Source organism: Dendrobates tinctorius, unplaced genomic scaffold, assembly GCF_039654945.1.
Source record: "Dendrobates tinctorius isolate UK_male_01 unplaced genomic scaffold, ASM3965494v1 ptg000020l, whole genome shotgun sequence".
NCBI classification, from domain to species: Eukaryota; Metazoa; Chordata; class Amphibia; order Anura; family Dendrobatidae; genus Dendrobates; species Dendrobates tinctorius.
Genome location: NW_027361688.1, coordinates 7,625,817 through 7,769,995, shown reverse-complemented (window position 1 = coordinate 7,769,995; position 144,179 = coordinate 7,625,817). Strand labels below are relative to the sequence as shown.

The following is a 144,179-nucleotide window of genomic DNA, read 5'->3' as shown; positions in this document are numbered from 1 at the left end:
GGTTCCAGTACTGCTACATCAGTCTCTGCTGTTCAGCTCTGCTCTCCTGTAGTTCCAGTACTGCTACATCAGTCTCTGCTGTTCAGCTCTGCTCTCCTGTGGTTCCAGTCCTGCCACATGAGTCTCTGCTGTTTAGCTCTGCTCTCCTGTGGTTCCAGTACTGCTACATCAGTCTTTGCTGTTCATTTCTGCTCGTCTGTGGTTCCAGTACTGCTACATCAGTCTCTGCTGTTCAGCTCTGCTCTCCTGTGGTTCCAGTACTGCTACATCAGTCTCTGCTGTTGAGCTCTGCTCTCCGGTAGTTCCAGTACTGCTACATCAGTCTCTGCTATTCAGCTCTGCTCTCCTGTGGTTCCAGTACTGCTACATCAGTCTCCGCTGTTCAGCTCTGCTCTCCTGTGGTTCCAGTCCTGCCACATGAGTCTCTGCTGTTTAGCTCTGCTCTCCTGTGGTTCCAGTACTGCTACATCAGTCTCTGCTGTTCAGTTCTGCTCGTCTGTGGTTCCAGTACTGCTACATCAGTCTCTGCTGTTGAGCTCTGCTCTCCGGTAGTTCCAGTACTGCTACATCAGTCTCTGCTGTTCCGCTCTGCTCTCCTGTGGTTCCAGTACTGCTACATCAGTTCTGCTGTTCAGTTCTGCTCTCCTGTGGTTCCAGTACTGCTACATCAGTCTCTGCTGTTCCGCTCTGCTCTCCTGTGGTTCCAGTACTGCTACATCAGTTCTGCTGTTCAGTTCTGCTCTCCTGTGAGTCCAGTCCTGCCCCATGAGTCTCTGCTATTTAGCTCTGCTCTCCTGTGGTTCCAGTACTGCTACATCAGTCTCTGCTGTTGAGTTCTGCTTGTCTGTGACCTTTTTGAATCAGGGCTACCATCCAAGAACAATTGAAAACCAAATTACAAGAGCCACCAGAATGTCAAGGAATCACCTGCTACATTACAAAGCTAAAGAAGAAACTAACCGGGTGCCTCTAGTAGTCACCTACAACCCAAATCTGGAAGTGCTAAGGGGAGCTGCATGGAAATTACAACCTTTACTACAAAAAGATGCCCGATTACAATCCATTTTTCCAGACCCCCCACTGCTGTGTTTTAGGCAGCCCCCAAATTTAAGAAGCATCATTGTCAGAAGCTCCCTGTCCTCTCCAACAGCTGCAGGAACCTTTCCTTGCAACCAGAAAAAGTGTAAAACCTGTCCATCTATAATGACCACGGACAAGATAAAGATCCCCAACTCACATCAGGACTACAAGATCCCAGGTATTTTCAGCTGCATTACATCTAATGTGGTGTACTTATTTGTACTAAATATCCAACTGGGGGTCTGTATGTGGGGTAAACAAGGCAAAAGCTTAGAACAAGGATGAATGCTCATCGTCACACAATAAGAGAAAAAAGAATGGATCTACCTGTGGCAAAACATTTCTGTATCCCTGATCACAGCAACATGGATATGAAATTACTGGTATTGAAAGGTAACTTCAAGTCTCAGAGAGAGAGAAGAGTTTGTGAGTATAAATTTATGACGACCTTTGACACTTTCAGTGCTGGAATGAATGTGTCGCATGGATTAATGTCTTTTTACATCAATTAAGGAATTTGCTTCCAAGACCTTGTGGAGGCATCACAACACATTAGGAGACCCCAATCAGAGGACTATAAAACATCCGGACTCCTTATCTATGTACTGGTCCAATATTTATGTTTCTCCATCTCCCATATTGATAGTTCTGCTTCACGTCACTTGTCTCATCTATTGCATTTTTTCTGTGTTGTATTGTGCATAAATATGTGACTCTTCAGATTTTGTATTAGTCTAGCCTGATGAAGAGACCTGAGTAGTCTCGAAAGCTTGCAATGTGTTACCATCTTTTCAGTTAGCCATTAAAAGGTATCAACCACTGAGGACGCTCAGTTCTGAATATTTTTCTATCTACTGGCTAACACGGTACAAAGATTTACATCTTTCCGGTCTCTTAGAAATAATCCTCCACAAGCTCAGCGCAAAAACCGTTCCCCTGGAGGTGAAGAAGAGAGCAAGCAGGAAGAACTGACTCTCAAACAGGCGTCTGAACAACTAATGCAGGCCATTTCCCTGACCAGAACATCCCTGACTGGAAAAATAGAGGATGTCTACACTGAGGTGGCGCAACTTCGGCAAGATTTGCAAGCCATGAGAGGATGCATTACTGAAGTGGAGACAAGAGTGTCCCAGGTGGAAGACACCATTACGCCTATGGAGGCCAAATTAACCAAGGTGGCAGGCTCTGGGAACGCCTGGAGGAAGAAGGCGGATGATCTGGAGAACAGAATGCATCGGAACAATATCCGTATCATCGGTCTACCAGAATGCTCAGAAGGTCCGCACCCTGAACAATTTCTGGAGAGCTGGCTCAAAACCTGTTGGGAGATGAATTTTCTCCAGTATTCGCCATTGAGAGAGCTCACAGGGTTCCTACAAAACCACTTCCTCCTGGAGCCCCACCCAGACCTTTCCTGGCATGCTTCCTTAACTGTAAGGACAGAGACACCATTCTGCGTCTCGCATGGCAAAAAAGTCCCATCAAGTTCGACAATGCTGTGATCTCGATTTTCCCGGGCTTCTCCATGGAACTCCAGAAACAGCGGGCACAATTCATCGAAATCAAGAAGCGACTCAGTGAGAGAAACATCATGTATTCGATAATCTATCTGGCCCGACTTCGGGTTGTCCACGGGGGCTCCTCCGTGTTTTTCACGGATCCGGCGGAGGCGACTGAGTGGCTGCGGTCCCATAAGGGATCCCCTGCAAAGGAATCCTAATGTATTTACTGTTAATCCGTATCCTTCTATTAAAGATCTAATTGTAGCCTTCTTGGTGGGTATCCAGTTACCAACAATACCGGACACTGAGCTCAGTGATGGTATCCCCATGTTTAGTTTTTGATGGGAGCGTGGGACTCTGCTCCTATACTGTTAGGTTTTTATTCTGTTTTTTCTTTTTCTTCTTTGGTTTTCATTTTTCAAAAGTTTTAGTTCTTGTTGTTACCTAGGTAAAAGTCACAGCCAATTGCAGTTCTATTATCTGTGTGATAGCTCTAAATCTTGCTTGAACACTAACATGCACTATTTCTAAATGGGTGAGAATGGGGTCTGAATTAATATGTATGACCTGGAATGTGAGAGGCATAAAGACCCCCCCAGAAGAGAATTAAGGTGCTCTCACAAATTAGGCAACATCGTCCTCACATTGTAGCTTTGGTTGAGACGCACCTGACCAGAGATACAGTTCAGTGTGTTCAAAAGCCGTGAGTACAATGGTCTATTCACACATTTCATACCAGCTATTCAAGTGGGGTTTCATTACTAATACATAAGGATGTTAGATGGGAAACCAGGGAGGCCCGGAAAGATCCTGAGGGGCGTTTCGTGTTTGTATATGCACTGATCAACTCTAGGAAATATGTTATTCTGTGTATTTATAACCCCAAAAAGCATTGAGTTTTGCCCTGAATTATCCAGATGCTGATGTCATTTGCATGGGCGACTTTAACTTGGTCATGAATAACCGTCTAGATAAATTAAGACTGGGCGATGGTATGCAGAGTGGGGCCCCGCCGCCGGCTACATCCCAGTTGTCACAATTTATGGAAGGTAGTGAGTGGCTGGATCTATGGAGAATGCGTCACCCCGAGAGGAGAGACTATACTTGTCATTCATCCACTAAGCGTTCCTTGTCTCGCATAGATTATATCTTTGGATCCAGCAGTCTGGCGATGTGGGTGGATAGCATTGAGCATGGCAGTAGGGGGATTTCAGACCATAGTGTTATGAATGAGTCACCGAAGGAGGAAAAAAAAAAAATACAAGCTAAGTCCAGAAAACCGGAGAGGTTGGTAGCTATCGGATTGCAGATCCCTGATCCTATCCAAAACAACTAACAGTAGCCGTGGGGGGTTCATACTATGCCCTAGACCCCTCGATCACCGCCGGAGTACTAAATAGGCCTAAAGAAAGAAAGGGGAAATCTAAACTGCCCCAGAGCAGACCCCAAAGCAATAGGCAGCCCCCAACATATAATGACGGTGAAGCAAGATGAAAACACTAACACAGATAGAAAGATAGGTTGAGCAAACGATGGGGCCCAAGCTAACTAAAAAGGACAGGATAGAAAAGATGGTGTCTGCAATCCGTAAAAAACCCTACCAAAAAATGTCCCAACCGTCTGATAGGAAAAACAGGCCCTGAAGTCCCTAGGACTTCAAAAAGACTATATCAGCACTCAGGTAAATTCTGAAGACAGAGCAAAGAGACAAACTGATCAGAGACAAAAATGGAACTCAGCACACCCCCGACCGGGGATGGCTGAACTCCAAAAAACAAGGTAAACAAAACAAAACTAATATGTTCAATAGCAGAGCAAAAACTTATCTTTGGGAAGCAGGAATCAGACTGGTCTCCAAGAATCCAGCAGAGAAATCACCAGCGACTCAGAAGGGCGTCGGCTGCCTTATATCCAGTCAGAATTTCCTGTTACCCAGTCATCATCTACCAGATCAGGTGTTTGGTAATCAGCCTCACTACCTTCCTTCACCAGAAGAGGGAGTTCATCTGACATCGACGGTGAAGGGGAAAATGAACTCACAACAGTACCTCCCTCTTGAGGAGGGGTCACCGAACCCTCATCCACGCCACCAGGGCGATCAGGATGGGCCCGATGAAAGGCACAAACAAATCTTTCGGCATGAATATCGGATGCAGGGACCCAATATTTATCCTCCTGGCCATAACCCTTCCATTTAACCAAATACTGGAGTCTCCGTCTAGCCAGGCGAGAATCCAGTATCTTCTCAACCTCATATTCCACATTACCTTCAACCAATACCGGGTCAGGAGGTGCCACCACAGGAACTACTGGCTCAACAAACCTCTTTAATAGAGACTTCTGAAACACGTTATGGATCTTAAATGTAACAGGAAGAGCCAATCGAAAAGAGACTGGATTAAGAATCTCCAAAATCTTGTAAGGTCCAATAAATCTAGGTTTAACCCCTTCCTGACATCAGACGTACTATCCCGTCCATGGGACCCGGGCCCCTATGCCCATGGACGGGATAGTACGTCTAGCGCGATCAGCGGCGCCCACGTGGTGAGCGCCGCTAATCGCGGCCGGGTGTCAGCTGATTATCACAGTTGACACCCGGCACTATGTGTCAGGGGCGGTCACGGACCGCCCCCGACACGTTAACCCCTTGCACACCGCGATCAAACATGATCGCGGTGTACCGGGAGTTAAAGGGAAGCATCGGCAGGGAGGGGGCAGCGATCTGTCACAGGACAGTGATGTCTCACCTGGGACTATGTAATAAAGTAAAAAAAAATTAAAAAAAGTGTAAAAATAATTTTAAAAAAATCGCCAAATAAATTAGTAAAAAAAAAAAAATATTCCCCAATAAATTCATTTTTTGAAAATAAAAAAAACCCAAAACAATAAAAGTACACATATTAGGTATCGCCGCGTCCGTAACGACCCGCCCTATAAAACTGTCCTATTAGTTAACCCCTTTAGCGAACCCCTTAAAAAATAAAAATAAAAAACGAAGCAAAAAATAATGATTTATTATCATACCGCCAAACAAAAAGTGTAATAACGCGCGATCAAAAAGACGCATATAAATATCCATGGTACCGCTGAAAACGTCATCTTGTCCCGCAAAAAACCGAGCCGCCACACAGCATCATCAGCGAAAAAATAAAAAAGTTATAGCTCGCAGAATAAAGCGATGCAAAAATAATTATTTTTTATATAAAATAGTTTTCATTGCATAAAACCGACAAAACATAAAAAAACGACCTAAATGAGGTATCGCTGTAACCGTACTGACCCGAAGAATAAAACCGCTTTATCAATTTTACCGCACGCGGAACGGTGTAAACGCACTCCCCCAAAAGAAATTCATGAAACGCTGTTTTTTGTTCATTCTGCGTCACAAAAATCGGAATAAAAAGCAATCAAAAAATGTCACGTGCCCGAAAATGGTACCAATAAAAACGTCAACTCGTCCCGCAAAAAATAAGACCTCACATGACTCGGTGGGTCAAAATACGGAAAAATTATAGCTCTCAATATGTGGTGATGCAAAAACTATTTTTACAATAAAAAGCGTCTTTTAGCGTGCGACTGCTGCCAAAAATAAAAACCGCCATAAATAGTAAATCAAACCCCTCGTTATCACCCCCTTAGTTAGGGAAAAATAATAAAATTAAAAAAATGTATTTATTTCCATTTTTCCATTAGGGCTAGGGTTAGGGCTAGGGTTAGGGTTAGGGCTAGGGTTAGGGTTAGGATTAGGGTTAGGGCTAGGGTTAGGGCTTGGGTTAGGGCTGAGATTAGGGTTAGGGGTGTGTTGGGGTTCGGGTTGGAGTTAGAATTGGGGGTTTCCACTGTTTGGGCACATCAGGGGCTCTCCAAATGCAACATTGCGTCTGATCTCAATTCCAGCCAATTCTGAGTTGAAAAAGTCATATGGTGCTCCTTCCCTTCCAAGCTCTGCCATAGAATCATAGAATCGTAGAGTTGGAAGGGACCTCCTGGGCCATCTGGTCCAACCCCCTGCTCAAAGCAGGATTCGCTAAATCATCCCAGTCAGATGTCTGTCCAGCCTCTGTTTGAAGACTTCCATTGAAGGAGAACTCACCACTTCTCGTGGCAGCCTGTTCCACTCATTGATCACTCTAACTGTCAAAAAGTTTTTTCTAATATCTAATCTGTGTCTCCTCCCATTCAGTTTCATCCCATTGCTTCTAGTCTTTCCTTGTGCAAATGAGAATAAAGTTGATCCTTCTACAATGTGACAGCCCTTTAGATATTTGTAGACAGCAATTAAGTCTCCTCTCAGTCTTCTCTTTTGCAAACTAAACATTCCCAAATCCTGCAACCTTTCCTCATAAGACAGGGTTTGCAGACCGGTCACCATTCTGGTCGCTCTTTTCTGAACTTGCTCCAGTTTGTTAATGTCTTTTTTAAAATGTGGTGCCCAAAACTGGACACAATATTCCAGATGAGGTCTGACCAAAGAGGAGTAGAGGGAAATAATGACTTCACGTGATCTAGACTGTATGCTTCTGTTAATACTTCCTAGAACTGCATTTGCCTTTTTTGCTGCTGCATCACACTGTTGACTCATATTCAGTCTGTGATCTATTAGTATACCCAAGTCTTTTTCACATGTGCTGTCACTTAGCCCTATTCCTCCCATTCTATATATGCTTTTTTCATTTTTATTGCCCAGATGTAGTACTTTGCATTTCTCCCTGTTAAAAACCATTCTGTTAGTTACTGCCCACTTCTCCAGTTTATTTAAATCTTTTTGAATCCTCTCTCTCTCTTCTCTAGTATTAGCTATCCCTCCTAGCTTTGTGTCATCAGCAAATTTAATCAGTTTACCCTCAATTCCTTCATCTAAATCGTTGATAAAGATGTTGAACAATACAGGGCCCAGGACAGAGCCCTGTGGTACCCCACTTGAGACATTCTTCCAACTGGATGTGCAGCCATTTACGACCACTCTTTGGGTCCGATCACTAAGCCAGCTATGAATCCACCTAACAGTTGCCTTGTCCATTCCATACTTAGTCATTTTTTCAATAAGGATAGTATGAGAGACTTTGTCAAATGCTTTGCTGAAGTCAAGATATACTATATCTACAGCATTTCCTTGATCCACCCAATCAGTGATACCGTCATAGAAGGAAATTAAGTTAGTCTGACATGACTTATTAGTTACAAACCCATGCTGACTCTGTTTGATCACTTCATTCTTATCCAGGTATTGACTTACATGTTGTTTAATAATTTGTTCAAAGATCTTTCCTGGTATAGAAGTCAGACTCACCGGCCTATAGTTGCCTGGGTCCACCTTCTTTCCCTTTTTGAAGATAGGAACAACATTTGCTCTTCTCCAGTCTTCTGGCACTTCTCCTGTTCTCCAAGAATTTTCAAAGATTATGGACAGTGGTTCAGAAATTTCTTCTGCTATCTCCTTCAGTACTCTGGGGTGTAATTCATCTGGACCTGGAGACTTGAATTCATTTAGGTTAGCTAAGTGTTTCCTCACTATCTTTCTGTTTATAGATATCCTGGATTCTTCTATTCCCTTAATAGGACAGTGAATAACAGTTGGTGTTACATTTCCTTTCTGAGAGAAAACAGATACAAAATAGGAATTTAAAAGTTCAGCCTTCTCAACATCCTGTCTTACCATTTCATCATTTTCATCCTGTAAAAATCCTATAGCATCTTTGACTTTTCTTTTACTTTTGACATATCCCCAAAATCCTTTATTATTGCTTTTGACATCTCTTGCAAGCCTCAATTCATTTTCAGCTTTAGCTAATCTGATTTGTGCCCTGCAGATTCTGCAGACAGCATTATATTCTTCTTTAGATATGCCTCCCTCTTTCCATTTTATAAACATTTTTTTCTTCCTTTTTAGCATGTGCTTAAGTTCTGTGTTCATCCATCCTGGTTTCCTTAAATGCTTCCTATTCTTCCCTCTTTTCGGAATTGTTAACAACTGTGCTATGAGAATTTCATTTTTCAAGATTTCCCATCCTTCCTGGACATTTTTGTCTTTAAGGATATCCAGCCATTGGATCCCTCCAATTATCTTTCTGAATCCCTTAAAATCTGCCTTTCTGAAATCTAACCTTGACGTCTGAGTCTTCACAGGTCTTCCGCCTCTAGTTATCCAAAATTCTAAAATAGCATGGTCGCTACCTCCTAGGGTTCCAGCCACTTTTACCTCCTCAACCATTTCCTCCCTGTTTATAAGGATTAGATCCAAGGTAGCAGTTCCCCTTGTTTTCTCCCCTACCTTTTGGAAGATAAAGTTGTCAGCAAGAGAGGATAAGAATTTCCTTGACCTGTTAGTTTTGCCTGAGAGAGATTCCCAACAAATGTCTGGATAGTTGAAATCTCCCATGACAACTATGTCATATTTTTTGGAGAACTTGGCCATTTGATGCATAAAGAGTTCATCCATATCTTCAGCTTGCACAGGCGGCCTGTAGTAAATGCCTACAATGGTGTCCTTTCCATTGTTCTGTCCTTGTATTCTTATCCAAACAGTTTCCACAGAACTCCCAGTCTCTGAAGCTTCAATCTCTGTGCAGATATACGTGTTTCTAACATACAATGCAACACCCCCTCCTCGTTTATCAAGTCTGTTTCTTGCAAATAAGTTGTATCCTTCTAGTCTTGTATTCCAATCTTGTGTATCGTCCCACCAAGTTTCAGTGATTCCAATGACATCATATTTCTTTTCCTGTGTTAGTAGTTCCAATTCTCCTTGTTTGTTGCCCATGCTTTGTGCATTAGTATAGAAACATTTTAGTTTGTGATTGGTTTCTCTTTCTCCAATATTTTTATTAATTAGATTCTTTCGTCTTTGTTCTTCCTTTCCACTTCTATTAGCAGAGTTCTCAATAGCATTTGTCAGGTGTATGGCTTTTTCTGGTCTTTTGCTTCCCTTCCCATGTTGTTCTAGTTTAAAGCTCTCCTTACAAGTGTAGCAAGGCGACTTCCAAATACATGCTTTCCAGTCTTCGTAAGGTGCACCCCATCTCTAGCAAGTAGTCCATCGTATAAGTAGTTCACTCCGTGATCCAGAAATCCAAATCGTTGCTGACGGCACCATCGACGTAGCCAGTTGTTCACCTGCAGAATCTTATTCCACCTCCTTGTTCCATGGCCATCCACTGGGAGTATGGAAGAGAAGACCACCTGCGCTCCCAGTTCTTTCACTTTCTTGCCTAAGTCTTCAAAGTCTCTGCAGATGGTTTCCAGGTCGTTTCTTGCGGTGTCATTTGTCCCCACATGTAGTAGCAGGAATGGGTAGTCATCTGTAGGTCTGAAGAGTCCTGATATCCTGTCAGACACATCTTTAATTTTTGCACCTGGAAGACAGCACATTTCTCTTGAAGTTATATCTGGTCTGCAGATAGCGGCCTCTGTTCCTCTCAGCAGGGAATCCCCCATGACCACCACTCTCCGTTTCTTCTTCACAACATTTTTCTTTCTCCATCCAGGAGGACTCTGAAGGCGTACAAGGTTGCTGTTTGTGGGCAAAGTCTTATCCTGATGTATTTCTTCATCATTTTCCTGCGTGAGAGCCTGGTACTGGTTTCTGAGCAGTATGGGTGCTGACTGCCTCCTGATCCTCCTGCTTCTCTGGGTCACATGTCTCCATTCCTCTGTTTCTTCAGGTGCACTTCGAATTTCTTCTCTTTCTGTAACATGAAGAGATAATTCTGTTCTGTCCAAGAACTCTTCACCTTCCTTAATGATCTTCAACGTAGCCAACCTCTCTTCGAGATTTTGCAACTTTTCCTCCAACAGGGACACAAGCTTGCATTTGTGGCATGTGAAGTTTGGCTTTTCCACTGGTAAGTCTGTGCCATGCGCCCAAACAGTGTTTTACCCCCACATGTAGGGTATCAGCCTACTCAGGACAAATTGCAAAACAATTTTTGGGGTCCAATTTCTCCTGTTACCCTTAGGGAAATAAAAAATTGGGGACAAAAATATCATTTTTGTGGAAAAAAATGATTTTTTTATTTTCACGTCCGAGCGTTATAAACTTCTGTGAAGCACTTGGGGGTTCAAAGTGCTCACCACACATCTAGATAAGTTCCGTGGGGGGGTCTAGTGTCCAAAATGGGGTCACTTGTTGGGAGTTTCAATAGTTTAGGTACATCAGGGGCTCTCCAAACGCACATGACACCCGCAGACCATTCCATCAAAGTCTGCATTCCAAAATGGCACTGCTTCCCTTCCGAGCCCCGACGTGTGTCCATACAGTAGTTTTCTCCCACATATGGGGTGTCAGCATACTCAGGACAAATTGGACAACAACTTTTGCGGTCCAATTTCTCCTGTTACCCTTGGGAAAATGAAAAAATTGGGGACTAATTGATCATGTTTGTGGAAAAAATAAGATTTTTTTATTTTCATGCCCGGGCATTATAAACTTCTGTGAAGCCCTTGGGGGTTCAAAGTGCTCACCACACATCTAGATAAGTTCCTTAGGGGTTCTCGTTTCCAAAATGGGGTCATTTGTGGGTGTTTCCACTGTTTAGGTACATTAGGGGCTCTCCAAAGGCAACATGACACCCGCAGACCATTCCATCAAAGTCTGCATTCCAAAACGTCACTACTTCCCTTCCGAGCCCTGACGTGTGTCCATACAGTAGTTTTCTCCCACATATGGGGTGTCAGCATACTCAGGACAAATTGGACAACAACTTTTGCGGTCCAATTTCTCCTGTTACCCTTGGGAAAATGAAAAAATTGGGGACTAATTGATCATGTTTGTGGAAAAAATAAGATTTTTTTATTTTCATGCCCGGGCATTATAAACTTCTGTGAAGCCCTTGGGGGTTCAAAGTGCTCACCACACATCTAGATAAGTTCCTTAGGGGTTCTCGTTTCCAAAATGGGGTCATTTGTGGGTGTTTCCACTGTTTAGGTACATTAGGGGCTCTCCAAAGGCAACATGACACCCGCAGACCATTCCATCAAAGTCTGCATTCCAAAACGTCACTACTTCCCTTCCGAGCCCTGACGTGTGTCCATACAGTAGTTTTCTCCCACATATGGGGTGTCAGCATACTCAGGACAAATTGGACAACAACTTTTGCGGTCCAATTTCTCCTGTTACCCTTGGGAAAATGAAAAAATTGGGGACTAATTGATCATGTTTGTGGAAAAAATAAGATTTTTTTATTTTCATGCCCGGGCATTATAAACTTCTGTGAAGCCCTTGGGGGTTCAAAGTGCTCACCACACATCTAGATAAGTTCCTTAGGGGTTCTCGTTTCCAAAATGGGGTCATTTGTGGGTGTTTCCACTGTTTAGGTACATTAGGGGCTCTCCAAAGGCAACATGACACCCGCAGACCATTCCATCAAAGTCTGCATTCCAAAACGTCACTACTTCCCTTCCGAGCCCTGACGTGTGTCCATACAGTAGTTTTCTCCCACATATGGAGTGTCAGCGTACTCAGGACAAATTGGACAACAACTTTTGGGGTTCAATTTCTCCTGTTACCCTTGGGAAAATAAAAAAATTGGGGACTAATTGATCATGTTTGTGGAAAAAATACGATTTTTTTATTTTCATGCCCTGGCATTATAAACTTCTGTGAAGCCCTTGGGGGTTCAAAGTGCTCACCTCACATCTAGATAAGTTCCTTAGGGGGTCTAGTTTTCAAAATGGGGTCATTTGTGGGGGGTTTCCACTGTTTAGGTACATTAGGGGCTCTCCAAAGGCAACATGACACCCGCAGACCATTCCATCAATGTCTGCATTCCAAAACGTCACTACTTCCCTTCCGAGCCCCGACGTGTTCCCATACAGTAGTTTTCTCCCACATATGGGGTATCAGCATACTCAGGACAAATTGGACAACAACTTTTGGTGTCCAATTTCTCCTATTACCCTTGGGAAAATAAAAAAAATGGTGACTAAAAGATCATGTTTGTGGAAAAAATACGAATTTTTTATTTTCACGCCCGGGCGTTATAAACTTCTGTGAAGCACTGGGGGGTTCAAAGTGCTCACCACACATCTAGATAAGTTCCTTGGGGGGTCTAGTTTCCAAAATGGTGTCATTTGTGGGGGGTTTCCACTGTTTAGGTACATCAGGGGTTTTCCAATCGCGACATGGTGTCCGATCTCAATTCCAGCCAAAAAGGTCAAATGGAGCTGCTTCCCTTCCGAGCTCTGCCATGCGCCCAAATAGTGGTTTACCCCCACATGTGGGGTATCAGCGTACTCAGGACAAATTGCACAATAACTTTTAGGGTGCTGTTACCCTTGGAAAAATAAGAATTGAGGGTGAAAAGATCATTTTTGTGGAAAAAATATGATTTTTTAATTGTACGGCTTTATGTTATAAACTTCTGTGAAGCCCTTGGGGGTTCAAAGTTCTCACCACACATCTAGATAAGTTCCTTAGGGGGTCTAGTTTCCAAAATGGTGTCATTTGTGGGGGGTTTCCACTGTTTAGGTACATCAGGGGTTTTCCAATCGCGACATGGTGTCCGATCTCAATTCCAGCCAAAAACGTCAAATGGCGTTGCTTCCCTTCCGAGCTCTGCCATGCGCCCAAATAGTGGTTTACCCCCACATGTGGGGTATCAGCGTACTCAGGACAAATTGCACAATAACTTTTAGGGTGCTGTTACCCTTGGGAAAATAAAAATTGGGGTGAAAAGATCATTTTTGTGGAAAAAATATGATTTTTTAATTGTACCGCTGTACGTTATAAACTTCTGTAAAGCCCTTGTGGGTTCAAAGTTCTCACCACATATCTAGATAAGTTCCTTAGGGGGTCTAGTTTCCAAAATGGTGTCATTTGTGGGGGGTTTCCACTGTTTAGGTACATCAGGGGTTTTCCAATCGCGACATGGTGTCCGATCTCAATTCCAGCCAAAAACGTCAAATGGCGTTGCTTCCCTTCCGAGCTCTGCCATGCGCCCAAATAGTGGTTTACCCCCACATGTGGGGTATCAGCGTACTCAGGACAAATTGCACAATAACTTTTAGGGTGCTGTTACCCTTGGGAAAATAAAAATTGGGGTGAAAAGATCATTTTTGTGGAAAACATATGATTTTTTAATTGTACCGCTGTACGTTATAAACTTCTGTAAAGCCCTTGTGGGTTCAAAGTTCTCACCACATATCTAGATAAGTTCCTTGGGGGGTCTAGTTTCCAAAATGGGGTCACTTGTAGGGGGTTTCCACTGTTTAGGTACATCAGGGACTCTCCAAACGTGACATGGCGTCCGATCTGAATTCCAGCCAATTTTGCATTGAAAAAGTCAAACGGCGCTCCTTCCATTCTGAGCTCTGCCATGCGCCGAAACAGTCGTTCCCCCCCACAAATCAGGTATCAGCGTACTCAGGACAAATTGCACAATAACTTTTGCAGTCCAATTTCTCCCGTTACCCTTGGTAAAATAAAAAAAATTGAACCTGAAGTATTTTTTTTGTGAAAAAAAGTTAGATGTTCATTTTTTTTTAAATATTCAAAAAAATTCCTGTGACGCACCTAAAGGGTTTTTAGCACCTTAAGGGGTGCAGTTTTTAGAATGGTGTCACTTTTGGGTATTTTCTATCATATAGACCCCTCAAAGTGGCTTCAAGTGTGATGTGGTCCTAAAAATAAAATGGTGTTGTAAAAATGAGAAATCGCTGGTCAACTTTTAACCCTTATAACTTCCTAACAAAAAAATTTTGGTTCCAAAATTGTGCTGATGTAAAGTAAGCATGTGGGAAATGTTAGTTATCAAGTTTTTTGTGTGCCGTATCTCTGTGATTTAAGGGCATAAAAATTCAAAGTTGGAAAATTGCAAAATTTTCAAAATTTTTGCCAAATTTCCGTTTTTTTCACAAATAAACGCAAGTTATTTGAATGAAATTTTACCACTAACATGAAGTACAATATGTCACGAGTAAACAATGTCAGAATCACCGGGATCCATGGAAGCGTTCCAGAGTTATAACCTCATAAAGGGACAGTGGTCAGAATTGTAAAAATTGGCCCGGTCATGAACGTGCAAACCACCCTTGGGGGTGAAGGGGTTAAACTTTGGAGAAGCCACCTTCATAGCAATATTCTTTGATAACAACCAAACCATATCACCCACCTTAAACTGCGGACCAAAGGTCCTATGCCGGTTGGAAAACCGCTGGGCCTTTTTCTGGGAGAGAGACAACTTATCCACCACTTGGTCCCAGATCTGGTGCATTCTCTCCACCACAGTGTCAACACCTGGGCAGGCAGAAGGCTTCACCTGCCCTGAAGAGAATTGAGGATGAAACCCAAAGATACAAAAAAAAGGTGACATGAAAGTGGCAGAGCTAGCTCGATTATTTAAAGCAAATTCGGCCAAGGGCAAAAATGAAACCCAATCATCCTGATCAGCAGAAATAAAACATCTCAAATACGACTCCAAAGTCTGGTTTGTTCTCTCCGTCTGCCCATTGGTCTGAGGGTGAAACGCAGAGGAGAAGGACAACTGAATTCCCAGCTTGGAACAGAAAGTCCTCCAAAATCTAGACACAAACTGAACTCCTCTGTCAGATATAATGTTCTCAAGAATCCCGTTCAAGCGAACCACCTGTTGCAAAAACAAGGGCACCAACTCTGAGGAAGACGGCAACTTAGGGAGTGGTACAAGATGGACCATCTTGGAGAATCTATCACAAATCATCCAAATAACAGTCATTCTCTGAGAGACAGGCATATCAGAGATAAAATCCATTGAAATATGGGTCCATGGCCTCCTGGGCACCGGCAAAGGCATCAACAACCCACTAGAGCGAGAACAAGGTTTAGACCGAGAGCAAGTCCCACGGGACTGCACACAAAATTCCTGACATCACGAGACAAGGCGGGCCACCAAAAAGACCGACTCACCAAATCTCTAGTACCAAAAATACCTGGATGACCAGCCAATGCAGAGCAATGAACTTCAGACATCACTCTCTTCCTCCACTGGTCAGGAACATACAATTTTCCAATGGGACAATGCTCAGGTTTGTCCTCCTGAAACTCTTCCAGAGCACGTCTCAAATCGGGCGAGATGGCAGAAAGAACTACCCCCTCACCTAGGATGGTAGCAGGCTTGGTCACAACAGGAGAATCAGCAAAGAAACTCCTAGAGAGGGCGTCTGCCTTGACGTTCTTAGTGCCCGGAAGAAAAGAGACCACAAAATCAAAACATGTGAAAAACAAGGCCCACCTAGCCTGTCTAGGATTCAAGCGTTTGGCCGACTCCAGGTAAATCAAATTCTTGTGGTCAGTAAGGACCACGACTTGATGTTTAGCTCCCTCCAACCAATGTCTCCACTCCTCAAATGCCCATTTCATGGCTAACACTTCCCGATTCCCCACATCATAGTTACGTTCGGATGGGGAGAACTTTCGGGAAAAGAAAGCACAGGGATTCATTTTAGATGTTACAGGATCTTTTTGGGACAAAACAGCTCCTGCACCAATCTCAGAAGCATCCACCTCTACCTGAAACGGGAGTGAGACATCAGGTTGCCGCAAAACCGGAGCAGAAGTGAACCTTCGCTTCAGCTCCTGAAAGGAAGAAACAGCCTCCGGAGACCAATTCAGCACATCAGCACCCTTCTTAGTCAAATCAGTCAATGGTTTGGCAATACCAGAAAAATTAGCTATAAATTTACGATAAAAATTAGCAAAACCCAAAAACTTCTGGAGGGCCTTCAAAGAAGTGGGCTGAACCCAATCATAAATGGCCTGTACCTTGGCCGGGTCCATTTCAATAGTTGACGGAGACAAAATAAATCCCAAAAATGAAATCCTCTGTACACCAAAAAGGCATTTTGATCCCTTGACATACAGGGAATTCTCTCTCAAAATCCAGAACACAGTCCGAACATGTTCCACATGAGTGTCCCAATCCTTGGAAAAGATCAAAATATCATCCAGATAGATGTTCAATAATTTATCCACCAAGTCTCGGAAAATATCATACATGAAGCACTGGAAGACAGAAGGGGCATTAGTGAGCCCAAAAGGCATCACCATGTACTCAAAATGTCCCTCCGGAGTATTAAACGCCGTCTTCCATTCATCCCCATGCTTAATGCGAATAAGATTATATGCCCCCCTGAGGTCAAGCTTTGTAAACCAGCAAGCACCTTTAACTCTGGAGAATAGATCAGAAATCAGGGGTAACGGATACTGATATTTAACAGTAATTTTGTTGAGGGAACGATAGTCAATACAAGGATTTAATGACCCATCTTTCGTAGCCACGAAAAAAAACCCAGCACCTAAGGGTGAAGAGGATGGTCTAATATGACCCTTCTCCAACGACTCCTTAATATAGGATCGCATAGCCTCGTGCTCAGGTACAGATAAATTGAAAAGTCGACCCTTGGGAAATTTACACCCAGGGCTCAGCTCAATTGCACAGTCATAACTCCTATGAGGAGGCAAAGACGCAGACTCATTCTCACTAAATACATCATAAAAATCAGCCAAATAGTCAGGAACATCATGCGACTGGGGAGAGGTGGAGAAAACAGGAGCATCACTAAGGGCACACCGACAACCCCAACTCACCACAGACACAGATTTCCAATCCAAAACTGGATTATGGATTTGCAACCAGGGAAACCCCAGAACAATGGTATCATGCAAATTATGCAACACCAAAAATCTGCAATTCTCTTGATGGTCTGGGGCGACCCGCATTACCACCTGGGTCCAAAACTGAGGTTTATTCTTCGCCAAAGGAGTAGCATCAATACCCCTCAAAGGGATAGGCGTCCGCAGAGGTGTCATAGGAAATCCACAACGTTTAGCAAAGTGCAAGTCATCAGGTTCAGAGCTGCTCCCGAATCCACAAAAGCCTTAGCGAAAAATGTGGACAGGGAGCAGATCAGAGTAATTGCCAGAAGAAACTTAGGTTGAACACCACCCACAGCAAATGTGTGTGCAAACCGTTTCTCTCGTTTAGGGCAAATATGCGAGGCATCACCACAGAAGAATCACAGCTTATTACGCCTTCTGAACTCCTGACGTTGCGCCCTAGACAAAACTCTATCACATTGCATAGGTTCAGACATTTGTTCAACAGGTGGCAACACCTCTCGTGCGGTTTTGCATTCACGCAAACGCCGATCAACCTGAATGGCTAATGACATAGAATCGTCAAAACCAGAGGGGACAGGAAATCCCACCATAGTATCTTCTATTTTACGGTTTCTCACAAACCCTTCCGAAAGAGAGTTGCCAAGGCACCATCATTCCAGGTAGTAAGGACCGCCCACTTTTGGAATTTTTGACAGTACAACTCTGCAGAATCCCGACCCTGGCTCAATGCCAACAGGGCCTTTTCAGCCTGATCAATAGCATTAGGTTCATCATACAACAACCCCAAGGCTTGAAAAAATGCGTTCACATTAGTAAGAATAGGATCATCAGGTTTCAAAGAAAACGCCCAATCCTGGGGATCGCCGCACAGCAAAGAGATGACAATTTTAACCTGCTGCGCAGAGCTCCCCGGCGAGTTAGGCTTCAATGCAAAAAATAATTTACAATTATTCTTAAAATTCAAAAATTTAGACCCATCCCCAAAAAACACATCAGGAGTAGGGATCTTTGGTTCAGCAGCATGTTAATGAGCAAGATAGGCGGAAATTCCCCGCACTTCAGCAGTGAGCTGCTCCACACGATCAGACAATTGCTTCATCTCCATTGACAAAGAAAAAAAAAAAATACCCCTACGGCCTCAGAGACATAGAGGAAAAAATATACACAAAAACAAAAAAATTCTGACAAACTCTTTTTTTTTTTTTACAATTCTTTCCTGCTATTAAGTACTCTAGGATCTGCGGTATGGCTGGTGATTCTGTTATGAATGAGTCACCGAAGGAGGAAAAGACAAAAATACAAGCTAAGTCCAGAAAACCGGAGAGGTTGGTAGCTATCGGATTGCAGACCCCTGATCCTATCCACAACAACTAACAGTAGCCGTGGGGGGTTCGTACGATGCCCTAGACCCCTCGATCACAGCCGGAGAACTAAATAGGCCTAAAGAAAGAAAGGGGAAATCTAAACTGCCCCAGAGCAGACCCCAAAGCAATAGGCAGCCCCCAACATATAATGACGGTGAAGCAAGATGAAAACACTAACACAGATAGAAAGATAGGTTGAGCAAACGATGGGGCCCAAGCTAACTGAAAAGGACAGGATAGAAAAGCTGCTGTCTGCAATCCGTAAAAAAACCCTACCAAAAAATGTCCCAACCGTCTGATAGGAAAAACAGGCCCTGAAGTCGCTAGGACTTCAAAAAGACTATATCAGCACTCAGGTAAATTCTGAAGACAGAGCAAAGAGACAAACTGATCAGAGACAAAAATGGAACTCCGCACACCCCCGACCGGGGATGGCTGAACTCCAAAAAACAAGGTAAACAAAACAAAACTAATATGTTCAATAGCAGAGCAACAACTTATCTTTAGGAAGCAGGAATCAGACTGGTCTCCAAGAATCCAGCAGAGAAATCACCAGCGACTCAGAAGGGCGTCGGCTGCCTTATATCCAGTCAGAATTTCCTGTTACCCAGTCATCATCTACCAGATCAGGTGTTTGGTAATCAGCCTCACTATCTTCCTCCACCAGAAGAGGGAGTTCATCAGACATCGACGGTGAAGGGGAAAATGAACTCACAACACCATAGTCCAGTTATTCTTATACTTAAATACGGACCGTTAAACAACAGAATAACATGGAAATTTAACCCTTTTTGGTTGAAACTGGTAAAATCGCGCGATAGAATGATCGGTCAGTTGCATTGCTTCATCTCATCCCACTCTGAACCCCAGAATATTAATTTATTTTGGGATACCCTTAAGGCATATCTCAGGGGATGTTTGTCATCTACAATTTCTTATATTAAGCGAGTGACATCAAAAGAGGATGATGAGATGGAGCAACGTTTGAAAGATACAGAGGCTGCTTACATATCTGATCAGACAAGTGGTAATAGGGTGGAATGGTTGACCGCCCAAAGGTTATACACCCAGCACATTGACACCAAATCCAAACGTAAATTATTTTTTGCCCGACAACCCTACTTTGAGCTGGGAAATCAGGCGAGTAAATTTCTAGCCTATTTGGTATGTCAGCACAATACAACTAATACAATATTACAAATCCGTAACTCGGATGGCACCTTAGTATCCTCAGCTGAAGAAATATTGAGCTGTTTTCGCGACTATTATAATTCATTGTACAACTCTACTGAGGTTGATAACTAAGGGTGTCTAGACTACCTGTCTGATATAGCGTTCCCCACACTAATGGTACTGTCACACTTAGCGATGTACCAGCGATCCCGACCAGCGATATGACGCGGTCAGGATCGCTGGTAGATCGCTAAGTGGTCGCTAGTGAGCTGCCACACAGGCAGATCTCACCAGCGACATCGCTTGGGGTCGGGGGTCGCTACTTACCTGTCACACTAGGCGATCCTGCGTCCTCCCGCCCGGCTCCACACGTCGCTCGTCGTCACAGCAGGAAGCGCCGCAGGAAGCTGACGACGAGAAACAGTCCAGGACGTTCTCGCACGATCAGCGATAACCAGTGGGGGAGCAGGTCGTTGGTAAGTATCACACACAGCGATATCGCTAGCAATATCGCTATAACGTCACAAGTAATAGCGATATTGCTAGCGATATCGCTTAGTGTGACATGCCCTTAAGTTCCTCCCAGCGGGCCTTTATGGATGCTGAGTTCACCTTAGAGGAGATAGAAGATGCTATGAAGGATATGGCCTCTGGGAAGGCCCCTGGTCTGGATGGGTTACCTATTGAACTATACAGGAAATATCAAGAGATATTAGCGCCAATTCTATTGTCAGTGTTTCGGGGGATTTGGGAGGGGGGATCTATGCCGGAGTCCTTCTACAAAGCTAATATAATAGTGCTTAAAAACTAGGGGAAGGACCCTTTAGACTGCGGATCTTATCGGCCCATATCAATAGTTCCCTGGTGCCAGACAATAAATGGGCATTGGCATCGTTGGATGCAGCCAAGGCTTTTGACTCCCTTGAGTGGCCCTTCCTTCATGCATGCTTACAGAAATATGGCTTCAGGGATAGATTTTTAAAATGGATTAGTATACTATACTGTATATGAAGCCCAGAGCCCGGGTCATCGTAAATAGCTCCATATCTGAGCCCTTTTCACTACACAGGGGAACTCGTCAGGGGTGTCCCCTGTCCCCGGCCCTTTTTGCTCTTGCGATCGAAGCACTGGCAATCCGCATAAGATCCTCCCCTAATATTGTGGGTATAGAAATAGCGGATAGGATAGATGCCATAGGTCTATATGCTGATGACATGGTGATATTTATGGACAGAGCGGAAGAAACGCTGGCAAGAGTGATCACCACTATAAATAAGCTCAGTAAATATTCTGGCTTGTAGATAAATTGGGAGAAATCTGCCCTGATGCCTCTCTCCAATGCCCCAATGCCACGACTTGAGACCCTCTCCTCCTTGCCCATTGTATCCAGTTTTAAGTGTCTAGGTGTCCATATTTCTCAGGGCAGTACACTTGATTTGCAACCTAACATACACCCACTACTGGAGATGGTTAAAGCCAAGTTTACAATTTGGGATAAACTCCCGCTGTCTGTAGCCGGACGTATTAACTTAATTAAAATGATACTACTCCCTAAACTCAGTTATTCTCTTCAACATAGTGCTGTGGTGGTGCCCAGGTCCTTTTTTGCGAACCTAAATTCCCAAATTACATCTTTTATATGGGGGAAGACCAGACCCAAGCTCAGGCTGTCCACTCTGCAGAGGCCTAAGAAGAGGGGGGGCAGCGTTACCGGATTTTTTTCTGTATTATCTGGCTGGGCAGGCCAGAACTATAAGTAAATAGATGCCCGGGGTCACCTTCCTAATTCTGAACATCATTTGATTTATGCTGCACGGGCGGATTGTCCGCTGGGTTTTTTGGAATTGGAGAAAATAAATGTCCCTCGTTTGTTACCTCTACTTCGCCTGGCGCGAACAGTATGGAAATAGATTAAAAAGGTGATTGGATTTTGAGACCTCATAGCTGAGATGCCCCTGTGGAATAATGGCTATTTTCCGGCATTACTTGAACACGTCATCTAACGAATTCTGGATAGAATGCAATGTTTATACGACAAGTGATTTACATGACAATGGATCTCTGATATCTTTTGAACAACTACAGGTTAAATGCAATGTTCCGAGATCCCAGTTCTTTCGTTATTTACAGTTAAGGTCAGCCTTTCAGTCACATATGAGATCAGTAGGTGTAGACAATGCTATCTCATCTCTGCCCTTGATAGGAATTCTTAAATCACAGGGTCCCCAGGGTCTTATCTCCTCTCTGTATACATACATGCTATCAGTGGGGTCAGAGTCGCCATAGATTTGGTTAAGGGGAAATGGGAAAGGCTCATCCCTGATGTACAGGGAGAGGAGTGGGAGGAAATCTTGGAGTCTACAATCAAGGTATCTCCGTCTGTTAATAACAGGATGATACAATTATATATTATTAACCAATCATATTTGACTCCGACTCGACTCTTTAAGATGGGCCGATACCAATCATCGGAATGTTTGAGATGCCATTCTTTGGATGCAGATTTCATTCACATGATCTGGCAGTGTCCCATTATAAAACAATATTGGAGGGAGGTGACTTCATTATTAACATCTCTGGTGCAAGTCCCTGTTCCCCTTGAGTCACTGGTTTGTTAGTTTGGAGTATGGGATAAGGAGACATGGGACCACTATACCAGGATTTTCTTATGGCAGATGCTGTTTATGGCACGAAAGGTACTGGCACTGCGGTGGATGGGAGGCTCATCCCCCTCTCTTGGGTTCTGGATCAATTTAGTGAACTCTATCGTCCCATATGAGCGCACGCTGTATCAAAATAGAGGATGCCTGGGTAAATTCGAGAAGATTTGGGAGAGATGGAACTCCTCTCATCTCAACGTGTAGATTGGAGGTGTCGCATAACAGATGGATAAATGTGGGAACTAGGCTGCGAAATAGTAGTTGTTCTTGTAGATATAGGTTTAGTTTAGAAGTTAGATATGTATTACCATTTGAGCAATAATACAAAGACCAGTGTACTTTAATTGACATTGCTATATTCTGTAATACGACTGGTATGCATAAGTATGTTCTATATTTTATGTCATAACGGAACGTGTATATTCTGTACATTATTTTATATACCATGTACAAGTATGTATATTGTGTACCAGGGCCGGACTGGGACTAAAATTCAGCCCTGGCATTTGAAGTTACACAGGCCCACTAGTCACATGGTGACTATATAATATCTTTGTACACTTGTAGTTTACAAGAAGTAAGAGGAGATTAACACGACTATATAACATGTAGTCATAGCTGTGCCCAGTATTTCAGCTCAGTCCTATTTATTGCTTTTAGGTACAGTACTCCTCCCAAATCTCTGTCCCCTTTTGTATGCATGATTACAGAATTCCTGGCAGAACTGCTCTCTATTGGGCATCCAGACCCCCTGGTCATAGCCGCCCCTATCATACCTCCCAACTTTTGAAGAAGGGAAAGATGGACAAAGACTGCGGCGCGCGCAGCGCGCTGTTGCAAATTTTGACCACGCCCAGCCACACCCATTTCACAACTAGTCACACCCATGTCCACACCTAATCGCACCCATTTAGCACTGCTGATCACACTGACTTGTACTTAGGGCACAGTGGCTGGCATTATGGGCACACTGACTGGCACTAAGGAAGAGAGAAAACAGAGAGAGAGAAAAAAGAAAACAGAGACAGCGAGAAAGAAAGGGGAAAGAAAGAAAGAACAGTGAGAGACAAAGAAAGAACAGTGAGAGACAGAGAAAGAACAGAGAGAGAAAGAACAGAGAGAGAAAGAAAGAACAGAGAGAGACAGAGAAAGAACAGAGAGAGAAAGAAAGAAGTAAAGAAAAGAAAGAAAGAACAGAGAGAAAGAGAGGAAAGAAAAAGAAAGAAAGAGGGGAAGAAAGAACAGAGAGAGAAAAAAAGATTAGAGAGAGAAAGAAAGAACAGAGAGAGAAAGAAAGAACAGAGAAAGAAAATGAGCGAAAGACAGAACAGAGAATGAAAGAACAGAGAAAGAAAGAAAAAGAGAGAAAGAAATAAAGAAAGATTCTACAAAGATACTATAGCAGCCCGGCTCCCATTGTAGTGCCCACCTGAGCCTCCCGGTGCAGGACCTATCATGATCCGCTCACATGGCCGGCATCCCCGATTCCAAGGCGATCCTGCTGTCTGCGTTGTCGGAGGAGGACACGGTGATGGATCTGAAGCATTCCTGGTTCTGTTACAATCTCCTCAAGAAATTATCTCATTTCCGGTCAGCTTACAGCACATCACTTCAGGTGGAACGTCATGTGTGTGTTTTAAAATGCTCCTCGGGGCTCCGCCGTGTACTCCTGTGTCCGTGGGAAAAGCCTGCTTTGTATGCTTTGTACACACTTGGCTCCGCTCCGTACATCCCGTACACATATGGCTCCACTCCATACACACACGGCTCCACTCCATCCACCTCGTACACGCGCGGCTCCTCTCCGTACACCTCGTACACGCGCGGCTCCTCTCCGTACAACTCGTACACGCGCGGCTCCTCTCCGTACACCTCGTACACGCGCGGCTCCTCTCAGTACACCTCGTACACGCGCGGCTCCGCTCCGTACACCTCGCACACGCGCGGCTCCGCTCCGTACACCTCGTACACGCGCGGCTCCGCTCTGTACACGCGCGGCTCCTCTCCGTACACCTCGTACACGCGCGGCTCCTCTCCGTACACCTCGTACACGCGCGGCTCCGCTCCATACACCTCGTACACACTGCTCCGCTCCGTACACCTCATACACACTGCTCCGCTCCGTACACCTCGTACACACGGCTCCGCTCCGTACACCTCGTACACACGCGGCTCCGCTCCGTACACCTCGTACACACTGCTCCGCTCCGTACACCTCGTACACACTGCTCCGCTCCGTACACCTCGTACACACGGCTCCACTCCGTACACACGGCTCCGCTCCGTACACCTCGTACACACACGGCTCCGCTCCGTACACCTCATACACACACGGCTCCGCTCCGTACACCTCATACACACACAGCTCTGCTACATACACACTGTAAATCCTGACCCCACACATACTTACCTCAACCAGCACCATGACAACAGCAAAGCAGAGTCTTGCAGACGGTAGAGGCAAGGCTGAGCGCACAGGACCTGTGATGAGGTCACAGGAGGGGCGGAGTCAGGGGTGACATGATCGGGGGTCTGGACAAAGGCTCCTCATCATGTGACCCCCTGACTCCTCCCCTCCTGTGACCTCATCACAGGTCCTGCGAACAGAGCGAGCAGGCAAGCGACGCTGTGAGTGGCTGCGGGGGGGAGGGGGTCTCATGCTAAGGCGAGGATGGGGTACGTGGGGGGGGCGTGGCGGCTTATCTCCCTGCAGTGCGGGAGGAACTTGAAACTATCACAGCCGTGCCGCAGAGGGCCGGCGGCAGGAGCAACAGTGGCCACAGCAGCTGGCAAGCGGCCAGATGATCGGGCGCTGCCGCTCGCGGCCCACGTGACAGCGGCCCAGCGGGAAAATGCCCGGTTGGTTATATTGCCAATCCGGGCCTGTTGTGTACCCTGCTTATGGTTTAATAAACAAATTAAAAATATATATATAGTTCTACTGGAATTGTTTCCGATTCTGGTGGCTTTGACACTGTGGGGTAAGGTGTTGGTGAACAGGAGGTTAATCCTTTTTTCAGATAATATGGGGGTGGTTTTTGGAGTGAATGTTTGTATTACCAAGTCTTTAACACTAAGGTTCGGATACGGCTTTAAAGAAGGCTACTGCTTGCGATATAACGCAATTTTATTTCAAAGTACAAAATTAAAGAAATAGTATGATTGAATAGTATGATTGCGTACACTATTGTATATTTTAAGATACAAAGGTTAAGTACATACAAAGATTGAATACATATAATGATTAAGTATATATGAAGATGAACTATATACAGTATACTCACATCATCAATCACCAAGCGGCTTTTAAACATCATCCGTCTGGAAGATTCACAACACTGCACGGGCGTCCCCAATTTTGCAGGTATCAAAGATACAGGTATCCAGTTTTGCTTCTGTCTAAGTCATGTTTCTCTGGTCTAAAATAGCAATTTACACTTATGTGTAACTCTAGCTTCATCCCACCCTTCAAGTGGCCGGCTTTCAAGGTTGGATGAAACTAAGATATCATGGAATCATCAGATAATGGGTCGTAAACCCTTAGGGTACCGTTACATTAAGCGACGCTCCAGCGATCCCGACAACGATACGACCTGGTAAGGATCGCTGGTGCATCGCTACATGATCACTAGTAAGCTGTCAAACAGACAGATCTACTCAACGACGCAGCAACGATGCGGCGATCCGTATAACGACCTCGGCGGTCGTTGGTACCTTGTCACACAGCAGCTATTCTGGCGACTCACGCCTACGTCCATGAGTTAATGAGGTAGCTCGTTAGCGTCAATCACAGCGATGCATGCCGGCCAGCGGGACGACAACGATCAAAAAATGGCCTAGGACATTTGAGCACGATCAGTGATATCCAGCGGGGGGGGGGCGGACTACGCATTTCCTGAGCTGTCCCAGCTCACTTCATCAGGGCATGATACAAGCATGCAATGCAGGAGTTTATATACAATACAAAGTGGGGAAAAAAAAAAGGGGGGCAGGACAAGTAACTGCCACATCAGCGAGGCAATGGTATAAAACACATTAAAATAATTGTATTTTAATAGAATATATTAAAACCACATATAATAAGAATACATACTCAAGAACAATAAAAAAGAAAATATATATATTTCTTTTGAAATAGACACGGGGGATCACATAAAAAAGTAGTTAAAACCATCCTCAAGGAGTCTAGAACACAGTTCCAAAGTTGAGAGTGTATGGTGTTTTAATCCACATGACCATGGTGACTAGTGAGGAATGGGGTACGATTTTTCGGATCAATGTTAAGATCAATCTATTCTCTTCCAGAATAAAGAGTAGATCCAAAGAGATGTACCCTGAATAATGGATAAAACAAAAAAATGATTAAGGGCACATATATATATATATATATATATAAAAATACCGATTGTGAAAAAGAAATAATATTAAAATTGGCTTTCAGAAGCATGGTCTGTCACGTCACTTTGACCTTATACATGGTCGTGACATGAAGAAACTGACTATTTACCCCATTGAACAGATACCAGACAATACACCAAACCGAATCCAGACACTTAATAGGAAAGAGGTGTACTGGATTTACAAATTAAAATCCCTGGAACCCTTTGGACTAAATATTGTTTTTGATGTCTTTTATTAAAAGTCCTTTTTGTTTTTTGGAGATTTTTGTCCCTGCCTCCCATGCATACTGAACCCTCCATTGGGATATTGAGCCTGACCATCTTGTTTTATCCTTCCATTCCACACATTGGTTTCACACAGAAAGCTCTCTCTTTTAACTGTAGTATTCTCTTCAAGCTTCTGACACTTCCTTGAAGCTCGTGTTAGCGCCATCTAGTGTCTCTTTATAATACTACAGCCCCCTTTTTACATTGTTACATTGTTTTTATGATTTAATATATTTAATATTAAAACACTACTGCACTTTATTTAAAAAAAAAATTTCTTTTTTACAATCGGTATTTTTTAAATTTTTTTTATATAAGTGCCCTTAATCATTTTTTTTCCCGTTATTCAGGGTGCATCTCTTTGGATTTACTCTTTATTCTGGAAGAAAATAGACTGATCTTAACATTGATCTGAAAAGTCATACCCCATTCCTCACTAGTCGTTATGGTCATGTGGATTAAAACACCATACACTCTCAACTTTGGAACTGTGTTCTAGACTCCTTGAGAATGGTTTTAACTACTTTTTTATGTGATCCCCGTGTCTATTTCAAAAGAAATATATATATTTTCTTTTTTATTGTTCTTGAGTATGTATTCTTATTGTATGCGGTTTTAATATATTCTATTAAAATACAATTATTTTAATGTGTTTTATACCATTGCCTTGCTGATGTGGCAGTTGCTTGTCCTGCCACCTTTTTTTTTTTTTCCACTTTGGATTGTATATAAACTCCTGCATTGCATGCTTGTATTATGCCCCGATGAAGTGAGCTGGGACAGCTCAGGAAACGCGTAAGCACCAATAAAGTTCCTTGAATTATACCTACAGCAGCGCAGTGTATTATTGCACCTTAAAGCCATCTTCACTTACAAGATTGTGTCACTGTGAGCATTATCTGTCTGTCTGTAAGTGTTACACCAGAAATGCAGGTCTGAATGCATTCTGTATATTTCAATATAGACTCAAAATAGCCATTTTTATATTCGCACTACAATGTTTTATCTTCTAAATGCTCACAGGTCACTGATCTGCTCAGGAAATTGGTCCCTGTCTGTTTGCACTGCAACATTTGTCTGAGGGCGTGGCATATTCCCGGCAAATGTAATCTATTAGCTGATAGCCTTTTTCACCACCAGGTGCAGGAGTTTCACCGCTTGCACCCAGAAGCAGATCCAGAAGGCTCCCCTTGCCCACCACACCTGTGGGAGGTAATGGGGGAATAGTAAAAAGGCTTATTAAGAGTTCCTTGGCTCCGTCTACTTGGGCAGTATATGCTTCAGCCTAGGCCGCTTGGATGAAGTTTTGTAGGGCGAGAAGCTTTAACCCCTTTCTGCCATGAGACGAACTATCCCGTCCATGTGCCCTGGCACTTAAATCCCAGGGACGGGATAGTACATCATAGAGATCAGCGGCGCCCACGTGATGAGCGCAGCTGATCGCGGCCGGGTGTCAGCTGATTATCACAGCTGACACCCGGCACAATGTGTCAGGGGTGGTCACGGACCGCCCATGACACGTTAACCCCTTGTACACCGCGATCAAACACGATCGCGGTGTACCAGGGGTTAAAGGGAAGCATCAGCAGGGAGGGGGCTCCCTCCGTGCTTCCCTGAGCCCCCCACGGCAGCGCAATGTGCAGCGCTGCTGCGGGGTGCTCTTTCCCTACAGGCCCCCGGATCCAAGATGGCGACGGGGACCTTCGGGGGCCTGTAGGGAGCTGACTTCCTCACTGCCTGCAAAGCGCAGGCATGAGGAAGTCTGCAGCAGTGCCTGTGACAGATCAGCGATCTGTCACAGGACAGTGGTGTCCCACCTGGGACAATGTAATAAAGTTAAAAAAAGTGTAAAAATAATTTTTAAAAAATCGCTAAATAAATTAGTAAAAAAAAAATATATATTCCCCAATAAATTCATTTTTTGAAAATAAAAAACAAACAAACAATAAAAGTACACATATTTGGTATTGCCGCGTCCGTAGCGACCCGCCCTATAAAACTGTCCCATTAGTTAACCCCTTTAGCGAACCCCTTAAAAAATAAAAATAAAAAACGAAGCAAAAAATAATGATTTATTACCATACCACCGAACAAAAAGTGCAATAACGCGTGATCAAAAAGACAAATATAAATATCCATGGTACTGCTGAAAACGTCAGCTTGTTCCGCAAAAATCGAGCCGCAATACAGCATCATCTGCAAAAAATAAAAAAGTTATAGCTCGCAGAATAAAGCGATGCAAAAATAATTATTTTTTATATAAAATAGTTTTCATTGCATAAAACCGACAAAACATAAAAAAATGACCTAAATGAGGTATCGCTGTAACCGTACTGACCCGAAGAATAAAACCGCTTTATCAATTTTACCGCACGCGGAACGGTGTAAACGCACCCCCCCAAAAGAAATTCATGAAACGCTGGTTTTTGTTCATTCTGCGTCCCAAAAATCGGAATAAAAAGAGATAAAAAAAGTCACGTGCCCGAAAATGGTACCAATAAAAACGTCAACTCGTCCCGCAAAAAATAAGACCTCACATGACTCAATGGGTCAAAATACAGAAAAATTATAGCTCTCAGTATGTGGTGATGCAAAAACTATTTTTACAATAAAAAGCGTCTTTTAGCGTGCGACAGCCGCCAAATATAAAAACCGCCATAAATAGTAAATCAAACCCCCCGTTATCACCCCCTTAGTTAGGGAAAAATAATTAAATTAAAAAAATGTATTTACTACCATTTTCCCATTAGGGTTACGGCTAGGGTTAGAGCTAGGGGTAGGGCTGAGATTAGGGTTAGGGGTGTGTTGGGGTTAGGGTTGGAGTTATAATTGGGGGGTTCCACTGTTTGAGCACATCAGGTGCTCTCCAAATGCAACATGGCGTCTGATCTCAATTCCAGCCAATTCTGCGTTGAAAATGTCAAATGGTGCTCCTTCCCTTCCAAGCTCTGCCATGCGCCCAAACAGTGTTTTACCCCCACATATGGGGTATCAGCATACTCAGGACAAATTGCAAAACAACTTTTGGGGTCCAATATCTCATGTTACCCTTAGGAAAATAAAAAATTGGGGGCAAAAATATAATTTTTGTGGAAAAAAATGATTTTTTTATTTTCGCGCCCAGGCGAAACTTCTGTGAAGCACTTGGGGTTCAAAGTGCTCACCACACATCTAGATAAGTTCCATGGGGGGTCTAGTTTCCAAAATGGGGTCACTTGTGGGGAGTTTCAATAGTTTAGGTACATCAGGGGCTTTCCAAACGCACATGACACCCGCAGACCAATCCATCAAAGTCTGCATTCCAAAACGTCACTACTTTCCTTCCGAGCCCCGACGTGTGCCCATACAGTAGTTTTCTCCCACATATGAGGTATCAGGGTACTCAGGACAAATTGGACAACAACTTTTGGGGTCAAATTTCTCCTGTTACCATTGGGAAAATAAAAAATTGGAGACTAATTGATCATGTTTGTGGAAAAAATACGATTTTTTTTGTTTTCATGCCTGGGCATTATAAACTTCTGTGAAGCCCTTGGGGGTTCACAGTGCTCACCACACATCTAGATAAGTTCCTTAGGGGGTCTAGTTTCCAAAATGGGGTCATTTGTGGGGGGTTTCCACTGTTTAGGTACATTAAGGGCTCTCCAAAGGCAACATGACACCTGCAGACCATTCCATCAAAGTCTGCATTCCAAAATGTCACTACTTCCCTTCCGAGCCCCGACGTGTGCCCATACAGTAGTTTTCTCCCACATATGAGGTGTCAGCGTACTCAGGACAAATTGGACAACAACTTTTGGGGTTCAATTTCTCCTTGTACCCTTGGGAAAATAAAAAAAAATTGGTGACTAAAAGATCATGTTTGTGGAAAAAATACGATTTTTTTATTTTCACGCCCGGGCGTTATAAACTTCTGTGAAGCACTGGGGGGGTCAAAGTGCTCACCACACATCTACATAAGTTCCTTGGGGGTCTAGTTTCCAAAATGGTGTCATTTGTGGGGGGTTTCTACTGTTTTGGTATGTCAGGGGCTTTCCAAACGCGACATGGTGTCCGATCTCAATTCCAGCCAAAAACGTCAAATGGCGCTGCTTCCCTTCCGAGCTCTGCCATGCGCACAAATAGTGGTTTACCCCCACATGTGGGGTATCAGCGCGCTCAGGACAAAATGCACAATATCTTTTAGGGTCCTGTTACCCTTGGAAAAATAAGAATTGAGGGTGAAAAGATCATTTTTGTGGAAAAAATATGATTTTTTAATTGTACCGCTGTACGTTATAAACTTCTGTGAAGCCCTTGTGGGTTCAAAGTTCTCACCACATATCTAGATAAGTTCCTTGGGGGTCTAGTTTCCAAAAAGGGGTCACTTGTGGGGGGTTTCCACTGTTTAGGTACATCAGGGGCTCTCCAAACGCGACATGGCGTCCGATCTGAATTCCAGCCAATTTTGCATTGAAAAAGTCAAACGGCGCTCCTTCCCTTCTGAGGTCTGCCATGCGCCGAAACAGTGGTTCCCCCCACATATCAGGTATCAGCGTACTCAGGACAATTTGCACAATAACATTTGCAGTCCAATTTCTCCTGTTACCCTTGGTAAAATAAAAAAATTGAACCTGAAGGTTTTTTTGTGAAAAAAAGTTAAATGTTCATTTTTTTTAAAATATTCAAAAAATTCCTGTGACGCACCTAAAGGGTTAATAAACTTCTTGAATGTAGTTTTGAGCACCTTAAGGGGTGCAGTTTTTAGAATGGTGTCACTTTTGGGTATTTTCTATCATATAGACCCCTCAAAGTGGCTTCAAATGTGATGTGGTCCGTAAAAATAAAATGGTGTTGCAAAAATGAGAAATCGCTGGTCAATTTTTAACCCTTATAACTTCCTAACAAAAAAACAATTTTGGTTCCAAAATTGTGCTGATGTAAAGTAAACATGTGGGAAATGTTATTAAGTTTTTTTGTGTGCCATATCTCTGTGATTTAAGGGCAGAAAAATTCAAATTTGGAAAATTGCGAAATATTCAAAATTTTCGGCAAATTTCCGTTTTTTTCACAAATAAACGCAAGTTATATGAATGAAATTTTACCACTAACATGAAGTACAATATGTCACAAGAAAACAATGTCAGAATCACCGGGATCCATGGAAGTGTTTCAGAGTTATTGTAGTGAAACCTCCACCAGGGGGAGCTGGTGAGGGAAGAGAGGTTATACACTAAGAGCAGCAACCCTCAGCAACAGCACAGGTGCCACAGGTAACGAGAGAGAATAGTCAGACGAACCGAGTCAGAAACTAACAGGAGCAGACATACCAGAAGGAGCAGCAATACACGTAGTCAAAATACCAAAGCCGAGAGTCAGAAAGCCAGAACATGAGCACAGGGTCCAAAACATGAGACGAAATACGTGGTCGGGGTACAAGCCAGGGAGTCAGATGCCAGAGAGGGAACGTAACAGCAGAGACGAATACCAAGAGACGGGGTCAGAAATCAGTCCGGGTCATACACGTGAATATCAGTCAAAGGCAGGAGGATCACCAGGGTACCAGGGTCAGCGGCTCTAAACTGCAAGCTTGAGCTATCACTAACACTGGTCGGCAGGCTGTGAGGGATTGAAATAGCCCAGCTAGCTCCAGAACGAGGCTGAGGAGATTAACCCCCGCATGACCAGTCCGGAGTGAAGACAGCAGAAGATAAACTCCGGACTGGACCATGACAGTTATTACCTCATAAAGGGACAGTGGTCAGAATTGTAAAAATTGGCCCAGTCATGAACGTGCAAACCACTCTTGGGGCTTAAGGGGTTAATTTTATTAGTGGTAATTTAAGGGTGGTGCTACTTTTTGTGGAGTGGTCGGTTGCTAAGGGAGCAAGCCATGCCTCTTTGGCCAAAGCCATGGCTGGAATTTCATTTTTTCTCAAACTGTACGGTTAATTGACTGATTTTTTCCCCATTAAACAACTTTTTAAGGGACTTAAGAAAGCTACCTTTAAGCCGGATGTACGACGGCCTATTTCCATCACACTGCTTTTCAAGTTATGGGTTGCCCTTGAGCTTGTTTGTAAGAATAAACTTAAAGCCTATTTGTTCAAATCAGCGTTCGTTCTTGTATTTTTTGCGGCTTTGCAAGTCAGGGAACTTCTTTCTTACAGCAGGCAGCATATTTCTGGCTTGTTTAGGAATGATGCCTCTTTTTGCAAAAACTCAGTCTTACTTTGAATTTCTCGCTCCAAGACGGATCAATTGGGCAAGGAGACCTTGATTCGATTGGGTACCATTGACGGATCTTGTCTTTGTCCAGTAGCGAACATCAGGTGATGGTTCTTAGTAGGACCTTCTGGTCCGGGCCCCCTTTTCATACTCCAAGATGTTATTCCTGCTACCGGTTTTCAGTTTAAGGCTGGTTTCACATTCGCGCTTTTTAAGCGCACGCACGGCCGGGGGTAGCTCCGCCCCCGAGCCGGCTCTCTGCCCGGCGTGCCCGCCCCTTCCTTGTAGCGCCGCCTCCTAGCGCACAGCGGCGCCTGCGATCGGCGCACCCTATCTTTAGCATAGGGTGCGCAGATCGTGCGCAGGCCGTGCGCTAGTTGCGCTTTGACCTGCGCTGCGCACTTTTGACGGTGCGCCGTGCACGCCAAAATCAAACTTTTCGGATTTTGGTGCGCACGGCGCACCGTTAAAAGTGCGCAGCGCAGGTCAAAGCGCAACTAGCGCACGGCCTGCGCACGATCTGCGCACCCTATGCTAAAGATAGGGTGCGCCGATCGCAGGCGCCGCTGTGCGCTAGGAGGCGGCGCTACAAGGAAGGGGCGGGCATGCCGGGCAGAGAGCCGGCTCGGGGGCGGAGCTACCCCCGGCCGTGCGTGCGCTTAAAAAGCGCGAATGTGAAACCAGACTAAGTCGGTGTTAAAATGGTGTTTAACCCATTTGAATTTAGATTCTGGAAGGATCACTTCTCACTCCTTTCGTATTGGGGTGCGACAGTCGCAGCCGAGTTGGGCTTGAGCATCCAGAAAATTCAGGACTTAGGGAGGTGGAAGTCTGAATGTGTGCGGCTTTATATAAGACCTAACCTGTTAAGTGTTTAACTTCTTTTTGATGTTCTTTAGGCCAGAGGAGTATTTGGATTTTGGGACACTCATTCGTACATTGAGCCCAGAAGAGAGCTGCCCGACGAGTTTACTCAGAGGCTCTTTTGTGTGGAATGAGATGGGAGGCTTTGGTTCCTATTGTTAAGAAACTTTCTATGCTTTAACCTTCTCCTAATTTACTCATAATTCATCTAGGGGGCAATGATTTAGGCAAAATTAAGACCCTTGACCTGGTATGGTTTATGCATAGGGATATAAAAAATTTTAAATCCTTTTTTCCTAACTATTGTATTGTATTTTCGGAGATTGTTCCGAGACTTATTTGGAAAACTGGGACTCTAAAATTTATCTAAAAAATCAGAAGGGTCAATAAGGCATTAGAAAGGTTTATGAAGAATGTGGGAGATGGTTCATACCAGCACGTGGACCTCAAAGGTTTTTTGCGTGGCCTGTATGTATCGGATGCCGGTTTAGACATTTTTAATTTGGGTTTTTCAAAATATTTTGGAAAAATGGCTGTGGCATTTTGGGGTGGGGGCCCAGCATATTCTATGCTAGTCCGGTTGGGAAAATCCCCCAACGTGCTTGGGGGGATTCCGGTTATGGTATATGGTAATCTAAAGTTGATGGAGTTGTGTTTAATTTAAGTATTTTTTAAAAGTCTTATTTAAGGTCATTTATTTATTCATGGTTACTAAAAATTTTGTGCTACCATTGTAGTTTCCTTTCTCTCTTCGTCTGTCAGCCATGGCGTCTGCTGATCTGAGAGACAAGTTGGACTGCTCCATCTGTCCCTCTACAAAATGCTAACTTTAGAGGGTGAATAGTAATGCACACTGAAGTTTTCAGTTATTTTTTCCGATTTCTTGTTTGCTTCACAATAAAAAAAAAACAAATGTCCACAGTTGTAGGCATGTTATTTATATGAGCTAATGCAAACCTTCAAAAAAACAGTCAAATTCATGGTTGTGAGGGAGCAAAACTTGAAAAATGCCAAAGGGGTGAATAAATTTGCCAGCCACTGTATATAGCTGAAAGGTCTTTGTGTCAAAACGGCCTGAGGACAGGTTCACATTCCATTTAGGCTGGGGATAAGAACAAAAGGCCCCACACCACAGGACACACAATGGTCTTCCTGCCTTTTATGACCCCCCACAGCACATGTTCTATTTCTTTGATAACCTTTAGTACTATCCAGTGTTTGGGGATCAAATTGTGAGCTCAGTTATTCATATTACATGTAATTATCGATATTGTCCATGTTGGCTTTCAATACATTCACTCCTTACATAGAACCATAATGTAGACACGAAATTTACAGCAGATATAAGATGTGATTTTCACAAGTGTCCATTAACAGGTTAATAGTAAGTGACCTTCTGCTCCTCAGCCCTCCCCTGTGTACACGATATAAAGCCCACCCTTTTGAGCGGGACAATTGTAGTTTCGTTTCTTTCTTCATCTGTCCACCATGGCTTCTGCTGATCTGAGAGAAGAGCTGGGCTGCTCCATCTGTCTGAGCACTTATACAGATCCTGTAATGCTGAGATGTGGACACAACTTCTGCCGGGTCTGTATTGATCGTGTGCTGGATACACAGGAAGGGTCTGGAGTTTATTCCTGTCCTGAATGCGGAGAAGAATTTCAGCAGCGGCCGGCACTGATGAGGGGCTTTGCTCTTTGTAAGATTGTGAAGAATTTCGGGCAAACTGGGCAACATCAGGAGAAGATCACCGGGATCTGCTGCACTTACTGTGTGGACTCTCCGGTACCTGCTGTTAGATCCTGTCTACACTGTGAGGCTTCTCTGTGTGATAAACACCTGAGAGCTCACAGCAAATCAGCAGAACACGTCTTATCTGATCCCGGGACTTCTCTGGAGAAGAGGAAATGTTCTGTCCACAAGAAGATCCTGGAATATTACTGCACTGAGGACGCTTCTTGTATCTGTGTGTCCTGCAGTTTGGCCGGAGAACATCGGGGACATTGGGTGGAGATGGTGGATGAGGCCTCTGAGAAGAAGAAGGAGAAACTGAGAAATGTTCTCCATAAACTAATCACAAAGAGAGAGGAGACTGAGGAAAGAGTCCAGACTCTGGAGGAGAGCAGGAGAAAAGCTCAAGAAAAAGCAGCTGGAGAAGCCGAGAGAGTCACTGCCCTGTGTACAGACATGAGGAGACGGGTGGACCACCTGGAGAAGAAGTACCTGAGTGAGATCTCCAGGCAGGAAAAGGAAGAGTCACTGTCACTGTCTGCTCTGATCCATCAGCTGGAAATAAAGAAGGACGAGCTGTCCAGGAAGATGAGACACATTGAGGAGCTGTGTAACATGACGGATCCACTGACTGTCCTACAGGAACCAGACACCAGTGACTTGTGTGATCCTGAGGAGGAGGGAGGTGATGAGGACACAGGGGGACGTGATAAACAGCCCCATGATGGAGATGACCTGGATGTGGCTGTGATCTCACACACATTATGTGACCTAATAACAGGTATAAGGAGCGGGATCTATGTGGGGGGTCCTGCAGACATATTACTGGATGTAACCACAGCTGCTAATAATCTCCATATATCAAAGGATCTGAAAACTGCGACCTGGACAGAAGTGAAGCAGAAACGTCCAGAAACAGCAGAGAGATTCCAGTATTATCAGGTGATCAGCAGGAGGGGATTTACCTCAGGACGACATCACTGGGATGTGGAGAGTAGATCAGGGAGGTGGAGTTTGGGGATGTGTTACCCCAGTATGGACAGGAGGGGAGGTCGATCATACATTGGAAATGATAACAAGTCCTGGAGTTTGAGGAGATATTATAATCAGTACTCAGTGATACATGACAGTAAAGTGATCCGATTAACTGACAAGATCCCCAGTGATAGAGTCAGGATACGTCTGGATTATGGGGCCGGGCAGTTGTCCTTTTATGAGCTGTGTGACCCCATCAGACACTTACACACGTTCACTGCCGCCTTCTCCGAGCCCCTTCATGCTGCATTATGTGTATATAATGGTTGTTTGACAATAACAAAAACATGAGTGTCAGTGACGGTGATGATATCTATAGTCGGGTATGTAATTACTGAGACCTTTGGCCACAAGTTTCTAACCCCTTCCTGATATGGCCAATTTCTGTTTCTTTTGTTTTTTTCTCCCCTTCTTCTAATAACATTTTCATTTTTTTTCTGTCCACATAGATATATGGGGGGCTTGTTTTTTGCAGGACGAGTTGTACTTTTGAATTACACCATTCATTTTAACACATAGTGTAATGAAAAATGGAAAAAAAAAATCCAAGTGTGGTGAAGTTGTGAAAAAAACGGCAATTCTGGCATTGTATTTATGCTGTACATTTTGGGATAGATATGACATTTTGATCATTTCTTACAGCATTATTTTACGGTGTTGCAGCAACCAAAAAAAGGTGCAATTTTGGCATTTTTAATTTTTTTCTGTTTATTGCGTTTACCAATTGGTTTATTTTTATCTTTTGATAGATTGGACTTTTATGGATGTGGCTATATCACATATGTGTGTTTTAAATATTTTTATTATCTTTATTTTTAATGGGAAAAGAAGGGTGATTGAATTTCAAGATTTTCTTCTTTTATTTTTTCATAACCTTATTTTTTTTAATGTTTTTCCTATTTTTATTAGTTCCCTTATGGGTCTTGAACCTGTGATCATCTGATTGCTTATGCTGTATACAGAAATACCACAGTATTACTGCATATTGTAGAATTCATAGTCTACTTTACAGCCCGGCCACAAGAAGGGTTTCACAGGACCTCAGTGATGACCGACAGGAGGTCTTCAGTCGACCCTTGGATCTCATAGTAAGCCATCGGCGCCCTGCGATGGCGTCATGGGGGTTCCGATGGGTGCATACAATGACGAGCCCCCATGCTGACGCTGTGAAGAAGGTTCCATCTTTTTAAGTTCTTTTCATATAGCATATTTATGTTCTTGGTGTCATATTGATTGTACTTTACCTCCTACATGTTAAAGATCTGTTCCTTCTATTAACCCATTGTATGTTGATTAGAAATAAATCTGTATCAATAAATTGATGATAGATTTCTCAGCTCTGTCATTCTGGTCCCGTAATTCATTTTACCATGAACTCTTTACTTTCTGTATGTTATGTATCATATACAGGGCTGGCTTTAGCACCCGGTGGGCAAGTGCGGGGTCCGTGGACAAATAGGGAGCGGCACATTCTGCATTCCCCGGACTGCGAGTCGGCCGTTTTGACAGCCAGCACAGAGAAGCTGCAGTGCGCCGGCTCCCAGTGATCAATTGTACTCGCATCTTACAGACGCGAGTACAATTGAAGCTGTGACCGCTGGAACAGAACAACGCCAGCAGCGTGATCAGGTCATGTGATCATGCTGCTGATGTCACTCGCCGGCACCGCAGAGACACAGATGGGTGGTAAGTGCTCCAGTGGAGCTGAAGACACCAAACATTAAGTGCATAGGAGGAGGGGGGAGATTTAGAGTGGGGATGGGGCATATAATGCGTGTGGAGATATTTGGAGTGGGGATGGGGGCATGTAATGTGTGTCAGGATGGGGGTATTTAATGCATGTGAGGATGGGGGCATTTAATGTGTGTGGGGAGATTTGGAGTGGGGATGGGGGCATTTAATGAGTGTGGGGAGACTTGGAGTGGGGATGAGGGCATTTAATGTGGGGATGGGGTACTTAATGTAAGGGGGGAGATTTGGTGTGTAAATGGAGGATTTAATGTGTGGGGATTTGATGACACAAAATAAGGAGCAAAGAGGGAGATGCAGGGCCTGTATGAGGAAACAGTATGGGGGAATGGACGAGGAAACGGTATGGGGGGAATAAGTGAGTGGGCACAGAATAGAGACTGAGTAGTGGGGACGTAGCATGGGGGGACAGTGTAAGGGGACAGTATACCAAGGAGGGGGAGTGTGATGAGAGAGAACAATATAGAGACTGGGCCCTATAGGGAGGACACAGTGTGAGAGGACAGTGTGAAAAGGGTTCCAGTATGGAAAGGAGAAGTCAGTGTACCATAAAAGGGACAGTGTGGGGTCATATTTTGTGTAGACAATATAGTGAGGGCAATTATTTATTGAGGGGTTCAGTGTAGGGCAGATATTTTTATTCAGGAGCATTATAATGACACTGCTATCTTTAACCCCATTCTACCATCTAACGTACTATCCCGTCCATGTGCCCTGGGACTTAATTCCCATGGATGGGATAGTACGTCATGGGCGATCGGCCACGCTCACGGGGTAAGCGCGGCCGGGTATCAGCTGATTCTCCCAGCTGACACCTGGCAATAAGTGACAGGAGCGGTTACGGACCGCTCTCGACACTTTAACCCCCGGCACACTGTGATCAAACATGATTACAGCGTTACGGTGGCATAGGGAAGCATTACGCAGGGAGGGGGCTCCCTGCGTGCTTCCCTGAGACCCTCAGGACAATGAAATGTGATCGCATTGTTCTGAGGGCCTCCTCCCTGCAGGCACCCAAATCCAAGATGGCCGTGGGGTCCTCCCAGGTCCTGCAGGGAGGTGGCTTGTCAGTGCCTGTTGAAAGCAAGCTTCCTTTACTGCCTGTCAGATCGCTGATCTGACACAGTGCAGTGCAAAATGTCAGATCAGCGATCTGCACTATATAGTAATGTCCCATCCTGGGACAAAGAAATAAAAAAAAAAATTAACGTGTAAAATATTTTTTTTAAAAATCCTAAATAATGAAAAAAAAAATATTGTTCCAAAAAATACATTCTTATTTCATAAATAAAGAAAAAAATAAATAAAATTACACATATTTGGTATCACCGCGTCTCTAACGACCCGCCTTATAAAACATCCCACTAGTTAACCCCTTTAGTGAATCTCTTAAAAAAAGGCAAAAAAATAAAATGCTTTATCATCATACCGCCGAACAAAAAGTGGAATAACACGCTGTCCAAAAGATGAATATAAATAAACATGGTACCGCTGAAAACGTCATCTTGTCCCGCAAAAAACGAGTAACCATACAGTGTCATCAGTGAAAAAATAAAAAAGTTATAGCTCGCAGAATAAAGCGATCCAAAGAAAATTATTTTTAATATAAAATTGTTTTTATTGTATAAAAGCACCAAAACATTAAAAGTGATATGAGGTATCGCTGTAATCGTACTGACCCGAAGAATAAAAATGCTTTATCATTTTGCCAAACGCGGAATGGTGTAAACGCACCCCCAAAAGAAATTCATGAATTGCTGGTTTTCGTTCATTCTACCTCCCAAAAATCGTAAGAAAAAGTGATCAAAAGATGTGCCCGAAAATTGTACCAATAAAAACGTCAACTTGTCCTGCAAAAAATAAGACCTCATATGACTCTGTGGGTCAAAATATGGACTCTCAAAATGTGGTGATGCAAAAACTATATTTTGCAATAAAAAGCGTCTTTTAGCGTGTGACAGCTTCCAAACATAGAAACCCGTTATAAAGAGTAAATCAAACCCCCCTTTATCAACCCCTTAGTTAGGGAAAATAATAAAAAAATGTATTTATTTCCATTTCCCATTAGGGTTAGGGCTAAAGTTAGGGTTTGGGTTGGGACTAAAGTTAGGGTTAGGGCTAGGCTTGCATTAGGGTTGGTGCTAAAGTTAGGGTTAGGTTTGTGGTTAGGGTGAGGAGTGTGTTGGGGTTAGGGTTGGAGTTAGAATTGGGGGGTTTCCATAGTTTAGGCACATCAGGGGCTATCCAAACGTTCTGTGTTGAAATTGTCAAACGGTGCTCCTTCCCTTCCGAGCTCTGCCATGCGCCCAAACAGTGGTTTACCCCCACATATGGGGTATCAGCATACTCAGGACAAATTGGACAACAACTTTTGGGGTCAAATTTCTCCTGTTACCCTTTGGAAAATAAAAATTGGGGACTAAAAGATCATGTTTGTGGAAAAAATGATTTTTTTATTTTCACATCAGGGCATTATAAACTTCTGTAAAGCACTCAGGGATTCAAAGTGCTCACCACACATCTAGATAAGTTCCCTGAGGTGGGTCTAGTTTCCAAAATGGGGTCACTTGTGGGGGGTTTCCACTGTTTAGGCACATCAGGGGCTCTCCAAATGCGACATGACACCCGCAGACCATTCTATCAAAGTCTGTATTCCAAAACGTCACTACTTCCCTTCCGAGCCCCAACGTGTGCCAATACAGTAGTTTTCTCCCAAATATGGGTTATCGGCGTACTCAGGAAAAATTAGACAACATCTTTTGGGGTCCAATTACTCCTGTTACTCTTGGGAAAATAAAAATTGGGGACTAAAAGATCATGTTTGTGGAAAAAATGTTTTTTTCATTTTCACGCTCGGGCGTTATAAGCTTTAGTGAAACACCTGGGGGTGCAAAGTTCTCACCACACATCTAGACAAGTTCCTTGGGGGGGTCTAGTTTCCAAAATGCATTGAAAAAGTCAAATGGTGCTCCTTCCCTTCCGTGCTCTGCCATGCGCCCAAACAATGGTTTACCCCCACATATGGGGTATCGGTGTACTCAGGAGAAATTGGACCCCAAACATTATTGTGCAATTTGTCCCATTACCCTTGGGAAAATAAAAAACATTGTACCTGAAGTAATTTTTTTGTGAAAAAAAGTGAAATGTTCATTTTTTTAAACATTCAAAACATTCCTGTGATGCACCTGAAAGGTTAATAAACTTCTTGAATGTGGTTTTGAGTACCTTGAGGGGCGCAGTTTTTAGAATGAATGGTGTCACTTTTGGGTATTTTCTTTCATATAGAGCCTTCAAATTGACTTCAAATGTGATGTGGTCCCTAAAAAAAATGATGTTGTAAAAATGAGGAATCGCTGGTCAAATTTTAACCCTTTTAACTTCCTAACAAAAAAAATAATAAACATGTGGGAAATGTTACTTCTTAAGTATTTTGTGTGACATATCTGTGTCATTTAAGGGCATTAAAATTCAAAGTTGGAACATTGCAAAATTTTTGCCAAATTTCAGGGGTTTTTTTCACATATAAACACAAGTTATATCAAAGAAATTGTACCACTATCATGAAGTACAATATGTCACGAGAAAACAATGTCAGAATCACCAGGATCCATGGAAGCGTTCCAGAGTTATAACCTCATAAAGGGACAGTGGCCAGAACTGTAAAAATTGGCCTGGTCATTAACATGCAAACCACCCTCAGGGGTTAAGGGCATCCTGTGGGGATGTGCTGCAGAAAACCGGAGAAGATGGAAGGCTGCAGAGACGAGCTGTGGATGAGAAAACTCATTATGGGGTCTGGACAAGATGAAGAAAAGGAGTACGACTCCATAGACGACGCCATCTATAAGGTACCTGAAAGTAAATGTTTTTTGTGATACTAATTGTCATGTTTTTATTTGTTAGAAGCATTAACCCCTTAGTAACAGAGCCAATATGCAGCTTAATGACTGGGCCAATTTTTACCATTCTGCCCACTGCCACTTTATGAGGTTATAACTCTGGAACACTTTAACGGATCCCGCTGATTCTGATATTTTTTTTTCGTGACATATTGTACTTTATGTTAGTGGTAAAATTTTATTTTATTTTACTAACATTTTACTTCAGAACCAATTTTTCTTATTTTTGCAAGTGTTAAAAGAGAAAATGAACCACAAAATTTGTTGTGCAATTTCTCCTGAATACGCCGATACCCCGTATGTGGGGATAAACCACTGTTTGGACGCACAGCATAGCTTGGAAGGGAAGGAGCGCCATTTGACTTTTTCAATTAAGAATTGGCTGGAATTGAGATTGGACACCATGTCGCATTTGGAGAGACCCTGATGTGCTTAAACAGTGGAAACCCCCACAAGTGACACCATTTTGGAAACTAGACTGTTATGAATGAGTCACCGGAGGAGGAGAAAACAAAAATAGAAGCTAAGTCCAGAAAACTGGAGAGGTTGGTAGCTATCGGATTGCAGACCCCTGATCCTATACACCACAACTAATAGTAGCCGTGGGGGGTTCCGACGGTGCCCTAGACCCCTCGTCACAGCCGGAGAACTACATAAGCCTAAAGAAGGAAAGGGGAAATCTAAACTGCCCCAGAGCAGACCCCAAAGCAATAGACAGCCCCCAACATGTATTGTCGGTGAAAAACAGATGAAAACACAAACACAGACAGAAAGACAGGCTGAGCAAACGATGGGGCCCAACTAACTAGATAGGACAGGACAGAAAAGATGCTGGCTGCAATCCGCAAAAAACCCTACCAAAAATGTCCCAACCGTCTGATAGGGAAAAAGGCCCTGAAGTCGCTAGACTTCAAAATCACTATATCAGCACTCAGGTATATTCTGAAAACAGAGCAAAGAGATCAACTGATCAGCGACAAAAATGGAATTCAGCCAGTCCCAACCAGGACTGGCTGAATACAAACACTAAGGAAACCAGACAAAATCTCATGGAATAATAGCAGGGCAAAAACTTAGCTTTTAGTAGACAGGAACTAAGCTGGATGCAAGAGCTCAGAGCAGAAAGGATCACCAGCAGCCCTGCAGGGCGTCGGCTGCCTTATATCCACTCAGAAATTCCAGATGTCCAATCACACTCCGCCTGTTCAGATGACAGGTTCTTCCCATCCCAATCAATTTCACTACCTCTCTTCACCAGCAGAGAAAGTTCATCAGACATCAAAGGTGAAGGGGAGAATGAACTCACAACACTAGACTGTGGCGCCCCCAGGAGTATGGCCGCCACAGTGGCTTTGCCTTCCTCCATGGAGGGTAATGCCAGGCTTGGAAGCAGTGAAGGGTCTCTCTCGCAGTTAACCTATACATGCAACACAGTTCCACTCCAGGCCAGCAGGGGGGACTCTGAACCGGAATTGAAGGGAGGAGTGCTCTCTGAGGGCCAAGAGGAAGGAGTGGTTAGTTAGTGGGAGGAGGGTGAAGTGTGCAGACGTGTGGAGAGAAGATGGAGGTTGAACTGAGGAAAGAGAGCTCCCTCCCAGTGAGAGTGCATGAACTGGAGCCTGGTCTCCACGGTTGTACGGATGCTAATGGTCCTGCAACAGACACCAGAGGAGTAGGAGGCTGTAAATGCCCTACCCCCATCTAAGACTCGGAGGCACAACAGCACGGAGGGAGCCAAGAGAGGAATAGCGGCTATTGCTGTCTGCCATACGAGGAGTGCTAGTAGAAGAGAATTAGGAGGAACTTCAGTGTAACTGAGTACTAGGAGTACTTCACTCAAATAAGCGCTAGGGAAGGAGACTGCACAGCCCATCTGCTGAGAGAGAATCCTGAGCTGCTTCCAGGCCAGCCTGCTCCGGTACCATCTGTAATCAGGACCCTGGACTGCATTTATCAAGTAAAGGTACAGAAATTGCACCCTGCTGTGTCTTTGTCTGCTTCCTACACCTCCGGCATGGCTACATCCCCGTGCCAACCACATCTACACTGCCCTGGGACTACAGCTTCACCTGTGGGGAGCTTTTACATCTTTGCTGCACCATACTATCCGTCCCAGTGGATCTGCATCCAGCGTCGGCTTAACATCTCACTTGCCGAACACCACAGGTGGCGTCACAAACTATTCCATTAACTACATTCCGCCATTCAAACTTCCCCTATTAATTGGGCGCCCAGGGCCACGGACCGGGTCACCGCTGTTGTGACACGTCCCACTGACACCGGCCCGGTACCGAGTACCCCACAGCCCTGGGAGGGCGACCCAAGACCCCTTAGGGAAATTATCTAGATGTGTGGTGAGCACTTTGAGCCCCCAAGTGCTTCACAGAAGTTTATAACGCAGAGCCGTGAAAATAAAAAAAATATTTTCCACCCCAAAATTTCACAAGGGTAACAGGAGAATTTGGACCCCAAAAGTTGTTGTGAAATTTGTCCCGAGTACGCTAATACCCCATATGTGGGGTTAAACCACTGTTTGGGTGCACGGTAGAGCTCAGAAGGGAGGGAGCACCGTTTGACTTTTTGAACTTAAAATTGGCTAGAATCAATGGTGGCACCATGTCGCATTTGGAGACCCTCTGCTGTACCTAAACAGTGGAAACCCCCCAATTCTAACTCCATCCCTAACCCCAACACACCCCTAACTCTAATCCCAACCCTAATCCCAACCCTAACCATAACTAACCACAAACCTAACCCTTACACATCCCTAATGCTAATCCCAAACCTAATCCCAACTCTAATCCCAGCATTAACCCTAACCCTAAAACTTTAGTGCAACTCACTTTAGCCTATCCCTAACCCTAAAACTTTAGCCCAACTCACTTTAGCCTAACCCTAACCCTAAAACTTTAGCCCAACTAACTTTAGCCTAACTCTAACCCTAATGGGAAAATGGAAATAAATATATTTTCTTTATTTTATTATTTTTCCCTAACCCCCGGCAGCCGAGACCCCAGAGAAAATGAGACTACAGTCATTCTATGTTACTGCAGACTTCAAAATTCTCACAGTGCTCACTGCACGCTGTCAGGATTCTCTCGTGCTGGTGATTTACATACATGTGGTCACATACTGACTAGACGTGTGGCCTCACTCAATGTAAATGAATGTAGCGGTGCCAGGCACGTCTAGTCGGAATGTGGCCAGAAGTATACATATCACATACTTGTGCTGACATGACCGTCCACCGGCAAGGGAGAATCCTAAAAGTGTGCAGTGCATTCATTGTGAGAATTCAGAAACCTGCACTGTCAGGATTCAGCTCTGCAGGTTCCAGTAGTCATCACATGGACACTTCATTCATAAGCGACTTTCATACTTATGGTCCTGTGACAACGAGCTTCTCTTCCTGCTTCTCTCAGTTTTTCACTGATCATTGAGAGCATTGGAGGAGCAGCTCGTCGGTACTGTGCTGTTCCATGCATGTTTCTAGTTAAAGAAATGTATTTATGTTTTTTCGCTTGTCTCTGCTGCCATCTACTGGCCAGACCATTTAGTTCCTCGGTCTTTCCTTGTTCAGCCTATGGGGAGGGGCTTCTCTTCAGCCTTTTCTCTTCCTGTTTGCTCAGTCATCGGCAGACATCTTACCTGAGAGAACTGTTCTCCCTCATGAGCTGAGGAAGCAAAGTCTTTTGACCCGCAAGTAGCGACTCCAGAGACAAGCTCCATGCAAGAGACTCAGTGTAATGTTTGAATCGTTATCTACGGAATAAACCAACATTGTTCTTCATCACAACGCGTGTATGCTTATCTGAGAAGCTGCTAAGGGTCATGTCTGCCTCGCTTATTGGATACACAAAGGTAGGAACTTCTCTCACTTACATGTCTGCATACCTTTAATCGCCATTAAGTGGGGACAGAACAGTCAAAAGACTAGCTTGCCGGCCCATACAAGTCAGAAGACTACTTTTAAAGCTCATAAGCAGCTAGAAAACCTCCTTATAGCCCAGCACCCCAGCTACAGATCTCCATCTGCCCCGTCTCCCTATGTGTAATCTGCCCAGCAACAAGCCTCGCACACCAGTCTGCCTGCAGCAGTGCACGTCTGGACAAGCCTAGAAGTAGCTCCACCACCTGCCACATCTTGCAATAACTCTGCTCGTACTGTTAATGAGGACTGTCTATGCACCTGCTGTTTCCTTCTGGCCACATCGCTCCTAAAGGCCTGCAGTACTCCATACCTCATTACCGCGCATTAGCGATCCGCGAACCCCCAAGTTCGCCAAAGCCACTCTGGGAATCTCATCCGGGACCTCCCGCAGAGCCGCACAGCGATTTTCGGACCCCGATTCAAAAGTTGAATTTTTTAAAGAGACAGTACACCTTTATTCAAAATGGCCGAAAAAGACCTCGGACAGGTCCCTACTGCTGAAACAGTGCAAATACAACCTGATACCGTCCACGATGAAGCCCAGGAGGCAGACCCTACATCTCAAGCAGACCAAGTCACCCGACCAAAACGTTCTGCCAAACCAACTATAAAGGTGCTTGAAAACTATCACAATATGAAAGATGAGCTATGTGATCACCTGGAAGAACAGTGGGAATGCGTCACCTCTTATATGTCAAGACTCGAATCCTCATCAGGCAACGCCGCAAGCTTGCAATCCGTCATGGAGCGGCTGAACACCGCCCATGAAAGGTACAAGAGACTATCAGCAAAGTACATCGCTCTTCTAAAAGATTTTAATTCTGATGAAGCTCTTCCAGACCTCAGTGAGGCGCTAGAGACGGACAAGGAGAGAGACGCCAAGGTCCAACATGCCATAAACAAGGCTGAACACCGTATCTCTCACCTGCAAGAAACCAGGTCACACCGATCGACTTCATCTAAACGTTCCTCTCGGTCATCCAGGGCATCGTCCTCAAGAAGTTCAACCATGAGCGACAGGATACTAGAGGCCCGCATAAAGGCAGAGGAATCCAGAGTGAGACGTTCTTTCACTGAGAGAGAAGCTAAGGCAGAGGCAAAAAGGGCAGAAGCAGACATGGAAGCAAAAAGGGCAGAAGTGGAAGCCAAGAGAGCAGAAGTGGAAGCAAAAAGGGCAGAAGTGGAAGCCAAGAGAGCAGAAGCAGAAGCGGAGGCTCAGCTGAAGATTCTTCGGTCACAGATGGAAGAGGAGGTCGCATTAGCTAAAGTGAGACTACTTGAGCAGGCGTTGATCCAAGGTCCTGATGCAGCTAACTTGCCACCACTGGAATCAGACGATCCAGTCAATCGCACGAAAGACTATGTACTAAACCAGCTACCTGTAGCAACCCCGGTCTACAGTACCGTCCAAGTCGACGACAACAAAACCTCCAACGTACTCCCAGAGATACCTTCTCAAACACAGTCACCACAAGATGGCAACCAAGTGTTTCCTGACCCACCTTTACAACTCAAGCGGTATTCGTCAGATTCTTCAAGGGCTAAACCACAGCTCAACCCTGCAGCAACATCATTCTATCCGGGAACAGCTCATCCATTCACACCAGGCGGCCCATACGCCCCAGGGGCATCACGAGTCGTCGTGGCAACGAGTGGTGAGAAGTCGGATATGTCCGAGTTCGCCAGGTTCATGGTGAGCAGAGAGCTAATCAACACCAGTCTTACGAAGTTTGATGATCGTGCAGAGAGCTACAGGGCCTGGAAAGCAACCTTTAAGGCAGCCATCGCCAATCTCAACCTAACTGAAGAACAGGAACTTGACCTCCTGATAAAGTGGTTAGGTCCAAGCTCTTCAACCCGCGTCAGGAGCCTCAGAGCGGTCCACGTGGGACAAGCAGAAGCAGGTCTCGCTGCCGCATGGCAAAGGTTGGAACGCACCTTTGGCAGCGCAGAGGCAATAGAGAAAGCCCTATTCAAGAGACTGCAGGATTTCCAAAAGATCAACCTTAAAGACGTCCACAAGCTGCAAGACCTAAGTGACCTGCTAATGGAGCTGGAGCTCGCCAAAAGAGACCCTCGTCTGTCTGGGCTGTGCTATCTGGATTCAGCCCATGGAGTAAACCCGATCGTGGTGAAGCTGCCATACAGCCTGCAGGAAAAGTGGGCAATGTCAGTATCAAGATACAAAGGAGTGAACGACGTTACCTTCCCTCCATTCATCCACTTCTGCAGGTTCATCGATGAACAGGCCCAGATGAGGAATGACCCCAGCCTTGACTTCCTAGAGTCCAACGCTTCGACAGCCGCACCAACTCCTGCGCCAAGGTATGAAAACACCACATACAAACGCAGAGACACTAAGAGAGCTGTGAGTGTTAGGAAGACCGAGCTACCGTCACCTGCAACGCCCACAGACGAACAGAACATCGTCTCATCACGAGATAAATCCTTTAATCGTGAATGTCCCATCCACAAGAAGCCACACTCGTTGACCAAGTGCAAAGGGTTTAGATCCAAAACCCTACAGGAGCGCAAGGAGATCCTCACAGAGCTCGGGGTTTGCTTCAAATGCTGCGCATCACTTGAGCACATGGCCAAGGACTGCAAATCCACAGTCAAGTGTGGGGAGTGCCACAGCGAAAAGCATGTTTCAGCCATGCACTCAACCCGAATAGCTAGAGACACACCGGCTGCAGTCGCCACTGCTCCCGCTCCAAGTCATGGCGGGGAGCCACAGAATCAGACCGACACCGCCACAACTGTCTCCTGCTCATGCTCAGAAGTATGTGGAGAGGGCCGCATGGAGAAATGTTGCGCCCGAATATGCCTCATCAAGGTTTACCCCGAAGGACATGCAGAAAAGGCAATGAAGGTGTATGCCATCATAGACGACCAAAGCAACCGGTCCCTGGCAGGAGCCAAATTCTTTGAAGCCTTCGGAATTAGTGGACCATCAGAGCCCTACACCTTGAACACCTGCTCAGGCCGCATAGAGACTAGCGGCAGAAGAGCCCAGGGATTCATCGCTTCTCCTATCAACGGGAAGACTGAAATACCTCTGCCAACGCTAGTTGAATGTGACCAAATACCCAGCCATAGGAGTGAAATTCCTACCCCAGAAGCTGTACTTCATCAGCCGCACCTGAAGCACCTCGCAAGCGTCATCCCACCTATGGACAACAACGCGGAGATTCTACTCCTGCTCGGCAGAGACAACCTGAGGGTACACAAGGTGCGACAACAGTGCAACGGACCTGACTACGCACCATACGCCCAGAGACTGGACCTCGGATGGGTAGTCATAGGAAACGTGTGCGTTGATCGATCAGAAATCGACTCCTTCAGGACCTACGTCCATGGAGACGGACGCACAACCTGCCTAAGGCCATGTCCTCATCACTATGAAGTGAAAGAGAAGCCCCCAGACTCAATACAGCTGCCTGACATCGCTTCTTCTCTGCGTACCGACAACTTAGGAAGATCAGTCTTTCACATCACCAAGGACGACGATAAAGTAGCCTTGTCAGTGGAGGACAGAGAATTAATCGACATAATGGACCGTGAGTTCTCTAAGGACAAAACCGACCACTGGGTCTCTCCATTACCCTTCCGATCCACCAGGGTAAGACTGCCAAACAACCGAGACCAAGCTCAGAACAGATTCAACTCTCTTCAACGTTCAATGAACCACAAACCTGAAATGAGGGAGCATATTGTCGCCTTTATGGACAGAATATTTCGCAACAACCACGCGGAACCCGCTCCTCCCGTGAAGAAGAACGAAGAGTGCTGGTATCTGCCTTCATTTGGTGTCTACCACCCATGGAAACCGAACCAAATCAGGGTTGTCTTTGACTCCAGCGCCAAACATGGAGGCGTATCACTCAACGATGTCCTCCTCACAGGTCCCAACCTGACGAACAACTTAGTAGGAGTGTTGCTGAGGTTCAGGAAAGAACTCGTCGCCATCACTGCCGATATCGAACAGATGTTCCACTGTTTCCTAGTCAGGGAGGACCACCGGAACTTCCTCAGATTCCTGTGGTTCAAGGACAACGACACCAACAAAGAGATGGTGGAATACCGAATGAGAGTCCATGTCTTCGGGAACAGCCCTTCACCCGCAGTAGCAACCTACGGTCTCCGAAGGACCGCATCAGAGGGAGAGTCTGAGTATGGCACAGACGCAAGAGACTTCGTTGAAAGAGACTTCTATGTAGACGACGGGCTCAAATCACTGCCCACTGAAGAAGCAGCCATTGATTTGCTCAAGAGGACCCAAGGTATGCTGGCCCAGGCAAGGCTCAGGCTTCATAAAATCGCTTCAAACAGCCCGACCGTAATGAGAGCCTTTGATTCGGGTGATCACGCCCCTGGATTCAAGGACATTGACTTGGGGCTAGACAGCCCACCCGTGCAGAGGAGCCTAGGCATCAGATGGGATCTCGCAGCCGACTCCTTCGGGTTTCAAGTGAATTGCTCGGACAAACCGTTCACAAAACGTGGTGTCCTCTCCATAGTGAACAGCTTATTTGACCCGCTGGGGTTCGTGGCGCCCATCACCATACAAGGCAAATCCTTGTTGAGACAACTATCTGAAACTGTCAAGGATTGGGATACCCCGCTCCCCTCCGACAAAGAGAAAAAATGGGAAACTTGGAAACAGTCGTTGTGCGGATTGAACAATATTCACATCCCGAGATGCTACACCAAAATCTCCCTTGCCTCTAGCGGAAGGAAAGAACTCCACGTCTTTTCAGACGCCTCCACAGAAGCCATAGCGGCGGTTGCATACCTGAAGGTGATGGACGCCAGCGGGCAAAGCTACGTCGGATTGGTGTTCGGCAAGGCGAAGCTAGCCCCGAAGCCCGACCACACCATTCCCAGACTCGAACTCTGTGGAGCCGTCTTGGCAGTGGAAATTGCTGACTTCATACTACAAGAACTGTGTATCGAAATAGATGAGGTCCAATTCTACACCGACAGCAAGGTCGTTTTGGGTTACATCTACAATACATTGAGACGATTCTACGTGTATGTCAGTAACCGCATCGAAAGGATCAGGAGATCCTCCAAACCGGAACAATGGCGTTACGTACCATCGGAGCTGAATCCAGCAGATCTTGCAACCAGACCCATGTCTATATCTTCTTTCGTTAACTCTTCTTGGCTTACAGGTCCAGAGTTCCTGCTGAGACAGTCAGAAGAAGGTGTCCAGGAAGACTTCAGCATCCTAGATCCAGACAACGATCCAGATGTCCGAACTGAGGTCCATACCCTGACCACCAGTGCTGAGAAAACATCCAACCTCGGCTGCCAACGTTTTGAACGTTTCTCCAGCTGGTTAAGACTCGTCAGGACTGTTGCCAGGTTAGTGCACATCGCCAGATGTTATCGTGCAGACTTTAAAGACAAGGACTGTCATCGCTGGCATGTATGCCACAGACCTCTTTCTGCTGAGGATATCTCCCGTAGTGAGTCCCTCATTATACGCCACCTCCAACAGAGCGAATTCGCCACCGAATGGAAGTGCTTAAATAACAAACAGCAGATTCCATTAAGAAGCCCCCTCGCCAATTTAAACCCAGTAATGGACAGCTTCGGCTTACTGAGGGTTGGCGGTCGTTTAAGCCAGGCTCGTTTCGGTGTCGCAGAGCAAAATCCTCTCATCATTCCCAACAAACACCACGTTACAGTCTTACTGATCCGTCATCATCATGAAAGGACTGACTGGCCTCTGGGACTTGTTACCAGGACACTGCCTAGCCAGGACGGCAACGTGCGGAAGGTGGAGCTGAGGGTCTTTAGGAAGGGTGAGACGAAGATCTTTGCGAGGCCAATCCATGAACTCGTCCTCTTACTGCCTATCGAGAGCGCCACTACGGGATGAGCGTTCTGCACCCGAAGTTTGGCCGTTTTTCTGATTTTTTGAACTTTAATTGTTGCATTTAACATGCCCTTTCTTTTAGGTTTATTATTATTATGGACAATAGTGGAATCCCCATAGTGAATTCCAGACGGGGAGTGTGCTGTTCCATGCATGTTTCTAGTTAAAGAAATGTATTTATGTTTTTTCGCTTGTCTCTGCTGCCATCTACTGGCCAGACCATTTAGTTCCTCGGTCTTTCCTTGTTCAGCCTATGGGGAGGGGCTTCTCTTCAGCCTTTTCTCTTCCTGTTTGCTCAGTCATCGGCAGACATCTTACCTGAGAGAACTGTTCTCCCTCATGAGCTGAGGAAGCAAAGTCTTTTGACCCGCAAGTAGCGACTCCAGAGACAAGCTCCATGCAAGAGACTCAGTGTAATGTTTGAATCGTTATCTACGGAATAAACCAACATTGTTCTTCATCACAACGCGTGTATGCTTATCTGAGAAGCTGCTAAGGGTCATGTCTGCCTCGCTTATTGGATACACAAAGGTAGGAAATTCTCTCACTTACATGTCTGCATACCTTTAATCGCCATTAAGTGGGGACAGAACAGGTACATGACTAAGTGTGCATATCGCATATGTACATGGGAGGCGCGTCAAACTGAATTTTTGCCCCGGGTGCCAGAAAGCCTAGATACACCTGTGGCACTGAGAATCAGCCGCCACCCCCCCTCGATGCATCCATGTAGCTCTGGATGCCGGCCACGCCCCCCCTCTTTTACCGGCTCCACCCCCACTTCATGCTGGCCACACCCCCTATGCACACTTACATGTTCTCGCTCAGTGGAGGCCACACCCCCACTATACTGGCCACTCCACATTGATGCTGGCCATACATGCTCAAGATGCCTTCAATAGCCTCTCTGCTGCAGGCCAAGCCCCCTCTTTGTTATGGCCACGCCCCCTTTGCCTGCCTCTGCTACCTGGGAAGAATCCTCACATGTGACCCCAGCTCATTTCCACATCGCCACAGCAAAAACTTCCCCTGCAACCTGAGGTAATAATTTGGCCCAGCAGCAACTAGGTTCTGCAGGAGAGGAGAGCAATGGAGGTTGATTGCGGGCCCTGACAGTGCCGGGGCAGTCTCACAGTGCAGTCAGGAGCAGTCTCTCAGGGCAGTGTCAGGGCAGTCTCTCAGGTCAGTGAGTCACTGCAGTCTCAGGGCAATCACTGCAGTCTCAGGGCAGAGAGTGGCAGTCTCAGGGCAGACCCTGTGCCTGCAGGCAGGGTGGTGTATGGGGCTCTGTGATCCTGGAATGGCCCCTCTTTTTTGCCCCTGCTCATGGGGCCCCCAGGGACAAGATTCAGCAGGTTATGTATTCATCTGAACGTGAGGACCCGCGTTCAGCTGAAAAGCATTGTTTCCTGCTAGCCCTGGAATAGATAATAGCAGTCAGCCAATCAGAGACTGGCTGCTGACGTGATTGCGTGGGTCGCCAGCGTATAACGTTAGTCATGCGCTGCCTATGACGACCGCCCACTCTCTTGACAAGAGCTTGAGCTGCAAAATACATGCAGCTAACATGCTCCTGTCCACGAGAGCGGGTAATTGTGCCTGGTGATGGGATGCGAGTCACATAGAAGTGTGACTCCAGCCGAAGGAAGAGGACAACGCTGGACCGCGGCCGGGTGAGGAAGGAGGACGACGCTGGACTGCGGCCGGGTGAGGAGGAGGACGATGCTAGACCGTGGCCGGGTGAGCAGGAAGGAGGAGGATGACGCTGGATCGCGGCCAGGTGAGGAGGATGACGCTGGACCATGGCCGGGTGAGGAGGATAACTATGGACCGCGGCCGGGTGAAGAGGAAGGAGGAGGACGACGTTGGACCACAGCCATGTGAGGAGGAAGGAGGAGCACGACGCTGGACCGCGGCCGGGAGAGCAAGAAGGAGGAGGACAATGCTGCATCGCGGCCGGGTGAGGAGGACGCTGCTGGACTGCGGCTGGGTGAGGAGGAAGGAGGAGGATGACGCTGGACAGTGGCCGGGTGAGGAGGAAGAATGAGGACAATGCTGGACTGCGGCCAGGTGAGGAGGAAGGAGGACGACGACGCTGGATCACGTCCGGGTGAGGAGGAAGGCAGAGGACGACACTGGGTGAGGAGGAACTCTTTTTTTTTTTTTTGTACTACAAGCCGCAATATGGGGACAGACAAATGGGGGCAGGATGAAAATATATGGGAGAAGAAGGTGACACATGGGGATAGGGTTGGAGTGGCCTGCCGGGACATCGGATAATCCCCCGGTGGGCCACAGATCCTCGTGGGCCCACATGCTGGACATAGACATGGCTCCCTAGTAACCTTGGGCCCACCCTATATCTGACCACGGGCCTATCAGAAACCGCAGCCACACAGGTATTAAGAGGGCCGCCAGCATTTGGGCCATCAGACGTTATTGCTATGCATCACGCTGATGTCAGCTCCCGGTGTGGTGCCCCTGAGGCTCAGTCGCCACAGAGGTACTGCACCTTCTCCTAAGTTGTAGTGCCCCACCATCCAGGTAAGGTGGGAACTCTTTTCCACGCTCCAACACTCGCACCCCACACAACAGAGTAGTTCAGCATAACCACATTGAGGCTCCTTGCCTAGAGAGAGGCAGAGCACCTTTGGTGGTTCCCTGCTTGGAACACTAAACGTGCTGGGAGGTAGGTGGAGTTGAGAATACATATAAAAGAGTGAGAAGGTTTAGGATTACAGGTCAGTCAGCAGGTCAGTCAGTAGGAGAGTCTGACAGGAGGTCAGTGAGTAAGGAAGCCACTCGGAGAGGAGTGGAGATCCCTGGAAGAAGGGAAGGAGGAAGGAGTGCTGCAGCTGCCTCAGTGACCTGAGCCATCTGGCACAGGAAAGGAAAGAAGGAGAAAGACATTGAACTGTAACCTGAAGTTCCATAAGAGAGAGAGAGATTAGTACGGAATGAAGGAGTAAAGAGAACAGAGAGGACGTGGGTTAGGAGAGAACCCTGCCTAGAAATTCTAAGCGCAAGGCCGGAGCCCGGTCCCCGAGGTTGTATGAACACTGATGGTTCTGCAGCAGACACCGGTGGAGTAGTGGGCTGTAAATGCACTACTCCCATCTAAGACTTGGGGGCACAACAGCAACACGGATAGAGAGCTGGGACTCAGGAGTAGAGAGTCCCCGAAGCAGGCTACAGCTGTCTGCCGTACAAGTAGAGTTCTTGGGAACATCTGTCAGGAGGAACACCAGTGTAACTCAGTACTAGGAGATCTTCACACTTAAAGGCGCTATAGAGGAGACGTTCAGAAAAGGCACATAAGTTGGCGGAGCGTGGAAGGGAGCATTCCATCTTGCCTGGAGGACACGGTACGGAAGCGGGCACTACAGACTGTGAGTAAAGCTTTGGAACTACATGCCCTGGTATCCTCCATTCCTTCCTGCGTCCGCCTGCCTGGCACTGCTACATCCCCTGCGCCGGACACTACACCATCTAAGTGTCACTTCACCTACTCTGCCCTGGGACAACAGCCCTGCCTGTGGAGGGCTATAACACCATTGCTGCACCACACCATCTGTCCCAGAGGATCTGCATGCAGCGTCGGCCTAACACCTCACTTGCCGAGCACCACAGGTGGTGTCACGAACTATTCATCTAACTACATTCAAACCACTACATTCCCCTCCATTACTTGGGCACCCAGGGCCACTGACCGGGTCACCGCTGCTGGGACACATCCCCCTGACACCGGCCCAGTAACAAGTACCCCGACCCACCGGTGCATAACATTGACATTTAATGACCCCCCAACCTATCAAATGATGTGCACATAAGCTAGCAGCCTGTGATTGGTCAGCACTGTAGCCATTAAAAATCACTGCTATTTGCTGAGAGCTGACGTCAGCAAGGTGCATAGCAGTGACGTGAGATGACCCAAATGCCGGCGGGAACATGAAGAAGGATCGGCTGAGCAGATAAGATGGGTGATGGGATCAGAAGGCTCATCACTGCTGCATGTCCCTCATGCCCACTTATTAAAGCACAGCTCACGCAGGGAGAAGGCACTGCACAGGAGAAGACATCCAAGGAGGAGGGACAGCGTACAGGAGGAGAAGACTGCAGGGAAGGGAGACAGCGCACAGGAGGAGAAGACAGCGCACAGGAGGAGGGACAGCGCACAGGAGGAGAAGACTGCAGGGAAGGGAGACAGCGCACAGGAGGAGAAGACAGCGCACAGGAGGAGAAGACAGCGCACAGGAGGATGGACAGCGCACAGGAGGAGGGGACAGCACACAGGAGAAGAAGAGAGCTACGGAGGGGGGACGGTGCACAAGAGAAGACAGCCAGGGAGGGGAGATGGTGCACAGGAGGAGCGGACTGCAGGAAAGAGAGACAGCACACAGGAGGAGAACACAGTGCAGGGAGGGGGGAGGGGGGACAGCGCACAGGAGGAGCAGACTGCAGGGAAGGGAGACAGCGCATGGAGGGGGGACAGTGCACAGGAGAGGAAGACAGCCAGGGAGGGGGACAGCGTCAAGGAGGAGAAGACGTCGCACAGGAGAAGATGGCGCACAAGAGGAAAAGACAGCGCACAAGATGAGGACAGCTTAGGGAGGGGGGACAGCGTGAGACGTCGCACAGGAGAAGATGGCGCACAAGAGGAAAAGACAGCGCACAAGATGAAGACAGCTTAGGGAGGGGGGACAGCGTGTAGGAGGAGAAGACAGCTCAGGAAGGGGGAACAGCCTGCAGGAGAAGACAGCCAGGGAGGAGGGACAGCGCACAGGAGGAGAAGACAGCGCACAGGAGGAGGGACAGCGCACAGGAGAAGACAGCCAGGGAGGAGGGACAGCGCACAGGAGGAGAAGACAGCGCACAGGAGGAGGGACAGCGCACAGGAGAAGACAGCCAGGGAGGAGGGACAGCGCCAAGGAGGAGGTGACAGCGCATAGGAGGATCAGACTGCAGGGAAGGGAGACAGTGCACAGGAGGAGAAGACAGCACATGGAGGGGGGACAGTGCACAGGAGGAGAAGACAGCGCATGGAGGGGGGACAGTGCACAGGAGGAGAAGACAGCACACAAGAGGAAAAGACGTGCCCAAGAGGAGAAGAAAGTGCAGGGAGGGGGGACAGCACGCAGGAGTAGAAGACGGCGCAGGAAGGGGGAACAGCATGCAGGAGGAGAAGACAGTGCAGGGAGGGGGGACAGCGCACAGGATGAGAAGAGAGCCAGGGGGAGGACAGCGTACAGGAGAAATCATCGCAGGGAGGGGGGACAGTGCATAGGGGAAGACAGCTCAGGGAGGCGGGACATCGAAGGGAGGGGGAACAGCACACAGGAAAAGAGTGCAAGGAGGGGGACAGCGCACAGGAAGAGTAGACAGTGCAGGGAGGGGGGACAGCGCACAGGAGAAGACAGCATAGGGATGGGGGACAGCGCAAAGAGGGATGACAGCGCACAGGAGGAGAAGACAGCACAAAAGGGTTAGAGACAGAGTGCACAGGGGGAACACACCAGGGATTACTTCATGGATCACTTCACTTTCACTTATTTTGGGTGAAACAGACAGCCAGAAGTAACAAGAACTGCTGCTGCTAACGCGTCACCCTGAGATGAGGGAATATACTTGCCATTCGTCCACTAAGCGTTCCTTATCTCGCATAGATTACATCTTTGCTTCCAGCGGTCTGGCAATGTGGGTCGATAACATTGAGCATGGTAGTAGGGGATTTTCAGACAACAGTCCAGTCATTCTTAAACTTAAATATGGACCGCCAAATAACAAGATAACATGGAAATTGAACCCTTTCTGGCTGAAATTGGTGGTCACCCGATAGAACAATTGACCAGTTACATAGCTTCATCTCCTCCCACCCCGAGCCTTGAAATGTCAACTTATTCTGGGACACCCTTAAGGCATACCTGAGGGGTTGTTTATCCTCTACGATTTCTTACATTAAACGGGTGACATCGAGGGAGGATGACGAGATGGAGCAACGTTTAAAAGATTCAGAGGCCGCTTATATATCTGATCAAACTAGTGGCAATAGAGTGGAGTGGCTGACTGCCCAAAGATTATATACTCAACACATAGACACTAAATCCAAACGTAAACTACTTTTTACTCGCCAATCCTATTTTGAATTAGGGAATCAATCTATTAAATTTTTGGCCTATTTGGTGCGTCAGCACAATGCAACCAATACAATACTACAGATCCGCAATTCAAACGGTACATTGGTATCCTCCACAGAAGAAATAATGGGTTGCTTTCATGATTATTATAGTTCATAGTACAACTCTAAAAATTACGTTGATAGCGAGGGGTGTCTAGACTACCTGTCGGATATAACATTCCCCACATTAAATAATTCCCAGCGGGCCTTTATGGACGCTGAATTCACTTTCGAGGCCTCTGGGAAGGCCCCTGGACTGGATGGGTTTCCCATTGAGCTATACAGGAAATACCGGGAGATATTGGCGCCACTCTTGTTGTTGGTGTTTTGGGGGATCTGGGAGGGTGGGGCCATGCCGGAGTCCTTTTACGAAGCTAATATAATAGTGCTTAAGAAGGAGGGGAAGGACCCTTTAGATTGTGGATCTTATCGCCCCATATCTCTAGTAAATGTGGATTATAAGATTTTTACGAAACTCTTGGCCACCAGGCTGAATTCAATCATTTTGGAACTTATACACCCAGATCAAACTGGCTTTATGCCTGGAAAAAGCACTTCCATTAATATTAGACAAGTCCAATCGATGGTCCAATACAGCTCCCTGGTGCCGGACAATAAATGGGCATTGGCATCGCTGGATGCAGCTAAGGCCTTCGATTCCCTTGAGTGGCCCTTCCTCCATGCATGTTTACAGAAATATGGATTTGGAGATAGATTCCTAAAATGAGTTAATATATTATATATGAAACCTAAAGCCCATGTCATCGTAAATAGTTCCATATCTGAGCCCTTTTCTCTACACAGGGGGACCCGTCAGGGGTGTCCCCTTTCCCTGGCCCTCCTTGCTCTTACGATAGAGGCATTGGCAATTCGCATAAGATCTTCCCCTAATATTATGGGCATAGAAATAGCAGATCGGGTAGACACCATAGGCCTATATGCTGACGACATGGTGATATTTATGGATAGAGCGGAAGAGACACTGGCAGGAGTGATCACTACTATAAACAAGTTCAGTAAATATTCCGGATTGTATATAAATTGGAAGAAATCTGCTCTGATGCCTCTTTCTCATACCCCGATGCCACGACTTGAGACTCTCGCCTTGCTGCCTATTGTACCGCACTTTAACCGGTTCCCGACCTGTGACACAGCGTATGCGTCATGAAAGTCGGTGCCAATCCGACCTATGACGCATACCCTGTGTCATGAATTCAAAGCCCCCCTGCGGGTCGGGTGACCGGGGTCAATGAAAGGTCACATGACCCGCAGATACAGGGGGCTTTGTAATTCACCACAGGGGGCGTGGCTTCGCCCCCACGTGGCTACGATCGCTCTGATTGGCTGTTAAAAGTGAAACAGCCAATCAGAGCGATAGTAATATTTCATCAATGAAAATTGATGAAATATTACAATCCAGCCATGGCCGATGCTGCAGTAGCATCGGACATGGCTGGAAACACCGATTCGACCCCCCCAACCGGCGATCGCCCCCCGCCACTGAATGACAGCGGCGATCTGCCGCCGCTGTCATCATCTGCCCCCCCTCCCATTCCCTCCGCTCCCCGCCAGCTTCCGATAACCCCCTCACCCACTCTCACCGCCCCCAGCACCTTCTATGTCCCCCTGTCGCTCCCGGTGTCCGGCGGGTCCGGTTCATGGGCGCCGCCATCTTGGAAAATGGCGGGCCCATGCGCAGTGCGCCCGCCCGAATCTGCCGGCTGCAGATTCCATTATTTCATTTTGATCACTCTCACAGTGATCAAAATGAAATAAAAAGTAAATGAACCCCCCAATTATCACCCCCATAGGTAGGCATAACTAATAAAATAAAGAATATATTTTAATTTTTATTTTTCCATTAGGGTTAGAGTTAGGGTTGGAAAGAGGGTTAGGGTTAGGGTTGGAAAGAGGGTTAGGGTTAGGGTTGGAAAGAGGGTTAGGGTTGGAAAGAGGGTTAGGGTTGGAATTAGGGTTAGGGTTGGAATTAGGGTTAGAATTAGAGTTAGGGTTAGAATTAGGGTTAGGCTTGTGGTTAGTGTTATGGTTAGTGTTGGGGTTAGGGGTGTGTTGGGGTTAGGGTTATGGTTAGGGTTGGAATTAGGGTTAGGGTTGGAATTAGAGTTACGGATAGGGTTAGGGGTGTGTTGGGGTTAGGGTTATGGTTAGGGTTGGGATTAGGGTTAGGGATGTGTTGGGGTTAGGGTTGTGGTTAGGGGTGTGTTGGGGTTAGGGTTGGAGTTAGAATTATGGGGTTTCCACTGTTTAGGCACATCAGGGGGTCTCCAAACGCGATATGGTGCAACCATTGATTCCAGCCAATTTTGCGTTCAAAAAGTCAAACGGTGCTCCCTCCCTTCCAAGCCCCGACGTGTGCCCAAACAGTGGTTTACCCCCACATATGGGGTATCAGCGTACTCAGGAAAAATTGCACAACAACTTTTGGGGACTAATTTCTCCTGTTACCCTTGGGAAAATAAAAAATTGAGGGCTAAAATATTATTTTTGTGGAAAAAAAATGTTTTTTTCATTTTCACGTCTCTGCATTATAAACTTCTGTGAAGCACTTGGGGGTTGAAAGTGCTCACCATACATCTACATAAGTTCCTTGGATGGTCTAGTTTCCAAAATGGGGTCACTTGTGGGGGGTTTCTACTGTTTAGGCACATCAGGGGCTCTGCAAACGTAATGACGACCGCAGACTATTCCATCAAAGTCTGCATTTCAAAACGTCACTACTTCCATTCGAGCCCTGACGTGTGCCCAAACAATGGTTCCCCCACACATATGGGATACCAGCATTCTCAGGACAAACTGGACAACAACTTTTGGGGTCCATTTTATCCTGTTACCCTTGTAAAAAAAAAATTGTGGGCTAAAAATCTTTTTTTTTTGAGGGAAAAAAAATGATTTTTTATTTTCACGGCTCTGTGTTATAAACTTCTGTGAAGCACTTGGGGGTTCAAGGTGCTCTAGTTTCCAAAATGGGGTAACTTGTGGGGGGTTTCTACTGCTTAGGCACACAGGGGCTCAGCAAATGTAACATGATGCCCGCAGACCATTCCATCAAAGTCAGCATTTCAAAATGTCACTACTTCCCTGCTGAGCCCCAACGTGTGCCCAAACAGTGGTCCCCCCCCACATATGGGGTACAAGCGTACTCAGGACAAACTGGACAATAACTTTTGGGGTCCAATGTATCCTGGTACCCTTGTGAAAATAAAAAATTGCCGACAAAAAAAATTTTTTTTAGGAAAAAAAAAGATTTTTTATTTTCACTGCTCTGCATTATAAACTTCTGTAAATCACCTGGGGGTTCAAAGTGCTCACTATGCATCTAGCTAAGTTTCTTAGGGGGTCTAGTTTCCAAAATGGGGTAATTTGTGGGGGAGCTCCAAAGTTTAGGCACACAGGGGATCTCCAAACACGACATGGTGTCCGCTAACGATTGGAGCTAATTTTCATTTCAAAAAGTCAAATGGCGCTCATTCCCTTCTGCGCCCTGCCGTGCACCCAAACAGTGCCCCCCCCACATATGGGGTACCAGCGTACTCAGGACAATCTGGACAACAACTTTTGTGGTCCAATTTCTCCTGTTACCCTTGTGAAAATAAAAAATAGCGTGCTAAAAAATTATTTTTGAGGAAAAAAAATGATTTTTTATTTTCACTGCTCTATGTTATAAACTTTTGCGAAGCACTTGGGGGTTCAAAGTGCTCACTACACATCTAGATAAGTTCCTTAAGGGGTCTAGTTTCCAAAATGGTGTCACTTGTGGGGGAGCTCCAATGTTTAGGCACACAGGGGCTCTCCAAACGCGACATGGTGTCCGATAACGATTGGAGCTAATTTTCCATTCAAAAAGTCAAATGGCGCTCCTTCCATTCCGAGCCCTGCCGTGCACCCAAACAGTGGTTTATGACCACATATGAGGTATTGATGTATTCAGAAGAAATTGCCCAACAAATTTTAGGATCCATTTTATCCTGTTGCCCATGTGAAAATGAAAAAACTGAGGCTAAAAGATAATTTTTGTGAAAAAAAAGTATTTTTTTTTTACGGATCAATTTGAGAAGCACCTGGGGGTTTAAAGTGATCACTATGCATCTATATAAAAAGCCATACACCTGACAAATGCTACTGAGAACTCTGCTATTAGAAGTGGAAAGGAAGAACAAAGACGAAAGAATCTAATTAAAAAAAATATTGGAGAAAGAGAAACCAATCACAAACTAAAATGTTTCTATACTAATGCACAAAGCATGGGCAACAAACAAGGAGAATTGGAACTACTAACACAGGAAAAGAAATATGATGTCATTGGAATCACTGAAACTTGGTGGGACAATACACATGATTGGAATACAAGACTAGAAGGATACAACTTATTTGCAAGAAACAGACTTGATAAACGAGGAGGGGGTGTCGCATTGTATGTTAGAAATGCGTATATCTGCACAGAGATTGAAGCTTCAGAGACTGGGAGTTCTGTGGAAACTGTTTGGGTAAGAATACAAGGACAGAACAATGGAAAGGACACCATTGTAGGCATTTACTACAGGCCGCCTGTGCAAGCTGAAGATATGGATGAACTCTTTATGCATCAAATGGCCAAGTTCTCCAAAAAATATGACATAGTTGTCATGGGAGATTTCAACTATCCAGACATTTGTTGGGAATCTCTCTCAGGCAAAACTAACAGGTCAAGGAAATTCTTATCCTCTCTTGCTGACAACTTTATCTTCCAAAAGGTAAAGGAGAAAACAAGGGGAACTGCTACCTTGGATCTAATCCTTATAAACAGGGAGGAAATGGTTGAGGAGGTAAAAGTGGCTGGGACCCTAGGAGGTAGCGACCATGCTATTTTAGAATTTTGGATAACTAGAGGCGGAAGACCTGTGAAGACTCAGACGTCAAGGTTAGATTTCAGAAAGGCAGATTTTAAGGGATTCAGAAAGAGAATTGGAGGGATCCAATGGCTGGATATCCTTAAAGACAAAAATGTCCAGGAAGGATGGGAAATCTTGAAAAATGAAATTCTCAAAGCACAGTTGTTAACAATTCCGAAAAGAGGGAAGAATAGGAAGCATTTAAGGAAACCAGGATGGATGAACACAGAACTTAAGCACATGCTAAAAAGGAAGCAAAAAATGTTTATAAAATGGAAAGAAGGAGGCATATCTAAAGAAGAATATAATGCTGTCTGCAGAACCTGCAAGGCACAAATCAGATTAGCTAAAGCTGAAAATGAATTGAGGCTTGCAAGAGATGTCAAAAGCAATAATAAAGGATTTTGGGGATATGTCAAAAGTAAAAGAAAAGTCAAAGATGCTATAGGATTTTTACAGGATGAAAATGATGAAATGGTAAGACAGGATGTTGAGAAGGCTGAACTTTTAAATTCCTATTTTGCATCTGTTTTCTCTCAGAAAGGAAATGTAACATCAACTGTTATTCACTGTCCTATTAAGGGAATAGAAGAATCCAGGATATCTATAAACAGAAAGATAGTGAGGAAACACTTAGCTAGCCTAAATGTATTCAAGTCTCCAGGTCCAGATGAATTACACCCCAGAGTACTGAAGGAGATAGCAGAAGAAATTTTTGAACCCCTCTCCATAATCTTTGAAAATTCTTGGAGAACAGGAGAAGTGCCAGAAGACTGGAGAAGAGCAAATGTTGTTCCTATCTTCAAAAAGGGGAAGAAGGTGGACCCAGGCAACTATAGGCCGGTGAGTCTGACTTCTATACCAGGAAAGATCTTTGAACAAATTATTAAACAACATGTATGTCAATACCTGGATAAGAATGAAGTAATTAAACAGAGTCAGCATGGGTTTGTAACTAATAAGTCATGTCAGACTAATTTAATTTCCTTCTATGATGGTATTACTGATTGGGTGGATCAAGGAAATGCTGTAGATATAGTATATCTTGACTTCAGCAAAGCATTTGACAAAGTCTCTCATACAATCCTTATTGAAAAAATGACTAAGTATGGAATGGACAAGGCAACTGTTAGGTGGATTCATAACTGGCTTAGTGATCGGACCCAAAGAGTGGTCGTAAATGGCTGCACATCCAGTTGGAAGAATGTCTCAAGTGGGGTACCACAGGGCTCTGTCCTGGGCCCTGTATTGTTCAACATCTTTATCAACGATTTAGATGAAGGAATTGAGGGTAAACTGATTAAATTTGCTGATGACACAAAGCTAGGAGGGATAGCTAATACTAGAGAAGAGAGAGAGAGGATTCAAAAAGATTTAAATAAACTGGAGAAGTGGGCAGCAACTAACAGAATGGTTTTTAACAGGGAGAAATGCAAAGTACTACATCTGGGCAATAAAAATGGAAAAAGCATATATAGAATGGGAGGAATAGGGCTAAGTGACAGCACATGTGAAAAAGACTTGGGTATACTAATAGATCACAGACTGAATATGAGTCAACAGTGTGATGCAGCAGCAAAAAAGGCAAATGCAATTCTAGGATGTATTAACAGAAGCATACAGTCTAGATCACGTGAAGTAATTATTTCCCTCTACTCCTCTTTGGTCAGACCTCATCTGGAATATTGTGTCCAATTTTGGGCACCACATTTTAAAAAAGACATCAACAAACTGGAGCAAGTTCAGAAAAGAGCGACCAGAATGGTGACCGGTCTGCAAACCCTGTCTTATGAGGAAAGGTTGCAGGATTTGGGAATGTTTAGTTTGCAAAAGAGAAGACTGAGAGGAGACTTAATAGCTGTCTACAAATATCTAAAGGGCTGTCACATTGTAGAAGGATCAACTTTATTCTCATTTGCACAAGGAAAGACTAGAAGCAATGGGATGAAGCTGAATGGGAGGAGACACAGATTAGATATTAGAAAAAACTTTTTGACAGTTAGAGTGATCAATGAGTGGAACAGGCTGCCACGAGAAGTGGTGAGTTCTCCTTCAATGGAAGTCTTCAAACAGAGGCTGGACAGACATCTAACTGGGATGATTTAGCGAATCCTGCTTTGAGCAGGGGGTTGGACCAGATGGCCCAGGAGGTCCCTTCCAACTCTACGATTCTATGATTCTATGATTCTAAGTTTCTTGGGGGGTCTAGTTTCCAAAATGGGGTCACTTGTGGGGGAGCTCCATTGTTTAGGCACACAGCGACTCCAAACGTGACATGGCAAGCGCTAAATATTCCAGCATATTTTCCATTCAAAAAGTCAAATGGCACTCTTTCTCTTCTGAGCCCTGCCATGCGCCCAAACAGTGGTTTATGACCACATATGAGGTATCGGTGTACTCAGGGGAAATTGCCCAACAAATTTTAGGATCCATTTTATCCTGTTGCCCATGTGAAAATGAAAAAATTGATGCTGAAAGAAAATTTGTGTTGGAAAAATTAAAATGTCCATTTTTTCCTTCCACATTGCTTTAGCTGCTGTGAAACACCTGAAGGGTTATCTTCTTGAATGTGGTTTTGAGTAGCTTGAGGGGTTCAGTTTTTAGAATGGTGTCACTTTTGGGTATTTTCTGCCATATAGACACCTCAAAGTGACTTCAAATGTGAGGTGGTCCCTAAAAAAAATGGTTTTGTAAATTTTGTTGTAAAAATGAGAAATCGCTGGTCAACTTTTAACCCTTATAACTTCCTAACAAAAAAATATTTTGCTTCCAAAATTGTGCTGATGTAAAGTAGACATGTGGGAAATGTTAGTTAGTAACTATTTTGTGTCACGTAACTCTCTAGTTTAACAGAATAAAAATTCAAAATTTGAAAATTGCGAGATTTTCAAAATTTTCACCAAATTTCTGATTTTTTCACAAATAAAAGCAAAAATTATCGACCTAAATTTACCACTAACATGAAGCCCAGTATGTCACGAAAAAACATTCTCAGAATCGCTAGGATGCGTTGAAGCGTTCCAGAGTTATTACCTCATAAAGGGACACTGGTCAGAATTGCAAAAAATGGCCAGGTCATTAAGGTCAAAATAGGCTGGGTCATGAAGGGGTTAAATATCTGGGTGTTCATATTTCTCAAAGCAGCACGTTTGATCTACAACTTAATATACATCCATTGCTAGAGATGGTTAAAGCCAAATTTACGATCTGGAGCAAACTCCCGCTGTCCGTAGCCGGGCGCATTAACTTAATCAAAATGATACTACTCCCTAAGCTCAGCTACTTCCTCCAACATAGTGCTGTGGTGGTGCCCAGATCATTCTTTACAAACTTGAACTCCCAAATCACGTCTTTTATATGGGGGAAAACCAGGCCTAAACTCAAGCTGTCCACCCTACAACGGCCTAAAAAGGGGGGTGGGGCAGCACTGCCGGACTTTTTTCTGTACTATCTGGCTGGACAGGCCAGGGCTATAAGTAGATGGATGCCCAGTAATCATCTCCCTAACTCTGAAAATCATATGCTTCATGCCGCACGTACTGATTGCCCATTGGGTTTTTTGGAATTGGAGAAAATAAATGTTCCACGTCTGTTGCCCATGCTTCATCTGGCAAGATTAGTGTGGAAACAGATTAAGAGGGTGATTGGATTTTAGAGACATTATAGCTGAGATGCCCTTGTGGAATAATGGTTATCTTCCGGTACTGCTTGACCACTCGTCCGCCAAATTCTGGACTCACTACAAGGTCTCCATGATAAGTGATTTGCATGATCACGATACCTTACTATCTTTTGAACAACTACAGGCTAAATACGATGTCCCAAGATCCCAATTCTTCCGATATTTGCAACTGAGGTCAGACTTTCAATCACACATGAGATGTGCGGGTAATAATGCTATCTCGTCTCTACCCTTGATAGGAATTCTCAAATCGCAGGGTCCCCAGGGTCTTGTCTCCTCTTTATATACATACATGCTGTCAGTAGGGACGGAATCTACCATAAGCTCGGTTAGAGGGAAGTGGGAAAGGCTCATCCCTGATACACTGAGAGAGGAGTGGGAGGAAATCCTGGAGTCACCAATCAGGGTGTCTCTGTCCATTAACAACAGAATGATACCACTATACATTATAAACCAATCATATTTGACACCGACTCAACTTTTTAAGATGGGCCGATTCCAATCATCGGAATGTCTGAGATGTCACTCATTAGATGCAGACTTTATCCACATGATCTGGCAGTGTCCCATTACTGCACACTATTGGAAGGAGGTGACATCATTATTAACTTCCCTGATACAAATTCCTGTTCCCCTTGAGCCATTGGTTTGTCTGTTTGGGGTGTGGGACGATGGGACATGGGATCGCTATGTGGGGATTTTTTTTACGGGAGACGTTATTTATGGCGCTGCGGTGGATGGGAAGCTCAGGTCCCTCCCTTAGGGTCTGGATTGAATTGGTGAACTCAATTATACAATACGAGCGTACGCTGTACCAAAACAGAGGGTGTCCAGGTAAATTTGAGAAGATATGGGAGAGGTGGAATTCCTCTCATCTTACTCTGTAGGATGGAGACATCGCACAATAGAAAACTAACTATGTGAACTCAAGCTGCAAATAGTTGTTGTTTTTTGTAGTTATAGCAATGGTTTAGAAGTTTGACAGGCTGTATCATCTGAATAATACTGTGCAGACCAATGTACGTTAATTGGTATTATTGGTATTATGTTTTATTCTGTAAGCAACCGGTATACACATTTTGCTTGAAATTAATGCTATATGAAACATATACACTTTGTATAGTAATTGTCATCATTTGCCAGTTTGTATGTTGTATACCCTGTCTATGGTTTAATAAACGAATTTAAAAAGAACTGCTGCTGCTCTCCAACTCTTTCTGGATGTAAGTTATGTTTAAAGGAAGTGAGAGTGAAGCTCCTGTTGATTGGATGCACGGCTCATGTGAGATAATATCACGTGAGACCTGGCACCAATAGTGATGAAACAATGCCGACAAGGTGAAATATATTAATTGAGAAGAGGCTATCTGAGTAGTGGACAACCCCTTTAAGGGTGCACTCACATCGATGTACAGTGAAACAAATAATTATTTGATCCCTTGCTGATTTTGTAAAGTTTTCCCACTGACAAAGACATGAACAGCCTATAATTTTAAGGGGGGGGGGGTAATTTTAAGATTGAGAGATAGAAAATCAAAAATAAAATCCAGAAAATCACATTGTATAAATTATATAAATTTAATTGCATTTTAAGACAGAAATAAATATTTGATCCCTCTGACAAACAAGACTTAATACTTGGTGGCAAAACCCTTGTTGGCAAGCACAGTAGTCAGACGTTTTGTGTCGTTGATGATGAGGTTTGTGCACATGTCAGGAGGAATTTTGGTCCACTCCTCTTTGCAGATCATCTCTAAATCATTAAGATTTTGAGGCTGTCGCTTGGCAACTCGGAGCTTCAACTCCCTCCATAAGTTTTCTATGGGATTAAGGTCTGCAGACTGGCTAGGCCACTCCATGACCTTAATGTGCTTCTTTTTAAGCCACTCCTTTGTTGCCTTGGCTGTATGTTTTGGGTCATTGTTGTGCTGGAAGACCCAGTCACAACCCATTTTTAATGTCATGGCGGAGGAAATTAGGTTGTCACTCAGGATTTTGCGGTACATGGTTCCATCCATTCTCCCATTGATGCGGTGAAGTAGTCCTGTGACCTTAGCAGAGAAACACCCCAAAACATAATGTTTCCACCTCCATGCTTGACAGTGGGGACGGTGTTCTTTGATTCATAGGCAGCAGCACTTCTCTTCCTCCAAACAAGGCGAGTTGAGTTAATGCCAAAGCGCTCAATTTTTGTCTCATCTCACCACAGCACCTTCTCCCACTCTCAGAGTCACCTTCTTGAGTGTTGGGACTTTGCAAGCACTGCAGGATTTTAATCTATTACAGCATAATGTGTTACCAATGGTTTTCTTGGTGACTGTGGTCCCAGCTACCTTGAGATCATTAACAAGTTCCCCCATGCAGTTTTAGGCTCCTGGATACCCCATGAGGTGAGATTTTGCACGGAGCTTCAGATCGATGTGGATTGACACTCATTTTGTATTTCTTCCGTTTCCTTACTATTGCACCAGCAGTTGTCTCCATCTCACCCAGCGTCTTACTTATGGTTTTGTAGCTCATTCCCGCCTTGTGCAGGTGTAGGATCTTGTCCCTGACATCCTTAGAAAGCTCTTTGGTCTTGCCCGTGTTGTAGAGGTTAGAGTCTGACTGATTAATTGAGTCTGTGGACAGGAGTCTTTTATAAATATGACTATGCTGTCCATAATGCAGGTAGCAAGTTGATTAGGAGTGTCTAACTGGTCTGTAGGAGCCAGAACTCCTAATGGTTGGTAGGGGATCAAATGCTTATTTCCCACTTCAAAATGCAAATAACTTTATATAATTTCATAATTTATATAATTTTGTAATAATATAATAATAAAGCACAAAGTGACTCTGTCTGCCTTAATAAGCCCCTTCACAGGTTGTGATAAAATCCTATTTCTTAGGGCTACAGACAGAAGGTCCCGATGGAGCAACTGACATTTGCCGAAAATAGTATGGCAAGTATTGTAGTTAGCTACCTGCCTGTTCTGCCCGGTGCCGATTTGTGGTCACAGACGCTCCTGCCGGTTATTCTGCTTAATTTGACCTCACTGCTGAGAGAGGTGAGGGTAATGCTTCTCATGATTTCAGCAGATATGCAAAACAATAAGTCAGCTATTCTGTAATTCCTCCCTTAACCAAAAGCACAATATTGTTAAAGATATTTTAGCTAATATAGTGGATCTGTTATGTATTGTGCAGCTTTTACATTCTAATTTAAAAGAAATATTATTACCAAGTTTGCATTAATACTTTAATTCATTAATTGTAAATAAATTATTTTTTTCTGTTTATAATTATTGGTTATGAAACAGTGTGATCAGCAGTGCTAAATGGTGTAGTTGGGGTGTGGATATGGGTGTGACTAGTTGTGACATGGGTGTGGTTAGGGCTTGGATATGGGTGTGGCTAGTGGTGAATTGGGTGTGGTCAGGGCGTGGCCTAAAATGTGCAAGCTTCGTCCCTCGTTTCCTTCTTCAAAGGATGGGAGGTTTAAGTGATGGCCATCAAGCAGCGCGCCCTCTGTAGCCACATGCCAGAGATGCCTGATGGCCGATGAGCCTGGGGGGAGGTGAGTGAGGCTTGTATCTGTCTGTATGTCTGTGTATGCCTGTGTGATGTGCATATCTGTCTATAACAGTGTGTATGACTGTATATATTTATGTATTTTTGGAAATTTGTCTTCAAATATGTAGATGTGAATATCTGTGTATTGTATGTGCATTGCATGTCTGAATTATATAGGTAGAATGATGACATCCGGGTCACCAGAGCTACCAAACTTTACACCATGCTCAGAGTCTCACAATAACAAAATATCACAAAATAATAAAAATATGTATATATACATTGTACCCATAAGGCCGGTTTCACATTCGCGCTTTTAAGCGCAGCGACGGCCTGTGCACGGCCGCCGCTAAGCCCCGCCCCCTGCCCCGCCTCCACCGGTATCTCCGCCTCCGGGCGCATGACGTTGCATGCGTCGTGCGTCCCCTATCTTCATCACAGAGGGCGCAGGCCGTGCGCAGTCTGCGCTCAGTCTGCGTTTGGCGGCGCATGCGTCCTTTTGACGGTGCGCCGAGCAGCGTCAAACGCAACCTGTTGCATTTTGGTTGTGCTCGGCGCACCGTCAAAAGGACGCATGCGCCGCCAAATGCAGACTGTGCGCAGACTGCGCACGGCTTGCGCCCTCTGTGATGAAGATAGGGGACGCACGACGCACGCAACGTCATGCGCCCGGAGGCGGAGATACCGGTGGAGGCGGGGCAGGGGGCGGGGCTTAGCGGCGGCCGTGCACAGGCCGTCGCTGCGCTTAAAAGCGCGAATGTGAAACCGGCCTTAATAAATATTTTTATGAAAAAAATAAATAACAAAAAAAGTGTACACATATTTGGTATCGCTGTGTCCGGAACGACCCAACCTATAAAACTGCCCCACTAGTTAACCCCATTAGTGAATACCGTAAAAGAAATAAATAAAAAATTAGCTAAAGAATATGATTTATCATCATACCGACGAAAAAAAAGGCAGTAAAACGCAATCAAAAAGACAAATGTAAATAAATATGGCATCTCTGAAAACGTCTTTTTCTTCTACAAAAAGCAAGCTCCATACAGCTCCATCAGTGGAAAAATAAAAAAGTTATAACTCTCAGAATAAAGCGATACAAAAATAATTATTTTTTCTATAAAATTGTTTTTATTGTGTAAAAACCACCAAAACATAAAAAAATATAAATGTGGTATCTCTGTAATCGCACTGAGCTGAAGAATAAAGCTGCCTTATCAATTTTACCACACGCGGAGCGGTATAAACCCCCTCACCCCCCAAAAAAAAAACAATTCCTGAATGGCTGGTTTTTGTTAATTCTGCCACACAAAAATCAATATAAAAAGTGATCAAAAAATGTGATGAGCCCGAAAAAGGCATCAATGTATACGTCCAATCGTCCCGCAAAAAAACAAGCCCTCATATGACTCCGTCAGCCAAAAAATGGATAAATCATAGCTCTCAAAATATAGAGATGCGTTTTTGCAATAAAAGCGTCATTTAGTGTGTGACAGCAGGCAAACATAAAACCCGGATATAAATCTGGTATCGCTGTAATCGCACCGACCCGAAGAATAAAGTCGTCTAATCCTGAAGGGATTAAAACATTTCCTGACAGCAGTTTTGAGTTATTTGAGGGGTTCAGTTTATAAAACGGAATCACTTTGGGGAGATTCCAATATATAGGACGCCGCACAGTCCATTTAAGTCTGAACAGGTCCTTAACAGGTTTTATTAGTTTCTTGAAAAAAATAAGAAATTGCTGCTAAACTTTTGACCCTTCCAACATCCCCAAAAAATAAAATGTTTGAAAAATGATGCAGATGTAATGTAGACATATCGGAAATGGTATTAATTAATTCTTTTGTACAGCATGATTAACTGGTTTAAGGATGTAAAGATTGAAAGTTTGAAAATTGCAAATTTTTCAAAATTTTCTCCAAAATTTCAATATTTTTACTATAATTGCCATATGGCTGTAGCCTCCAATAATGGGTTCACATGACTTGTGTCTCAATTAAGCATAAATGAGGACACCGTGGCACCCAGGACCTGAGAAGCCCCAGCTATGGGTGTAGATGGCTACCACCATGCTTCACTCCGAGGTCTCAGGGCCTGGCATACACAGGAGCCAAAGAGATTCTCAGGAAGAAAAGGTGAAAAGTCACTTGTATAAATAAAGATGTCAAGCTTTGCTCTGCGTCTCCCGGGGATGGGGAATATGGGACACAATAAATAATATATAGTGGGTGCTGTAAGAGTGCCCGGCATCCGATATTACCTCCTCCAGTCTTTCCTAGCCATACGAGGGTGACAGGAGGTGGTGAGTTGTGGGCTTCGTGCCATACTCTCCTGAAATGTAAATATAAAAAAATTATAAGATGAAAAAAAATATTGAATTCTATTGACCATCGGAAAATTCACAGGAAAAAAGGAGAAAAAGGATCCATTGGCTGAATTCTGGTAAAAAGTTCAGATCTTTTATTTCACATAATTACAAAGGATTGTTCAGACAAATTAAAAAGAATAGACACTACTTTTTAAATTGTCTGGACAATCTGTTTTTAATTTTGTGAAATAAACATCTGAACTTTTTACCAGAATTTAGCCAATGATTCCCCCATTAGTGACCCCACACTATATGATGGCCCCCTTTAGTAGCCCTCACACTGTATGATGGACCTCTTACTAGCCCTCACGCTGTATGATGGCCCCCATACTGTATGGTGGCTCCTCTTAAGTAGCCACCATACTGTATGTTTGACCCCTACACATTATTAAAATAAAAAATATCATACTGTATACTCACCTAACCTTTGACAGCCCAGCGACATGGCAAGGGCAGACGGATGCAGAGATGTCTACAGACACACACAGGACATCAGAGTCTTGACACTAAGGCTGTGGAGTCAGAGTCATGGAGTTGATGTCCATTTTGGTGGAGTCGGTATAAAATTGACCAACTCTGACTCCTAAAATATATAATAAATTGGGTGCAGTAGTACAATGCAGGATGTGCTGTAAATGTTTTCAGAATAATTTGGGAAAGCTATGAAATGTCCATAAATGTCTGTTCTGTTCCTGATCTCAGGATCTTTTAGCTGAAATGAATCTGTGCTGCACTTTATGTATATGCTCAGTATTATGTAAGTGACCAGTGCTGTGGAGTCGGGAGTCAGGGAAATTGAGGAGTTGGAGGTTTGGCTTACTGACTCCACAGCCCTGGATGAGACCATCACCTCGCTCTTCTGCAGTTCACAGAAAAGCCACCTACGCTGTACAGAATGGAGGGCGGTGGTGCGGGGAGACTATGCTGCGGTCACCGATACAGTATAGGGTGGCAGTTGATCTGGGTGGGCACCTCTGAGTCTGAGGCTCAGAACAACCTCCCCTTCTGCACCCCCCGTAGATATACTACTGAAATATAGTATTTTGAAATATCTTGAGCGCTTTTTCCTGATGAGCTTTTGAAAACCATCTCCACAAAATAAAAGTGGTGTCATGTCACTTACTTATAACGGAACCTCACTGAATACTCTCCAGTCTAAGTACTGTCAAATCAAAGTGCTGCAAAAAAAAAACAATATCATGAAAAAAAAGCTTCAAAACATCAAAAAATGCAAGGAAAAAAAAAACAGTTATGGGAAATGATAGAGGAGTAAAGGTACGTTTTCTAAAGTGGTTTCCACCGAGCTTTCCTAGGCAAAACTGCTACAGGAACAAGCTTCCCAGCCTATTAATAACAGCGCACAGCTGTCTGCTTAGCATTTTACTCATTATTTAAAATCTGGCTGCTGCGACAAGCGCTGACATCAGTAAGGTTGTTACAGATCATAGCCAATGAACTGCGGTAATGTTACTGACGTCACCACTCACAGCGTGAGAGATTACTGCCAGTTCCCACACTGCGAGTGATGACGTCAGTAAGGTTACCGTAGTTCATTGGCTGTGAACTGCGATAACCTTACTGATGTCACCCCTCGTCACAGTGGTTGGATTCACACGCTATTCTCAGTGTGTTCCTGTGTCCGTGGTGAGCAGTCACATTACTGATGTCACCGACCACTGCAGCCTTTAGATGTATCACAAAAAAGATACAGTATATAGTGCCAATCATGATATCTTTAGTTAAACTTGTTAAAAAGTTGTTCAAAAATTCATCAGAAAATAGAATCATACATAATTAATAAGGCCACTGCCATCCAATAATAGGGAAACAAACCAACACAGATAACCCATAAAGCTCATGAAGATAGTGCCCTTGTAACACCTTGTACTATAGCCCCTACTATGTCCTATCACAGGTACAGATTGTGTCTATAGTAGTCAGACTCTAATATAGTTAGGTAAATAGCACTTACATGAGTAGAGGACTGGAGTGTGGCGTCCCCGATCGCCCCAACGCGCGTTTCGTCTCTGTAAAAAGATCTGCGGATGTGAGTGTGAGAAACGCTACAGATCGACGCAATATATCTATCTATAGATATTCACTTATATTTGTTATGTGTGTAAGCATTACTTTAGAACATGGTATGTGATGATATTATGGTGTTCAATGGAGAATGTAAAAGAAGAGGTTGGACAAACAAATGACATCACAATTCTTTTTTTGTTAAATAACATATCTTTTTTTAGCTTACAAAAACGCATACAAATTCGCATTAAAAAACACATGAAAATCCGCATCAAAAATGTTTTTAGCCGGGGTTTTCTGCCAAGAGAGGTAGAATCTGCACAGAAAATGCCACAGGCAAATCCGCAACATGTGCATATACCCTTAAGATGTCTTCCAACCTGATTCCACTGCAATAGTGAACACATCATAACATAAGATCATTTCCGGGTTTTTAAACCTCTTCAAGCTTCATATCTACTAAAGTTGTCAACTTCTTTCATCATCACATAAATGATTAAACCCGACCTTTGGTTTCTGGGTGTGTGAGAATTGTAGTTTCCTTTCTCTCTTCCTCTGTCCACCATGGCTTCTGCTGATCTGAGAGAAGAGCTGGGCTGCTCCATCTGTCTGAGCACTTATACAGATCCTGTAATGCTGAGATGTGGACACAACTTCTGCCAGGTCTGTATTGATCGTGTGCTGGATACACAGGACGGGTCTGGAGTTTATTCCTGTCCGGAATGCAGAGAAGAATTTCAGGTGCGGCCTACACTGATCAGGGACTTTGCTTTGTGTAAAGTAACGGAGAAATTCCTGTTTACTCAACCACCACATATGGAAAATGGGATCTTCTGCACTTACTGTGTGGACTCTCCGGTACCTGCTGCTAGATCCTGTCTACACTGTGAGGCTTCTCTGTGTGATAAACACCTGAGAGCTCACAGCAAATCACCAGTACACGTCTTATCTGATCCCAGCACTTCTCTGGAGAAAAGGAAATGTTCTGTCCATAAGGAACTTTTAAAGTATTATTGTACTCAGGATTCCATCTGCATCTGTGTGTCCTGCACCTTAGCTGGAGAACATCGGGGACATTGGGTGGAGATGCTGGATGAGCCCTCTGAGAAGAAAAAGAAAAAACTGAGAAATGTTCTTCAGAAACTGACCACAAAGAGAAAAGAGACTGAGGAAAGAGTCCAGAGTCTGGAGGAGCGCTGGAGAAAAGCTGAAGAAAAAGCAGCTGGAGAAGCCGAGAGAGTCACTGCCCTGTGTACAGACATCAGGAGACGGGTGGACGACCTGGAGAAGAAGGTCCTGAGTGACATCTCCAGGCAGGAAAAGGAAGAGTCACTGCCACTGTCTGCTCTGATCCATCAGCTGGAAATAAGGAAGGACGAGCTGTCCAGGAAGATGAGACACATTGAGGAGCTGTGTAACATGACGGATCCACTGACTGTCCTACAGGAACCAGACATCGGTGACTTGTGTGATCCTGAGGAGGACGGAGGTGATGAGGACACATGGGGACATGATAAACGGCGCCATAATGGAGATGACCTGGATGTGGCTGTGATCTCACACACATTACACACATTATGTGAGGTAATATCAGGTATAAGGAGCGGGATCTATGTGGAGGGTCCTGCAGACATATTACTGGATGTATCCACAGCTGCTAATAATCTCCTTATATCAGACGACCGAAAAACTGCGACCGGGACACGAGAGAAGCAGAATCGTCCAGATACAGCAGAGAGATTCCAGTATTATCAGGTGATGAGCAGGAGGGGATTTACCTCAGGACGACATTACTGGGATGTGGAGAGCAGAAGATCAGGGAGGTGGATGGTGGGGATGTGTTACCCCAGTATAGACAGGAGGGGAGATCGGTCAGAGATTGGATATAATAACAAGTCCTGGAGTTTGTACAGATATAACGGTCGGTATTCAGTGAGACATGACAGGAATGAGATCCAGTTACCTGACAAGATCTCCAGTGATAGAGTCAGGATCTGTCTGGATTATGAGGTCGGGCAGTTGTCCTTTTATGAGCTGTGTGACCCCATCAGACACTTACACACCTTCACTGCCACCTTCTCCGAGCCCCTTCATGCTGCATTATGTGTATGTAATGGTTGTTTGACAATAAAGAAAGCATGAGTGTCAGTGACAGGTGATGATATCTATAGTAGGGGTATGTAATTACTGAGACCTTTGGCCACAAGATTTTTAACCCCTTCCTGATATGGCCAATTTCCCTTTTTGTTTTTTTTTCCTCCCCTTCTTCAAACAACCATACCATTTTCATTTTCTTTCTGTCCCCATAGATGTATGGGGGCTTGTTTTCTGCGGGATGAGTTGTACACCATTCATTTTACCATTTAGTGTAATGAACATGGGGAAAAAATTCCAAGTGTGGTGAAATTGTGAAATAAAATGCAATTCTGGCATTGTTTTTTGGGAATTGTTTTTACGTTGTACATTTTATGGTAAAAAAATGACCTGCAATACGATTCTCCTCATCAGTATGATTACGGCGATACCAAACTTGTGCAGCTTTTTATTATTTTAATGCTAAAAAAATAAAAAATGTTAAATTCTTATTATGTCGCCATTTTCTGAGAGCCATCATGTTGTCATTTTTCGGTTGATGGAGCGGAGTGAGGGATTATTTTTTGCAGAGTAACACAGTGTTTTTCTTGATACCACTTTGGGATAGATGTGACATTTTGATCGCTCCTTACAGCATTTTTTGTAGAGTTAGCAAAAAGTGAAGTGAACGGGCACCATCCTAAATATAATTAATGATTTAGAGTGGAATCACCTGATGCATACAAATAAACATTGAGCCACACAAAAGGAAAGTATATGCACCAAAGTACAGGGATCACCACCAAGCCGTATAATCAGGATTAACAAGTTTCTTTATTACAATGAGCAACATTAACACACATTTGTTTAAAAACAATTAAAAAGTCCGAAGAAACACAGACATGAATCAATAGACAAACATTGGGTCATGATTAGTGTTGAGCATTCCGATACCGCAAGTATCGGGTATCGGCCGATACTTGCTGTATCGGAATTCCGATACTGACTTCCGATATTTTTTCAATATCGGAAGTCGGCATCGGAATCGGAAGTTCAAAGTTGATTGACAGCCGAAATGACGTCATCATGATGCGCGGTGTGTGCGCATCATGATGCGCCGTCATTTCGGGCCTTCCGGGGGTCTCTGCCGGCCTGCCGGGGGGCTGTGCCGGCCTGCCGGTGGTCTGTGCCCCCTGTGGGGGTCTGTACCGGCCTGCCGCGGGGCTGTGCCGGCCTGCCGGGGGGCTGTGCTGATGTCCGGGGGTCTGTGCAAGCATCGTCCGATGGGACTACAAGTCCCATCTGGCGATGCCTGCTACCATGACAGTGATTGACACATTAGCCAATGATGGGACAGTAGTAGTCCCATCATCCGGCTAATGTGTTAAATGTAAAAAAAAAAAAAAAATACTACATACATACTACATACATACTACATGCATGCTACATACATACTACATGCTACATACATACCACATATATACTACATGCATGCTACATATGCTACATACATACTACATATATACTACATGCATGCTACATACATACTACATATATACTACATGCATGCTACATACATACTGCATGCTACATACATACTACATGCTACATACATACCACATATATACTACATACATACTACATGCATGCTACATACATACTACATGCTACATACATACTACATATATACTACATGCATGCTACATACATACTGCATGCTACATACATACTACATACATACTACATACATACTACATGCATGCTACATACATACTACATACATACTACATGCTACATACATACCACATATATACTACATACATACTACATGCATGCGGAAATTCCCACACAGCAATGGCATAAAGTGAGACTAGGGACTTTTTTTTTTTAAGTGGCGGAGGAATACAGTGTGGAAGGATACCTACCTTCCGTCATTGGATTCCTGCAGCCCGTAGAGAATGGCAGCATCAGCTGATGCTGCCGTTCTCTACCCAAGATCGTCGTGGGACACACTCGTGGACTGCTTCGGATCGTGGGTGAGTATTTTTGTGGTTTGTTATGTTACTATTTATTCCGTAAAAGACAATGGCTTCGGGGAACAATGTGACAAGTATTGGTAAGTATGTTACTCTATGTTATATGTACTGTATGTCTATGTATGTATTGTATGAATGTATTGTATGTAGCATGTATGTAGTATGTATGTAGTATATATGTGGTATGTATGTAGCATGTAGTATGTATGTAGTATGTATGTAGCATGCATGTAGCATGCAGTATGTATGTAGCATGCATGTAGTATATATGTAGTATGTATGTAGCATGTAGTATGTATGTAGCATGCATGTAGTATGTATGTAGTATGTATGTGGTATGTATGTAGCATGTAGTATGTATGTAGCATGCATGTAGTATATATGTAGTATTTATGTAGCATGTAGTATGTATGTAGCATGCATGTAGTATGTATGTAGTATGTATGTATTATGCATGTGGTATGTATGTAGCATGTAGTATGTATGTAGCATGCATGTAGTATATATGTGTTATGTATGTAGCATGTAGCATGCATGTAGCATGCATGTAGTATGTATGTAGTATGTATGTGGTATGTATGTAGCATGTAGCATGCATGTAGTATGTATGTAGTATATATGTGGTATGTATGTAGCATGCAGTATGTATGTAGCATGCATGTAGTATATATGTAGTATGTATGTAGCATGCATGTAGTATATATGTAGTATGTATGTAGCATGTAGTATATATGTAGTATGCATGTTGCATGCATGTAGTATATATGTAGTATGTATGTTGCATGTAGTATATATGTAGTATGAATGTAGCATGTATGTAGTATGTAGTATGAATGTAGCATGTATGTAGTATGCATGTTGCATGTAGTATATATGTAGTATGTATGTTACATGTAGTATGCATGTTGTATGTATGTAGCATGTATGTAGCATGTAATTTTTTTTTTATTTTTTTTTTACATTCAACACATTAGCCGGATGATGGGACTACTACTGTCCCATCATTGGCTAATGTGTCAATCACTGTCATGGTAGCAGGCATCGCCCGATGGGACTTGTAGTCCCATCGGACGATGCCTGCACAGACCCCCGAAGCCTGCACAGACCACCGGCAGGCCGGCACAGCCCCCCGAAGCCTGCACAGACCACCGGCAGGCCGGCACAGCCCCCCGGAGCCTGCACAGACCACCGGCAGGCCGGCACAGCCCCCCGGAGCCTGCACAGCCCCCCGGCAGGCCGGCACAGCCCACCGGAGCCTGCACAGACCACCGGCAGGCCGGCACAGCCCCCCGGCAGGCCGGCACAGACCACCGGAGCCTGCACAGACCCCCTGGCAGGCCGGCACAGCCCCCCGAAAGGCCCGTACAGACCCCAGAGAGGCTGTACAAGGCAAAAACAGGGTTTTTCTTATTCCAATACCGGAAGTCCCATAGACTTGAATGGGACTTCCGGTATCGGAATCGGCGATACCGATACTTTTTTTTAAGATCGGCCGATCCATTCCGATCCGATACTTTGAAGTATCGGACGGTATCGCTCAACTCTAGTCATGATGTTAAACAATAGAGAGTCAAATACTCAGAGCCCCACAGTAAAGGCCCAGTCACACTTTTGTGACACGCCAGCGAGATCGCTGTGTGTGACGAGGATCAGCGACCGGCCCCCCTGCCGGTTATCGCTGATCGTGCTCGAGCGGCCTGGGCCGTTTTTTGATCGCTGGTCTCCTGGCCCAGCGCGCATCTCTGCGTGTGGCAGCAAGAGACCAGTGATCAGCGACGCTGGACGCTGGTTGCTAATGTAAACGGCGACTCCTGGATACCCGACGTTTACATTAGAAACCAGCGTCCAGCGTCGCTGGTCCTGATCGCTGGGGCTGTCTAACGATGTCCCAGCGATCCCATCATGTCGGATCGTTGGTGGGATCGCTGAGACATCGTTTAGTGTAACGGGGGCCTAACTCTACAATCAGGGTGCACTGACCTTGAGAAAGACACATTACTGTGTTGATACGCGTGGGTCCTGGGCCCCATGAAACTGAGCTGTGTGCTTGTGCTTGAGGGGCTAGCTGCCATCATGTTGGGGGAATGAGTGATTTCATCCGTACCTCTCTAGCCATCCTTGCTGGTAACATGCTGTGTTTGCGTGGCACAATCTTTTCTTTTCTGCCATATTAGAGCCAAGTGCTAATGTTTTGTAGATGTATAGCTTCTTTTTGTGTTGATTTGATAATGCTATTTTCGGGCTGTGTATTTAACACTAGAGTTGCAGCAACCAAAAATGGCGCAATTTTGGCATTTTTAATTATTTCTTTTTGCCACATGGGTTTTTTTTGCCTTCCTCTGGATCAACATGTTAGGGCAGGTTAGGACAGGATATGGGTTGAACTAGATGGACTTAAAGTCTTCCTTCAACCTTAATAACTATGTTACCATGTTACTGCATTTACCAATTGGTTTAATTATTTTATATTTTGATAAATTGAACTTTTATGATGCGGTGATATTACATATATGTATTTTTAATTTTTGTTGTTTTGTTTTTGCATATTTTTGAAAACTGTTCTTTTCTTACTTTTTTACTATTTTTATTAGCTCTCTTATGGGTCTTGACCCTGCGATCGTCTGATCGCTTATGCTGTATACAGAAATACCACAGTATTGCTGCATATTGTAAAAATCATAGTCTTCTTTAAAGCCCGGCTACAAGAAGGGTTTCACAGAACCTCTGTGATGACAGGAGGTCTTAAGTCGCCCCTTGGATCTCTTAGTAAGCCATCAGCGCCCTGCGATGACGTCACGAGGCTCCAATGGATGAATACAATGATGAGCCCCCATGCCAACGCTGTGAAGAAGGTTCAGTCCCTAATATTACATGTGGAGGAGAGACACTCGTCCCATCCGACTTATCTTTGGATGCTAATTCATATCTTTTATCTTATCTTATCTTAGGCCATGAAATTAAATGCGAAAGGGATAAAAAGTTCAATGAAATTCTCTCTGAAATCCGGAATCTAGAAGTCTTAAACAAATGTTCCTTCAATAGAGAAAGAGCTGGTAAACTATGTAAAAATGTGAGAGAAATCGTCATAAAATAAAAGCACATTATTATTCTCAAGACAATAAAGCTGGGAAATTATTAGCGAATAGACTAAAATCCAGAGAAATTAAAGCAAAAATCCTCTATCTCAAAAATGGCCCACAATAGCAGAAAATACACAGCCCTAAAGACATTGCAAATAAATTTAAAGAATATTATTACTCACTTTATAACTAAAGGCCCCTTTACATTTATCGATGCACCAGCGATCCCGACAACGATACAACCCGGTCAGGATCGCTGGTGCATCGCTAAATGGTCGCTAGTGAGCTGCCACACAGGCAGATCTCACAGCGATACAGCGGTCGTTACTTACCTTTCAGACGAGGCGATCCTGACGTCCTCCCGCCCACGTCCACGTGTCGCTCGTCGGCGCCAGCAGGAAGCCCAGCAGGAAACGCCCGACGAGAAATGGAGCTGCGCGATCTCGCGCGATCAGCGACAGACAGCGGGGGAGCCGGTCGGAGGTAAGTATCACACATAGCGATATCGCTGCTGCGTCACAAAGTCGGTGACACTTTAGCGATATCGCTAGCAATATCGCTATGTGTAAAACCCCCTTTATCCTCTGCTCCTGACCATATTCCTCCCAATTTATTGGACATTGAGTCCTTCCTATCTAACCTTAGTCTTCCTTCTTTGTCTAAGGATCAGTTGGGACAGTTGAGTGCCCCTCTTACTAATGCAGAAATAAAGAAAACCACCTTATCGCTACCATCACATAAAGCGCCAAGCCCTGATGGTTTTTCAAACATGTATTATAAAGTCTTTATAGCCCGGTTAACTCCATATCTGACAGAGACCCTTCAGTATGAGGTTTTTCAGGGTTCATTTTCCAAAGAGATGTTATCAGCCACAATAATAACATTACCAAAACCCAGCAAGCAGCTGGACATCCCACAAAATTTTTAGACCCATATCCTTATTAAATACCAAAATTAAGAACTACGCTAAATGCCTAGCGACTCGCCTAGCCCCCATTCTCCCATCATTAATATCAATAGGCTTTATAAAAGGGAGACAGGGGCAGATAACACAAGGAGAATCAAAGACTTGATTGATGTCATAAACAAAAGGAGGGCTCCAGGGGTCCTGGTGGCTTTGGATGCCAAGAAGGCGTTCGACTGGGTTAACTGGTCATCTGCTTTCTCCATTTGGATCCAATGGAGTTCGGGGGCTTAATACTAAATGCCATTAAACCCCTTTACTCCACACCCTCACCTTATCAGAAGCATTTTTAATAACTAACAGAACAAGACAGGGATGCCCCCTGTCGCCCCTCATGTTTGTGCTCACTATTGAACCTTTGGCACAAGCCATTAGGCAAAATGAAAGAAAAAAGGGGGTGGAGATTTCTGGAAGTTCACATAGCATTTCATTATATGCTGATGACGTGTTTTTAACCTTAGCGGAGCCTGAAAATTCACTTAGGGAAGCCTTGAAGACAACCAAACATTTCGCAAACATGTCAAACTATAAAACAAATGAAAACCAATCCCAGATTCTGCCTTTAAACACGCCAGATGAGGTTCTACTACATTTACAAAAAATGTTCCTCTTGATTGGCGTCAGCACCGTATTACATATTTAGGCTCTTCAATAACTATATCTACATCAACTTTATATAAATCAAATTATCTTCCTTTATTGCAGACTCTAGAATCTGACGTAAATAAAATGGGCCAATACGAGATTTCATGGGTGGGACGTGTTGCAGCCTTTCAGATGTTCTCATTACCCAAGTTATTATACTTGTTTCCTACAGCTCCAATCTCCCACACAAAAATTTTTTTCTGTCAGATAAACAGTAAACACTTTTGTGTGGAGGAACAAAAGACCTCGCTTATCTAATCACCTTATGAAAAGACTTTTGGAGGGCTCAGCCTCCCTAATATCCATGATTACTATCTACCTACCCAATTAGATCAAGTTACAGCATGGTGGAATGGAAATAGAACTTGTAATTGGGTTCAAATTGAATCACAATGTGCGGCCTCTAAAAATCTAAAAGCTCTATTTAGTGCTTCTTTGATGGCTCCAACTTAAAAGATAGATGCTCTTCCTCTGACGGTGTCATCCATCTCTAGCTGGAAAGCATTCCATAAAAAAGGTTCTTCTAACGCCTCAGCACCGCTTATGTCCATAACTCCATTGGAAACCTTAGAACTCTTATTACCAGATCTTAGAATTAAAGATTGGACAAAACGAGGTATTGTACTAGTGAAAGATTTGTATGAAGGTCCTAACCTCCTGTCTTTTGCTTCTTTACATAATCATTTCAAAATTCCCAACGAAGAGTTCTAGAAATATCTCCAAATTCGGCACGCAGTACAACATTTTCCGATATCAGAGGGAACGGTTAACTCAGGATTAATATTGACTCTTTCAAATGTTTCATCCAATAAAGTGGGACTAAAACCCATATATAATTTAATAGACATGAAAAATGTTTTAATAAAGTCGACTCCCCTTTTATCGTGGGAAAAAGAATTTAATAAAACATTCTCAAGCAGTGAAAGGACAAGCTCACTAGCTTTTGCAGCTCACAACTTCAAATGTGCCTCTTATCTTGAGTCCTATATGAAAACAGTTTTAAGATGGTATATACGCTCATATATATATATATATATATATATATATATATTGTACCCATACATAAATAAATTTCTAAAAAAAATTTAAAAAAAAGACACATACTTGGTATCGCCGTGTCCGGAACAACCGAACCTATAAAACTGTCCCACTAATTAACCCGTTTAGTGAATACTGTAAAAGAAATAAATACAAAATGTGTCAGAAAGCTGCTTTATCATCATTCTGCCGCACAAAAAGTGGAATAAAATGCGATCAAAAAGACGAATGTAAATTAATATGGTTTCTCTGAAAACGTCTTCTTGTCCCACAAAAAACAAGCCGCCACACAGTTCTGTCAGTGGAAAGAAAAAAGGTATATCTCTCAGAATAAAGCGGTGCAAAAATAATTATTTTTTCTATAAAATTGACTTTATTATGTAAAAGCGCTAAAACATGACAAAAATATAAATGAGAGATCTCTGTAATCGCACTGACCCAAAGAATAAAGCTGCCTTATCAATTTTACCACACGCGGAGCGGTATAAACCCCCTCACCCCCCAAAAAAAAACAATTCCTGAAATGCTGGTTTTTGTTCATTCTGCCTCCCAAAAATCAGAATAAAAAGCGATCAAAAAATGTCATGAGCCCGAAAACGATACCAATAAAAACGTCCAATCGTCCCGCTCAAAACAAGCCCTCATATGACTCCGTCAGCCAAAAAAGGAAAAATCATAGCTATCAAAATATGGAGATTGGTTTTTCCAATAAAAGCGTCATTTAGTGTGTGACAGCAGGCAAACATAAAACCCGGATATAAATCTGGTATCGCTGTAATCGCACCGACCTGAAGAATAAAGTCATCTAAACCTGAAGGACTTAAAACAGTTCCCGACAGCAGTTTTGAGTTATTTGAGGGGTTCATTTTATAAAATGGAATCACTTTGGGGAGTTTCCAATATATAGGACGCCGCAAAGTCCATTTAAGTCTGAACAGGTCCCTAAGAAAAAAATGAGAAATTGCTGCTAACTTTTAACACTTCCAACATCCTAACAAAATAACATGATGCTTGAAAAATGCTTGAAAAATGATGCAGATGTAATGTAGACATATGGGAAATGGTATTGATTAATTCTTTTGCACAGCATGATAAACTGATTTAAGGATATAAAGATTGAAAATTGCAAATTTTTCAAACTTTTCTCTAAAATTCCCATATTTCTATTATAATTGCCATATGGCAATGGGGTTCCCTCTCCTCTATTGATTGGTAAGCCATTCTTTCCCTTTATGCGCTACTTGCAATTATTTCCACATTTTTTGCACTTTACCGTGGGTACCATGAAGGGTCTTCTTACTGTTATGTGTTCTTTCCATGTGATATGGATTTCTTCTATATATGGTGACCTCTTTATGGGAATTTGATTACTTTAGATGGAAATTTCTTGGCACCTTGTGAGGGGGACTCCTTATATTCGGGACATCTCTGGATACATGTTTTACTATGGTAAGTATGTGTTTTTCTAGTTTGTATTGTTCTTTAATAAAATTTATAAGCATTTTACTACCGAGTACTCCTGGTCCTCCTTTTTCTATGATTGCTTGGAGTTGGTAATAGGTGTTTTGGTGGTCTTTTATCATTAGCCTACTTTTTACCCTGATTATGCAGCTGGGTTGCTCTATATTAATGGCCATAGGGCTGTAGCCTCCAATAATGGATTCACATGACTTGTCTCAATCAAGCATAAATGAGGTCACCGTGGCACCCAGGACCTGAGAAGACCCAGCTATGGGTGTAGATGGCTACCACCATGGATCACTCCGAGGTCTCAGTGCCTGGCGCACACAGGAGCGAAAGAAATTCTCAGGAAGAAAAGATGAAAGCTTCTATAAAGACGTCAAGATTTGCTCTGTGTATCTCAGGGATGAGAAATTGGACACGATAAATAATATATAGAGGGTGCTGTAAGAGTTCCAGGCACCTGATATCACCTCCTCCTGTCCTTCCTAGCCATACAAGGGTGACAGAAGCTGGTGGGTTGTGGGCTTTGCGCGCCCCTCTTAGGCCAGTTTTAGTACCAAAACACCTCAAGACCGCAAATCACAAATCTCCCCCAGAGTAGCTCCCACACAGAATTATGGCCCTCACGTTGTATGATGGCCCCTTAAGTAGTCCCCACTCTGTTTGATGGCCCCATTAGTAACCCCCTCTTTGTATGATGGCCCCATTAGCAGTCCAAATATCTGTATGATGGCCCCCTTAGCAGCCCAAAATCTCTGTATGTATGGCCTCTTTAATAACCCCCACACTGTATGATAGGATTATTAGCAACTACACATTAGGATTCCCCCTTAGGAAAAAAGTGGAAATAAGCCTCAGTGTGTAGTATATGAACGGTTGCTCCTCACTGGTATAGCTAGGATCCAGGTCTGATGACCATCGGAAAATTCACTTCATTGAAATTCTAAAAAATGAGAAAAAGAATCCGTTGGCTAAATTCTGGTAAAAAGTTCAGATCTTTATGTGGCGCCCCTGAGGCTCAGTCGCCACAGAGGTACTGCACTTTCTCCTAAGGTGTGGTACCCCACCATCCAGGTAAGGTGGGAACTCCTGACCACGCTCCAACACTCGCATCCCACACAACAGAGTAGTTCAGCAAAGCCACATTGCGGCTCCTTGCTTAGAGGGTAGCAGAGCACCTTTGGTGGTTCCTTGCTTGGAACACTAAACGTGCTGGGAGGTGGGTGGAGTTGAGAATACATACAAGAGCGGGAAGGTTTAGGATTACGGGTCAGTCTGACGGGAGGTAATGAGGAAGGAAGCCACTCGGAGAGGAGTGGGGATCCCTGGAAGAGGGATGGAGGAAGGAGTGCTGCAGCTGCCTCAGTGATCTGAGCCAGCTGGCACAGGAAAGGAAAGAAGGAGAAAGACATTGAACTGTAACCTAAACTTCCATAAGAGAGAGAGATTAGTACGGAACGAAGGAGTAAAAGAGAACAGAGAGGACGTGGGTTAGAGGAAGAACCCTGCCTAGAAGTTCTAAGCGCAAGGCCGGGGCCCGGTCCCGAGGTTGTATGGACACTAATGGTTCTGCAGCAGACACCGGTGGAGTAGTGGGCTGTAAATGCACTACTCCCATCTAAGACTTGGGGCACAACAGCAACTTTGATAGTGAGCCGGGACTCAGGAGTAGGGAGTCCCTGAAGCAGGCTACAGCTGTCTGCCGTACAAGTAGAGTTCTTGGGAACATCTGTCAGGAGGAACTCCAGTGTAACTCAGTACTAGGAGATCTTCACACTTAAAGGCGCTATAGAGGAGACGTTCAGAAAGGCACATGTTCGTGGAGTGTTGGAAGGGAGCATTCCATCTTGCCTGGAGGTTGACTGAGTCTCTGACCCGGAGGACACGGCCCAGAGGCAGGCACCTGTGTGTACTACAGACTGTGAGTAAAGCTTCGGAGCTACAAGCCCCGGTGTCCTCCATTCATTCATGCACTAACACACTCAGCATCGCTACATCTGGGTACCAGCCTCTACACCGCCTGCGCCTCTCCTCAACCCCTACATCTACACTGCCCTGGGGCTACAGCTCCACCTGTGGGGAGCTTCACCATCTTGGCTGCAACACACCACCAGCCCCAGAGGATCTGCATGCAGCGTCGGCCTAACATCTCACTTGCCGAACACCACAGGTGGCGTCACGAACTATTCATCTAACTACATTCAAACCATTACACTCCCCCATTACTTGGGCGCCCAGGGCCACGATGCGGGTCACCGCTGCTGTGACACATCCCACTGATACCGGCCCGGTACCGAGTACCCCACAGCCCTGGGAGGGCGACCCATTTATTTCACATAAATCAAAACAGATTATCCAGACAATTTAAAAGGAATAGGCACTAGTTTTTAAATTGTCAGGACAATCCATTTTTAATTGTGTGAAATAGACATCTGACCTTTTTACCAGAATTTAGCCAATGATTCCGCCCTTAGCAACCCCACTCTGTATGATGACCATCCTTCTTAGAAGCCTTTACTCCGTATGAAGGCCCCCACACTATATGATGGCCCCCTTAGTAGCCCCAGCACTGTTTAAGGGCCCCCTCAGTAGCCCTTATGCTATATGATGGACCTCTTACTAGCCTCGATGCTTTATGATGGCTCCTCTAAGTAGCCACCATTCTGTATGTTTGACCCCTTAGCAGCCCCCACTCTGTATTTTGAACCCTACACATTATTAAAATAAAAAAATATAATACTGTATACTTACCTAACCTTTGAGAGCCCAGTGGCAAGGCAGGGGCAGACCGATGCAGAGATGTCATCGTGCCAGGACACACACCGGACATCAGAGTTCTGACACCAAGGCTGTGGAGTCAGAGTCATGTAGTCGATGTCCATTTTAGCGGAGTCGGTATAAAATAGACCGATTCTGACTCCTAAAATATATAATAAATTGGGTACTGTAGTACAATGCAGGATGTGCTGTAACTGTTTTCATAATTATTTGGGAAACTTATGAAATGTCCTATAAATGTCTATTCTGTTCCTGATCTAAGGATCTGGGCTTTTAGCTGAGATGAATCTGTGCTGCACTTTATGTATATGCTCAGCAGGGAGCAGTACTGTGGGTCATGATCCAGACCGGGTTTTGAGTCCTGTCTTCCCATTTTCCCAGTCTGGTCATGTCAGGGGTTAACCTTTCTCAGCCTCAGTCTGGGTTCAGGTTTGATATTTATCGCCGCTGCTTCCTGCAGGCGATGTCAGTTATAGTTTCTGCCTATGGCTGATGTAGCTGACTCTGCTTACCCTTATTTGTTCTGCTGCTGACTGTACCTGTGTCTGTTTATTCCCTTCTTCCCGCCCTGACTCTGTGTTTCCCTGTAGTGTATGGACTCCCTGGTTTTGACTTGGCTTGGACCCTGACCTGCTTCTGACACTTGTCTTTGGCTTATCCGCTCCAGACCATTACTGATCTTTTTGGCTTGTCTCTGACCATGAGTTTGTTTATTCCTTTTGGTACTGCACTACAAATTGTTACCTGACTCGGCTTGTTTAACTATTCTGCTGCCACTTGGTGGTAGCTTCGTTGCTGCACAACAGGTCTGCTTTGTCTGGGTGCAGCCCTCCTTCCACTCTATTGCCATCTAGTGGCAATACTCACCTGCATTGCAGCAGCATGATATTAACACGCTACACACACTAAATAGCAAACCTGAACCCAGACTGAGGCTGAGAAAGGTTAAACCCTGACATGACCAGACCGGGAAAATGGGAAGACAGGACTCAAAACAAGGTCTGGGTCATGACACTGTGGAGTTGGAGTTGTGGAGTCAGGGAAATTGAAGAGTCGGAGGTTTGGCTTACTGACTCCACAGCCCTGGCTGACATGATGACGTCATCACCTCTCTCCACCTGGGACCTGCTCTTCACAGTAAAGCAACCTACATTGTACAGAACGGAGGGCGGTGGTGCAGGGAGACTAGGCTGCGCTCACCAATACAGTGTCACTGCTCACCGCAGCCTCGTTCGTCTGTGGTTCCAGTACTGCTACATCAGTCTCTGCTGTAAAAACACAAAAACTGAGCTTGGTTTGAGTTGGTACACATGCAGCATATAAATGCATGTTCACATGGCCAAAAAGCAAACAAAAACCTACAAAAGACAAAATGAAAAAAACCCTGCTATAATTAAATAAGTAAAAAGCAAAAGTGCATTTAAATCATACAGAGTTCTTAGTAATACTGTATTTGATCAAGCATAGCATAAAAGCCGTCCCACCATCGACAAGGTGACTCTGCGGTCGGGGCGGTCCTACACTGTCTAGTATTAATAACCTTATCATGTGTCAAAGTTGACGTCTGTGTGAATAAGGGCAGACACGGACCGGGTCCCAACCACTAGGACACCAGTCAGGGGAAGCTTTAAATACAATTTCCAGTCTCTGCCGTTCAGCTCTGCTCTCCTGTGATTCCAATACTGCTACATCAGTCTCTGCTGTTCAGCTCTGCTATTCTATGGCTCCAGTACTGCTACATCAGTCCCTGCTCTTCAGCTCTGCTCTCCTGTGGTTCCAGTACTGATACATCATTCTCTGCTCTTCAGCTCTGCTGTTCTGTGGTTCCAGTACTGCTACATCAGTCTCTGCTCTTCAGCTCTGCTCTCCTGTGGTTCCAGTACTGCTACATCATTCTCTGCTCTTCAGCTCTGCTCTCCTGTTGTTCCAGTACTGCTACATCAGTCTCTGTTCTTCAGCTCTGCTCTCCTGTGGTTCCAGTACTGCTACATCAGTCTCTGCTGTTCAGCTCTGCTATTCCATGGTTCCAGTATTGTTACATCAGTTATCACTGTGCAGCTATACAACACAATACAACCATTTTAAAAAGGGGCATAACTTTATCAGGGGTTTCAGGACCTGGAACCTAGAGTGCCGATGTGAGAAGACCAAAATTATTAAAGACCCATAATAGTTAGGGGTCCTGTTGGAGATTTTACATTTGAACCCAAAAAAATAAGTTACACCAGTGATTGCAAGTATGCTCTGCTGCATCAATTCCTCCTTTCTCTCATATCTGCTACTTCATGGTTCCTATTCAGCTTTATCAATGAGTCTAGGACAATTACTCCAGATCTGCTCAGAAGGATCAAAGGCTTCGAGAATCCACATCATAGGTGAGACATGACAACTTCTCCTCTACACAAACCAAGTTCTTTCATTTTTCTTTCTTGTTTTTCCAGCTTTCTTTCCCAGAAAACTTAGATGACACCCAATATGGCGGCCATTACAACATCCACAGGAGTTCTCATAGAAGAGAAATCCTGTTCATATATCCTATTGGACGTCAGCTCTCTATGAACCACCACGCATCTTCCGATGGGACACTACTGGATTTCCTTCCTCACATCCTGACTCTGTTTTATGCAGCCTTATCTATCCTAACTCATGAAGTAGACTGAGGACACAAGTCACTGCCCTCCACAAAATCAACATCTACCTCTCCTGAGATACTATATGCTACTGGCGATCCCTGCACTTTCCACGATTTAACTCGTAGTCTATTACCTTCCACTTCTCTCCATTCCCCTCCTCACATCATGACACTGACACATCCAATCTCATCCTCACTGACATTGTAATACAACAGTCTGGTCACTGCCTCCACACAGGATCAACACGCTCCTCTCCTGCTGCTGTCACAATACCAACCACCAAGGAAACACTCCAGTCCCTGCTTCAATCAGTAAACCACCATTGGTGGACTGACCAGTTAAGAAAGGAAGTCCTATGACGATGAAGTGATGTGGCTGACACTAAGGTTGCCGGCATTGTGGGTGGCACTAATATAAGGGCACTGTGAGTGGCAATTAAACTCCTGTGTACTTGTGGCGCCCATGAGGCTCAGTCGCCACAGAGGTACTGCACCTTCTCCTAAGGTGTAGTGCCCCACCATCCAGGTAAGGTGGGAACTCCTGACCACGCTCCAACACTCGCATCCCACACAATACAGTAGTTCAGCAAAGCCACATTGCGGCTCTTGCATAGAGTGTAGCAGAGCACCTTTGGTGGCTCCCTGCTTGGAACTCTAAATGTGCTGGGAGGCGGGTGGAGTTACATAAAAGAGCGGGGAGGTTTAGGATTAGAGGTCAGTCTGACAGGAGGTCAGTGAGGGAAGGAGATCCCTGGAAGACGGATAGAGGAAGGAGTGCTGCAGCTGCCTCAGTGATCTGAGCCAGCTGGCACAGGAAAGGAAAGAAGGAGAAAGACATTGAACTGAAGCCTGAGCTTCCATAGGAAAGAAAGACAAGTACGGAACGAAGGAGTAAAGGGAACACAGAGGATGTGGGTTAGAGAGAGAGAACCCTGCCTAGAAGTTCTAAGCGCAAGGCCGGTCCCGGTCCCCAAGGTTGTATGGACACTAATGGTTCTGCAGCAGACACCGGTGGAGTAGTGGCCTGTAAATGCACTACTCCCATCTAAGACTTGGGGGCACAACAGCAACACAACACGGATAGAGAGCCGGGACTCAGGAGTAAGGAGTCCCCGAAGCAGGCTACAGCTGTCTGCCGTACAAGTAGAGTTCTTGGGAACATCTGGTAGGAGGAACTCCAGTGTAACTCAGTACTCGGAGATCTTCACACTTAAAGGCGCTATAAGAGGAGACGTTCAGAAAGGCACATGTTGGTGGAGCGTTGGAAGGGAGCATTCCATCTTGCCTGGAGGTTGACTGAGTCCCTGACCCGGAGGACACAGTATGGAGGAAGGCACCGGTGTGTACTACAGACTGTGAGTAAAGCTTTGGAACTACAAGCCCTGGTGTCCTCCAGTGATTTCTGCACCAACACACCCAGCACTGCTACATTTGGGTACCAGCATCTACACTGCTTGTGCCTCTCCTCTTCCCCAACATCTACACTGCCCTGGGGCTACAGCTTCACCTGTGGGGAGCTACACCACCACTGCTGCAACACACCACCAGCCCCAGAGGATCTGCATGCAGTGTCGGCCTAACATCTTATTTGCCGAACACCACAGGTGGCGTCACGAACTATTCATACATTCCATTCACTTTCCCCGCCATTAATTGGGTGCCCATGGCCACAGACTGAGTCACTGCTGCTGTGACACATCCCCGCTGACACCGGCCCGGTACCGAGTGCCCCGTGGCCCTGGGAGGGCGACCCATACTCTTTTAGGGGAACTTTGGAACGGTGTTGTGTTTTTTTTGGGGGGATACATTAGTTTGTTTTGCGGACATTAGTTTGGGGTTGCTGGAAGTCGTCTCTACAATAAGGGACAGAACTTCTGTATGTGGAGCCGATCGTTGCTGATTGACCCCTAAACTAGAGTTGCATTTAAATGGTTAAAAGGGAATTCAAAGACCATCTATGGCAGAATATACACCAACCCCTGCGATTGTTTCCATGGTACCCTGAGGCCATCTGCTGACCCCAGGATATGGTGGCCTGTAAGATCCAGCTATAACCTGGGTCTCACAGGCACAATCAGTGAATCACTGTCAGGTCTCAGGCACTGCAGTACACGAGTACTGCAGTGCCTGAGACCAGTGATCAAAGTAAAAATTATACATGACCCACAGTGAGGCTTAGTGAAAAAGTGAAAAAGTGAAAAAAGTAAAATGAAATGTGTGAAAAAGTAAAAAAAAAAAAAATGCGCTGAAAAATAATAAAAAGCCGTTTCGCCACTAAAAACGCGCAGCATTTGTGATAAAACAAAGTTAAACAACAAAAAAATGTACATACCGTAATTGATTTTGGCCACGTCTAGAATAACTTAATAAAAAAACTGGCACCCTATTTATTTCGTATGGCACATATCGAAAAAAAAAACCACAGCAAAAATGTTGCTTTTTCATCATACTGTCACACAGAAAATTGAATAAAAAGCAATCAAAAGTCATATGTCAAAAAAATAGTACAAATAAATACGCCAAACCGTCCCACAAAAAAACAAGCCCTGATATGACATTCGGCAAAAAAAAATAAAAACTTACAGCTCTCAGAATAGGATGATACAAAAAAATTCATTTTTGTAAAATACCACTTTTAGTCTGTAAAAGCAGCAAAACATACAAAAAAACTATATACGTCTGGTATCGATGTAATTGTAACGACCCGACGATCAAATCGGTCTCATCATCTTTATTGCAATGCGAACAGCGCAAAAAAAATACATGAAAAACATAACTGAAATAGTGTTTTTTGTTTATTCTGTCTATCAAAAATTTGAATGCAAAGAGATAAAAAAAAAATTATGTGCCCAAAAATGTTACCAAAAAAATCTGCAACTTGTTGTGCAAAAAATGTGCATTTTCTTATGCTGTTCCTTGTAAAAGTGAAAAAATTGGGGCTCAAACAACATTTTAAAGTGAAAAGTACAGTGTTTTTTCTTCATTCAAATTTTCATTAACTTAGTTAACTGCGGTAACCCTACTGACGTCACCGCTCATAGCGTGAGATATTTCTGCCAGTTCTCACACCACTTATTGCAGCAGCCGGATTTTTAATAACCAGTAAAGGCTAAGCAGAAAGCCGTGCGCTGTTATTAATAGGATGGGAAGGTTCATGGATATTGGCCCCTTCCCAGAATAATAACACCAGGTCACAGCTGTCTGCTTCCCCTCAGCTGGTTATTAAACATGAGGGGTACAACATTATTTTATTTATTTATTATCTAAATACAAGTACAGAAATTTACCCACGTAAATTTACACACAGCAGACGGACTCACATGCTACTCTCAGTGTGTTCCGGTGGCCGTGATGAGTGGTCACATTACTTGGACCCCTTATGGTTATTATTTAATTGTTATGGTAATAAATGGGTAAAGGAGGGTCGGGGAGGTGCTTTTTACAATTAAAAGACTTTTCTCTGTGTGTGTGTTTATTTCTTAACTACAGGGTTAGTAATGGGGGCAGGGCCGTATTTGCCACTAGGCACTTGAGGGCACGTGCCTAGGGTGCCAGGATGCAGGAGGGGCGGCACCTGAGCAAGGTTTTGTTTTTTTTCCAGTCCGGGGTCGGAAAGAACAGCTACCACAGCGGCTGACACCAGAGAGCGACACAAAAAGTCCTGAACTGTTAAAAAGGAAGAGCTAAAGGACCTGTGGTGACGTCATCATTATCACAGACCTTCACCATTTATTAGCTCCGCCCACTGATCACATGACGATGATGTCACCACGGGTCCTTCAGCTCTCAGTGCAGCAGCTCCTGGTTCTGTGCAGCTCGTGTTCTCTGGTATCAGCCAGCAGCAGATTTCCAGTTCCCGCCATTCCAGTGAGATTACAGGAGAGTTTGGTGGAGTTTTGGTTCTTGTGGTAAATCTATGAGAAGAGAGTGTGGGTTGAGATCAGAGCTGTTCCTGTGGAGGCTCCTGCTCCATGTGACTGGTGCTCCTCAGTGTTTTGGACGAGGTGCAGCATTGTATGGGACTGTGTGACAGTGCTGCAGTGTGCTATATGAGGAGGTGGCACACAGAGCTGCAGCGTGCTATATGGGGGGGTGGCATGCAGAGCTACAGCGTGTTATATGAGGAGGTGGCATACAGCTGCTGTGTGCTATATGGGGGAGGTGGCACACAGACCTGCAGCGTGCTATATAAGGAGGTGGCATACAGACCTGCTGTCAGGGTCCTGACAGCGCCAGCGTACAGCCTCTGCTAAGCAGGGACTCACCCGCACCGCAGGGACCCCTGGGGACAAGAACAGCCGGAAAATAAAGATGCACAGGACCTGAATGTAGAAGTTTAGAAAGCCGGCACAGGACCTGCGGTCATGTGACTACAAGGGGGCGGGGCTTAGCGTCCTGCTTACACAGAAGGTAGAAAACTCAAAGTCGGGCAAAGCGGGGGTCATGCACAATACAGGCAAGCGAGGTACAGGAGGGATAAACAGACAGGAGGTCAGACAAAGCCAAAGGTCATACACAAGATACCAGTAAAGTACCAGGGATGAGACAGAGCGGATAATCAGGGCCAAGCAGAGATCAAAACCAAACAGACGTAGAAGGTACCAGGCAGAATCCAAAGCAATATCCAGAGAACAGACCGAGTCATACACAGAGAATCAAGCAACCAGAACACAGCACAAACACACTCAGGGGTCACCACACTATGCCAAGGGCAAAAGTATAACTGACAGGGATGGGAGCGTCCTGAGGCTATAAGAAGCCTCCCCAGAACCAATGAGAGGCCACCATAATAGGTCCCAGGTGTGCAGGTGAGAGTCTGCACAGAGGTCAGAACATTAACCCTAGCAGTGCCGGTCACCCAGCACTGGTATCATGACACCTGCGGCATGCTATATGAGGGAGGTGAACAGGCACAAAGACCTGCAGCGTGCTTACTATATGAGGAGGTGGCACACAGACCTGCAGCGTGCTATATGAGGAGGTGGCACACAGACCTGCAGCGTGCTATATGAGGAAGTGGCACACAGACCTGCAGCGTACTGTTTGAATTCCTGTCAGGTTTTGCCTATGGAGTGAGACTTCTATGCCTCTTGATGCTGTTCTTATCCTGTCAGAGATGCAGACCGGAGTGTATAATCGGAAAAGTAAGAGGAAGACCAGGGATTATTCACTCCTTCCTGGAGTCCAGAGGCAGGCCAGCAGCTTACGTACAAGGCAGGGAAAAGGCGCTAAGAGACGATGTTATAATAATTGTAATAAAGTTCTTTTATGTTCGTGTGTATATATATATATCTATATACAAATGTGTATGTGTGTGAGTAGATATATATACACAGTATTTACATGATTGCATATATGCCATTATTATGCTTAGACTGAAGCTCTTTTCAGCTGATGTAATACATGGGTGTAATGCTTAGGTTGCAAAACTTATCTAACGTACAATATATAAAAGTCATACCTTTGCTTCTCTGGTAACGTAGATAAGGATTGCTAACAAGCTAAGCATATTCCATGTACTCTTTTTGCAAATGTAGTGTTTTCAACGCCTTCTTTTCCTGCTATTTAAACTCTAAGAATATGTATTGAAGTTAGACAGAGGACGGCCCACACCTAGTGTGGCTGTCATTCTTTCTCTCCATGCCGGCATGACCAATAAAGAAACATCTTACTTATTCAGGTCTGGACGATTTCTAATTGGAACATAAAAATCCCTGACATTTGGTGCGTTGGCCGGGAATCCAACACCTTTCCCTCACCGGTGAGTACTGTAAACCGTGCACGGGGGAGTCTGGAACTCCTTAAGTAAGTCCTCCGCCTTGACATTAGGTGTCAACAGGGGCATTATCAGTTATCCCGGACTGAGGGAAAGTGACGGATTTCGTATAGTCTAAGGATCTCTGGGAATCATCTGTATCTGAATACAGGTAATAACATTTTATCATTTTCATTATATTCGGTAACCTTGTTAATCCAGTATGAATGTTATTCTAAGAATTGACTGGGAACTGTGATTGTGGACTTTTCCAATTGGGGTTTGTGAGAGGCTCCTGTAAGTTGGAAGTTGTTTACATGCAATTGGAGTTTTAAAACTCCTGTAAGTTGCTAAGCTCCATAGTGATTTGGGGTTTGTTAGTTCTTGTAAGAGATTCCATAGAATGGGTACAAAGCCAGTGTGAGAAGGCTACTGTGGAATAAAAAACTCCGTGTGCACGTTAAATTGATCTAGATGGGAGAATCGAGGGAGATTCTCGTCGGATTACGGAATCCGCTGGATTAACCTAAAATAGAACCCATTATAAGATTAATTTTTGCCGGTATTCTGTCTTGTCTTCTGTACTTTGTTGAATGTTGTTTTCTGTTAAGTGTGCTGTTTTGTCTGTCTTTTAAAATTATAGAACTAAAACACCATAAATATATGTTTTATGTTACACATGAGACTCCTTGAATGTTATCTTGAGTGAATGTATGAGGATTGCAATATAAAATCCTGACTGTATAAGGGAGTCCAGTAGGCGTGGTTGACAGTCATCTGTGGACTGGAGACAAATCATAGGTTATTATAGTGGTAAAAGTAAAAAAAAGTAAAAAAAAATAGGCAGCACTCAAATTAAATGTGAAAAAAGTGGATACTTTACTGATCCTCAAGTGGCAACGTTTCAACGGTGACCCGTCTTTATCAAGCAATGTGCTCATAGTCAGTACAAACTTAAATAGTAGTAACACATGTGTATACAATTTCAATAATTAATCTGTGTTACATATTCAAAATGGCCATTGCCATAGTAACATTTACAAGTGCTCCATACAACATATGTGCATATATCCAAAGATCTAAATTACAAAGTGCAACAGTGCATATACAGTGCTTTAAAAAGACTCAGCTTGTCAATAAAAACAATCATGACACAACTTATGAAGGTACTGAGGCTTATATAGTTAAAAAAATGGTATACTTTACTCATATCCATGCAGCTCTCTGTCACTGCTGGCAATTAGCTGTGGTCAGTGTTGTTTGTCGCTGCCCAGCTCCAACATGTGATTCATCACTGCAAGGCCGATCAATGCAGGATGCCTGAGCATGCTCACTAGACATACTGTTCAGAACTGCCATTTTCCTTCAGGGCACCACAGCCCTTTTGCTGATTCCATATAGATACATGTATTAGTGCCTGGGGTTGCGGATTTACAACTGGAATGGTCACAAACCCTAGAGGCACCCACCAAGGTGACAATATGGTTGTGTTGCTGTTTTTACAAGAGATAACGACCTCACATAGTCTCTCTTTACAGCATTACCCAATCCTGAATACCCTTTCACCACCAGATATCACTCTCTATGCAGTTCCCATTCACTCTATTACACACATACCAGGCATTAGTATACTGCAGTGAAATGGCCATAAAACTCATTCTATAAAAAAATGAAAAAATATATATTTTTACATAACGCCTTTTATTAAGTGCCCTTCATAATCTTGTAGTCACTATCTTCACAGCATCATAGAACTGGAAAAAAAATAAAAAGGATATAATTATAAACATATCCATATATGGTAAAATATCAATAGCACATACATCACACAGAAGTCAGGTTACATGGAAAGTTATAGCCAAAAAAAAGGTAAGTTTCTCAATACATATATACCTTAAAATCAACGTTTAATCCTGCCGGTTTTAATGTCCCCAATTCGTATATCCATCTCATTTCCAATTTTTTAAAAACTTCCGTACGGTTCCCTCCTCGTCTATGTACCGGTACATAATCTATAATTCTAAATCTCAGATCTTTCTCTGTATGTCCTTGTTCATTAAAGTGCTTAGGGACAGGCAGATCTTTGCGTTTTTTCCGTATGTCGCACCTATGCTGATTTAACCGTGTCTTCAGATCACATGTTGTTTCTCCAATATAATAAAGTGGACATGGACATTGTAACATGTATATTACATAATCTGTGTTGCACGTTAAAAAATGTCTGATGTTTAACGTATGTCCTGTACGAGGATTTTGGAATGTGGAGCCTTTAAGCATTAATGGGCAGTTTACACAAGATAAACAGGGAAAACAACCCTTCCGCTGAGTATTTGTTAGAGTCAGCTGCTTAGTTTGCTTTAATGACCCAATGTCTGCTTTAATCAATCTGTCACCCAGACTTCTACTCTTTCTATATGCAAGAATTGGGTTTTTTTTAAATTCCTCTATTTGTGGACACCCCTTACTCAAAATCGGCCAATGGTTCATTATAATTTTAGATATTTGTGGACTTTCTTCACAGAAATTACTTACAAAAGGAATTCTACACATATTATCCCGTTTTTTCTCCTCAAACAAATCTCTCCTTTCCACCTCATCCAGTCTCCTTTTTTGTTTAGCCAATATACTTTTGGGGTACCCCCTCTGTATGAATTTTTTACTCATATTGTCGACTGTCTCTGTTAGTTTTTCATCTTTGCTAACTATTCTCTTTGCACGTAGATATTGACTATATGGAATTGCATCCAGCATTTTTTGTGGGTGATGACTAGAATAATGGAGGAGGTTGTTTCGATCAGTCTTCTTGCAAAAAAGGTCAGTATCCAACTTCTCTCCATCCTTCCTTATCAACACATCCAAAAAGTTCAACTCTACTCTGGAGCATTCCATTGTAAATTTTATGGTTTCATTAATAGAGTTCAAAAAGTTAAAAAACTCTTGAAGCTCTTCACGTGATCCAGTCCAAGTCAGAAAAATATCGTCAATGTATCGCCACCATCCCCCTACTTTGGGGAAATGGGGCGACACATAGACGAACCTCTGTTCCAGAGCGGCCATCATGAGATTTGCATATGAGGGGGCCATATTTGCCCCCATAGCTGTACCCCTTATTTGTTCATAATATTCATCACCAAACATAAAATAATTTTTTGTTAATACCAATTCCAAGAGGGACATAATCATCACTATGGCTTGATTAGTAAAATTGGTTCTGGACAAGGCTTCCTTTACCACCTCCAAACCTTCTTTATGGACAATAGAAGTATACAGAGATGTTACATCAAATGATACTAGCCAATCACTTTCTCCCACTTTTAACTCCTTGACCTTCAAAAGAAAATCAGTGGTGTCTTTAACATAAGAAGTGGCCCTTTGTGCTAATGGATTCAAGATCTTATCCAGGTACACCCCAACGTGACTGAGCACTGAATCAGTCCCTGCCACAATGGGGCGCCCTGGAGGGTCTCGCATGGACTTGTGCACTTTCGGTAGAATATAAAGTATAGGTGTCGTTGGAGTAATATGTAACAGAAAATCAAATGTCTCTTTGTCAATCAATCCTTGCTCTAAAGCAGGTTTCACAATATTCCCAATATTCCTGATAATCTGGAACTTAGGATCTTGAGATAATTTCCTGTACACATCTTGATCACCTATCTGTCTCATTATTTCAGCCACATAATTTTCTTTATCCATGATCACCAGGGCTCCGCCCTTATCTGCCCTTTTTATAATAATTGTTTCATCATGGATTAATTCATTCATTGCTTTAACCTCCTCTGTTCTCAAATTTGGTTTAGTAAAACCCTCCATTCCTTTTGACCGCAGTGATTCAATATCTCGTGTAACTGCTTCAACAAATGTTTCTATTGCTGCAGAGCTATTTGGAGGTACAAATAGACTTTTCTTTTTCAAACCCAATTTTGCTATACATAATTCAGCCTCCTGACTTATCATATTTTTACTCTTGCTATGAAACCATTCCTTTAACTTTACTGTTCTAAAAAACCTATTCAAATCAACTTTACAGTCAAACCAATCGACATGTGTATTCATACAGAAAGAGGGACCCTTTTTCAAAAGTGACAGTTGTGAATCAGTCAATACCTTTTTGGATAAATTAATCACTAGTTCTGGTGGTTGGATCGTGTCACTGGTTTCGGTGATTGGTTGTAATTCTTCTGTTTTCCGCCTCTTTTCTCTTTTTTCTCTTTTCCATTGTAGCCTTCCTCCTCTCCTTTTTGACCTTTTCCTTGAGGAGGATGATCTAATTCTGCTAGAAATAAACTTATGATTAGTTACATTTTTTATACCCATCAACTGTCTTTTGTAAGTCCTATTAATCCAGTGACCTCTTCTTCTCCATCTTAGATTGTCCTTTTGCCAATTATAAACGTTTCCTGTTTTATAATCTTCAGTCACGGATCCACTTTTTTCGTTTATTATCCTCTAGTTCTATACGCATTTTATCAATTCTCCCCTTGATTACAGCAAAAAACGCCTTCCACTCCTCCTCTTTGATTTTACTTTTAATTTTTGCACATACAGCATCACTTTTTCTTGTAAAAGTTTGATCTCATCCTGCAAAAACTCCATGTTCAATAGCATAGTGTCCATTGCATATTTGTTAGAGATTTGAGTAAACCGTGTACAAAAAGGAACACTATTCATCATGAGATTAGGTCTAATGTTTGACCTCAGGCCTCTTGGGATCATACGTGCTTTATAATATTCGCCCAAGGTTGTTAAATGTAATTGTTGAGTGACAATTTTTTTCATGTCATTCTCATATTCTCTTTTGAGATCCAAAATCGAGGGGGTATTCAAAAAAAACCACATCACCTCCTATGGCTCCAACAATCCTGTCTCCATCTTCCGCTATGTAAATGAAAAAGGATCTCTTATATTCTCCATTATCCACTCCAAAATCAAAAAAAATAATTTTTTTACAAGAAAAAGTGGATGTTGTATGTGCAAAAATTAAAAGTAAAATCAAAGAGGAGGAGTGGAAGGCGTTTTTTGCTGTAATCAAGGGGAGAATTGATAAAATGCGTATAGAACTAAAGGATAATAAACGAAAAAAGTGGATCCGTGACTCTGAAGATTATAAAACAGGAAACGTTTATAATTGGCAAAAGGACAATCTAAGATGGAGAAGAAGAGGTCACTGGATTAATAGGACTTATAAAAGACAGTTGATGGGTATAAAAAATGTAACTAATCATAAGTTTATTTCTAGCAGAATTAGATCATCCTCCTCAAGGAAAAGGTCAAAAAGGAGAGGAGGAAGGCTACAATGGAAAAGAGAAAAAAGAGAAAAGAGGCGGAAAACAGAAGAATTACAACCAATCACCGAAAACAGTGACACGATCCAACCACCAGAACTAGTGATTAATTTATCCAAAAAGGTATTGACTGATTCACAACTGTCACTTTTGAATAAGGGTCCCTCTTTCTGTATGAATACACATGTCGATTGGTTTGACTGTAAAGTTGATTTGAATAGGTTTTTTAGAACAGTAAAGTTAAAGGAATGGTTTTATAACAAGAGTAAAAATATGATAAGTCAGGAGGCCGAATTATGTATAGCAAAATTGGGTTTGAAAAAGAAAAGTCTATTTGTACCTCCAAATAGCTCTGCAGCAATAGAAACATTTGTTGAAGCAGTTACACGAGATATTGAATCACTGCGGTCAAAAGGAATGGAGGGTTTTACTAAACCAAATTTGAGAAAAGAGGAGGTTAAAGCAATGAATGAATTAATCCATGATGAAACAATTATTATAAAAAGGGCAGATAAGGGCGGAGCCCTGGTGATCATGGATAAAGAAAATTATGTGGCTGAAATAATGAGACAGATAGGTGATCAAGATGTGTACAGGAAATTATCTCAAGATCCTAAGTTCCAGATTATCAGGAATATTGGGAATATTGTGAAACCTGCTTTAGAGCAAGGATTGATTGACAAAGAGACATTTGATTTTCTGTTACATATTACTCCAACGACACCTATACTTTATATTCTACCGAAAGTGCACAAGTCCATGCGAGACCCTCCAGGGCGCCCCATTGTGGCAGGGACTGATTCAGTGCTCAGTCACGTTGGGGTGTACCTGGATAAGATCTTGAATCCATTAGCACAAAGGGCCACTTCTTATGTTAAAGACACCACTGATTTTCTTTTGAAGGTCAAGGAGTTAAAAGTGGGAGAAAGTGATTGGCTAGTATCATTTGATGTAACATCTCTGTATACTTCTATTGTCCATAAAGAAGGTTTGGAGGTGGTAAAGGAAGCCTTGTCCAGAACCAATTTTACTAATCAAGCCATAGTGATGATTATGTCCCTCTTGGAATTGGTATTAACAAAAAATTATTTTATGTTCGGTGATGAATATTATGAACAAATAAGGGGTACAGCTATGGGGCAAATATGGCCCCCTCATATGCAAACCTCATGATGGCTGCTCTGGAACAGAGGTTCGTCTATGTGTCGCCCCATTTCCCCAAAGTAGGGGGATGGTGGCGATAAATTGACGATATTTTTCTGACTTGGACTGGATCACGTGAAGAGCTTCAAGAGTTTTTTAACTTTTTGAACTCTATTAATGAAACCATAAAATTTACAATGGAATGCTCCAGAGTAGAGTTGAACTTTTTGGATGTGTTGATAAGGAAGGTTGGAGAGAAGTTGGATACTGACCTTTTTTGCAAGAAGACTGATCGAAACAACCTCCTCCATTATTCTAGTCATCACCCACAAAAAATGCTGGATGCAATTCCATATAGTCAATATCTACGTGCTAAGAGAATAGTTAGCAAAGATGAAAAACTAACAGAGACAGTCGACAATATGAGTAAAAAATTCATCCAGAGGGGGTACCCCAAAAGTATATTGGCTAAACAAAAAAGGAGACTGGATGAGGTGGAAAGGAGAGATTTGTTTGAGGAGAAAAAACGGGATAATATGAGTAGAATTCCTTTTGTAAGTAATTTCTGTGAAGAAAGTCCACAAATATCTAAAATTATAATGAACCGTTGGCCGATTTTGAGTAAGGGGTGTCCACAAATAGAGGAATTTAAAAAAAACCCAATTCTTGCATATAGAAAGAGTAGAAGTCTGGGTGACAGATTGATTAAAGCAGACATTGGGTCATTAAAGCAAACTAAGCAGCTGACTCTAACAAATACTCAGCGGAAGGGTTGTTTTCCCTGTTTATCTTGTGTAAACTGCCCATTAATGCTTAAAGGCTCCACATTCCAAAATCCTCGTACAGGACATACGTTAAACATCAGACATTTTTTAACGTGCAACACAGATTATGTAATATACATGTTACAATGTCCATGTCCACTTTATTATATTGGAGAAACAACATGTGATCTGAAGACACGGTTAAATCAGCATAGGTGCGACATACGGAAAAAACGCAAAGATCTGCCTGTCCCTAAGCACTTTAATGAACAAGGACATACAGAGAAAGATCTGAGATTTAGAATTATAGATTATGTACCGGTACATAGACGAGGAGGGAACCGTACGGAAGTTTTAAAAAAATTGGAAATGAGATGGATATACGAATTGGGGACATTAAAACCGGCAGGATTAAACGTTGATTTTAAGGTATATATGTATTGAGAAACTTACCTTTTTTTTGGCTATAACTTTCCATGTAACCTGACTTCTGTGTGATGTATGTGCTATTGATATTTTACCATATATGGATATGTTTATAATTATATCCTTTTTATTTTTTTTCCAGTTCTATGATGCTGTGAAGATAGTGACTACAAGATTATGAAGGGCACTTAATAAAAGGCGTTATGTAAAAATATATATTTTTTCATTTTTTTATAGAATGAGTTTTATGGCCATTTCACTGCAGTATACTAATGCCTGGTATGTGTGTAATAGAGTGAATGGGAACTGTATAGAGAGTGATATCTGGTGGTGAAAGGGTATTCAGGATTGGGTAATGCTGTAAAGAGAGACTATGTCAGGTCGTTATCTCTTGTAAAAACAGCAACACAACCATATTGTCACCTTGGTGGGTGCCTCTAGGGTTTGTGACCATTCCAGTTGTAAATCCGCAACCCCAGGCACTAATACATGTATCTATATGGAATCAGCAAAATGGCTGTGGTGCCCTGAAGGAAAATGGCAGTTCTGAACAGTATGTCTAGTGAGCATGCTCAGGCATCCTGCATTGATCGGCCTTGCAGTGATGAATCACATGTTGGAGCTGGGCAGCGACAAACAACACTGACCACAGCTAATTGCCAGCAGTGACAGAGAGCTGCATGGATATGAGTAAATTATACCATTTTTTTAACTATATAAGCCTCAGTACCTTCATAAGTTGTGTCATGATCGTTTTTATTGACAAGCTGAATCTTTTTAATGCACTGTATATGCACTGTTGCACTTTGTAATTTAGATCTTTGGATATATGCACATATGTTGTATGGAGCACTTGTAAATGTTACTATGGCAATGGCCATTTTGAATATGTAAAACAGATTAATTATTGAAATTGTATACACATGTGTTACTACTATTTAAGTTTATACTGACTATGAGCACATTGCTTGATAAAGACGGGTCACCGTTGAAACGTTGCCACTTGAGGATCAGTAAAGTATCCACTTTTTTCACATTTAATTTGAGTGCTGCCTATTTTTTTTACTTTTGTTAATTTGGCTGTTGGGACACTGCTGAATAGGTTTTGCACCAACTATTTAATTTTGGTAGTGCTGCCCTTTTTTTGATTTATTTATTATAGTGGTATAAATCACCTACAGTCATGGCCAAAAGTATTGACACCCCTGCAATTCTGTCAGATAATATTCAGTTTCTTCCTGAAAATGATTGCAAACACAAATTCTTTGGTATTATTATCTTCATTTAATTTGTCTTAAATGAAAAAACACAAAAGAGAATGAAGCAAAAAGCAAAACATTGATCATTTCACACAAAACTCCAAAAATGGGCCGGACAAAAGTATTGGCACCCTCAGCCTAATACTTGGTTGCACAACCTTTAGCCAAAATAACTGCGACCAACTGCTTCCGGTAACCATCAATGAGTTTCTTACAATGCTCTGCTGGAATTTTAGACCATTCATCTTTGGCAAACTACTCCAGGTCCCTGATATTTGAAGGGTGCCTTCTCCAAACTGCCATTTTTAGATCTCTCCACAGGTGTTCTATGGGATTCAGGTCTGGACTCATTGCTGGCCACCTTAGAAGTCTCCAGTGCTTTCTCTCAAACCATTTTCTAGTGCTTTTTGAACTGTGTTTTGGGTTATTGTCCTGCTGGAAGACCCATGACCTCTGAGGTAGACCCAGCTTTCTCACACTGGGCCCTAAATTATGCTGCAAAATTTGTTGGTAGTCTTCTGACTTCATAATGCCATGCACACGGTCAAGCAGTCCAGTGCAAGAGGCAGCAAAGCAACCCCAAAACATCAGGGAACCTCCGCCATGTTTGACTGTAGGGACCGTGTACTTTTCTTTGAATGCCTCTTTTTTCTCCTGTAAACTCTATGTTGATGCTTTTGCCCTAAAAGCTCTACTTTTGTCTCATCTGACCAAAGAACATTCTTCCAAAATGTTTTAGGCTTTTTCAGGTAAGTTTTGGCAAACTCCAGCCTGGCTTTTTTATGTCTCGGGGTAAGAAGTGGAGTCTTCCTGGGTCTCCTACCATACAGTCCCTTTTCATTCAGATGCCGACGGATAGTACGGGTTGACACCGTTGTACCCTCGGACTGCAGGGCAGCTTGAACTTGTTTGGATGTTAGTGGAGGTTCTTTATCCAACATCCGCACAATCTTGCGTTGAAATCTCTTGTCAATTTTTCTTTTCCGGCCACATCTAGGGAGGTTAGCCACAGTGCCATGGGCTTTACACTTCTTGATGACACTGCGCACGGTAGACACAGGAACATTCAGGTCTTTGGAGATGGACTTGTAGCCTTGAGATTGCTCATGCTTCCTCACAATTTGGTTTCTCAAGTCCTCAGACAGTTCTTTGGTCTTCTTTCTTTTCTCCATGCTCAATGTGGTACACACAAGGACAAAGGACAGAGGATGAGTCAACTTTAATCCATGTCAACTGGCTGCAAGTGTGATTTAGTTATTGCCAACACCTGTTAGGTGCCACAGGTAAGTTACAGGTGCTGTTAATTACACAAATTAGAGAAGCATCACATGATTTTTCGCACAGTGCCAATACTTTTGTCCACCCTCTTTTTTATGTTTGGTGTGGAATTATATCCAATTTGGCTTTAGGACAATTCTTTTTGTGTTTTTTCATTTAAGACAAATTAAATGAAGATAATAATACCAAAAAATTTGTGTTTGCAATCATTTTCAGTAAGAAACTGAGTATTATCTGACAGAATTGCAGGGGTGTCAATACTTTTGGCCATGACTGTAGGTGCATGCCACCTGATCCCCATAGAGAATATTCTATGTTGTTTTGCTATGTGTTTTTCTTTTAATAACACAGTGACTGAACCCTCCTCGTTTAAAAAGAGGACAAAGTCAGATTAAGATCTTATAATGATCACTGAGGAGAGTCTGCACCTGTGGTGCTCTGAATACCTGATATTAAGATCGGGAACGTCTCTGTATATACAGAGGCGGTGTCATTAGACTTTATCTCAGCACTTCAGGAATAGGAGTACGAGGGAACTTTACTCTCTTGTCTTATATGTCTCTGTATGTGTGTCTGTCCAGTCCCTAAAGCCCCTGTTACACACTGTGATATCGCTAGCAATATCGCTGTAAAGTCACCGATTTTGTGACGTTGCAGTGATATTGCTAGCGATATCGCTACATGTGATACTTACCTCCGACCGGCTCCCCCACTGCTCATCGCTGATCGCACGAGAAGCTCCTAGACCATTCCTCGTCGGCCACTTCCTGCTGGGCTTCCTGTGGCGCCGACGAGCGACGCGTGGAGCCGGGCGGGAGGACGCAGGATCGCAGCGTCTGACAGGTAAGTAGCGATCCCCGTCCCCAGCGATGTCGCTGGTGAGATCTGCCTGTGTGGTAGCTCACTAGCGACCACCTAGCGATGCACCAGCGATCCTGACCGCGTCATATCGCTAGTCGGGATCGCTGGTGCATCGCTAGGTGTAACGGTACCCTAAAGGGCATGTCACACTAAGAGATATCGCTAGCAATATCGCTATAACTAGTGACGTTATAGCGATATTGCTAGCAATATCGCTATGTGTGATACTTACCTACAACCCGCTCCCCCGCTGGTTATCGCTGATCGCGCGAGAACAGGCTGGACTGTTTCTCGTTGTCAGCTTCCTGCTGTGACGACGAGCGACGCGTGAAGCCGGGCGGGAGGACGCAGGATCGCCTGGTGTGACAGGTAAGTAGCGACCCCTGACCCTAGCAATGTCGCTAGTGAGATCTGCCTGTGTGGCAGCTCACTAGCGGCCACTTAGCGATGCACCAGCGATCCTGACAGCGTCATATCGCTGGTCGGGATCGCTGGTACATCGCTAAGTGTGACAGTACCTTAACTGTGAAAATCGTTGTGTGTTACACTAGTCAAAAGTCCTTGTAAGTATATGTATCTGTCATATCAGTGACCATAGTCCTTGGGGAGGTGGCAGGATATAGAGATACAAGCTGGTAAATACCTAGGACATAATGTAATCAGTGAGGATTATTTAGATCCTGGATATTAGTAGCAGTAACTGTATTGTTGCTATTGGTGTCTTCTTGTTGACATATGAATTCTACTGATATTTGTCAAGCTTTCTTGCAAGTGGGTAGAAATCCATTGTGCTCCAGGATTTATATTGTATAGTCCTCATCTTGTTTGTCTTTTTGTGTTTAAGAATTTTATGTAACATCATTATGGGACTTTATCCCATAGATACAGATATATATATTTTAAGATCTTGTCCTCATTGTAAGGCAGAATTGTTATTGACCATTTCATCTGATGGCTGGAAAGCAATATCGCTATAACTTGTGACGCAGCAGCGATATTGCTAGCGATATTGCTGTGTCTGATACTTACCAACGACCCTCTCCCCCACTGGTTATCGCTGATCGCGCGAGAACGTCCTGGACTGTTTCTCGTTGTCAGCTTCCTGCTGGGCTTCCTGTGGAGAGACGAGCGATGCGTGGAGCCGGGCGGGAGGACGCAGGATCGCCTAGTGTGACAGGTAAGTAGCGACCCCCGTCCCCAGCGATGTCGCTGGTGAGATCTGCCTGTGTGGCAGCTCACTAGCGACCACTTAGCGATGTACCAGCGATCCTGACTGCGTCATATCGCTGGTCGGGATCGCTGGTACATCACTAAGTGTGACAGTACCTTAAGATTGTACCAAAAAGGTATCCCTGGAATGAGACTGGATATGGTCCTTTTTCATTGGGTACCCAGAGATAACAGTCTTCAGATCAAATGTGCAATGTGTCCTTATTGGGAACTTATAGGCCTAACTCTTACATACTATAACAAATAGAGAGTAAAAATTCTATATCGCGGACATTGTCTTTTTAGTCTTGACAAACTAGGAGTAGGCACCACCCAGAGCAAACAGTCCTGAGGTGGGGAGATAAGCTGTGAGCATGAGGATTGTTGTGGAATGTGGTTGTGGTTTTGAGATAAGAAGGGGCTACTAGGAGACCCTGAGTGTGTCCTTTGACAGATGGGTTGCATTTGATGATAAACTTAGTTTCATAAAATGTGAAAATTTGGTACAAGAAAGGTGTAATGAGAGGAAATATTTAATTTGGCTAAAGTAGAAATACATTTATAAAACACTGTATTTCCAGAAGTAACTCTCCTTGTGGGAAGCCATGAGGTCACTTTTCTTGTTGATTCAGGAGCCACTAGAACCTTAGTACATCCAGAAGAGATACCGACTATTGGACTGTCTGCTGCCTGCATAGTGGTAAAAGGAGCAAGTGGTAAGACACATAGAACCATTGTCTACGCCTGTGGAGACACCGGGCCCTCAGCACAGGTAAAAGTGCAATTACACAAATTATATTATCAGCTGTGTGGGAGGGATATGATGCAAGCCCTGAGCTTGGGAATAATTCCTACTGCTGCAGGACTATAGGTAAAATCCATGGCTGAGACAATGGTGCTCCAAGGGTATGAGGAATCTAGATATTATTAAGGCCCTTTTACATTTAGCGATGTACCAGCGATCCGACCAGCGATCCGACCCGGTCAGGATCGCTGGTGCATCGCTAAATGATCGCTAGTGAGCTTTCATACAGAAAGATCTCACAGCGATGCAGCAGCGACGCAGCGCACGATACTCACCTTTCACACACAGCGATCCTGACGTCCTCCCGCCCGCGTCCAGCGTCGCTCGTCGTCACAGCAGGAAGTCTCAGCAGGAAGCACCCGACGAGAAATGGAGCCGGACATTCTCGCGCGATCAGCGATGGACAGCGGGGGAGCCGGTCGCTGGTAAGTATCACACATAGCGATATCGTTAGCAATATCGCTATAACGTCACAAAATCAGTGACGTTTTAGCGATATTGCTAGCGATATCGCTTAGTGTAAAACCCTCTTTACAGTCTAGATCTAATAACTGCAGGACCATCCTTTATTACTGAGTCCTTCATCAAGGAAGCAATAGATAAAGATATACAAATGTAGATGTTATCACACCAGAAGAACTACACTGCACCATGTACTACAGGTATTTTAGGGGTCCTGATGTAAAATATGGGAATTTCCATGCTCTAGATTGTTCTTTGCACACCATATACTGGAATTATAAAGGGAACTGTGCCGTCACTTGTAAACTGTCAGAACAAATTAAATTGTTGTTTTTGCTTTTTAGAGGCACCGTGCCACATATTTCCCTCTCCAGATGTAAAGGTAGATCATGGAAATTCCTTGGTGATTTTGTTGGAGTGTAAGGAAAGTAACAATCGGAGGATTTGGGTGATGGCTTATTTTACAATGCCAGACTGCAGGCATGTTCACAAGTACTAAAGTGGAACACCATTTCTAAACCCAGTGTCCACCTGCAGGGAGGCAGGGGAACGAGTGAGAAATGCTGATCCTTTCCTAGAATTAGAGGAGGAATTGACCACATACCCAGAATCTTTGTGGTCCTCATGACCTGCAGATGTGGGATTGATAGTAAGGGTGATTATATCCTGTCCAGCTCACCTTGTAACACAACCTTGTTTCCAGTAGGGAGGACGCTCCCATCTCTAATCGAGGCTGTGATTCCAAGAGCCCCCACAGTGCCAGACCCCCATACTCTGCTGAATGACTGGAGGCCGGAACATAAGGTCTTTGCAGTGATATCAGTAATGTCTTCTTCAGCATCCTGGTACATCCAGATAGCCAGGTTTGGTTTGTATTCACATATAAGGGGAGCAGATATACATTCACCAGTATCCTACAAGGGTACTGTGAATCACCTACTATTGTTTTCCGGGTAAAATCGGCTAACCTAGCTCAATGTGAGTCACCAGAAGGTAGCCAGATACTCTTATATGTGGATAACATGCTATTGGTACTTAAAAAAAAAAATAAAAAATTGGTAACAAAAGGGGTTATCTTTAAAGATGACCTATATGTATAAACTGCCCAGTGACCTCCTAAGATAAGTCACAGTATTGAGCCATGGTATAAGCTATGTCTCAACAGGAGGGATGGTAGAGGTCATATCTTACGTATTTATGATGTATGGCTTTACTTTTAAAAAATTTTTGTTTATTCTGCATTACTTGTGCAAAAATAATTCCTAAGGGAACCTGAGACCAGAGAGAGGACAATGTCCTCACCCTGAATGCTTATTCCAAAACATTTGTATGGATTTTATTGAACAAGTGTGAGGGAAAAAGTTCGGCCTTGTTATTATGGATGCTTTTAGCAGGTGGATTGAAGCCGTCCACCCTGATGCATTAGTGGTACCGAAGGCCCTTCTAAAGGAAATCATACCCAGATTTGGGGTTCCAGAAAATATATAGTAAACTAAGTAATGTTATTATTACCTAAAACATTGTCAATTGAGTTGGGAAACCGCTGTGCCTGTCATCCTCAGTCAGTCGGACTGGTTGAGAGACACAGTGGGATCTTGAAAAATAGGTTGACAAAGACCATGCAGGAAACGGGAAAAATTGGTTGCACTGTTTCCTATTGGTTGTACTAAATATGTATGTCACATGGACATCGGTAGTGCTGACAGCCTTTGAAGTCATATACGGGAGATCTTTTCTCTTACCTCAGCTAAAATTCTTTAGACGGATAGAGGGAGTTGATTATACATTAGCAGAACATATGGCTAAGATATTAACTCACAAAGAAGTTTGTACTCGTAGTTTCAGGAAACCCACTAACAAAACCTGAGATCGTAAAACCTGCAGACTGGTGAAGGTGATAAAGAACAGACACCAGCACCATCCTAAGTGGGCAGGTCCTTACCAAGTCCTGTGGACTCCTACTGCGGTCAAGATTGCTGAGCGCAGCTCCTGGATCCATCTCTCACACTGTAAACTTGTCAGACAGGTAGGGACAGAGTAGGATCTGACTTGCTTGTCAAAGTCCAACTACAAAGGGAGGTTTTCCATAAGGGAAAGCTTGTCTCAAACTGGTGAAGTCTCCCATTCATCCCCCTACCCGGACAAGACGGTCAGATCTAGGATGTGTACATCAGGGTTAGTCACAAGTATATTCTTCGTGTCCATAGTGATGGGAGAGTGGAGAGTAATAGACCCAGCAGGAGAGGAAAGTCCAGGGTGGTAGAATGGTATCAGATTTAAGACTTTAAATCCTACTTTTGAAATCAGGCAGGAGGCCGCCATGTTAGTGGATTTTTGTCTGTTGTATAAATGATACAGAGAAAGGGAACAAGCTGTGAAACTAGCAGAGTCTGATAAGTATGTTTGTGTTATGAGCTCTAATAGCAGAGGGGATGAATGTGTGTGACTGGAGTAAAGCAGTATGGATAATTGTAGCCCGAGACTATAGGTATAAGCTTTAAGGCTACATAGATTTTAAAGCCTGATTCTCCATTAGGAAAAAGGAGATCCCCTTACACAAATAGGAATAATTGTAATCAGCTACTGAGAACTTTAAAAAACCCTAAGATGAGGGATCAAAGGTTATAGGAGATGATATATCAGAAGCAGACCCAATAGGATATTTCTACATAGAAGTTCAGAATAATAGCATACATAGACCCAAGGAAGCTATGCCAGAGAGAACCATAAAAGAGTCCATAGGGCTCATAGTTAGTTAGATCTAACCTAACTTATAACTTATGAAGATAAACTAGCTCTAGAGAGAGGCTATGAGGAGAAGAATGAATGGTTAGAATGGCTTAAATACATTGCAAAAAGCTTAAAAAATTAAGTTATATAGTAAAACTTATGTCTCCTCAGAAAGGGAAGGAAAATATAAAATGTTATCATTTTTATATCCTCCACTTGAGAAACCGAATATCCCACCACAGGTGATTGCTAATCCTGGTAACTATACTTGTTTTAGTCTTCCAGGGCATGGGCACGACTTCAGAGAGCTCCAAGGCAACTCTTGTAGAGAATGGATCATTGTCTCCCACAGGGCCAAGTACTCAGCCATATGGTCAGACCACACTACCCTGAGAGCGGATGTATGGTGGTTATGCGGTGATAAAAGGATAAGAGCCAGACTACCACATGGTTCCCGAGGGGATTGTGCGGTGGTCCAGCCAATCATGCCGTTCCACCTGTTGTCAACAGGGATATGGCCAAAGGTACGTAGTGGAAGAGACAGAAGTGTGAAACTCCACAAGGATCCTTCCATTCTAGTATCTACAGAGATGACATTGGAGTTCCCAGGGGAGTGACCAACAAGTACAAGGCTAGGAACCAGGTAGCAGCCGGGTGGGAATCCATAATTTGGTGGGTGATTATAAAAAAGTATGTAGATTGGATAAACTACTTGTACTATAACCAGCAGATATTTGGTAATTATACCCGAGATGCAGTTAAAGGGATAGCTGAGCAATTAGGACCAACTTCTCTCATGGCTTGGCAGAAAAGGATGGCATTAGACAAGTTCTTAGCAGAAAAGGGAGGTGTATATAAAATGTTTGGAGGATTTTGTTGCACCCTTTATCCCTAATACAGATTCTGATGGGAGTATCTCCAAAGCTCTTGATGGACTGACTGCCCTGTCTAATGAATTAGCTGAGAACTCTGGATATGACGACATATTCACTTCCTGGACTGAAGGATGGTTTGGGAAATGGTCCGGATTATTCACTTCTGCGTTGACATCTCTTACCATCGTGGCCGGAGAGCTGATTGTTTGTGGATGCTGTGCTATTCTATGCATTAGAGGACTTGTTCAAAGACTGATTGACTCTGCCATAACAAAAACTATGTATCAAGGAATGGAGACCTCGGAATCCAAGGAAAGAATGAAAATTTTGGGACTTAATGATAAATATACTGAACATATTACTCTCCCTCTAGATTATTTGAAGATCTTCTGTGAAATCTGACAAAATGAAATCTGTCCCCAATGTGTACAGATAAATGATTTTATTACAAGATGAGGGAATGTTATAATAATTGTAATAAAGTCCTTTTATGTGCGTGTATATATATATATCTATATACATATGTGTATGTGTGTGAGTAGATATATATACACAGTATTTACATGATTGCATATATGCCATTATTATGGTTAGACTGAAACTCTTTTCAGCTGATGTAATACATGGGTGTAATGCTTAGGTTGCAAAACTTATCTAACGTACAAAATAAAAGTCATACATTTGCTTCTCTGGTAACGTAGATAAGGATTGCTAACAAGCTAAGCATATTCCATGTACTCTTTTTGCAAATGTAGTGTTTTCAACGCCTTCTTTTCCTGCTATTTAAACTCTAAGAATATGTATTGAAGTTAGACAGAGGACGGCCCACACCTAGTGTGGCTGTCATTCTTTCTCTCCATGCCGGCATGACCAATAAAGAAACATCTTACTTATTCAGGTCTGGACGATTTTTAATTGGAACATAAAAAAATCCCTGACAGACGATCTGCAAGTTCAGCTGTAGCCGGTGGCCTGTCCAGAGCGGTGCCAGCTGCTGAGAACATGCAGGATTTACAGGTCTCCACGAGCAGTGCTCCAGTGCTCTCCTAATAGCACAAAACTTGCAGTGGGACCAGGACCTCTCTTCAAGTCATGGAGGTCAGGAGTTGTCTAACACAGGAGTAGAGGAAGGGCACAACCCTGAAGTTGCTGAAGTCAGACCCAGTCGCAGGTTACTAAAGCATCATCCCCATTTGGAGCACCATGGGGCTGCTGCAGCATTGAGAGCATGGAGGTCTCCGGAGCAGTCGTCTGTGGAACTCCTGGAGGACCAGTGCCCAGGCACATTTCTCCCTTGATGCGGGGCTCCAGCCCGGACAGACCAGTCCCTAGGTGGTGGTGAGCTCACATGTAATGATACTGTTTTAGTTGATGATATTTTGCGTGGTTTGATTGCGCGTATTGTGTGTGATGTGCTGAAGCAGGGTGAAGGGGTGCCTGCTTTTGTGTCTGCCCCTGGGGTGGACAGAGCGAAAGGGGTACCCCTTGGGTTCCTCCTTGCTAAGTCAGTGAAGGAGCGCATTTGGAGTGGGGAATGTCATGATCCCAGTGCAGGTTTTTGAGCTGCACACTGGGGGTTAATGTCTGGAGCTCTGTGCAGGTTTTGACCTGCACACTTGGGGTTAATGATTGTGGCCTCTTTCTGGTTCTGGGAGAGCTTCATAAACCTCTGGGTAGCTTCAATACTTTTGCCTTTGGCCTAGTGTGCTGACCCCCGTGTGCCTGTTTGTTGCTATAGCTTGTTTATATGGTTCTGACCCGATTCTGTTTCCCGTTGTGAGTTTGCCTGTTGTTTTTGTACTGCGTTATTATCTGTGTATGACTCATTGCCTGTGACCTGACTACTCTCTGCTCGCCCCTCTTGTACCTTGCAGCTATCTGTGTATGACTCATTGCCTGTGACCTGACTACTCTCTGCTCGCCCCTCTGGTACCTTGCAGCTATCTCCGTGTGTGACTCATTGGCTACGTCCTGACTATTCTCCCTGTCTATGCCCCTTGGTAACTTTTGTCTTGCACTTACTCTGCTAGGAATTGTCTTGCAGCTCCTAGCTCTGTGGAGTTTAGGCCACGCCTCCAGCAGTCACGTGCTTCAGGTCCTGCGGCTCTGAAGTACGCATCTATTCGGTTGCTGCCCGCTCCACAGGTAGCTTTGAGCACGCTTTCGCTTTACTCAGGGCACGCGCACTTCTGCAGCATGGACCCAATGTGTGCTTTATCTGAGCAGGTGAAAAGCTTGACTCAGTCACTGCAGCTTAGTTTGGAACACCAAGCTCTGGCCCAGTCCCAACGGCTGGTTGAGGACTCAGTTCAGGGGGTACTTTCCGCTGGCTTCCACCAGCTGGGGAATAGAGATGTCATTTTAGTCCCACCTGAATCCCCGGATAAAATTGCCAGATATATTTTCTGGTAACAAGGATGATTTCAGGGCATTTAAGGAGGGCTGTAAGCTTTTTTTTTCTTTGAGACCCCGCTCCTCTGGGGATGAGAAACAGAGGGTGGGGGTGGTGATGTCCCTGCTTAGGGGGTCCCCACAAGCCTGGGCATTCTCGCTTTCCTCTTCTGCCCCTGAGAGAATGTCTGTGGATGCATTTTTTGATGCCTTAGGGCTTATTTATGATGAGCCTGATAGAGTGCGGTTGGCTGAGGACAAAGTGATGAGTGTCTGTCAGGGGGAGCATTCGGCCGAATGGTTCTGTACTGAATTCAGACGTTGGGCAGCGGAGATTTCCTGGAGTGACGCCGTCCTGCGGGGGCTGTTCCACAGAGGCCTGTGTGAATGTCTGAAGGATGCTTTGGCACTTCATCCTCCACCTGACTCCCTGGAGGATGCCATGGTCCAAGCGGTTCGCATGGATCGCAGGCTGCGGGCTAGAGGCATTATGCAACGGGAAACGCCCTTATTCTTCAGTGGAGATGAGACCCAGACTCTTCCTATGGCTATGGAGGTGAATGCTATCACCTGTGAAGGAAAGGAAAGAAGACACCGCCGGGAAAAGAAGTTGTGCTTCTATTGTGGGAAATCTGGACATTGGAAGAAGGACTGCCCCTCCTGTCTGTCATCCTCCAAGATGGCGGGAAACGACTAGGTCTGGGTAGTAATCGAGGAGGCTACCCAGACCTTCAGGTACAATTTTCCTCATGTGCAAAAATGGTGCTGCAGGTGGAACTGGAACTTGGTTATGGTCCTGTTCAGACTACTGCTTTTGTTGACTGTGGTTCTGCTGTGAACCTGATTGATACCAAGGTTATGACTTTATATAAGATAGGGACAGTCAGGCTTCATGATCCTGTTAAACTTGTGGCAATTGACTCATCTCCTCTTACCCAAGACGGTATCTGTTGCAGGTCTGAACTTTTTTCTCTAAAAGTGGGTTCCACTCATGTGGAGAAACTAAGTTGTCTGGTTGTAAATAACTTGCCTGCAGGACTGGTACTGGGGATGCCTTGGCTTCAACGCCATAATCCTACCATTGATTGGGTTACAGGGGAAATCACTCAATGGGGATGCAATAGTAAATGTGGTAACCGGGGACATCTGGTTAACGCTGTTAAATCAGTGTCTGTGTCGTCTGTCGATCTGGAAGGTATTCCGGAGTACCTGAAAGATTTCGAAGACGTTTTTTCCGAAAGTGAGGCTGAGGCGCTGCCACCACATAGACCCTACGATTGTGCCATTGATTTAGTACCCGGAGCCAAGTTACCTAAGGCTCGATTGTTCAATTTGTCTGGGCCTGAGCGCCAAGCCATGAAGGAGTACATAGCTGAGAGTCTCCGCAAAGGGCATATCAGGCCTTCTGTGTCACCTGTGGCAGCAAGATTCTTCTTTGTGAAGAAGAAAGATGGTGGTTTGCGGCCGTGCCTCGACTTTCGGGAACTGAATAATATAACGGTTAGGAACACTAACCCGCTTCCCCTCATCCCAGACTTATGTAACCAGTTAGCTGGGGCCCAATGGTTCTCCAAGTTAGATCTGCGGGGGGCCTACAATCTGATCAGGGTTCGGGAAGGGGACGAGTGGAAAACGGCATTCCTCACATCAGAAGGACTCTTCGAGAACCTGGTAATGCCATTTGGGTTAACTAATGCACCCGCTATTTTCCAAAATTTCATCAATGTTGTGTTTTCTGATCTGATAGGCCGTTTTGTTAAATTTATTTGGATGACATTTTGATGTATTCCCCGGACAGCCAATCTCACTTGCAACATCTACAGACAGTTCTCTAGAGACTCAGGGAGAACCAATTGTTCGCTAAATTGGAAAAATGTTTGTTTTTTGTACAAGAACTGTCTTTTTTGGGGTTGATTGTGTCCTGTGAGGGGTTTCGTATGGATCCTAAGAAGGTGCTGGCGATCGCTGACTGGGTTCAGCCTCGAGATCTCAAGGGGCTCCAGCGCTTCTTAGGATTTGCAAACTATTATCGAAGATTCATTAAAGGTTTCTCACAAGTGGTTAAACCACTCACGGATCTTACACAGAAGGGCGCTGATGTAAAAAATTGGTCTGTACTCGTTAAGGAGTCCTCAGCAATTAAGAAATGTTTCATGTCTGCCCCGGTGTTGGTACAACCAAACCCGTCCAAACCATTCATTGTGGAGGTGGATGCTTCTGAAGTGGGGGTGGGGGCTGTGCTGTCCCAGGGTCTGGCCACCCTTACCAATCTCAAACCCTGTGAATTCTTCTCCAAGAAGTTCTCCTCAGCTGAGAAAAACTATGATGTAGGCAATAGAGAACTTCTTGCGGTCAAGCTGGCATTTGAGGAATGGAGGCACTTTTTGGAGGGGGCGGCTCACCCTATCACGGTTGTCATGGATCACAAAAATTTGGCATACCTTGAATCGGCTAAGAGGCTTACTCCTAGACAAGCCCGTTGGTCACTTTTTTTTTTCACGATTTCAGTTCTCCATTACTTTTCCACCGGGGTCCAAAAATGTTAAAGCGGATGCCCTGTCCAGAAGTTTTGACCCAGTGTCTCCCCCTGAGCCGCCGTCCTCCATTCTTTCCCCAGGGGTGGTAGTGGCGGGGGTCTCAACTGAGTTGGAACAAGAAATTCTAAGGGCTCAGGCCCTAGCTCCGGCAACCAGGCCAGGGGATAAACTGTTTGTTCCAGGTTCATTGCGGCCTAGACTTCTGCAGGAGTTTCATGAGTCTAGGCTGAGTGCTCATCCAGGTATCATGGCCACTAGAGAGGCAGTAGCCAGGGGTTTTTGGTGGCCTTCATTAAGGTCCGATGTCAATGAATTTGTTTTTGCTTGTGGCGTGTGTGCCCATTCCAAAAGCTCGCATAACCGGCCGGCTGGGGAACTCATACCTTTACCGGTTCCTGATAGGCCATGGACTCATCTTTCCATGGATTTTATTACCAGCCTTCCACCTTCCAGGGGCAATACCGTGATCTGGGTGGTGGTGGATAGGTTTTCTAAACAGGCCCATTTCATTCCTTTGGCAGCATTACCTTCAGCAGAAACATTATCAAGGTTGCTTGTGCAGCATGTGGTTCGATTGCATGGGGTACCCCTGAATGTTGTGTCTGACAGAGGTGTGCAGTTTGTGGCCAAATTTTGGAGGGCGTTCTGTATGAAACCTTCTGGAGGGCAGACAAAGAACACAAAGCAAAGCTAAAGGCCCTGTCAGACACAGCGATCTCGCTAGCGAGATCGCTGATTTTGTGACGCCACAGCGATCGGCCCCCCTACCGGGTATCGCTGATCATGCTCGATTGGCCTGGGCCATTTTTTGATCACTGGTCTCCCGCTGGCCAGCACTCATCGCTGCGTGTGGCAGCGAGAGACCAGCGATCAGCGTCACTGGACGCTGGTTTCTAATGTAAACATCGGGTATCCAGGAGCCGCGCGGCTCTTAGATACCCTATGTTTACATTAGAAACCAGCGTGTACACCGGTTTCCAACGTAAACAGCGGGTATCCAGGAGCCGCGGCTCCTGGATACCCAATGTTTACATTAGAAACCAGCTTGCTCACTGGTCCTGATCGCTGGAGGGGCTGTCTATGTGACAGCTCACCAGCGATCAGTCTAACGATGTCCCAGCGATCTCATCCATGTCGGATTGTTGGTGGGATCGCTGGGACATCATTATGTGTAACGGGGGCTTAAGAGTATTCCTACAGAGAAGGAGATACACAGAACAGGGCCTGGTTTCCTCAGCAGCAAGATACTGAGTTTAGACATTGCACAGGCAATGTTCCAGTGGGTGTGGTGGATCTAAATAGTTGAGGGCTCTAGGCAATTGGTCAGGGACAGATTAAACAGGTGCACCCTGACTGCATATGAACCAGAGAGTTCTGGCGCCGCCCCCCTATACACACATAGCCAGGAAGCAAACAGGAGAGCAGAGGAACAGAGCACCAAGCATAGGACTGGCAGCAAACAGAATTCACAGCATGACCCGGAGCAGTAAGTTGGTGTGCGGGGGATGGGAGGCCATGCAGTGATGCCAGCAGGGTTGTTACAGTATGTTGCATAGATATTTTTATTTTATGGCATTGTTTGGTGTGCTTTTGGCTGCCTAGAAAACTGTTTTGCCCTGCGAGCGCTTAGAATTCTTGGGTATTACTATGGATTCCAGGACAATGGAATGTAGCCTTCCTTTGCATAAGGTGTCAAGATTGCAGAATGTGATTATCAAAATTCTTGGTAAGGATAAATGTTTATTGCGTGAATTGCAATCTTTATTTAGGTTTTTGAATTTTGCTCTATGCATTATCCCAATGGGGCGTGTTTTTTTTCTGGGCGAAAGTATGATGCCACCAGAAGTATTGGTACGTCGCTACATGGTTGCTAGTAAGCTGTCAAACAGGCAGATCTACTCAACGACGCAGCAACGATGTGGCGATCCGTGTAACGACCTCGGCGGTCGTTGGGACCTTGTCACACAGCAGCTATTCTGACGACTCAGACTTCGATAGCGTGAGTTCTGAGTCACCAACGAGGTCGCTAGTCGTTGTTATGGTGTCAAACACAGCGATGTATGCTGGACAGCGGGACACCAATGATCAAAAATGGTCTGGGACATTCGAGCACGATCAGCGATATCGCAGTGGGGGGCCGGTCGCCACTATATGTCACACGTAGCGAGATCACTGGTGAGGTCGCTGTTGCGTCACAAAACCTGTGACGTTTCAGCGATCTCATTAACGATCTCGCTATGTGTAATGGGGCCTTAACTCTAGCTTCATCCCACCCTTCAAGTGGCTGGCTTTCAAGGTTGGATGAAGCTAAGATATCATGGAATCATCAGACAATGGGTCGGAAACCCTTAGAATATTAGAATATAAAAGCCACAAGGATTCAAATAAACCACCACAGAGAGAGGTTAAATAAACCTTAATGTTTTACAATGACTAACAACAAACAAAGATAAACATAGAACTGTTTGTGAAACAACAGTTCTCAAGATTATGTCACTGTGAGCATTATCTGTCTGTCTGTAGCTGTTAGACCAGAAATGCAGGTCTGAATGCATTCTGTATATTTCAATATGGACTCCAAATAGCCACTCAAAATAGTCATTTTTATATTCACACTACAATGTTTTATCTTCTAAATGCTCACAGGTCGCTAGTCTGCTCAGGAAATTGGTCCTTGTCTGTTTGCACTGCAACATTTGGCTGAGGGCGTGGCATATTCCCAGCAAATGTAATCTATTAGCTGATTGCCTTTTTCGCCACCAGGTGGAGGAGTTTCACCGCTTGCACCCAGAAGCAGATCCAGAAGGCTCCCCTTGCCCACCACACCTGTGGGAGGTAATGGGGGAATATTAGAAAGACTTATTAAGAGTTCCTTGGCTCCATCTACTTGGGCATCATGCTTCAGCCTAGGCCGCTTGGGTAAAGTTTTGTAGGGCGAGCTTTAATTTTAATAGTGTTAATTTCAAGGTGGCGCTACTTTTTGCGGAGTGGTTGGTTGCTAAGGGAGCAAGCCATGCCTCTTTAGCCAAAGCCTTGGCCGGAATTTCATTTTTTTCTTAAACTGTACGGTTAGTTGACTGATTTTTTCCCCATTAAACAATTTCTTAAGGGACTTAAGAAAGCTACCTTTAAGCCGGATGTACGACGGCCTATTTCCATCCCACTGCTTTTCAAGTTATGGGTTGCCCTTGAGCTTGTTTTTATGAATAAACTTGAAGCCTATTTGTTCAAATCAGCCTTCATTCTTGCATTTTTTGCGGCCTTGCAAGTCAGGAAGCTTCTTTCTTACAGCAGGCAGCGTATTTCTGGCTTGCTTAGGAATGATGCCTCTTTTTGTAAAAGCTCAGTCTTGCTATGAATTTCTCTCTCCAAGATGGATCAATTGGGCAAGGAGACTTTGATTCGATTGGGTACCATTGAGGGGTCTTGTCTTTGTCCAATAGCGAACATCAGGTGATGGTTCTTAGTACGACCTTCTGATCCAGACCCCCTTTTCATACTCCAAGACGTTATTCCTGCTACCGTTTTTCAGTTTAAGTCGGTGTTAAAATGGTGTTTAACCCATTTGAATTTAGATTCTGGAAGGATCACATCTCACTCCTTTCATATTGGGGCAGCGACAGTCGCAGCCGAGTTGGGCTTGAGTATCCAGAAAATTCAGGACTTAGGGAGGTGGAAGTCCGAATGTGTGCAGCTTTATATAAGACCTAACCTGTTAAGTGTTTAACTTCTTTTTGATGTTCTTTAGGCCAGAGGAGTATTTGGATTTTGGGACACTCATTCGTACATTTGGCCCAGAAGAGAGCTGCCCGACGAGTTTACTCAGAGACTCTTTCGTGTGGAATGAGATGGGAGGCTTTGGTTCCTATTGTTAAGAAATTTTCTTTGCTTTACCCTTCTCCTGATTTACTCATAATCCATCTAGGGGGCAATGATTTAGGCAAAATTAAGACCCTTGACCTGGTATGGTTTATGCATAGGGATATAAAATTTTTGAAATCCTTTTTTCCTATCTGTTGTATTTTCGGAGATTGTTCCGAGATTTATTTGGAAAACCGGGACTTTAAAATTTATGGAAAAAATCAAAATGGTCAGTAAGGCATTGGAAAGGTTTATGAAGAATGTGGGAGATGGTTCATACTGGCATGTGGGCCTCAAAGGTTTCTTGGATGGCCTATATAGACAGAATGGGGTTCACTTATCGGATGTCGATTTAGACATTTTTAATCTGGGTTTTTCAAAATATTTTGGAAAAAATGGCTGTGGCATTTTGGGGTGGGGGCCTAGCATATTCTATGCTAGTCCAATTGGGAAAATCCCCCAACGTGCTTGGGGGGATTCTGGTTATGATATATGGTAATCTAAAGTTGATGGAGTGGTGTTTAATTTAAGTATTTATTAAAAGTGTTATTTAAGGTCATTTATTTATCCATGGTTATTAAAAATTTTGGTAACCCTTAATAAAAATGCCACGGCCATTTTATGCCAAAGAGGTGTTAATGTGTGTTTTATTTCAAGTTAAGTAAAGTTCAGTAGTTCATGTAGGTTTTGTGCTACCATTGTAGTTTCCTTTCTCTCTTCGTCTGTCAGCCATGGCGTCTGCTAATCTGAGAGACTACTTGGACTGCTCAATCTGTCCCTCTACAAAGTGCTGACTTTAGAGGGTGAATAATTACTCACACTGAAGTTTTCAGTTATTTTTTCCAATTTCTTGTTTGCTTCACAATGAAAATAAAGCCAAATGTTCTCAGTTGTAGGCATGTTCTTTACATGAACTAATGCAAACCTAAAAAAACAGTCAAATTCATGGTTGTGAGGGAGCAAAGCATGAAAAATGTCAAGGGGGTGAATACTTTTCTAAGCCACTGTATATAGCTGAAAGGTCTTTGTGTCAAAACGGCCTGAGGACAGGTTCACATTCCATTTAGGCTGGAGATAAAGCTGGAGTCACACATAGCGACTCACCAGCGATCCCGACAACGATATCAATGTATCAGGATCGCTGGTGAGCTGTCACACAGACAGCTTCACCAGCGATCAGCACAGCGATGCCCAGCGCGCGGCGTCGCTGTGTTCGTTAGTTACCAGCGCGCTGATGCAGGGAGCTGGTAACTAACGTACACATCGGGTATCCAAGGGATGTGCGTCCCTTAGATACCCGATTTGTACGTTAGTTACTAGCAGATCGCTGGTCTCCCGCCTGTCACACGCAGCGATGCGTGCTGGCCAGCGGGAGACCAGCGACCAAAGAAAAGTCCAGAGGTTTCCCAGAGCGATCAGCGATACCGGCAGGGTTGCCAGTCGCTGATCGCTGTCACACACAGCGATCTCGCTGGTGAGATCGCTGTTGTGTCACAAAACTTGTGACTTGGCAGCGATCTCGCTAGCGAGATCGCTATGTGTGACGGGGCCTTAAGAACAAAAGGCCCCACACCACAGGACACACAATGGCTTTCCTGCCTTTTATGACCCCCACAGCACATGTTCTATCTCTTTGATAACCTTTAGTGCTATCCAGTGTTTGAGGATCAAATTCTGAGTTCAGTCATTCATATTACATGTATTATCGATATTGTCCATGTTGGCTTTCAATACATTCAATCCTTACATGGGACCACAATGTAGACCCGAATTTACAGCAGATATAAGATGTGATTTTCACAAGTGTCCATTAACAGGTTAATAGTAAGTGACCTTCTGCTCCTCAGCCCTCCCCTGTGTACACAGTATAAAGCCCACCCTTTTGAGCCAGTTTCCTTTCTCTCTTCCTCTGTACATACACCATGGCTTCTGCTGATCTGAGAGACGAGCTGGGCTGCTCCATCTGTCTGAGCACTTATACAGATCCTGTAATGCTGAGATGTGGACACAACTTCTGCCGGGTCTGTATTGATCTTGTGCTGGATACACAGGACGGGTCTGGAGTTTATTCCTGTCCTGAATGCAGAGAAGAGTTTCAGCAGCGGCCAGCACTGATGAGGAACTTTACTCTTTGTAAGATTGTAAAGAATTTCAGGCAAACTGAGCCACATCAGGAGAAGATCACCGGGATCTGCTGCACTTACTGTGTGGACTCTCCGGTACCTGCTGTTAGATCCTGTCTACACTGTGAGGCTTCTCTGTGCGATAAACACCTGAGAGCTCACAGCAAATCAGCAGAACACATCTTATCTGATCCCAGCACTTCTCTGGAGAGAAGGAAATGTTCTGTCCATAAGAAGATCCTGGAATATTACTGCACTGAGGACGCCGCTTGTATCTGCGTCTATTGTTCAGCAGGAGAACATCGGGGACACCGGGTGGAGATGCTGGAAGAGGCCTCTGAGAAGAAGGAGAAATTGAGAAATGTTCTCCATAAACTGACAACAAAAAGAGAAGAGACTGAGGAAAGAGTCTGGAGTCTGGAGGAGAGCAGGAGAAAAGCTAAAGAAAAAGCAGCTGGAGAAGCTGAGAGAGTCACTGCCCTGTGTACAGACATCAGGAGACGGGTGGACGACCTGGAGAAGAAGGTCCTGTGTGAGATCTCCAGGCAGGAAAAGGAAGAGTCACTGTCACTGTCTGCTCTGATCCATCAGCTGGAAATAAAGAAGGACGAGCTGTCCAGGAAGATGAGACACATTGAGGAGCTGTGTAACATGACGGATCCACTGAGTGTCCTACAGGAACCAGACACCGGTGACTTGTGTGATCCTGAGGTGGAGGGAGGTGATGAGGACACAGGGGGACATGATAAACAGCTCCATGATGGAGGTGACCTGGATGTGGCTGTGATCTCACACACATTACACACATTATGTGACGTAATATCAGGTATAAGGAGCGGGATCTATGTGGAGGGTCCTGCAGACATATTACTGGATGTAACCACAGCTGCTAATAATCTCCATATATCAGACGACCTGAAAACTGCGACCGGGACACAAGAGAAGCAGAATCGTCCAGAAACAGCAGAGAGATTCCAGAATTATCAGGTGATGAGCAGGAGGGGATTTACCTCACGAGGACATTACTGGGATGTGGAGATCAGTAGATCAGGGGGGTGGAGGGTGGGGATGTGTTACCCCAGTATAGACAGGAGGGGGCAGCAGTCACTGATTGGATATAATAACAAGTCCTGGAGTTTGAGGAGATTTAATGATCACTATTCAGTGATACATGACAGTAAAGTGATCCGTTTACCTCACAAGATCCCCAGTGATAGAGTCAGGATATGTCTGGATTATGGGGCCGGGCAGTTGTCCTTTTATGAGCTGTGTGACCCCATCAGACACTTACACACCATCACTGCCACCTTCTCCGAGCCCCTTCATGCTGCGCTATGTGTATATGATGGTTGCTTGACAATAATAAGACATGAGTGTCAGTGACAGGTGATGACATCTATAGTCAGGTATGTAATTTCTGAGACCTTTGGCCACAAGTTTTTAACCCCTTCCTGATATGGCTAATTTGTTTTTTTGTTTGTTTTTTTCTCCCCTTCTTCTAATAACATTTTCATTTTTTTTCTGTCCACATAGATATATGGGGGGCTTGTTTTTTGCAGGACAAGTTGTACTTTTGAATTACACCATTCTTTTTAACACATATTGTAATGAAAAATGGAAAAAAAATTCAAAGTGTGGTGAAATTGTGAAAAAAAACTGCAATTCTGGCATTGCTTTTACACTTTACATTTTAAGGTAAAAAAATAACCCGCAGTATGATTCTCCTCATCAGTATGATTACAGTGATACCAAACTTGTTTTTAATAGTAAAAAAAAATCATAAATATGTAATAAAAATTCTGATTCTGTCGCCATTTTCTGAGACCCATTATGTTGTAATTTTTCGGTTGATGGAGCTGTGTGCGGGCTTATGTTTTCCAGGGCAACACAGTGTTTATATTGATACCATTTTGGGATAGATAAGATATTGTGATCTCTCCTTACAGCATTATTTTACGGTGTTGCAGCAACCAAAAAAAAAAGCGAAATTTTGGCATTTTTAATTTTTTTCTGTTTATTGCGTTTAACAATTGGTTTATTTTTATATTTTGATAGAGTGGACTTTAATGGATGTGGCGATATCACATTTGGGTATTTTTACTTTTTATTATCTTTATTTTTAATGAGAAAAGAGGGGTGATCAAATTTTTTATTTTTTTTTGTTTTTTGTTTTTTCATGTTTTTGAAAACTTTTTTTTTTAACTTTTTTACTATTTTTATTAGCTCCCTTATGGGTCTTGACCCTGCGATCGCTTATGCTGTATACAGAAATACCACAGTATTGCTGGATATTGTAAAAATCAGTCTCCTTTAAAGCCCGGCCACAAGAAGGTTTCACAGAACCTCTGTGATGACTAACAGGAGGTCTACTGTACAGTCGACCCTTGGATCTCATAGTAAGCCGTCGTCGCCCTGCAATGGCGTCCCGGAGGCTCCGATGGGTGCATACAATGACGAGCCCCCATACCGACGCTGTGAAGAAGGTTCCATCCCTTTACCCCACAGATTGCTTCAATGTCATGTTCTTTTCATATAGAATATTTTTGTTCTTGGTGTCACATTGATTGTACTTTACCTCCTACATGTTGAAGGTCCGTTCCTTCTATTAACCCATTGTCTGTTGATTAGAAATAAATCTCTATTAATAAATTGACTATAGATTTCTCAGCTCTGTCATTCTGGTCCCTTAATTCATTTTACCATGAGCCCTTTACATTCTATATGTGATGTATGATATACAGGGCCGGCGTCATCACCCGATACACTCGAGCAAGTGCCGGGGCCCTGGACAAATGGGGGGCCCACTCGACACCAGGGGTACTGGCCTCTCCCCCAGCAGCTGTGCAGAGCCACCTGTTTCTTCTTCACTGCTTGAGCCGTCACTTAATGAAAAAATCCAAAGGAATGGAAAAAAAAAAAAAGCCGGGCTTCTTAAAACCGCGATGACCAGAAACACACCTTCCGCAGCAGTGGTAACAGAAAAAATCCTTTAATGAGCCTACGCGTTTCGTGGCTTAAACTAGCCACTTCATCAGGGCCTCCGTGGCTGGTTTAAGCCACGAAACGCGTAGGCTCATTAAAGGATTTTTTCTGTTACCCCTGCAGCGGAAGGTGTGTTTCTGGTCAGCGCAGTTTTAAGAAGCCCGGCTTTTTTTTTTTCCATTCCTTTGGATTTTTTCATTTATTGCCAGCGGGACACCGGCGACGACCGGATATCTAGGAGTGATTCCCAGTTTGGTGAGTCTAACTGATTGGGGATTTCATTGCGGTTTCATAATAGACGATACACCCTATGTGCGCTTTCTATTTTTGTTTATTCTGAGCCGTCACTTAAACATACATGGCCGTGCACAGTGCGGCTGTGTCTGCCAGTAATACGCGGCCCGGCCAATACACAAGCTAAATAACATCACAGTGCCGACCGGACCCCATCATTAGTAGCAGACAAAGCTGCACAGTGCACTATGTACAGCCATGTCTGTTGAAGTGACGGCCATCAAGCAGCGCGCCCTCCATAACCACATAAGGAGCCTGATGAGTGACAAGCCTGGGGAAGGTGAGTGAGGCTTGTGTATGTTTGTGTATGCATGTGTGATGTACATACTGTATCTGTGTATATCAGTGTGTGTGTATGACTGCATATATATATGTATTTTTGGGAAATTGTCTTCAAATATGTATATGTACATGTCTGCGTATTGTATATGTGTACATGTCTGAGTACTGTATGTGTGTGTATGTCTGCATACTGTATGTGTGTGCATTTCTGTGTACTGTGTGTGCATGTCTGAGTACTGTGTGTGTGCATGTCTGAGTACTGTGTGTGTGCATGTCTGCGTGTAGTGTGAATTATATAAAAAATGCCTATTTTGAGTCCATATTGAAATATAGGAACCTGAAATGTCAGCAATTGAAGGCTTCATGTCCAGTTCTTGAAAACCAGGGTTCACGAGGTCAGACCCACAATGGCTATTGAGCTGCAGCCTTAGGGCCCCGTCACACATAGCGATCTCGCTAGCGAGATCGCTGCTGAGTCACAAGTTTTGTGACACAACAGCGATCTCACCAGCGAGATCGCTGTGTGTGACAGCGATCAGCGACCGACCCCCTGCCAGTATCGCTGATCGCTCTGGGAAACCTCTGGACATTTCTTTTGTCGCTGGTCTCCCGCTGGCCAGCACGCATCGCTGCGTGTGATAGGCGGGAGACCAGCGATCAGCTGGTAACTAACATACACATCGGGTATCCAAGGGACGTGCGTCCCTTAGATACCCGATGTGTACGTTAGTTACCAGCTCCCTGCATCAGCGTGCTGGTAACTAACGAACACAGCGATGCCGCGCGCTCGGCGTCGCTGTGCTGATCGCTGGTGAAGCTGTCTGTGTGACAGCTCACCAGCGATCACATAGCGACTCACCAGCGATCCTGACACACTGATATCGTCGGGATTGCTGGTGAGTCGCTATGTGTGACTCCAGCTTTAGTGTTGAGTATACTAAAAGACAATGCTTGTTGAAACAGTATGTTTAATCTTGATTACTGGAAAGAATTAACCTTTGTGTACGCTGTTGACTTAGGGTACCGTTACACCTAGCGATGCACCAGCGATCCCGACTAGCGATATGACGTGGTCAGGATCGCTGGTGCATCGCTAGGTGGTCGCTAGTGAGCTGCCACACAGGCAGATCTCACCAGCGACATCGCTGGGGACGGGGATCGCTACTTACCTGTCAGACGCGGCGATCCTGCGTCCTCCCGCCCGGCTCCACGCGTCGCTCGTCTCTCCACAGGAAGCGCCGCAGGAAGTGACCGACGAGAAATGATCCAGCAGCTTCTCGCGCGATCACCGATAACCAGCGGGGGAGCCGGTCGGAGGTAAGTATCACATGCAGCGATATCGCTAGCAATATCGCTGCAATGTCACCAAATCGGTGACTTTACAGCGATATTGCTAGCGATATCGCAGTGTGTAACGGGGGCTTTACTTGAATTTTAAGAGCAGTGAATGGTGTGAGTATATTGACAAGGCATCACCTGATATTTGTATCATAAAGCATATGGGGGTTAAAATTGGACCAGGCATATAGACAATTGCACATCATTGTACATAAGGCCATAGAAATATGGCTGGGGAAGCCTAATATAGAACCAGGAATATAGTTGGCGATCTGAAACCCATTATAGTGTATCCAATCTTAAAGATCTTTTTAACTGTAGTCTGAAATATATATATTTTGTGCTAGGGTTCCGACCATAGTATATTGTTGGAAAGAAACTTGGTTCTGGTTTATACCCCGGTGTATGCAGGGGTGGATTAAGGGTAACCAGGGCCCGGGGCAGTTCAGACTCTGTGGGCCCCCCTCGTCACGTGACGGGGGTCACGAATCGTAGAGCCACACTCTACATAGAGAATAATGGGGCCTCCAGCACCGACCTCCACCCGCAGAGCCACACTCTACATAGAGAATAATGGGGCCTCCAGCACCGACCTCCACCCGCAGAGCCACACTCTACATAGAGAATAATGGGGCCTCCAGCACCGACCTCCACCCGCAGACCCGCACTCCACATAGAGAATAATGGAGCCTCCAGCACCGACCTCCACCCGCAGAGGCCCACTCCACATAGAGAATAATGGAGCCTCCAGCACCGACCTCCACCCGCAGAGCCGCACTCCACATAGAGAATAATGGAGCCTCCAGCACCGACCTCCACCCGCAGAGCCGCACTCCACATAGAGAATAATGGAGCCTCCAGCACCGACCTCCACCCGCAGAGCCACACTCCACATAGAGAATAATGGAGCCTCCGGCACCGACCTCCACCTGCAGAGCCGCACTCCACATAGAGAATAATGGAGCCTCCAGCACCGACCTCCACATAGAGAATAATGGAGCCTCCAGCACCGACCTCCACCCGCAGAGCCGCACTCCACATAGAGAATAATGGAGCCTCCAGCACCGACCTCCACCCGCAGAGCCACACTCCACATAGAGAATAATGGAGCCTCCGGCACCGACCTCCACCTGCAGAGCCGCACTCCACATAGAGAATAATGGAGCCTCCAGCACCGACCTCCACATAGAGAATAATGGAGCCTCCAGCACTGACCTCCACCCGCAGAGCCCCACTCCACATAGAGAATAATGGAGCCTCCAGCACCGACCTCCACCCGCAGAGCCGCACTCCACATAGAGAATAATGGAGCCTCCAGCACCGACCTCCACCCGCAGAGCCGCACTCCACATAGAGAATAATGGAGCCTCCAGCACCGACCTCCACCCGCAGAGCCGCACTCCACATAGAGAATAATGGAGCCTCCGGCACTGACCTCCACCCGCAGAGCCCCACTCCACATAGAGAATAATGGAGCCTCCAGCACCGACCTCCACCCGCAGAGCCGCACTCCACATAGAGAATAATGGAGCCTCCAGCACCGACCTCCATCCGCAGAGCCGCACTCCACAGAGAGAATAATGGGGCCTCCAGCACTGACCTCCATCCGCAGAGCCGCACTCCACATAGAGAATAATGGAGCCTCCAGCACCGACCTCCACCCGCAGAGCCACACTCCACATAGAGAATAATGGAGCCTCCAGCACCGACCTCCACCCGCAGAGCCGCACTCCACATAGAGAATAATGGAGCCTCCAGCACCGACCTCCACCCGCAGAGCCGCACTCCACATACATGGCTGCTCTCAGTGCTCAGTGCTGTGCGCACAGGACCTGTGATGAGGTCACAGGAGGGGAGGAGACAGGGGTCACATGATCGGGGGCCCTGACACCTTCCCTCCTGTGATCTCATCACAAGCCTTTGCACGCTACCAGCAGCATCAGCGTTCACACTACTTGTAGATGCTGCTGGTAGCAGAGCACATAATGCCGCCCCCACGGTCACTCACTTTTAGGCGGGGAGAAGATGTCGTGCCATTGCAGCAGCCAGCAGGAATGTGGTGGGGGCCCCCTTAGAAGCTCTTGTGGTGGGGGCCCCGGGGCTGAAGCCCCGCCTGCCCTGCCTATAATCCGGCCCTGCGCGGTGGCGGATTATAATGGGGTAATTTACTGGCCTGGGCTGTGGGCCCCTTAACCCCACTGGGCCCGGGGCAACTGCCCAAATTGACCTCATTATAATCCGCCACTGGGTGTATGATTTACTCTTATCATATGTAAATATTAGGACAGGAGTAAATAGTCCGAAGAGGCAAGTTTTGTTGGATGTTATTTATTCATGATAGCTGGCCACTGTCATGAGATTGGAACATCAGACAACTAACTTGTGTATTTTCATGTTTACACAATATTATATTGTGTAAACCTTTGTTTAAAGCATATAAAAGCTGGTGAAGCAGTCACTGAAAGCAGAAACTTTTGTGGACCTGTGTAAGGGGAGAGTCTTCACAGTGTGGATCCTAGGAAGCATTCTCTGTCTTCGCTGACCGCTTCTCCAGCTGACGCATTTCCGGACAGATGACGTAAATGCCCCTAGTGAAGACTCTTTCTCTTCGTCTTTCTGATGTGAGTATGTGTACCAAAACCTTTGTAGTTTGAATATATAAGTATACGCAATATCATACTATTTTCTATTTTCCGTAATTGCTATATCATTGTCATATATTCCACTAATTGGCTGTTTTATCATTTAAATTAATCATTGTATAATAAAATTGTGTCATATCCAAGTGGTGCCTTCTTTAAAGCCGTATCCAAACCTACACTGCGTACTGAGTGTGTGCATGTCTGAGTACTGTACGTGTGCATGTCTGCATACTGTACGTGTGCATGTCTGCGTACTGTAAGTGTGTGCATGTCTGCATACTGTACGTGTGCATGTCTGCATACTGTATGTGTGTGCATGTCTGCGTACTGTGTGCATGTCTGCATATTGTATGTATGCATGTCGTGAGTACTGTATATGTGTACATGTCTGAGTAATGTGTGTGTGTCCATGTCTGCATACTGTATGCGTGTGCATGTATGAGTACTGTATGTGTGTGCATGTCTGCGTACTGTGTGCATGTCTGCATATTGTATGTATGCATGTCGTGAGTACTGTATATGTGTACATGTCTGAGTAATGTGTGTGTGTCCATGTCTGCATACTGTATGCGTGTGCATGTCTGAGTACTGTATGTGTGTGCATGTCTGAGTACTGTATGTGTGTGTGTGCATGTCTGCGTACTGTATGCGTGTGCATGTCTGAGTACTGTATGTGAGCATGTCTGAGTACTGTATGTGTGTGCATGTCTGAGTACTGTATGTGTGTGTGTGCATGTCTGCGTACTGTATGCGTGTGCATGTCTGAGTACTGTATGTGAGCATGTCTGAGTACTGTATGTGTGTGTGTGCATGTCTGCGTACTGTATGCGTGTGCATGTCTGAGTACTGTATGCTTGTGCATGTCTGAGTACTGTATGCTTGTGCATGTCTGAGTACTGTATGTGAGCATGTCTGAGTACTGTATGTGTGTCCATGTCTGAGTACTGTATGTGTGTCCATGTCTGAGTACTGTATGTGTGTCCATGTCTGAGTACTGTGTGTGTGTGTGTGTATATTGGGTATACCGGTTTTAAGGAGACTTCACAGTGTTAGAAACATGTCCATTTTCTTCTTAGTTTTTCCTGCACCCGCCAATCCATCTACATTTGTAATTGAATTTGTATTCTACGATATCCTTTGTTTGTTAAAATTTTTTGGAATAAAGGATTTTCGATTTTAACAATGAAGCTGGATTATCTTTCCTTCCTCATGTCTGAGTATGGTATGGGTGTAAGTAGCGCAGTTACTGGGGGGGCAGAGGGTGCGGTCGCCCCGGTCCCCTCGCTCTGGAGGGCAAAACTGAAGCTACTGCCACTGTATAGTTAAGCTACACTGTAGTGGAGGCAGACATGATCTCCCCGCACTACCGCTGTCTGTTCTATAGACCGAAGCATAGGGGCATATGCACATTGGGATGCTGGGTGCTGGCACTGTATCTGTAAGCTGCCTCTAGCACGCTGCAGACAAGCCCAGAGTCAGTCCTGCAGTGCGCAGGCGTTGGGAGAGGTCCGGCGCCTGCACACTGCAGAATTCTGCTGTGCCCTCAACAGGGCAGAGCAGTGTGCTTGTGCCGCAGCCATTACAGGACGGGAGAAGAGGACGTCATCGCATGAAGGGAGGCGTCGGATTGGACCGCAACGCCCACCGGACCGCCCACCCCGGTGAGTACAATCTAACGTGTTTTTCTTATCTTTCAGGTTACATCAGAGGCTTATCTATAGCATTACAGAATGCTGTAGATAAGCCCCCGATGTCTATGCCGGCAGCTGCGAGCCGAAAAAAAGGGGTGACAGATTCCCTTTAAGGGTACAGATTCCTTTTAAGGGTACCATCATTTCTGTCCAGGCCTATTTCATGAGCTTTAATTTTTCTAAAAATTCTGTGGAAGCATGGTTGAATGGCAAAGTCTGACTTTCATTTGCTCATTTTCATAGATTTTTTAGTTATTATTACTTTTGACAGATTCAAGTTATTTCTGTGACCATTGTAGGTTTTTCTGTCATTAAACGAGGGGGGCCAACAATTTTGACCACATGTGTAGATGATTGCATGTAAGTGTAAGCTCATGCATGATTACTCCAACTGGACAGCAAGACCCCCAAAGGCAGAAAAGGGAAAAAAAGAGAAGACGTACAAGGGGGAGCAATTTTTTTCTTTACATGTGTAACATTCTACCTCCTCCTCTTCTGATTCCCTCTTTCTTTCCGTTCCCCTCTTTTGAGGTCTTGTCCAGACAAGAATATTCCTTTAGGCTGGTTTTACACTTGCCGTGTTTTTGCGGCCCGTTTTTGCTGTCCTTTTTCGGGCCGTATGGCCATGATTTTTGCGGTATCCTGCAAAAATTGGCTGCAAAAAACCATCACGGATCACCGTTTTTCCCTGTTATAACAAATAGCAGGTGTGAGAATCATGTGGGAATAGTGGATGAGGGCAGGTATATCTCGCCCAGATACCTTTCCTATGTGGCCTAGTCTGGTCAGTATCTCACCTGGTGACTAATGAATAATGGGAGGTGGATATAAAAGGATGCCAGGTGGTTGTGTGAGTGTCTCAGCCTGGGAACACAGAGAGCCTGTCTGTGTGAGAGACACACGTGAGTGGAAGCAGTGCCCACTGCAACTGTGGTTTGGCTGGACGGGAGAAGCCCGCCAGTTCGTAGTTAGGTTGTCCATTGTTTAGTTAGTGCCGGACAGGCAAGGATTTGTTTTATGTTTTATTTCCTTTTTGCATTGCTTTCACCGTTAATAAACCTGACTCAGGGTCAGTTACACCCGAATCCCAGTTCTGCGCCTGAGTTTCATTCTGAACGCACGTGACCTTTGACCCCAGCAAAGGCGATCCCGGAGTGTTTTATCACATTGTGGTGGAGAACGCGGGCATCACGTTGCAAGCATGAGCATGGAGGACGTGGTGAAAGCGCTGGTACAGTCCACCGCCGTCCAGCAAGAAGCTAATCGGGTGATGATGGCCCAGCTGAAGGAGTTGGTGGACATGACAGTTACTGATCGTTCGCTTCTCCAGCAGGTGGCGCAGCGCTTGGCAAGCTTACCTGAGCTTAACCTGGAAGCCGAGTCGAGAGTGATTCACGTGAGTCGGTACTGGCAGAAAATGACCGAAGATGACATCGAGGCATACCTGACCACGTTTGAACGGACGGCGGTGCGAGAAAAATGGCCGAAGGCACGATGGGCCGGCCTGATTGCCCCGTTTCTTTCCGGTGAAGCCCAAAAGGCTTATTATGACTTAGAGCCTGAAGCCGCGCAGGACTTTGACAAATTGAAAGCCGAGATCTTGGCCCGGCTGGGAGTGACGACCGCTGTCCGTGCACAGAGAGTGCATCAATGGACTTATCAGCCGGATAAACCACCGCGGTCCCAGATGTTCGACCTGATCCACGTGACGAAGAAGTGGCTACAACCCGAGGTGTTGACAGCGCCAGAGATAATCCAGAGAGTCGTCATGGACAAGTACCTGAGAGCTCTACCGCCAGCCCTGAGGAAGTGGGTAAGCCATGGAAATCCTACGACGGCAGATCAACTGGTGGATCTGGTTGAACGTTACTCTGTGGCGGAAGGACTCCGAGACGACGCTACCCCACCTCGTTCTTCATCATCTCCACGTGGAACCGGTAAGACTGTTCCAGGGAGTAGGGGAGATGGAAAAATCCCTAAGACAGTGGGGGAGGAAAACTGGACTGCCCGCACTGCGAGGCCGAGAGTAACGAACTATGGTCTAAGCAAGGGGCCCGTTAGGTGTTTCCGCTGCCAAGAGATGGGACATATTGCTGTGAACTGTCCGGTCACTACTGAACCCATGCAGTGCGACGTCACAGACTCTAAAAACCGCATGTCTATGGTTGCACGGGTAGTGAGTGTGAATGCCGGTCAAAAGGATGTGGAAAAACACTTGAGTGATTTAATTGTTGATGGCAAAAATGTGGTGGCATTGTTAGACTCGGGAAGTGTGGTGACTCTGGTGAAGGCCAGTCTGGTGTCAGCCCCGACTGGACCATCAGACAAATTTTCTGTAACGTGTGTGCATGGAGACACCTGGTCGTACCTCACCACGGTCATATGCATTACAACTTCCTATGGGTCTGTGCAACAAAGTGGGACTCGTCCTGGCGTTATTGCATGATGTTATCCTGGGCCGGGATTTTCCCCACTTCTGGCAATTGTGGGAGAATCAGTTGATGCCTTCGGGTAATAGTGTACATGATTCTTCTCCCAGGGCGCGTGTGGGTCCCAAACCCCGGGAAGAGGTCTCCCCGGAAGACTCGGGGGAAGAGTCTGCGGGAAATGACCTGCAGTTCCCGTTTTCAGTCATGGCGGGTGATACGGAGGAGACCGGGGAAGAGGAGGAGGCCGACAGCCGTCCACCTCCCCGTTTGCCGGATTTAGAAGTTCAGAAAGATGACTTCCAAAGCGAGCAAATAAAGGATCCTACCCTTTCTCAGGCTAGGACAAATGTAAAAGTGATAAATGGGGTACCCGTAGAACCTGGCTCTAGGCTGGCATATCCTTACATGGTTCTGGAGAATGATTTACTCTATCAGATAGAGAAAAAGGGGGAAGACACGGTGCAACTATTAGTCGTGCCAAAACCCTACCGGCGGCAGGTGCTGGCCCTGGCCCACGGACATGTGATGGGAGGTCACCTGGGAGTCCAGAAAATCACCGAAAGGATATTACACTGTTTTGTTTGGCCAGGCATGCATCACGATATTCGTGTATATTGTGAGTCTTGTCCTGACTGCCAAGCCTCTGCACCTAAGCCCCGGTTCTGTAGCCCTTTGGTACCCCTACCTATTATTGAAGTCCCGTTTGAGAGGATTGGGATGGATTTAGTTGGGCCCATTCCACGGTCTGCATGTGGACACCAACATATCCTGGTCATCTTGGATTATGCCACTCGTTACCCGGAGGCCATCCCTTTGCGTAACACGGCCACCAAGACGATTGCCAAGGAACTGGTGCATGTGTTTAGTCGGGTCGGTATACCAAAACAGATACTCACCGACCAGGGGACCCCCTTTATGTCCAGGGTAATGAAGGAGCTCTGCCGATTGTTACAAATCGAACCGTTACGCACATCCGTGTATCACCCTCAAACAGACGGGTTGGTCGAACGGTTCAATAAAACTCTGAAGCAGATGCTGAGAAAGGTGATAGACAAGGATGGGAAGAACTGGGACTATTTGCTTCCGTATTTGCTTTTTGCCATCAGGGAAGTACCCCAGTCTTCCACGGGATTCTCGCCTTTCGAGTTATTGTTCGCCCGACGTGTTCGCGGACTGTTAGACATTGCAAAAGAAACCTGGGAGGGTCAGGTCACTCCGTTTAAAACAGTGATAGATCACGTCACACAAATGCAGGACCGTACTGCGGCTGTTATGCCTATCGTCAAAGAACACATGATACAGGCTCAAGGAGCCCAAAAAAGAATCTATGATAGGGGCGCCAAGATCCGTACGTTTGCACCCGGAGATAGGGTGTTGATCCTGGTCCCCACGGTGGACAGTAAGTTCCTGGCAAAGTGGCAGGGCCCCTTTGAGATTAAGGAAAGAGTCGGTGAAGTAAACTACAAAGTATACCAGGCAGGTAAATGGAAACCTCAACAGATTTATCATGTAAATCTGATAAAACCCTGGAAAGATCGGTCTGCCTTGTCAGCGGAGCTGGCCCGTCCCGTCTGCTCGCATACCGTACCGGAGGTACGGGTTGCAGAGACTCTCTCGGAGCGGCAAAAGACTGAGGTCAGGCAGTTTTTACTTCACAACCAAAAGTTTTTCTCAGAAAAACCCGGGCAGACTACGCTAATGAAACATGACATCGTAACGGAACCTGGTGTCACAGTTCACGTAAAGCCCTACCGAATCCCGGAAGTGCGCCGTGAAGCCGTTTCCCGAGAAGTGAAGGCAATGTTAGAGTTAGGTGTCATTGAGGAATCGCACAGTGCTTGGTCCAGCCCGATTGTGCTAATTCCTAAACCGGACGGCACCATCCGGTTCTGCAATGACTTCAGGAAATTGAATGCGGTCTCGAAATTTGATGCCTACCCTATGCCCCGGGTCGACGAGTTAATAGATCGGTTAGGAAAAGCCCGGTATATTACGACCCTAGACCTAACAAAGGGGTATTGGCAGATCCCTCTGGCGGAGGCTGCCAGAGAAAAGACGGCATTTGCTACCCCAGAAGGTCTATTTCAGTATGTGTATATGCCGTTTGGACTGCACGGAGCTCCGGCGACCTTCCAGAGACTGATGGATCGAGTTCTGAGGCCACATAGGCAGTACGCTTCGGCCTATTTGGATGACATTGTCATTTACAGCTTGGACTGGGAAACTCATCTCCAGAAAGTACAAGCTGTGATTGACGACCTGTGGGAGGCAGGCCTAACCGCGAACCCCAAGAAATGTCACATCGGGCTAGAAGAAGCCCGGTATTTGGGGTATGTAATTGGGAGGGGTGTTGTTAAACCCCAGGTTGATAAGATTCAGGCGGTTCAGGACTGGCCACAACCTGTCAACAAGAAGCAGGTGCAAGCCTTCCTCGGGATCGCCGGCTATTATCGCCGGTTCATACCCAATTTTGCAGCCATTGCTACCCCCCTGACGGATCTTACAAAAGGGAAAGACTCCGTTATGATTAAATGGAGTTTAGCGGCTGAAGAAGCCTTCCATTGCCTAAAACTGGCACTTTGCTCTCAGCCCGTACTGGTGACTCCGGACTTCCACAGCGAGTTTGTGGTACAAATGGATGCCTCTGATACCGGTATCGGGGCCGTACTCTCACAAGTGAGGGACGGAGTGGAACACCCAGTCCTTTATCTCAGCAGGAAGCTGAATAAACATGAGCAAAGGTATGCAGTCGTAGAAAGAGTGCCTCGCCATTAAGTGGGCTCTAGAGGCCCTCAAATATTACCTGGTGGGCCGAAAGTTCAGGCTGATCACTGACCATGCCCCTCTCAAGTGGATGCACTTGAAGAAGGAACGGAATAGCCGGGTGACCCGGTGGTTCCTTGCCCTGCAGGCCTACACTTTTACGGTGGAGCACCGCCCAGGGGTACAGATGGGAAATGCAGATGCCCTGTTCCGAGTGCACTGTTTGGCGGGTGTCATTGCTCGACCGGAGTGGTCTGAGCAGAGGGGGGGGATATGTGAGAATCATGTGGGAATAGTGGATGAGGGCAGGTATATCTCACCCAGATTCCTTTCCTATGTGGCCTAGTCTGGTCAGTATCGCACCTGCTTACTAATGAGTAATGGGAGGTGGATATAAAAGGATGCCAGGTGGTTGTGTGAGTGTCTCAGCCTGGGAACACAGAGAGCCTGTCTGTGATAGAGACACACGTGAGTGAAAGCAGTGCCCCCTGCAACTGTGGTTTGGCTGGACGGGAGAAGCCCGCCAGTTGGTAGTTAGGTTGTCCATTGTTTAGTTAGTGCCGGGCAGGCAAGGATTTGTTTTATGTTTTATTTCCTTTTGCATTGCTTTCACCGTTAATAAACCTGACCCAGGGTCAGTTACACCTGAATCCCAGCTCTGCGCCTGAGTTTCATGCTGAACGCATGTGACCTTTGACCCCAGCAAAGCCGATCCCGGAGTGTTTTATCACAATATATATACGTCTATATAAAGACACCATGTGATGTAGTCCTGTGTGTATATATATATATATATATATATATGTCTATATACAGACACCATGTGATGTAGTCCTGTATATATATGTCTATATACAGACACCATGTGATGTAGTCCTGTATATATGTCTATATACAGACACCATGTGATGTAGTCCTGTATATATATGTCTATATACAGACACCATATGAGGTAGTCCTGTATGTATGTATGTATATATATATATATATATATATATATATAAAGACACCATGTGATGTAGTCCTGTATATATGTCTATATATATATGTCTATATAAAGACACCATGTGATGTAGTCCTGTATATATATATATCTATATACAGACACCATGTGATGTAGTCGTGTAGTCAGGGTCCTGTCATCTCATATTGTAATTCCAGGGTGGCAAACATGAAAACCCCATTATAAAACTTATAATTAAAAAAAATAAATCCCCACAAATTTGAGGATGACTATGTATGATAAAGAGCCAAATAGAAGAAAATACAAACAGCCAGTATGTGCGTATAGATGATCACATGTAGGTGTAGGCCCATGAATGAATACTCAGTCTAGACAACAAGACCCCCAAAGGGAGAGAAGGGAAAAAAAGATGTACCAGGGGGAGCAATCTTTTGTTTACATGTGTGACATTCTACCTCCCCCTCTTCTGATTCCCTCTTTCTTTCCGTTCCCCTCTTTTGGGGTCTTGTCCAGGCAATAATATTCCTTTAGAGTTACCTGGATACATACAGGGAGCTGTACCCATACACTGGCCTCTCTACGCACCACTAGCTGTTTCTATTTTCTTCTATTTAGCTCTTTGTCATCTATATCAGGACTTTATAAGTTGAAGCCACAGAAAGGGCAGAGACCATAATCAAAGGCGTTGAAGCTAATGCAGAGGGTCATTATACAGCGTCAGAGCTAATACGGCGGTTATTATTCAGCCTGGGAGCACATGCATGAGATCATTATACAGTATGAAAATCAACGTGGGGGGGTCAATATACAGCATGATAGACATTGCTGGGGGTCATAATACAGTGTTGGAACTAATGAGAGGCATTATACAGCAGTTTAAAGGCTACTGTGGGGGCCATTATACCGTGTGGGGGCCTATATCCAGTGTGAGAGTTATTGTGGGGGCTGTCATGAACTGGGCTTTATATACAGTATGGTGACTACTGTGGGGGTCTTTATACAGTGTGGGAGCTACTGTGTGGGCACAAAACAGACATTCTGCTATGTAAAGGGCACAGTGGTGACATTACTATGTGAGGCAGTAAGAGGATCCCAGCTTTTGTACCACACAGCAGGTGCAGTAATAGGGACACATACAGCAGCAGGGGCTTAGGATTGGGGTATCAGCAGAAGAAGAAGAGTTTGTGCAGGGTGGGGATAGATGGGGACGATGCTGGAAATGTGAGAGGTCCAATGTGTCTGTGTTGTAGACTCTACAGACGAGTCCTGGCTGGAGAAGTTGTGTTGTCGGTCTGGGCCAGATGGAAAAGTGAACGACAATCAGAAAGAACGTCACCTGTAAGTCATTATCTGTAACTGTACTGTGATGTCTTAAATATTTTGCAGGACTGGTATCTACCACTATAAGGTCACCGTATGGCGGTAATATCAGTATTGGCCTTTGTATAGAGATTTTTTTTTCCAGTTACAGCAGGGTCATCTAATGAGGTTCCCCAATACCCACGACTGGAGTGCACCACCTGAATTGTAATCAGGGTTACCGGTTAGGGGCCCACTCAGATATTTCATTCCCCCCTGAGCTGACCCCTAGCTACGCCTCTGGTTTCTGGGTGTGTGAGAATTGTAGTTTCGTCAGTCATGGCGTCTGCTGATCTGAGAGATGAGTTGGACTGCTCCATCTGTCACTCTACAAAGTGCTGACTTTAGGGGGCGATTACTTATGCACACTGAAGATTTCAGTTATTTTGGCCTATTTCTTGTTTGCTTCACAATTAACAGAAAACCAAATGTTCTCAGTTGTAGGCATGTTCTTTACATGAGCTAATGCAAACTCTTAAAAAAAAAAAACAACAGTGAATTTCCTGGTTGTGAGAGAGCAAAACATGAAAAATGCCAAAGGGGTGAATACATTCACCAGCCACTGTATATAGCTGAAAGGTCTTTGTGTCAAAAAGGCCTGAGGACAGGTTCACATTCCATTTAGGTTGGAGATAAGAACAAAAGGCCCCACACCACAGGACACACAATGGCCTTCCTGCCTTTTATGACCCCCACAGCACATGTTCTATCTCTTTGATGACCTTTAGTGCTATCCAGTGTTTGGGGATCAAATTGTAAGTTCAGTCATTCATATTACACGTATTATCGATATTGTCCATGTTGGCTTTCAATACATTCACTCCTTACATAGGACCACAATGTAGACACAAAATTTACAGCAGATATAAGATGTGATTATCACAAGTGTCCATTAACATGTTAATAGTAGCTGACCTTCTGCTCCTCAGCCCTCCCCTGTGTACACAGTATAAAGCCCACCCTTCGGGAGAGAATTGTACCATGTACACAAACAGGGGGAAGTCCAGTCACCAGCAAAATGGCATGTTAGATAGAGGAAAATTAGTCTATGAGATTAAAAACCTTTATTGTAGTTTCATAAAAACATCTTGCTTACATCGTTTCCGACCACACAGCGTCTTTAGTCATAGGATATAACCTACAATTTGACCTGGTCTTAAATAGAAAACAAGGGACCCATCAGAGTAACCTGAATAATTACGTTAAAATGCACAAGGTGTTGAAAAATGCAAATACCTGAAAAAAAACAAACACAAAAAACATATAAATAGAAAAGAGGTCATTTCTGGAATTCATGCCCTTTGGATATTTTGTATCCAATTTTAGGATCCAAAAGGCTTCCCATGTTATCAATAATTTTTGTCTGTTCCCTCCTCGGATTAGGCCTGTTTCATACATCCGTTTGTGTTCATCAGTCAAAATCCGCCGTTTTGCAAAAAAAACCTAATCCGACATTTTTCTTGGCGGATCCGTTTTTTTTCCTATTGAGTTGCATTACCGGCGGATCTTGACGGATGGCCATCCTTTGGATCCGTTTTTTTGCGGATCCGCCAAAATTTTGACGTCCGCCGACATGCCCGAACGGACCATGCAATGTTTTTTCAGGCGGCCGGATCCGCATTTCTCACTGAGCATGCCCAAAAATACTTCACTCAGCCACAAATTTAGCCCTAAACTCTGTTCTGGCGGCTGAAAAATTCTCTCTCTCTCGCCGTGAAGCTCCGCCCCCTGACGTGCCTCCTCCGGTCAGCTCTGCCTATGGGCGCATGCCGCAGCATGTGGCCTGCGTACCCTATCTTTAACATTTTGTTGCATTTTGGTGCGGTCGCTGCACCGTCAAAACGATGCATGCGGCGGCAAATGCATACCTGCGCACGGCCTGCGTACCCAATGCTAAAGATAGGGTACGCAGGCCGCGTCATGCG

General features: G+C 44.6%; 2 protein-coding genes and 1 long non-coding RNA gene across 3 annotated transcripts; 2 read left to right on the top strand and 1 right to left on the bottom strand.

The window, feature by feature from the left end:
* The first annotated feature begins 35,597 nt into the window (after positions 1-35,597).
* Positions 35,598-77,621, top strand: LOC141083704 (uncharacterized). Its single transcript, XM_073568097.1, has 2 exons — positions 35,598-37,152; positions 75,574-77,621. Exons 1-2 carry the CDS (start codon positions 35,599-35,601, stop codon positions 77,176-77,178), a joined length of 3,159 nt encoding a protein of 1,052 aa, XP_073424198.1. The 5' UTR covers position 35,598; the 3' UTR covers positions 77,179-77,621.
* Positions 72,624-75,040, bottom strand: LOC141083366 (uncharacterized). Its single transcript, XR_012230697.1, has 3 exons — positions 74,984-75,040; positions 74,135-74,189; positions 72,624-72,974 (listed from the first exon to the last, which is right to left on the bottom strand). It is a non-coding gene; the product is annotated as an uncharacterized lncRNA (long non-coding RNA).
* Positions 77,622-124,648: 47,027 nt separating the features above from the next.
* LOC141083365 (E3 ubiquitin/ISG15 ligase TRIM25-like) lies at positions 124,649-128,177 on the top strand. Its single transcript, XM_073567576.1, has one exon. It carries the CDS (start codon positions 125,310-125,312, stop codon positions 126,891-126,893), a length of 1,584 nt encoding a protein of 527 aa, XP_073423677.1. The 5' UTR covers positions 124,649-125,309; the 3' UTR covers positions 126,894-128,177.
* Positions 128,178-144,179: the final 16,002 nt, after the last annotated feature.

What these genes read in the sequence shown, in the direction of transcription:
- LOC141083704 (XM_073568097.1), top strand. Translation starts at nt 35,599, where the DNA reads ATGGCTTCTGCTGATCTGAGAGAAGAGCTGGGCTGCTCCATCTGTCTG. An exon ending in TATATAATGGTTGTTTGACA is followed by an intron (nt 37,153 to 75,573) that starts ATAACAAAAACA and finishes TGAGAATTGTAG; the next exon opens with TTTCCTTTCTCTCTTCCTCT.
- LOC141083365 (XM_073567576.1), top strand. Translation starts at nt 125,310, where the DNA reads ATGGCTTCTGCTGATCTGAGAGACGAGCTGGGCTGCTCCATCTGTCTG.